The sequence below is a fragment of the Hoplias malabaricus genome, chromosome 15 (assembly GCF_029633855.1).
Source record: "Hoplias malabaricus isolate fHopMal1 chromosome 15, fHopMal1.hap1, whole genome shotgun sequence".
In the NCBI taxonomy this organism is placed as follows: Eukaryota; Metazoa; Chordata; class Actinopteri; order Characiformes; family Erythrinidae; genus Hoplias; species Hoplias malabaricus.
The window spans coordinates 38,010,770-38,154,948 of record NC_089814.1 but is presented as its reverse complement, the minus strand read 5'-3'; the positions used below and the strand labels follow the sequence as shown (position 1 = coordinate 38,154,948).

The 144,179-nt window shown below is 39.8% G+C and overlaps 2 protein-coding genes and 1 long non-coding RNA gene across 5 annotated transcripts; 2 read left to right on the top strand and 1 right to left on the bottom strand.

Annotated features, from left to right (window-relative positions):
- Positions 1–45,552: 45,552 nt before the first annotated feature.
- Positions 45,553–66,678, bottom strand: gemin5 (gem (nuclear organelle) associated protein 5). The gene is made up of 28 exons (XM_066645799.1): positions 66,361–66,678; positions 66,084–66,238; positions 65,656–65,837; positions 65,415–65,566; positions 64,185–64,286; positions 63,934–64,066; positions 63,676–63,838; positions 62,743–62,955; positions 61,978–62,063; positions 61,244–61,326; positions 59,189–59,322; positions 58,349–58,422; positions 57,308–57,489; positions 56,808–56,947; positions 56,511–56,682; positions 54,718–54,936; positions 54,469–54,585; positions 53,265–53,387; positions 52,783–52,878; positions 52,139–52,276; positions 51,877–52,024; positions 51,341–51,460; positions 50,202–50,412; positions 48,964–49,218; positions 48,655–48,817; positions 47,878–48,358; positions 45,939–46,032; positions 45,553–45,839 (listed from the first exon to the last, which is right to left on the bottom strand). The coding sequence occupies exons 1-28, from the start codon at positions 66,503–66,505 to the stop codon at positions 45,675–45,677; spliced, it is 4,446 nt and encodes a 1,481-aa protein (XP_066501896.1). The 5' UTR covers positions 66,506–66,678; the 3' UTR covers positions 45,553–45,674.
- Positions 66,679–68,029: 1,351 nt separating this feature from the next.
- On the top strand, positions 68,030–72,500 carry mrpl22 (mitochondrial ribosomal protein L22). Of its 2 annotated transcripts, XM_066645801.1 has the most exons (8): positions 68,030–68,058; positions 68,181–68,280; positions 68,375–68,417; positions 69,503–69,629; positions 69,747–69,812; positions 71,329–71,406; positions 71,487–71,556; positions 71,755–72,500. In XM_066645801.1, exons 2-8 carry the CDS (start codon positions 68,256–68,258, stop codon positions 71,961–71,963), a joined length of 618 nt encoding a protein of 205 aa, XP_066501898.1. In that variant the 5' UTR covers positions 68,030–68,058; positions 68,181–68,255; the 3' UTR covers positions 71,964–72,500. The 2 variants fall into 2 exon arrangements, with proteins under 2 accessions (XP_066501898.1, XP_066501897.1); XM_066645800.1 differs by lacking the exon at positions 68,030–68,058 and having other exon boundaries at positions 68,086–68,280.
- A 2,589-nt stretch (positions 72,501–75,089) lies between these two features.
- On the top strand, positions 75,090–121,611 carry LOC136667969 (uncharacterized). Of its 2 annotated transcripts, none has more exons than XR_010795455.1 (4): positions 75,090–75,206; positions 75,355–75,524; positions 75,603–75,781; positions 121,460–121,611. It is a non-coding gene; the product is annotated as an uncharacterized lncRNA (long non-coding RNA). The 2 variants fall into 2 exon arrangements; XR_010795456.1 differs by lacking the exon at positions 121,460–121,611 and adding an exon at positions 118,610–118,659.
- The last annotated feature ends 22,568 nt before the right edge of the window (positions 121,612–144,179 follow it).

The following is a 144,179-nucleotide window of genomic DNA, read 5'->3' as shown; positions in this document are numbered from 1 at the left end:
TTGACCGTCTCAGATTTCTTCCAAACTCACGATGTGATGTTGATTAAGCAGGTCCTGACTTACACAGAGGTGTGATTATTTTCAGCCTATCTTATCCCAAAGCTGAGATATGATGACTAACGTAACTGGGTTTTTCTCTCAGTAGGTTTATTGGAGTTGAATATATTGGAATTAAATTTATGAGCTTGTTATACGTACAATAAAGCAAAATACAGATGCAATGTAGGATATATTGGACTGACTAGGCTTTTCTGATCGCACCCTTCTACTCATGTGTTTACCTAGCTTCACTGGAAGTAGAAATCCCATCATGAAATTTACAGTTATACATTTTATGGACCAAAACATGTCCCTATATCTCAGCTTTGGGATGTGGTAGGGCAAAAATTACCACACCACTCTCTTCGTCAGGACCTCCCTGACACACGGCGTGGCTTTGAAGAAGATCTGAGGAGGTCACATTTTTCACCCAAAAAAACACTAAGGGGTACCCCTTTGTGTTTTTTTAGACTAAATTTTTGACCGTCTCAGATTTCTTCCAAACTCACGATGTTGATTAAGTGGGTCCTGACTTACACAGGGGTGTAATTATTTTCAGCCTATCTCATCCCAAAGCTGAGATATGATGACTAACGTAACTGGGATTTTCTCTCAATAGGTTTATTGGTGTTGAATATATTGGAATTAAATTTATGAACTTGTTACACGTCCAATAAAGCAAAATACAGATGCAATGTAGGATATATTGGACTGACTAGGCTTTTCTGATCGCACCCTTCTACTCATGTGTTTACCTAGCTTCACTGGAAGTAGAAATCCCATCATGAAATTTACAGTTATACATTTTATGGACCAAAACATGTCCCTATATCTCAGCTTTGGGATGTGGTAGGGCAAAAATTACCACACCACTCTCTTCGTCAGGACCTCCCTGACACACGGCGTGGCTTTGAAGAAGATCTGAGGAGGTCACATTATTCACCCAAGAAAACACTAAGGGGTACCCCTTTGTGTTTTTTAAGACTAAATTTTTGACCGTCTCAGATTACTTCCAAACTCACGATGTTGATTAAGCAGGTCCTGACTTACACAGAGGTGTGATTATTTTCAGCCTATCTTATCCCAAAGCTGAGATATGATGACTAACGTAACTGGGTTTTTCTCTCAGTAGGTTTATTGGTGTTGAATATATTGGAATTAAATTTATGAGCTTGTTATACGTACAATAAAGCAAAATACAGATGCAATGTAGGATATATTGGACTGACTAGGCTTTTCTGATCGCACCCTTCTACTCATGTGTTTACCTAGCTTCACTGGAAGTAGAAATCCCATCATGAAATTTACAGTTATACATTTTATGGACCAAAACATGTCCCTATATCTCAGCTTTGGGATGTGGTAGGGCAAAAATTACCACACCACTGTCTTCGTCAGGACCTCCCTGACACACGGCGTGGCTTTGAAGAAGATCTGAGGAGGTCACATTATTCACCCAAGAAAACACTAAGGGGTACCCCTTTGTGTTTTTTAAGACTAAATTTTTGACCGTCTCAGATTACTTCCAAACTCACGATGTTGATTAAGCAGGTCCTGACTTACACAGAGGTGTGATTATTTTCAGCCTATCTTATCCCAAAGCTGAAATATGATGACTAACGTAACTGGGATTTTCTCTCAGTAGGTTTATTGGTGTTGAATATATTGGAATTAAATTTATGAACTTGTTACACGTCCAATAAAGCAAAATACAGATGCAATGTAGGATATATTGGACTGACTAGGCTTTTCTGATCGCACCCTTCTACTCATGTGTTTACCTAGCTTCACTGGAAGTAGGAATCCCATCATGAAATATACAGTTATACATTTTATGGACCAAAACATGTCCCTATATCTCAGCTTTGGGATGTGGTAGGGCAAAAATTACCACACCACTCTCTTCGTTAGGACCTCCCTGACACACGGCGTGGCTTTGAAGAAGATCTGAGGAGGTCACATTTTTCACCCAAAAAAACACTAAGGGGTAGCCCTTTGTGTTTTTTAAGACTAAATTTTTGACCGTCTCAGATTTCTTCCAAACTCACGATGTGATGTTGATTAAGCAGGTCCTGACTTACACAGAGGTGTGATTATTTTCAGCCTATCTTATCCCAAAGCTGAGATATGATGACTAACGTAACTGGGTTTTTCTCTCAGTAGGTTTATTGGAGTTGAATATATTGGAATTAAATTTATGAGCTTGTTATACGTACAATAAAGCAAAATACAGATGCAATGTAGGATATATTGGACTGACTAGGCTTTTCTGATCGCACCCTTCTACTCATGTGTTTACCTAGCTTCACTGGAAGTAGAAATCCCATCATGAAATTTACAGTTATACATTTTATGGACCAAAACATGTCCCTATATCTCAGCTTTGGGATGTGGTAGGGCAAAAATTACCACACCACTCTCTTCGTCAGGACCTCCCTGACACACGGCGTGGCTTTGAAGAAGATCTGAGGAGGTCACATTTTTCACCCAAAAAAACACTAAGGGGTACCCCTTTGTGTTTTTTTAGACTAAATTTTTGACCGTCTCAGATTTCTTCCAAACTCACGATGTTGATTAAGTGGGTCCTGACTTACACAGGGGTGTGATTATTTTCAGCCTATCTCATCCCAAAGCTGAGATATGATGACTAACGTAACTGGGATTTTCTCTCAATAGGTTTATTGGTGTTGAATATATTGGAATTAAATTTATGAACTTGTTACACGTCCAATAAAGCAAAATACAGATGCAATGTAGGATATATTGGACTGACTAGGCTTTTCTGATCGCACCCTTCTACTCATGTGTTTACCTAGCTTCACTGGAAGTAGAAATCCCATCATGAAATTTACAGTTATACATTTTATGGACCAAAACATGTCCCTATATCTCAGCTTTGGGATGTGGTAGGGCAAAAATTACCACACCACTCTCTTCGTCAGGACCTCCCTGACACACGGCGTGGCTTTGAAGAAGATCTGAGGAGGTCACATTTTTCACCCAAAAAAACACTAAGGGGTACCCCTTTGTGTTTTTTTAGACTAAATTTTTGACCGTCTCAGATTTCTTCCAAACTCACGATGTTGATTAAGTGGGTCCTGACTTACACAGGGGTGTAATTATTTTCAGCCTATCTCATCCCAAAGCTGAGATATGATGACTAACGTAACTGGGATTTTCTCTCAATAGGTTTATTGGTGTTGAATATATTGGAATTAAATTTATGAACTTGTTACACGTCCAATAAAGCAAAATACAGATGCAATGTAGGATATATTGGACTGACTAGGCTTTTCTGATCGCACCCTTCTACTCATGTGTTTACCTAGCTTCACTGGAAGTAGAAATCCCATCATGAAATTTACAGTTATACATTTTATGGACCAAAACATGTCCCTATATCTCAGCTTTGGGATGTGGTAGGGCAAAAATTACCACACCACTCTCTTCGTCAGGACCTCCCTGACACACGGCGTGGCTTTGAAGAAGATCTGAGGAGGTCACATTATTCACCCAAGAAAACACTAAGGGGTACCCCTTTGTGTTTTTTAAGACTAAATTTTTGACCGTCTCAGATTACTTCCAAACTCACGATGTTGATTAAGCAGGTCCTGACTTACACAGAGGTGTGATTATTTTCAGCCTATCTTATCCCAAAGCTGAGATATGATGACTAACGTAACTGGGTTTTTCTCTCAGTAGGTTTATTGGTGTTGAATATATTGGAATTAAATTTATGAGCTTGTTATACGTACAATAAAGCAAAATACAGATGCAATGTAGGATATATTGGACTGACTAGGCTTTTCTGATCGCACCCTTCTACTCATGTGTTTACCTAGCTTCACTGGAAGTAGAAATCCCATCATGAAATTTACAGTTATACATTTTATGGACCAAAACATGTCCCTATATCTCAGCTTTGGGATGTGGTAGGGCAAAAATTACCACACCACTGTCTTCGTCAGGACCTCCCTGACACACGGCGTGGCTTTGAAGAAGATCTGAGGAGGTCACATTATTCACCCAAGAAAACACTAAGGGGTACCCCTTTGTGTTTTTTAAGACTAAATTTTTGACCGTCTCAGATTACTTCCAAACTCACGATGTTGATTAAGCAGGTCCTGACTTACACAGAGGTGTGATTATTTTCAGCCTATCTTATCCCAAAGCTGAAATATGATGACTAACGTAACTGGGATTTTCTCTCAGTAGGTTTATTGGTGTTGAATATATTGGAATTAAATTTATGAACTTGTTACACGTCCAATAAAGCAAAATACAGATGCAATGTAGGATATATTGGACTGACTAGGCTTTTCTGATCGCACCCTTCTACTCATGTGTTTACCTAGCTTCACTGGAAGTAGGAATCCCATCATGAAATATACAGTTATACATTTTATGGACCAAAACATGTCCCTATATCTCAGCTTTGGGATGTGGTAGGGCAAAAATTACCACACCACTCTCTTCGTTAGGACCTCCCTGACACACGGCGTGGCTTTGAAGAAGATCTGAGGAGGTCACATTTTTCACCCAAAAAAACACTAAGGGGTACCCCTTTGTGTTTTTTAAGACTAAATTTTTGACCGTCTCAGATTTCTTCCAAACTCACGATGTGATGTTGATTAAGCAGGTCCTGACTTACACAGAGGTGTGATTATTTTCAGCCTATCTTATCCCAAAGCTGAGATATGATGACTAACGTAACTGGGTTTTTCTCTCAGTAGGTTTATTGGAGTTGAATATATTGGAATTAAATTTATGAGCTTGTTATACGTACAATAAAGCAAAATACAGATGCAATGTAGGATATATTGGACTGACTAGGCTTTTCTGATCGCACCCTTCTACTCATGTGTTTACCTAGCTTCACTGGAAGTAGAAATCCCATCATGAAATTTACAGTTATACATTTTATGGACCAAAACATGTCCCTATATCTCAGGTTTGGGATGTGGTAGGGCAAAAATTACCACACCACTGTCTTCGTCAGGACCTCCCTGACACACGGCGTGGCTTTGAAGAAGATCTGAGGAGGTCACATTATTCACCCAAGAAAACACTAAGGGGTACCCCTTTGTGTTTTTTAAGACTAAATTTTTGACCGTCTCAGATTACTTCCAAACTCACGATGTTGATTAAGCAGGTCCTGACTTACACAGAGGTGTGATTATTTTCAGCCTATCTTATCCCAAAGCTGAAATATGATGACTAACGTAACTGGGATTTTCTCTCAGTAGGTTTATTGGTGTTGAATATATTGGAATTAAATTTATGAGCTTGTTATACGTACAATAAAGCAAAATACAGATGCAATGTAGGATATATTGGACTGACTAGGCTTTTCTGATCGCACCCTTCTACTCATGTGTTTACCTAGCTTCACTGGAAGTAGGAATCCCATCATGAAATTTACAGTTATACATTTTATGGACCAAAACATGTCCCTATATCTCAGCTTTGGGATGTGGTAGGGCAAAAATTACCACACCACTCTCTTCGTCAGGACCTCCCTGACACACGGTGTGGGTTTGAAGAAGATCTGAGGAGGTCACATTATTCACCCAAGAAAACACTAAGGGGTACCCCTTTGTGTTTTTTAAGACTAAGTTTTTGACCGTCTCAGATTTCTTCCAAACTCACGATGTTGATTAAGCAGGTCCTGACTTACACAGAGGTGTGATTATTTTCAGCCTATCTTATCCCAAAGCTGAGATATGATGACTAACGTAACTGGGTTTTTCTCTCAGTAGGTTTATTGGTGTTGAATATATTGGAATTAAATTTATGAGCTTGTTATACGTACAATAAAGCAAAATACAGATGCAATGTAGGATATATTGGACTGACTAGGCTTTTCTGATCGCACCCTTCTACTCATGTGTTTACCTAGCTTCACTGGAAGTAGAAATCCCATCATGAAATTTACAGTTATACATTTTATGGACCAAAACATGTCCCTATATCTCAGCTTTGGGATGTGGTAGGGCAAAAATTACCACACCACTCTCTTCGTCAGGACCTCCCTGACACACGGCGTGGCTTTGAAGAAGATCTGAGGAGGTCACATTTTTCACCCAAAAAAACACTAAGGGGTACCCCTTTGTGTTTTTTTAGACTAAATTTTTGACCGTCTCAGATTTCTTCCAAACTCACGATGTTGATTAAGTGGGTCCTGACTTACACAGGGGTGTGATTATTTTCAGCCTATCTCATCCCAAAGCTGAGATATGATGACTAACGTAACTGGGATTTTCTCTCAATAGGTTTATTGGTGTTGAATATATTGGAATTAAATTTATGAACTTGTTACACGTCCAATAAAGCAAAATACAGATGCAATGTAGGATATATTGGACTGACTAGGCTTTTCTGATCGCACCCTTCTACTCATGTGTTTACCTAGCTTCACTGGAAGTAGAAATCCCATCATGAAATTTACAGTTATACATTTTATGGACCAAAACATGTCCCTATATCTCAGCTTTGGGATGTGGTAGGGCAAAAATTACCACACCACTCTCTTCGTCAGGACCTCCCTGACACACGGCGTGGCTTTGAAGAAGATCTGAGGAGGTCACATTATTCACCCAAGAAAACACTAAGGGGTACCCCTTTGTGTTTTTTAAGACTAAATTTTTGACCGTCTCAGATTACTTCCAAACTCACGATGTTGATTAAGCAGGTCCTGACTTACACAGAGGTGTGATTATTTTCAGCCTATCTTATCCCAAAGCTGAGATATGATGACTAACGTAACTGGGTTTTTCTCTCAGTAGGTTTATTGGTGTTGAATATATTGGAATTAAATTTATGAGCTTGTTATACGTACAATAAAGCAAAATACAGATGCAATGTAGGATATATTGGACTGACTAGGCTTTTCTGATCGCACCCTTCTACTCATGTGTTTACCTAGCTTCACTGGAAGTAGAAATCCCATCATGAAATTTACAGTTATACATTTTATGGACCAAAACATGTCCCTATATCTCAGCTTTGGGATGTGGTAGGGCAAAAATTACCACACCACTGTCTTCGTCAGGACCTCCCTGACACACGGCGTGGCTTTGAAGAAGATCTGAGGAGGTCACATTATTCACCCAAGAAAACACTAAGGGGTACCCCTTTGTGTTTTTTAAGACTAAATTTTTGACCGTCTCAGATTACTTCCAAACTCACGATGTTGATTAAGCAGGTCCTGACTTACACAGAGGTGTGATTATTTTCAGCCTATCTTATCCCAAAGCTGAAATATGATGACTAACGTAACTGGGATTTTCTCTCAGTAGGTTTATTGGTGTTGAATATATTGGAATTAAATTTATGAGCTTGTTATACGTACAATAAAGCAAAATACAGATGCAATGTAGGATATATTGGACTGACTAGGCTTTTCTGATCGCACCCTTCTACTCATGTGTTTACCTAGCTTCACTGGAAGTAGGAATCCCATCATGAAATTTACAGTTATACATTTTATGGACCAAAACATGTCCCTATATCTCAGCTTTGGGATGTGGTAGGGCAAAAATTACCACACCACTCTCTTCGTCAGGACCTCCCTGACACACGGCGTGGCTTTGAAGAAGATCTGAGGAGGTCACATTATTCACCCAAGAAAACACTAAGGGGTACCCCTTTGTGTTTTTTAAGTCTAAATTTTTGACCGTCTCAGATTACTTCCAAACTCACGATGTTGATTAAGCAGGTCCTGACTTACACAGAGGTGTGATTATTTTCAGCCTATCTTATCCCAAAGCTGAAATATGATGACTAACGTAACTGGGATTTTCTCTCAGTAGGTTTATTGGTGTTGAATATATTGGAATTAAATTTATGAGCTTGTTATACGTACAATAAAGCAAAATACAGATGCAATGTAGGATATATTGGACTGACTAGGCTTTTCTGATCGCACCCTTCTACTCATGTGTTTACCTAGCTTCACTGGAAGTAGGAATCCCATCATGAAATTTACAGTTATACATTTTATGGACCAAAACATGTCCCTATATCTCAGCTTTGGGATGTGGTAGGGCAAAAATTACCACACCACTCTCTTCGTCAGGACCTCCCTGACACACGGTGTGGGTTTGAAGAAGATCTGAGGAGGTCACATTATTCACCCAAGAAAACACTAAGGGGTACCCCTTTGTGTTTTTTAAGACTAAATTTTTGACCGTCTCAGATTTCTTCCAAACTCACGATGTTGATTAAGCAGGTCCTGACTTACACAGAGGTGTGATTATTTTCAGCCTATCTTATCCCAAAGCTGAGATATGATGACTAACGTAACTGGGTTTTTCTCTCAGTAGGTTTATTGGTGTTGAATATATTGGAATTAAATTTATGAGCTTGTTATACGTACAATAAAGCAAAATACAGATGCAATGTAGGATATATTGGACTGACTAGGCTTTTCTGATCGCACCCTTCTACTCATGTGTTTACCTAGCTTCACTGGAAGTAGGAATCCCATCATGAAATATACAGTTATACATTTTATGGACCAAAACATGTCCCTATATCTCAGCTTTGGGATGTGGTAGGGCAAAAATTACCACACCACTCTCTTCGTTAGGACCTCCCTGACACACGGCGTGGCTTTGTAGAAGATCTGAGGAGGTCACATTTTTCACCCAAAAAAACACTAAGGGGTACCCCTTTGTGTTTTTTAAGACTAAATTTTTGACCGTCTCAGATTTCTTCCAAACTCACGATGTTGATTAAGCAGGTCCTGACTTACACAGAGGTGTGATTATTTTCAGCCTATCTTATCCCAAAGCTGAGATATGATGACTAACGCAACTGGGATTTTCTCTCAGTAGGTTTATTGGTGTTGAATATATTGGAATTAAATTTATGAGCTTGTTATACGTACAATAAAGCAAAATACAGATGCAATGTAGGATATATTGAACTGACTAGGCTTTTCTGATCGCACCCTTCTACTCATGTGTTTACCTAGCTTCACTGGAAGTAGGAATCCCATCATGAAATATACAGTTATACATTTTATGGACCAAAACATGTCCCTATATCTCAGCTTTGGGATGTGGTAGGGCAAAAATTACCACACCACTCTCTTCGTTAGGACCTCCCTGACACACGGCGTGGCTTTGAAGAAGATCTGAGGAGGTCACATTTTTCACCCAAAAAAACACTAAGGGGTACCCCTTTGTGTTTTTTAAGACTAAATTTTTGACCGTCTCAGATTTCTTCCAAACTCACGATGTGATGTTGATTAAGCAGGTCCTGACTTACACAGAGGTGTGATTATTTTCAGCCTATCTTATCCCAAAGCTGAGATATGATGACTAACGTAACTGGGTTTTTCTCTCAGTAGGTTTATTGGAGTTGAATATATTGGAATTAAATTTATGAGCTTGTTATACGTACAATAAAGCAAAATACAGATGCAATGTAGGATATATTGGACTGACTAGGCTTTTCTGATCGCACCCTTCTACTCATGTGTTTACCTAGCTTCACTGGAAGTAGAAATCCCATCATGAAATTTACAGTTATACATTTTATGGACCAAAACATGTCCCTATATCTCAGCTTTGGGATGTGGTAGGGCAAAAATTACCACACCACTCTCTTCGTCAGGACCTCCCTGACACACGGCGTGGCTTTGAAGAAGATCTGAGGAGGTCACATTTTTCACCCAAAAAAACACTAAGGGGTACCCCTTTGTGTTTTTTTAGACTAAATTTTTGACCGTCTCAGATTTCTTCCAAACTCACGATGTTGATTAAGTGGGTCCTGACTTACACAGGGGTGTGATTATTTTCAGCCTATCTCATCCCAAAGCTGAGATATGATGACTAACGTAACTGGGATTTTCTCTCAATAGGTTTATTGGTGTTGAATATATTGGAATTAAATTTATGAACTTGTTACACGTCCAATAAAGCAAAATACAGATGCAATGTAGGATATATTGGACTGACTAGGCTTTTCTGATCGCACCCTTCTACTCATGTGTTTACCTAGCTTCACTGGAAGTAGAAATCCCATCATGAAATTTACAGTTATACATTTTATGGACCAAAACATGTCCCTATATCTCAGCTTTGGGATGTGGTAGGGCAAAAATTACCACACCACTCTCTTCGTCAGGACCTCCCTGACACACGGCGTGGCTTTGAAGAAGATCTGAGGAGGTCACATTATTCACCCAAGAAAACACTAAGGGGTACCCCTTTGTGTTTTTTAAGACTAAATTTTTGACCGTCTCAGATTTCTTCCAAACTCACGATGTTGATTAAGCAGGTCCTGACTTACACAGAGGTGTGATTATTTTCAGCCTATCTTATCCCAAAGCTGAGATATGATGACTAACGTAACTGGGTTTTTCTCTCAGTAGGTTTATTGGTGTTGAATATATTGGAATTAAATTTATGAGCTTGTTATACGTACAATAAAGCAAAATACAGATGCAATGTAGGATATATTGGACTGACTAGGCTTTTCTGATCGCACCCTTCTACTCATGTGTTTACCTAGCTTCACTGGAAGTAGAAATCCCATCATGAAATTTACAGTTATACATTTTATGGACCAAAACATGTCCCTATATCTCAGCTTTGGGATGTGGTAGGGCAAAAATTACCACACCACTCTCTTCGTCAGGACCTCCCTGACACACGGCGTGGCTTTGAAGAAGATCTGAGGAGGTCACATTATTCACCCAAGAAAACACTAAGGGGTACCCCTTTGTGTTTTTTAAGACTAAATTTTTGACCGTCTCAGATTTCTTCCAAACTCACGATGTTGATTAAGCAGGTCCTGACTTACACAGAGGTGTGATTATTTTCAGCCTATCTTATCCCAAAGCTGAGATATGATGACTAACGTAACTGGGTTTTTCTCTCAGTAGGTTTATTGGTGTTGAATATATTGGAATTAAATTTATGAGCTTGTTATACGTACAATAAAGCAAAATACAGATGCAATGTAGGATATATTGGACTGACTAGGCTTTTCTGATCGCACCCTTCTACTCATGTGTTTACCTAGCTTCACTGGAAGTAGAAATCCCATCATGAAATTTACAGTTATACATTTTATGGACCAAAACATGTCCCTATATCTCAGCTTTGGGATGTGGTAGGGCAAAAATTACCACACCACTGTCTTCGTCAGGACCTCCCTGACACACGGCGTGGCTTTGAAGAAGATCTGAGGAGGTCACATTATTCACCCAAGAAAACACTAAGGGGTACCCCTTTGTGTTTTTTAAGACTAAATTTTTGACCGTCTCAGATTACTTCCAAACTCACGATGTTGATTAAGCAGGTCCTGACTTACACAGAGGTGTGATTATTTTCAGCCTATCTTATCCCAAAGCTGAAATATGATGACTAACGTAACTGGGATTTTCTCTCAGTAGGTTTATTGGTGTTGAATATATTGGAATTAAATTTATGAACTTGTTACACGTCCAATAAAGCAAAATACAGATGCAATGTAGGATATATTGGACTGACTAGGCTTTTCTGATCGCACCCTTCTACTCATGTGTTTACCTAGCTTCACTGGAAGTAGGAATCCCATCATGAAATATACAGTTATACATTTTATGGACCAAAACATGTCCCTATATCTCAGCTTTGGGATGTGGTAGGGCAAAAATTACCACACCACTCTCTTCGTTAGGACCTCCCTGACACACGGCGTGGCTTTGAAGAAGATCTGAGGAGGTCACATTTTTCACCCAAAAAAACACTAAGGGGTACCCCTTTGTGTTTTTTAAGACTAAATTTTTGACCGTCTCAGATTTCTTCCAAACTCACGATGTGATGTTGATTAAGCAGGTCCTGACTTACACAGAGGTGTGATTATTTTCAGCCTATCTTATCCCAAAGCTGAGATATGATGACTAACGTAACTGGGTTTTTCTCTCAGTAGGTTTATTGGAGTTGAATATATTGGAATTAAATTTATGAGCTTGTTATACGTACAATAAAGCAAAATACAGATGCAATGTAGGATATATTGGACTGACTAGGCTTTTCTGATCGCACCCTTCTACTCATGTGTTTACCTAGCTTCACTGGAAGTAGAAATCCCATCATGAAATTTACAGTTATACATTTTATGGACCAAAACATGTCCCTATATCTCAGCTTTGGGATGTGGTAGGGCAAAAATTACCACACCACTCTCTTCGTCAGGACCTCCCTGACACACGGCGTGGCTTTGAAGAAGATCTGAGGAGGTCACATTTTTCACCCAAAAAAACACTAAGGGGTACCCCTTTGTGTTTTTTTAGACTAAATTTTTGACCGTCTCAGATTTCTTCCAAACTCACGATGTTGATTAAGTGGGTCCTGACTTACACAGGGGTGTGATTATTTTCAGCCTATCTCATCCCAATGCTGAGATATGATGACTAACGTAACTGGGATTTTCTCTCAATAGGTTTATTGGTGTTGAATATATTGGAATTAAATTTATGAACTTGTTACACGTCCAATAAAGCAAAATACAGATGCAATGTAGGATATATTGGACTGACTAGGCTTTTCTGATCGCACCCTTCTACTCATGTGTTTACCTAGCTTCACTGGAAGTAGAAATCCCATCATGAAATTTACAGTTATACATTTTATGGACCAAAACATGTCCCTATATCTCAGCTTTGGGATGTGGTAGGGCAAAAATTACCACACCACTCTCTTCGTCAGGACCTCCCTGACACACGGCGTGGCTTTGAAGAAGATCTGAGGAGGTCACATTTTTCACCCAAAAAAACACTAAGGGGTACCCCTTTGTGTTTTTTTAGACTAAATTTTTGACCGTCTCAGATTTCTTCCAAACTCACGATGTTGATTAAGTGGGTCCTGACTTACACAGGGGTGTGATTATTTTCAGCCTATCTCATCCCAATGCTGAGATATGATGACTAACGTAACTGGGATTTTCTCTCAATAGGTTTATTGGTGTTGAATATATTGGAATTAAATTTATGAACTTGTTACACGTCCAATAAAGCAAAATACAGATGCAATGTAGGATATATTGGACTGACTAGGCTTTTCTGATCGCACCCTTCTACTCATGTGTTTACCTAGCTTCACTGGAAGTAGGAATCCCATCATGAAATATACAGTTATACATTTTATGGACCAAAACATGTCCCTATATCTCAGCTTTGGGATGTGGTAGGGCAAAAATTACCACACCACTCTCTTCGTTAGGACCTCCCTGACACACGGCGTGGCTTTGTAGAAGATCTGAGGAGGTCACATTTTTCACCCAAGAAAACACTAAGGGGTACCCCTTTGTGTTTTTTAAGACTAAATTTTTGACCGTCTCAGATTTCTTCCAAACTCACGATGTTGATTAAGCAGGTCCTGACTTACACAGAGGTGTGATTATTTTCAGCCTATCTTATCCCAAAGCTGAGATATGATGACTAACGTAACTGGGATTTTCTCTCAGTAGGTTTATTGGTGTTGAATATATTGGAATTAAATTTATGAGCTTGTTATACGTACAATAAAGCAAAATACAGATGCAATGTAGGATATATTGGACTGACTAGGCTTTTCTGATCGCACCCTTCTACTCATGTGTTTACCTAGCTTCACTGGAAGTAGGAATCCCATCATGAAATATACAGTTATACATTTTATGGACCAAAACATGTCCCTATATCTCAGCTTTGGGATGTGGTAGGGCAAAAATTACCACACCACTCTCTTCGTTAGGACCTCCCTGACACACGGCGTGGCTTTGAAGAAGATCTGAGAAGGTCACATTTTTCACCCAAAAAAACACTAAGGGGTACCCCTTTGTGTTTTTTAAGACTAAATTTTTGACCGTCTCAGATTTCTTCCAAACTCACGATGTGATGTTGATTAAGCAGGTCCTGACTTACACAGAGGTGTGATTATTTTCAGCCTATCTTATCCCAAAGCTGAGATATGATGACTAACGTAACTGGGTTTTTCTCTCAGTAGGTTTATTGGAGTTGAATATATTGGAATTAAATTCATGAGCTTGTTATACGTACAATAAAGCAAAATACAGATGCAATGTAGGATATATTGGACTGACTAGGCTTTTCTGATCGCACCCTTCTACTCATGTGTTTACCTAGCTTCACTGGAAGTAGAAATCCCATCATGAAATTTACAGTTATACATTTTATGGACCAAAACATGTCCCTATATCTCAGCTTTGGGATGTGGTAGGGCAAAAATTACCACACCACTGTCTTCGTCAGGACCTCCCTGACACACGGCGTGGCTTTGAAGAAGATCTGAGGAGGTCACATTATTCACCCAAGAAAACACTAAGGGGTACCCCTTTGTGTTTTTTAAGTCTAAATTTTTGACCGTCTCAGATTACTTCCAAACTCACGATGTTGATTAAGTGGGTCCTGACTTACACAGGGGTGTGATTATTTTCAGCCTATCTCATCCCAAAGCTGAGATATGATGACTAACGTAACTGGGATTTTCTCTCAGTAGGTTTATTGGTGTTGAATATATTGGAATTAAATTTATGAGCTTGTTATACGTACAATAAAGCAAAATACAGATGCAATGTAGGATATATTGGACTGACTAGGCTTTTCTGATCGCACCCTTCTACTCATGTGTTTACCTAGCTTCACTGGAAGTAGAAATCCCATCATGAAATTTACAGTTATACATTTTATGGACCAAAACATGTCCCTATATCTCAGCTTTGGGATGTGGTAGGGCAAAAATTACCACACCACTGTCTTCGTCAGGACCTCCCTGACACACGGCGTGGCTTTGAAGAAGATCTGAGGAGGTCACATTATTCACCCAAGAAAACACTAAGGGGTACCCCTTTGTGTTTTTTAAGTCTAAATTTTTGACCGTCTCAGATTACTTCCAAACTCACGATGTTGATTAAGCAGGTCCTGACTTACAAAGAGGTGTGATTATTTTCAGCCTATCTTATCCCAAAGCTGAAATATGATGACTAACGTAACTGGGATTTTCTCTCAGTAGGTTTATTGGTGTTGAATATATTGGAATTAAATTTATGAGCTTGTTATACGTACAATAAAGCAAAATACAGATGCAATGTAGGATATATTGGACTGACTAGGCTTTTCTGATCGCACCCTTCTACTCATGTGTTTACCTAGCTTCACTGGAAGTAGGAATCCCATCATGAAATATACAGTTATACATTTTATGGACCAAAACATGTCCCTATATCTCAGCTTGGGGATGTGGTAGGGCAAAAATTACCACACCACTCTCTTCGTTAGGACCTCCCTGACACACGGCGTGGCTTTGAAGAAGATCTGAGGAGGTCACATTTTTCACCCAAAAAAACACTAAGGGGTACCCCTTTGTGTTTTTTAAGACTAAATTTTTGACCGTCTCAGATTTCTTCCAAACTCACGATGTGATGTTGATTAAGCAGGTCCTGACTTACACAGAGGTGTGATTATTTTCAGCCTATCTCATCCCAAAGCTGAAATATGATGACTAACGTAACTGGGTTTTTCTCTCAGTAGGTTTATTGGAGTTGAATATATTGGAATTAAATTTATGAGCTTGTTATACGTACAATAAAGCAAAATACAGATGCAATGTAGGATATATTGGACTGACTAGGCTTTTCTGATCGCACCCTTCTACTCATGTGTTTACCTAGCTTCACTGGAAGTAGAAATCCCATCATGAAATTTACAGTTATACATTTTATGGACCAAAACATGTCCCTATATCTCAGCTTTGGGATGTGGTAGGGCAAAAATTACCACACCACTCTCTTCGTCAGGACCTCCCTGACACACGGCGTGGCTTTGAAGAAGATCTGAGGAGGTCACATTTTTCACCCAAAAAAACACTAAGGGGTACCCCTTTGTGTTTTTTTAGACTAAATTTTTGACCGTCTCAGATTTCTTCCAAACTCACGATGTTGATTAAGTGGGTCCTGACTTACACAGGGGTGTGATTATTTTCAGCCTATCTCATCCCAAAGCTGAGATATGATGACTAACGTAACTGGGATTTTCTCTCAGTAGGTTTATTGGTGTTGAATATATTGGAATTAAATTTATGAGCTTGTTATACGTACAATAAAGCAAAATACAGATGCAATGTAGGATATATTGGACTGACTAGGCTTTTCTGATCGCACCCTTCTACTCATGTGTTTACCTAGCTTCACTGGAAGTAGAAATCCCATCATGAAATTTACAGTTATACATTTTATGGACCAAAACATGTCCCTATATCTCAGCTTTGGGATGTGGTAGGGCAAAAATTACCACACCACTGTCTTCGTCAGGACCTCCCTGACACACGGCGTGGCTTTGAAGAAGATCTGAGGAGGTCACATTATTCACCCAAGAAAACACTAAGGGGTACCCCTTTGTGTTTTTTAAGTCTAAATTTTTGACCGTCTCAGATTACTTCCAAACTCACGATGTTGATTAAGCAGGTCCTGACTTACACAGAGGTGTGATTATTTTCAGCCTATCTTATCCCAAAGCTGAAATATGATGACTAACGTAACTGGGATTTTCTCTCAGTAGGTTTATTGGTGTTGAATATATTGGAATTAAATTTATGAACTTGTTACACGTCCAATAAAGCAAAATACAGATGCAATGTAGGATATATTGGACTGACTAGGCTTTTCTGATCGCACCCTTCTACTCATGTGTTTACCTAGCTTCACTGGAAGTAGGAATCCCATCATGAAATATACAGTTATACATTTTATGGACCAAAACATGTCCCTATATCTCAGCTTTGGGATGTGGTAGGGCAAAAATTACCACACCACTCTCTTCGTTAGGACCTCCCTGACACACGGCGTGGCTTTGAAGAAGATCTGAGGAGGTCACATTTTTCACCCAAAAAAACACTAAGGGGTAGCCCTTTGTGTTTTTTAAGACTAAATTTTTGACCGTCTCAGATTTCTTCCAAACTCACGATGTGATGTTGATTAAGCAGGTCCTGACTTACACAGAGGTGTGATTATTTTCAGCCTATCTTATCCCAAAGCTGAGATATGATGACTAACGTAACTGGGTTTTTCTCTCAGTAGGTTTATTGGAGTTGAATATATTGGAATTAAATTTATGAGCTTGTTATACGTACAATAAAGCAAAATACAGATGCAATGTAGGATATATTGGACTGACTAGGCTTTTCTGATCGCACCCTTCTACTCATGTGTTTACCTAGCTTCACTGGAAGTAGAAATCCCATCATGAAATTTACAGTTATACATTTTATGGACCAAAACATGTCCCTATATCTCAGCTTTGGGATGTGGTAGGGCAAAAATTACCACACCACTCTCTTCGTCAGGACCTCCCTGACACACGGCGTGGCTTTGAAGAAGATCTGAGGAGGTCACATTTTTCACCCAAAAAAACACTAAGGGGTACCCCTTTGTGTTTTTTTAGACTAAATTTTTGACCGTCTCAGATTTCTTCCAAACTCACGATGTTGATTAAGTGGGTCCTGACTTACACAGGGGTGTGATTATTTTCAGCCTATCTCATCCCAAAGCTGAGATATGATGACTAACGTAACTGGGATTTTCTCTCAATAGGTTTATTGGTGTTGAATATATTGGAATTAAATTTATGAACTTGTTACACGTCCAATAAAGCAAAATACAGATGCAATGTAGGATATATTGGACTGACTAGGCTTTTCTGATCGCACCCTTCTACTCATGTGTTTACCTAGCTTCACTGGAAGTAGAAATCCCATCATGAAATTTACAGTTATACATTTTATGGACCAAAACATGTCCCTATATCTCAGCTTTGGGATGTGGTAGGGCAAAAATTACCACACCACTCTCTTCGTCAGGACCTCCCTGACACACGGCGTGGCTTTGAAGAAGATCTGAGGAGGTCACATTTTTCACCCAAAAAAACACTAAGGGGTACCCCTTTGTGTTTTTTTAGACTAAATTTTTGACCGTCTCAGATTTCTTCCAAACTCACGATGTTGATTAAGTGGGTCCTGACTTACACAGGGGTGTAATTATTTTCAGCCTATCTCATCCCAAAGCTGAGATATGATGACTAACGTAACTGGGATTTTCTCTCAATAGGTTTATTGGTGTTGAATATATTGGAATTAAATTTATGAACTTGTTACACGTCCAATAAAGCAAAATACAGATGCAATGTAGGATATATTGGACTGACTAGGCTTTTCTGATCGCACCCTTCTACTCATGTGTTTACCTAGCTTCACTGGAAGTAGAAATCCCATCATGAAATTTACAGTTATACATTTTATGGACCAAAACATGTCCCTATATCTCAGCTTTGGGATGTGGTAGGGCAAAAATTACCACACCACTCTCTTCGTCAGGACCTCCCTGACACACGGCGTGGCTTTGAAGAAGATCTGAGGAGGTCACATTATTCACCCAAGAAAACACTAAGGGGTACCCCTTTGTGTTTTTTAAGACTAAATTTTTGACCGTCTCAGATTACTTCCAAACTCACGATGTTGATTAAGCAGGTCCTGACTTACACAGAGGTGTGATTATTTTCAGCCTATCTTATCCCAAAGCTGAGATATGATGACTAACGTAACTGGGTTTTTCTCTCAGTAGGTTTATTGGTGTTGAATATATTGGAATTAAATTTATGAGCTTGTTATACGTACAATAAAGCAAAATACAGATGCAATGTAGGATATATTGGACTGACTAGGCTTTTCTGATCGCACCCTTCTACTCATGTGTTTACCTAGCTTCACTGGAAGTAGAAATCCCATCATGAAATTTACAGTTATACATTTTATGGACCAAAACATGTCCCTATATCTCAGCTTTGGGATGTGGTAGGGCAAAAATTACCACACCACTGTCTTCGTCAGGACCTCCCTGACACACGGCGTGGCTTTGAAGAAGATCTGAGGAGGTCACATTATTCACCCAAGAAAACACTAAGGGGTACCCCTTTGTGTTTTTTAAGACTAAATTTTTGACCGTCTCAGATTACTTCCAAACTCACGATGTTGATTAAGCAGGTCCTGACTTACACAGAGGTGTGATTATTTTCAGCCTATCTTATCCCAAAGCTGAAATATGATGACTAACGTAACTGGGATTTTCTCTCAGTAGGTTTATTGGTGTTGAATATATTGGAATTAAATTTATGAACTTGTTACACGTCCAATAAAGCAAAATACAGATGCAATGTAGGATATATTGGACTGACTAGGCTTTTCTGATCGCACCCTTCTACTCATGTGTTTACCTAGCTTCACTGGAAGTAGGAATCCCATCATGAAATATACAGTTATACATTTTATGGACCAAAACATGTCCCTATATCTCAGCTTTGGGATGTGGTAGGGCAAAAATTACCACACCACTCTCTTCGTTAGGACCTCCCTGACACACGGCGTGGCTTTGAAGAAGATCTGAGGAGGTCACATTTTTCACCCAAAAAAACACTAAGGGGTACCCCTTTGTGTTTTTTAAGACTAAATTTTTGACCGTCTCAGATTTCTTCCAAACTCACGATGTGATGTTGATTAAGCAGGTCCTGACTTACACAGAGGTGTGATTATTTTCAGCCTATCTTATCCCAAAGCTGAGATATGATGACTAACGTAACTGGGTTTTTCTCTCAGTAGGTTTATTGGAGTTGAATATATTGGAATTAAATTTATGAGCTTGTTATACGTACAATAAAGCAAAATACAGATGCAATGTAGGATATATTGGACTGACTAGGCTTTTCTGATCGCACCCTTCTACTCATGTGTTTACCTAGCTTCACTGGAAGTAGAAATCCCATCATGAAATTTACAGTTATACATTTTATGGACCAAAACATGTCCCTATATCTCAGGTTTGGGATGTGGTAGGGCAAAAATTACCACACCACTGTCTTCGTCAGGACCTCCCTGACACACGGCGTGGCTTTGAAGAAGATCTGAGGAGGTCACATTATTCACCCAAGAAAACACTAAGGGGTACCCCTTTGTGTTTTTTAAGACTAAATTTTTGACCGTCTCAGATTACTTCCAAACTCACGATGTTGATTAAGCAGGTCCTGACTTACACAGAGGTGTGATTATTTTCAGCCTATCTTATCCCAAAGCTGAAATATGATGACTAACGTAACTGGGATTTTCTCTCAGTAGGTTTATTGGTGTTGAATATATTGGAATTAAATTTATGAGCTTGTTATACGTACAATAAAGCAAAATACAGATGCAATGTAGGATATATTGGACTGACTAGGCTTTTCTGATCGCACCCTTCTACTCATGTGTTTACCTAGCTTCACTGGAAGTAGGAATCCCATCATGAAATTTACAGTTATACATTTTATGGACCAAAACATGTCCCTATATCTCAGCTTTGGGATGTGGTAGGGCAAAAATTACCACACCACTCTCTTCGTCAGGACCTCCCTGACACACGGTGTGGGTTTGAAGAAGATCTGAGGAGGTCACATTATTCACCCAAGAAAACACTAAGGGGTACCCCTTTGTGTTTTTTAAGACTAAGTTTTTGACCGTCTCAGATTTCTTCCAAACTCACGATGTTGATTAAGCAGGTCCTGACTTACACAGAGGTGTGATTATTTTCAGCCTATCTTATCCCAAAGCTGAGATATGATGACTAACGTAACTGGGTTTTTCTCTCAGTAGGTTTATTGGTGTTGAATATATTGGAATTAAATTTATGAGCTTGTTATACGTACAATAAAGCAAAATACAGATGCAATGTAGGATATATTGGACTGACTAGGCTTTTCTGATCGCACCCTTCTACTCATGTGTTTACCTAGCTTCACTGGAAGTAGAAATCCCATCATGAAATTTACAGTTATACATTTTATGGACCAAAACATGTCCCTATATCTCAGCTTTGGGATGTGGTAGGGCAAAAATTACCACACCACTCTCTTCGTCAGGACCTCCCTGACACACGGCGTGGCTTTGAAGAAGATCTGAGGAGGTCACATTTTTCACCCAAAAAAACACTAAGGGGTACCCCTTTGTGTTTTTTTAGACTAAATTTTTGACCGTCTCAGATTTCTTCCAAACTCACGATGTTGATTAAGTGGGTCCTGACTTACACAGGGGTGTGATTATTTTCAGCCTATCTCATCCCAAAGCTGAGATATGATGACTAACGTAACTGGGATTTTCTCTCAATAGGTTTATTGGTGTTGAATATATTGGAATTAAATTTATGAACTTGTTACACGTCCAATAAAGCAAAATACAGATGCAATGTAGGATATATTGGACTGACTAGGCTTTTCTGATCGCACCCTTCTACTCATGTGTTTACCTAGCTTCACTGGAAGTAGAAATCCCATCATGAAATTTACAGTTATACATTTTATGGACCAAAACATGTCCCTATATCTCAGCTTTGGGATGTGGTAGGGCAAAAATTACCACACCACTCTCTTCGTCAGGACCTCCCTGACACACGGCGTGGCTTTGAAGAAGATCTGAGGAGGTCACATTATTCACCCAAGAAAACACTAAGGGGTACCCCTTTGTGTTTTTTAAGACTAAATTTTTGACCGTCTCAGATTACTTCCAAACTCACGATGTTGATTAAGCAGGTCCTGACTTACACAGAGGTGTGATTATTTTCAGCCTATCTTATCCCAAAGCTGAGATATGATGACTAACGTAACTGGGTTTTTCTCTCAGTAGGTTTATTGGTGTTGAATATATTGGAATTAAATTTATGAGCTTGTTATACGTACAATAAAGCAAAATACAGATGCAATGTAGGATATATTGGACTGACTAGGCTTTTCTGATCGCACCCTTCTACTCATGTGTTTACCTAGCTTCACTGGAAGTAGAAATCCCATCATGAAATTTACAGTTATACATTTTATGGACCAAAACATGTCCCTATATCTCAGCTTTGGGATGTGGTAGGGCAAAAATTACCACACCACTGTCTTCGTCAGGACCTCCCTGACACACGGCGTGGCTTTGAAGAAGATCTGAGGAGGTCACATTATTCACCCAAGAAAACACTAAGGGGTACCCCTTTGTGTTTTTTAAGACTAAATTTTTGACCGTCTCAGATTACTTCCAAACTCACGATGTTGATTAAGCAGGTCCTGACTTACACAGAGGTGTGATTATTTTCAGCCTATCTTATCCCAAAGCTGAAATATGATGACTAACGTAACTGGGATTTTCTCTCAGTAGGTTTATTGGTGTTGAATATATTGGAATTAAATTTATGAGCTTGTTATACGTACAATAAAGCAAAATACAGATGCAATGTAGGATATATTGGACTGACTAGGCTTTTCTGATCGCACCCTTCTACTCATGTGTTTACCTAGCTTCACTGGAAGTAGGAATCCCATCATGAAATTTACAGTTATACATTTTATGGACCAAAACATGTCCCTATATCTCAGCTTTGGGATGTGGTAGGGCAAAAATTACCACACCACTCTCTTCGTCAGGACCTCCCTGACACACGGCGTGGCTTTGAAGAAGATCTGAGGAGGTCACATTATTCACCCAAGAAAACACTAAGGGGTACCCCTTTGTGTTTTTTAAGTCTAAATTTTTGACCGTCTCAGATTACTTCCAAACTCACGATGTTGATTAAGCAGGTCCTGACTTACACAGAGGTGTGATTATTTTCAGCCTATCTTATCCCAAAGCTGAAATATGATGACTAACGTAACTGGGATTTTCTCTCAGTAGGTTTATTGGTGTTGAATATATTGGAATTAAATTTATGAGCTTGTTATACGTACAATAAAGCAAAATACAGATGCAATGTAGGATATATTGGACTGACTAGGCTTTTCTGATCGCACCCTTCTACTCATGTGTTTACCTAGCTTCACTGGAAGTAGGAATCCCATCATGAAATTTACAGTTATACATTTTATGGACCAAAACATGTCCCTATATCTCAGCTTTGGGATGTGGTAGGGCAAAAATTACCACACCACTCTCTTCGTCAGGACCTCCCTGACACACGGCGTGGCTTTGAAGAAGATCTGAGGAGGTCACATTATTCACCCAAGAAAACACTAAGGGGTACCCCTTTGTGTTTTTTAAGACTAAATTTTTGACCGTCTCAGATTTCTTCCAAACTCACGATGTTGATTAAGCAGGTCCTGACTTACACAGAGGTGTGATTATTTTCAGCCTATCTTATCCCAAAGCTGAGATATGATGACTAACGTAACTGGGTTTTTCTCTCAGTAGGTTTATTGGTGTTGAATATATTGGAATTAAATTTATGAGCTTGTTATACGTACAATAAAGCAAAATACAGATGCAATGTAGGATATATTGGACTGACTAGGCTTTTCTGATCGCACCCTTCTACTCATGTGTTTACCTAGCTTCACTGGAAGTAGAAATCCCATCATGAAATTTACAGTTATACATTTTATGGACCAAAACATGTCCCTATATCTCAGCTTTGGGATGTGGTAGGGCAAAAATTACCACACCACTGTCTTCGTCAGGACCTCCCTGACACACGGCGTGGCTTTGAAGAAGATCTGAGGAGGTCACATTATTCACCCAAAAAAACACTAAGGGGTACCCCCCCTTTGTGTTTTTTTAGACTAAATTTTTGACCGTCTCAGATTTCTTCCAAACTCACGATGTTGATTAAGTGGGTCCTGACTTACACAGGGGTGTGATTATTTTCAGCCTATCTCATCCCAAAGCTGAGATATGATGACTAACGTAACTGGGATTTTCTCTCAATAGGTTTATTGGTGTTGAATATATTGGAATTAAATTTATGAGCTTGTTATACGTACAATAAAGCAAAATACAGATGCAATGTAGGATATATTGGACTGACTAGGCTTTTCTGATCGCACCCTTCTACTCATGTGTTTACCTAGCTTCACTGGAAGTAGGAATCCCATCATGAAATTTACAGTTATACATTTTATGGACCAAAACATGTCCCTATATCTCAGCTTTGGGATGTGGTAGGGCAAAAATTACCACACCACTCTCTTCGTCAGGACCTCCCTGACACACGGTGTGGGTTTGAAGAAGATCTGAGGAGGTCACATTATTCACCCAAGAAAACACTAAGGGGAACCCCTTTGTGTTTTTTAAGACTAAATTTTTGACCGTCTCAGATTTCTTCCAAACTCACGATGTGATGTTGATTAAGCAGGTCCTGACTTACACAGAGGTGTGATTATTTTCAGCCTATCTTATCCCAAAGCTGAGATATGATGACTAACGTAACTGGGTTTTTCTCTCAGTAGGTTTATTGGAGTTGAATATATTGGAATTAAATTTATGAGCTTGTTATACGTACAATAAAGCAAAATACAGATGCAATGTAGGATATATTGGACTGACTAGGCTTTTCTGATCGCACCCTTCTACTCATGTGTTTACCTAGCTTCACTGGAAGTAGAAATCCCATCATGAAATTTACAGTTATACATTTTATGGACCAAAACATGTCCCTATATCTCAGCTTTGGGATGTGGTAGGGCAAAAATTACCACACCACTCTCTTCGTCAGGACCTCCCTGACACACGGCGTGGCTTTGAAGAAGATCTGAGGAGGTCACATTTTTCACCCAAAAAAACACTAAGGGGTACCCCTTTGTGTTTTTTTAGACTAAATTTTTGACCGTCTCAGATTTCTTCCAAACTCACGATGTTGATTAAGTGGGTCCTGACTTACACAGGGGTGTAATTATTTTCAGCCTATCTCATCCCAAAGCTGAGATATGATGACTAACGTAACTGGGATTTTCTCTCAATAGGTTTATTGGTGTTGAATATATTGGAATTAAATTTATGAACTTGTTACACGTCCAATAAAGCAAAATACAGATGCAATGTAGGATATATTGGACTGACTAGGCTTTTCTGATCGCACCCTTCTACTCATGTGTTTACCTAGCTTCACTGGAAGTAGAAATCCCATCATGAAATTTACAGTTATACATTTTATGGACCAAAACATGTCCCTATATCTCAGCTTTGGGATGTGGTAGGGCAAAAATTACCACACCACTCTCTTCGTCAGGACCTCCCTGACACACGGCGTGGCTTTGAAGAAGATCTGAGGAGGTCACATTATTCACCCAAGAAAACACTAAGGGGTACCCCTTTGTGTTTTTTAAGACTAAATTTTTGACCGTCTCAGATTACTTCCAAACTCACGATGTTGATTAAGCAGGTCCTGACTTACACAGAGGTGTGATTATTTTCAGCCTATCTTATCCCAAAGCTGAGATATGATGACTAACGTAACTGGGTTTTTCTCTCAGTAGGTTTATTGGTGTTGAATATATTGGAATTAAATTTATGAGCTTGTTATACGTACAATAAAGCAAAATACAGATGCAATGTAGGATATATTGGACTGACTAGGCTTTTCTGATCGCACCCTTCTACTCATGTGTTTACCTAGCTTCACTGGAAGTAGAAATCCCATCATGAAATTTACAGTTATACATTTTATGGACCAAAACATGTCCCTATATCTCAGCTTTGGGATGTGGTAGGGCAAAAATTACCACACCACTGTCTTCGTCAGGACCTCCCTGACACACGGCGTGGCTTTGAAGAAGATCTGAGGAGGTCACATTATTCACCCAAGAAAACACTAAGGGGTACCCCTTTGTGTTTTTTAAGACTAAATTTTTGACCGTCTCAGATTACTTCCAAACTCACGATGTTGATTAAGCAGGTCCTGACTTACACAGAGGTGTGATTATTTTCAGCCTATCTTATCCCAAAGCTGAAATATGATGACTAACGTAACTGGGATTTTCTCTCAGTAGGTTTATTGGTGTTGAATATATTGGAATTAAATTTATGAACTTGTTACACGTCCAATAAAGCAAAATACAGATGCAATGTAGGATATATTGGACTGACTAGGCTTTTCTGATCGCACCCTTCTACTCATGTGTTTACCTAGCTTCACTGGAAGTAGGAATCCCATCATGAAATATACAGTTATACATTTTATGGACCAAAACATGTCCCTATATCTCAGCTTTGGGATGTGGTAGGGCAAAAATTACCACACCACTCTCTTCGTTAGGACCTCCCTGACACACGGCGTGGCTTTGAAGAAGATCTGAGGAGGTCACATTTTTCACCCAAAAAAACACTAAGGGGTAGCCCTTTGTGTTTTTTAAGACTAAATTTTTGACCGTCTCAGATTTCTTCCAAACTCACGATGTGATGTTGATTAAGCAGGTCCTGACTTACACAGAGGTGTGATTATTTTCAGCCTATCTTATCCCAAAGCTGAGATATGATGACTAACGTAACTGGGTTTTTCTCTCAGTAGGTTTATTGGAGTTGAATATATTGGAATTAAATTTATGAGCTTGTTATACGTACAATAAAGCAAAATACAGATGCAATGTAGGATATATTGGACTGACTAGGCTTTTCTGATCGCACCCTTCTACTCATGTGTTTACCTAGCTTCACTGGAAGTAGAAATCCCATCATGAAATTTACAGTTATACATTTTATGGACCAAAACATGTCCCTATATCTCAGCTTTGGGATGTGGTAGGGCAAAAATTACCACACCACTCTCTTCGTCAGGACCTCCCTGACACACGGCGTGGCTTTGAAGAAGATCTGAGGAGGTCACATTTTTCACCCAAAAAAACACTAAGGGGTACCCCTTTGTGTTTTTTTAGACTAAATTTTTGACCGTCTCAGATTTCTTCCAAACTCACGATGTTGATTAAGTGGGTCCTGACTTACACAGGGGTGTGATTATTTTCAGCCTATCTCATCCCAAAGCTGAGATATGATGACTAACGTAACTGGGATTTTCTCTCAATAGGTTTATTGGTGTTGAATATATTGGAATTAAATTTATGAACTTGTTACACGTCCAATAAAGCAAAATACAGATGCAATGTAGGATATATTGGACTGACTAGGCTTTTCTGATCGCACCCTTCTACTCATGTGTTTACCTAGCTTCACTGGAAGTAGAAATCCCATCATGAAATTTACAGTTATACATTTTATGGACCAAAACATGTCCCTATATCTCAGCTTTGGGATGTGGTAGGGCAAAAATTACCACACCACTCTCTTCGTCAGGACCTCCCTGACACACGGCGTGGCTTTGAAGAAGATCTGAGGAGGTCACATTTTTCACCCAAAAAAACACTAAGGGGTACCCCTTTGTGTTTTTTTAGACTAAATTTTTGACCGTCTCAGATTTCTTCCAAACTCACGATGTTGATTAAGTGGGTCCTGACTTACACAGGGGTGTAATTATTTTCAGCCTATCTCATCCCAAAGCTGAGATATGATGACTAACGTAACTGGGATTTTCTCTCAATAGGTTTATTGGTGTTGAATATATTGGAATTAAATTTATGAACTTGTTACACGTCCAATAAAGCAAAATACAGATGCAATGTAGGATATATTGGACTGACTAGGCTTTTCTGATCGCACCCTTCTACTCATGTGTTTACCTAGCTTCACTGGAAGTAGAAATCCCATCATGAAATTTACAGTTATACATTTTATGGACCAAAACATGTCCCTATATCTCAGCTTTGGGATGTGGTAGGGCAAAAATTACCACACCACTCTCTTCGTCAGGACCTCCCTGACACACGGCGTGGCTTTGAAGAAGATCTGAGGAGGTCACATTATTCACCCAAGAAAACACTAAGGGGTACCCCTTTGTGTTTTTTAAGACTAAATTTTTGACCGTCTCAGATTACTTCCAAACTCACGATGTTGATTAAGCAGGTCCTGACTTACACAGAGGTGTGATTATTTTCAGCCTATCTTATCCCAAAGCTGAGATATGATGACTAACGTAACTGGGTTTTTCTCTCAGTAGGTTTATTGGTGTTGAATATATTGGAATTAAATTTATGAGCTTGTTATACGTACAATAAAGCAAAATACAGATGCAATGTAGGATATATTGGACTGACTAGGCTTTTCTGATCGCACCCTTCTACTCATGTGTTTACCTAGCTTCACTGGAAGTAGAAATCCCATCATGAAATTTACAGTTATACATTTTATGGACCAAAACATGTCCCTATATCTCAGCTTTGGGATGTGGTAGGGCAAAAATTACCACACCACTGTCTTCGTCAGGACCTCCCTGACACACGGCGTGGCTTTGAAGAAGATCTGAGGAGGTCACATTATTCACCCAAGAAAACACTAAGGGGTACCCCTTTGTGTTTTTTAAGACTAAATTTTTGACCGTCTCAGATTACTTCCAAACTCACGATGTTGATTAAGCAGGTCCTGACTTACACAGAGGTGTGATTATTTTCAGCCTATCTTATCCCAAAGCTGAAATATGATGACTAACGTAACTGGGATTTTCTCTCAGTAGGTTTATTGGTGTTGAATATATTGGAATTAAATTTATGAACTTGTTACACGTCCAATAAAGCAAAATACAGATGCAATGTAGGATATATTGGACTGACTAGGCTTTTCTGATCGCACCCTTCTACTCATGTGTTTACCTAGCTTCACTGGAAGTAGGAATCCCATCATGAAATATACAGTTATACATTTTATGGACCAAAACATGTCCCTATATCTCAGCTTTGGGATGTGGTAGGGCAAAAATTACCACACCACTCTCTTCGTTAGGACCTCCCTGACACACGGCGTGGCTTTGAAGAAGATCTGAGGAGGTCACATTTTTCACCCAAAAAAACACTAAGGGGTACCCCTTTGTGTTTTTTAAGACTAAATTTTTGACCGTCTCAGATTTCTTCCAAACTCACGATGTGATGTTGATTAAGCAGGTCCTGACTTACACAGAGGTGTGATTATTTTCAGCCTATCTTATCCCAAAGCTGAGATATGATGACTAACGTAACTGGGTTTTTCTCTCAGTAGGTTTATTGGAGTTGAATATATTGGAATTAAATTTATGAGCTTGTTATACGTACAATAAAGCAAAATACAGATGCAATGTAGGATATATTGGACTGACTAGGCTTTTCTGATCGCACCCTTCTACTCATGTGTTTACCTAGCTTCACTGGAAGTAGAAATCCCATCATGAAATTTACAGTTATACATTTTATGGACCAAAACATGTCCCTATATCTCAGGTTTGGGATGTGGTAGGGCAAAAATTACCACACCACTGTCTTCGTCAGGACCTCCCTGACACACGGCGTGGCTTTGAAGAAGATCTGAGGAGGTCACATTATTCACCCAAGAAAACACTAAGGGGTACCCCTTTGTGTTTTTTAAGACTAAATTTTTGACCGTCTCAGATTACTTCCAAACTCACGATGTTGATTAAGCAGGTCCTGACTTACACAGAGGTGTGATTATTTTCAGCCTATCTTATCCCAAAGCTGAAATATGATGACTAACGTAACTGGGATTTTCTCTCAGTAGGTTTATTGGTGTTGAATATATTGGAATTAAATTTATGAGCTTGTTATACGTACAATAAAGCAAAATACAGATGCAATGTAGGATATATTGGACTGACTAGGCTTTTCTGATCGCACCCTTCTACTCATGTGTTTACCTAGCTTCACTGGAAGTAGGAATCCCATCATGAAATTTACAGTTATACATTTTATGGACCAAAACATGTCCCTATATCTCAGCTTTGGGATGTGGTAGGGCAAAAATTACCACACCACTCTCTTCGTCAGGACCTCCCTGACACACGGTGTGGGTTTGAAGAAGATCTGAGGAGGTCACATTATTCACCCAAGAAAACACTAAGGGGTACCCCTTTGTGTTTTTTAAGACTAAGTTTTTGACCGTCTCAGATTTCTTCCAAACTCACGATGTTGATTAAGCAGGTCCTGACTTACACAGAGGTGTGATTATTTTCAGCCTATCTTATCCCAAAGCTGAGATATGATGACTAACGTAACTGGGTTTTTCTCTCAGTAGGTTTATTGGTGTTGAATATATTGGAATTAAATTTATGAGCTTGTTATACGTACAATAAAGCAAAATACAGATGCAATGTAGGATATATTGGACTGACTAGGCTTTTCTGATCGCACCCTTCTACTCATGTGTTTACCTAGCTTCACTGGAAGTAGAAATCCCATCATGAAATTTACAGTTATACATTTTATGGACCAAAACATGTCCCTATATCTCAGCTTTGGGATGTGGTAGGGCAAAAATTACCACACCACTCTCTTCGTCAGGACCTCCCTGACACACGGCGTGGCTTTGAAGAAGATCTGAGGAGGTCACATTTTTCACCCAAAAAAACACTAAGGGGTACCCCTTTGTGTTTTTTTAGACTAAATTTTTGACCGTCTCAGATTTCTTCCAAACTCACGATGTTGATTAAGTGGGTCCTGACTTACACAGGGGTGTGATTATTTTCAGCCTATCTCATCCCAAAGCTGAGATATGATGACTAACGTAACTGGGATTTTCTCTCAATAGGTTTATTGGTGTTGAATATATTGGAATTAAATTTATGAACTTGTTACACGTCCAATAAAGCAAAATACAGATGCAATGTAGGATATATTGGACTGACTAGGCTTTTCTGATCGCACCCTTCTACTCATGTGTTTACCTAGCTTCACTGGAAGTAGAAATCCCATCATGAAATTTACAGTTATACATTTTATGGACCAAAACATGTCCCTATATCTCAGCTTTGGGATGTGGTAGGGCAAAAATTACCACACCACTCTCTTCGTCAGGACCTCCCTGACACACGGCGTGGCTTTGAAGAAGATCTGAGGAGGTCACATTATTCACCCAAGAAAACACTAAGGGGTACCCCTTTGTGTTTTTTAAGACTAAATTTTTGACCGTCTCAGATTACTTCCAAACTCACGATGTTGATTAAGCAGGTCCTGACTTACACAGAGGTGTGATTATTTTCAGCCTATCTTATCCCAAAGCTGAGATATGATGACTAACGTAACTGGGTTTTTCTCTCAGTAGGTTTATTGGTGTTGAATATATTGGAATTAAATTTATGAGCTTGTTATACGTACAATAAAGCAAAATACAGATGCAATGTAGGATATATTGGACTGACTAGGCTTTTCTGATCGCACCCTTCTACTCATGTGTTTACCTAGCTTCACTGGAAGTAGAAATCCCATCATGAAATTTACAGTTATACATTTTATGGACCAAAACATGTCCCTATATCTCAGCTTTGGGATGTGGTAGGGCAAAAATTACCACACCACTGTCTTCGTCAGGACCTCCCTGACACACGGCGTGGCTTTGAAGAAGATCTGAGGAGGTCACATTATTCACCCAAGAAAACACTAAGGGGTACCCCTTTGTGTTTTTTAAGACTAAATTTTTGACCGTCTCAGATTACTTCCAAACTCACGATGTTGATTAAGCAGGTCCTGACTTACACAGAGGTGTGATTATTTTCAGCCTATCTTATCCCAAAGCTGAAATATGATGACTAACGTAACTGGGATTTTCTCTCAGTAGGTTTATTGGTGTTGAATATATTGGAATTAAATTTATGAGCTTGTTATACGTACAATAAAGCAAAATACAGATGCAATGTAGGATATATTGGACTGACTAGGCTTTTCTGATCGCACCCTTCTACTCATGTGTTTACCTAGCTTCACTGGAAGTAGGAATCCCATCATGAAATTTACAGTTATACATTTTATGGACCAAAACATGTCCCTATATCTCAGCTTTGGGATGTGGTAGGGCAAAAATTACCACACCACTCTCTTCGTCAGGACCTCCCTGACACACGGCGTGGCTTTGAAGAAGATCTGAGGAGGTCACATTATTCACCCAAGAAAACACTAAGGGGTACCCCTTTGTGTTTTTTAAGTCTAAATTTTTGACCGTCTCAGATTACTTCCAAACTCACGATGTTGATTAAGCAGGTCCTGACTTACACAGAGGTGTGATTATTTTCAGCCTATCTTATCCCAAAGCTGAAATATGATGACTAACGTAACTGGGATTTTCTCTCAGTAGGTTTATTGGTGTTGAATATATTGGAATTAAATTTATGAGCTTGTTATACGTACAATAAAGCAAAATACAGATGCAATGTAGGATATATTGGACTGACTAGGCTTTTCTGATCGCACCCTTCTACTCATGTGTTTACCTAGCTTCACTGGAAGTAGGAATCCCATCATGAAATTTACAGTTATACATTTTATGGACCAAAACATGTCCCTATATCTCAGCTTTGGGATGTGGTAGGGCAAAAATTACCACACCACTCTCTTCGTCAGGACCTCCCTGACACACGGTGTGGGTTTGAAGAAGATCTGAGGAGGTCACATTATTCACCCAAGAAAACACTAAGGGGTACCCCTTTGTGTTTTTTAAGACTAAATTTTTGACCGTCTCAGATTTCTTCCAAACTCACGATGTTGATTAAGCAGGTCCTGACTTACACAGAGGTGTGATTATTTTCAGCCTATCTTATCCCAAAGCTGAGATATGATGACTAACGTAACTGGGTTTTTCTCTCAGTAGGTTTATTGGTGTTGAATATATTGGAATTAAATTTATGAGCTTGTTATACGTACAATAAAGCAAAATACAGATGCAATGTAGGATATATTGGACTGACTAGGCTTTTCTGATCGCACCCTTCTACTCATGTGTTTACCTAGCTTCACTGGAAGTAGGAATCCCATCATGAAATATACAGTTATACATTTTATGGACCAAAACATGTCCCTATATCTCAGCTTTGGGATGTGGTAGGGCAAAAATTACCACACCACTCTCTTCGTTAGGACCTCCCTGACACACGGCGTGGCTTTGTAGAAGATCTGAGGAGGTCACATTTTTCACCCAAAAAAACACTAAGGGGTACCCCTTTGTGTTTTTTAAGACTAAATTTTTGACCGTCTCAGATTTCTTCCAAACTCACGATGTTGATTAAGCAGGTCCTGACTTACACAGAGGTGTGATTATTTTCAGCCTATCTTATCCCAAAGCTGAGATATGATGACTAACGCAACTGGGATTTTCTCTCAGTAGGTTTATTGGTGTTGAATATATTGGAATTAAATTTATGAGCTTGTTATACGTACAATAAAGCAAAATACAGATGCAATGTAGGATATATTGAACTGACTAGGCTTTTCTGATCGCACCCTTCTACTCATGTGTTTACCTAGCTTCACTGAAAGTAGGAATCCCATCATGAAATATACAGTTATACATTTTATGGACCAAAACATGTCCCTATATCTCAGCTTTGGGATGTGGTAGGGCAAAAATTACCACACCACTCTCTTCGTTAGGACCTCCCTGACACACGGCGTGGCTTTGAAGAAGATCTGAGGAGGTCACATTTTTCACCCAAAAAAACACTAAGGGGTACCCCTTTGTGTTTTTTAAGACTAAATTTTTGACCGTCTCAGATTTCTTCCAAACTCACGATGTGATGTTGATTAAGCAGGTCCTGACTTACACAGAGGTGTGATTATTTTCAGCCTATCTTATCCCAAAGCTGAGATATGATGACTAACGTAACTGGGTTTTTCTCTCAGTAGGTTTATTGGAGTTGAATATATTGGAATTAAATTTATGAGCTTGTTATACGTACAATAAAGCAAAATACAGATGCAATGTAGGATATATTGGACTGACTAGGCTTTTCTGATCGCACCCTTCTACTCATGTGTTTACCTAGCTTCACTGGAAGTAGAAATCCCATCATGAAATTTACAGTTATACATTTTATGGACCAAAACATGTCCCTATATCTCAGCTTTGGGATGTGGTAGGGCAAAAATTACCACACCACTCTCTTCGTCAGGACCTCCCTGACACACGGCGTGGCTTTGAAGAAGATCTGAGGAGGTCACATTTTTCACCCAAAAAAACACTAAGGGGTACCCCTTTGTGTTTTTTTAGACTAAATTTTTGACCGTCTCAGATTTCTTCCAAACTCACGATGTTGATTAAGTGGGTCCTGACTTACACAGGGGTGTGATTATTTTCAGCCTATCTCATCCCAAAGCTGAGATATGATGACTAACGTAACTGGGATTTTCTCTCAATAGGTTTATTGGTGTTGAATATATTGGAATTAAATTTATGAACTTGTTACACGTCCAATAAAGCAAAATACAGATGCAATGTAGGATATATTGGACTGACTAGGCTTTTCTGATCGCACCCTTCTACTCATGTGTTTACCTAGCTTCACTGGAAGTAGAAATCCCATCATGAAATTTACAGTTATACATTTTATGGACCAAAACATGTCCCTATATCTCAGCTTTGGGATGTGGTAGGGCAAAAATTACCACACCACTCTCTTCGTCAGGACCTCCCTGACACACGGCGTGGCTTTGAAGAAGATCTGAGGAGGTCACATTATTCACCCAAGAAAACACTAAGGGGTACCCCTTTGTGTTTTTTAAGACTAAATTTTTGACCGTCTCAGATTTCTTCCAAACTCACGATGTTGATTAAGCAGGTCCTGACTTACACAGAGGTGTGATTATTTTCAGCCTATCTTATCCCAAAGCTGAGATATGATGACTAACGTAACTGGGTTTTTCTCTCAGTAGGTTTATTGGTGTTGAATATATTGGAATTAAATTTATGAGCTTGTTATACGTACAATAAAGCAAAATACAGATGCAATGTAGGATATATTGGACTGACTAGGCTTTTCTGATCGCACCCTTCTACTCATGTGTTTACCTAGCTTCACTGGAAGTAGAAATCCCATCATGAAATTTACAGTTATACATTTTATGGACCAAAACATGTCCCTATATCTCAGCTTTGGGATGTGGTAGGGCAAAAATTACCACACCACTGTCTTCGTCAGGACCTCCCTGACACACGGCGTGGCTTTGAAGAAGATCTGAGGAGGTCACATTATTCACCCAAGAAAACACTAAGGGGTACCCCTTTGTGTTTTTTAAGACTAAATTTTTGACCGTCTCAGATTACTTCCAAACTCACGATGTTGATTAAGCAGGTCCTGACTTACACAGAGGTGTGATTATTTTCAGCCTATCTTATCCCAAAGCTGAAATATGATGACTAACGTAACTGGGATTTTCTCTCAGTAGGTTTATTGGTGTTGAATATATTGGAATTAAATTTATGAACTTGTTACACGTCCAATAAAGCAAAATACAGATGCAATGTAGGATATATTGGACTGACTAGGCTTTTCTGATCGCACCCTTCTACTCATGTGTTTACCTAGCTTCACTGGAAGTAGGAATCCCATCATGAAATATACAGTTATACATTTTATGGACCAAAACATGTCCCTATATCTCAGCTTTGGGATGTGGTAGGGCAAAAATTACCACACCACTCTCTTCGTTAGGACCTCCCTGACACACGGCGTGGCTTTGAAGAAGATCTGAGGAGGTCACATTTTTCACCCAAAAAAACACTAAGGGGTACCCCTTTGTGTTTTTTAAGACTAAATTTTTGACCGTCTCAGATTTCTTCCAAACTCACGATGTGATGTTGATTAAGCAGGTCCTGACTTACACAGAGGTGTGATTATTTTCAGCCTATCTTATCCCAAAGCTGAGATATGATGACTAACGTAACTGGGTTTTTCTCTCAGTAGGTTTATTGGAGTTGAATATATTGGAATTAAATTTATGAGCTTGTTATACGTACAATAAAGCAAAATACAGATGCAATGTAGGATATATTGGACTGACTAGGCTTTTCTGATCGCACCCTTCTACTCATGTGTTTACCTAGCTTCACTGGAAGTAGAAATCCCATCATGAAATTTACAGTTATACATTTTATGGACCAAAACATGTCCCTATATCTCAGCTTTGGGATGTGGTAGGGCAAAAATTACCACACCACTCTCTTCGTCAGGACCTCCCTGACACACGGCGTGGCTTTGAAGAAGATCTGAGGAGGTCACATTTTTCACCCAAAAAAACACTAAGGGGTACCCCTTTGTGTTTTTTTAGACTAAATTTTTGACCGTCTCAGATTTCTTCCAAACTCACGATGTTGATTAAGTGGGTCCTGACTTACACAGGGGTGTGATTATTTTCAGCCTATCTCATCCCAATGCTGAGATATGATGACTAACGTAACTGGGATTTTCTCTCAATAGGTTTATTGGTGTTGAATATATTGGAATTAAATTTATGAACTTGTTACACGTCCAATAAAGCAAAATACAGATGCAATGTAGGATATATTGGACTGACTAGGCTTTTCTGATCGCACCCTTCTACTCATGTGTTTACCTAGCTTCACTGGAAGTAGAAATCCCATCATGAAATTTACAGTTATACATTTTATGGACCAAAACATGTCCCTATATCTCAGCTTTGGGATGTGGTAGGGCAAAAATTACCACACCACTCTCTTCGTCAGGACCTCCCTGACACACGGCGTGGCTTTGAAGAAGATCTGAGGAGGTCACATTTTTCACCCAAAAAAACACTAAGGGGTACCCCTTTGTGTTTTTTTAGACTAAATTTTTGACCGTCTCAGATTTCTTCCAAACTCACGATGTTGATTAAGTGGGTCCTGACTTACACAGGGGTGTGATTATTTTCAGCCTATCTCATCCCAATGCTGAGATATGATGACTAACGTAACTGGGATTTTCTCTCAATAGGTTTATTGGTGTTGAATATATTGGAATTAAATTTATGAACTTGTTACACGTCCAATAAAGCAAAATACAGATGCAATGTAGGATATATTGGACTGACTAGGCTTTTCTGATCGCACCCTTCTACTCATGTGTTTACCTAGCTTCACTGGAAGTAGGAATCCCATCATGAAATATACAGTTATACATTTTATGGACCAAAACATGTCCCTATATCTCAGCTTTGGGATGTGGTAGGGCAAAAATTACCACACCACTCTCTTCGTCAGGACCTCCCTGACACACGGCGTGGCTTTGAAGAAGATCTGAGGAGGTCACATTTTTCACCCAAGAAAACACTAAGGGGTACCCCTTTGTGTTTTTTTAGACTAAATTTTTGACCATCTCAGATTTCTTCCAAACTCACGATGTTGATTAAGTGGGTCCTGACTTACACAGGGGTGTGATTATTTTCAGCCTATCTCATCCCAAAGCTGAGATATGATGACTAACGTAACTGGGATTTTCTCTCAATAGGTTTATTGGTGTTGAATATATTGGAATTAAATTTATGAACTTGTTACACGTCCAATAAAGCAAAATACAGATGCAATGTAGGATATATTGGACTGACTAGGCTTTTCTGATCGCACCCTTCTACTCATGTGTTTACCTAGCTTCACTGGAAGTAGAAATCCCATCATGAAATTTACAGTTATACATTTTATGGACCAAAACATGTCCCTATATCTCAGCTTTGGGATGTGGTAGAGCAAAAATTACCACACCACTCTCTTCGTCAGGACCTCCCTGACACACGGCGTGGCTTTGAAGAAGATCTGAGGAGGTCACATTATTCACCCAAGAAAACACTAAGGGGTACCCCTTTGTGTTTTTTTAGACTAAATTTTTGACCGTCTCAGATTTCTTCCAAACTCACGATGTTGATTAAGCAGGTCCTGACTTACACAGAGGTGTGATTATTTTCAGCCTATCTAATCCCAAAGCTGAAATATGATGACTAACGTAACTGGGATTTTCTCTCAGTAGGTTTATTGGTGTTGAATATATTGGAATTAAATTTATGAGCTTGTTATACGTACAATAAAGCAAAATACAGATGCAATGTAGGATATATTGGACTGACTAGGCTTTTCTGATCGCACCCTTCTACTCATGTGTTTACCTAGCTTCACTGGAAGTAGAAATCCCATCATGAAATTTACAGTTATACATTTTATGGACCAAAACATGTCCCTATATCTCAGCTTTGGGATGTGGTAGGGCAAAAATTACCACACCACTCTCTTCGTCAGGACCTCCCTGACACACGGCGTGGCTTTGAAGAAGATCTGAGGAGGTCACATTTTTCACCCAAAAAAACACTAAGGGGTACCCCTTTGTGTTTTTTTAGACTAAATTTTTGACCGTCTCAGATTTCTTCCAAACTCACGATGTTGATTAAGTGGGTCCTGACTTACACAGGGGTGTGATTATTTTCAGCCTATCTCATCCCAATGCTGAGATATGATGACTAACGTAACTGGGATTTTCTCTCAATAGGTTTATTGGTGTTGAATATATTGGAATTAAATTTATGAACTTGTTACACGTCCAATAAAGCAAAATACAGATGCAATGTAGGATATATTGGACTGACTAGGCTTTTCTGATCGCACCCTTCTACTCATGTGTTTACCTAGCTTCACTGGAAGTAGAAATCCCATCATGAAATTTACAGTTATACATTTTATGGACCAAAACATGTCCCTATATCTCAGCTTTGGGATGTGGTAGGGCAAAAATTACCACACCACTCTCTTCATCAGGACCTCCCTGACACACGGCGTGGCTTTGAAGAAGATCTGAGGAGGTCACATTATTCACCCAAGAAAACACTAAGAGGTACCCCTTTGTGTTTTTTAAGACTAAATTTTTGACCGTCTCAGATTACTTCCAAACTCACGATGTTGATTAAGCAGGTCCTGACTTACACAGAGGTGTGATTATTTTCAGCCTATCTTATCCCAAAGCTGAAATATGATGACTAACGTAACTGGGTTTTTCTCTCAGTAGGTTTATTGGTGTTGAATATATTGGAATTAAAATTATGAGCTTGTTATACGTACAATAAAGCAAAATACAGATGCAATGTAGGATATATTGGACTGACTAGGCTTTTCTGATCGCACCCTTCTACTCATGTGTTTACCTAGCTTCACTGGAAGTAGGAATCCCATCATGAAATATACAGTTATACATTTTATGGACCAAAACATGTCCCTATATCTCAGCTTTGGGATGTGGTAGGGCAAAAATTACCACACCACTCTCTTCGTCAGGACCTCCCTGACACACGGCGTGGCTTTGAAGAAGATCTGAGGAGGTCACATTTTTCACCCAAGAAAACACTAAGGGGTACCCCTTTGTGTTTTTTTAGACTAAATTTTTGACCATCTCAGATTTCTTCCAAACTCACGATGTTGATTAAGTGGGTCCTGACTTACACAGGGGTGTGATTATTTTCAGCCTATCTCATCCCAAAGCTGAGATATGATGACTAACGTAACTGGGATTTTCTCTCAATAGGTTTATTGGTGTTGAATATATTGGAATTAAATTTATGAACTTGTTACACGTCCAATAAAGCAAAATACAGATGCAATGTAGGATATATTGGACTGACTAGGCTTTTCTGATCGCACCCTTCTACTCATGTGTTTACCTAGCTTCACTGGAAGTAGAAATCCCATCATGAAATTTACAGTTATACATTTTATGGACCAAAACATGTCCCTATATCTCAGCTTTGGGATGTGGTAGAGCAAAAATTACCACACCACTCTCTTCGTCAGGACCTCCCTGACACACGGCGTGGCTTTGAAGAAGATCTGAGGAGGTCACATTATTCACCCAAGAAAACACTAAGGGGTACCCCTTTGTGTTTTTTTAGACTAAATTTTTGACCGTCTCAGATTTCTTCCAAACTCACGATGTTGATTAAGCAGGTCCTGACTTACACAGAGGTGTGATTATTTTCAGCCTATCTAATCCCAAAGCTGAAATATGATGACTAACGTAACTGGGATTTTCTCTCAGTAGGTTTATTGGTGTTGAATATATTGGAATTAAATTTATGAGCTTGTTATACGTACAATAAAGCAAAATACAGATGCAATGTAGGATATATTGGACTGACTAGGCTTTTCTGATCGCACCCTTCTACTCATGTGTTTACCTAGCTTCACTGGAAGTAGGAATCCCATCATGAAATTTACAGTTATACATTTTATGGACCAAAACATGTCCCTATATCTCAGCTTTGGGATGTGGTAGGGCAAAAATTACCACACCACTGTCTTCGTCAGGACCTCCCTGACACACGGCGTGGCTTTGAAGAAGATCTGAGGAGGTCACATTTTTCACCCAAAAAAACACCCCTTTGTGTTTTTTTTAGACTAAATTTTTGACCGTCTCAGATTTCTTCCAAACTCACGATGTTAATTAAGCAGGTCCTGACTTACACAGGGATGTGATTATTTTCAGCCTATCTCATCCCAAAGCTGAGATATGAGGACTAACATTATATGTCCAATAAAGCAAAATACAGATGCAAAATAGGATATAATGTACTGACTTCCATTGGATTTCTTCCAAACTCACGATGTTGAATAAGGTCCTGACAAAGACAGTGGTGTGGTAATTTTTGCCTTACCACATCCCAAAGCTGAGATATGGGAACATGTTGTGGTCCATAAAATGTGCAGCGTTTTGACAGTAGCTGACAGGCTGAGACTGTAAGAACATATTAATGATGTAGTATTGTTTATTAACTTCCTCACCGTGGATTATTCTTTAAACAGCATGTAGGCATCTTAAAGCAATAAAGGAAATGGAAGACCTTGGCTTGAAATGGAGTGCAGTATGAATGATTGTAGCAACACCCCTAATATGTCCCACAATCTGTACATTTTGTGCTTTATTGGACGTATAACAAGCCAATTGGTTTAATTCCAAAATATTTAATGTTGGGAGGCACGATGGCGCAGCGAGTAGTGCAACAGTCACACAGCTCTGAGGACCTGGAGATTGTCAGTTCAAGTCCTGGTCTGTGAGGAGTTTGGTGTGTTCTCCCAGTATGCGCATAGGTCTCCTCTGTGTGCTCTAATGATCCAATAAGTACTGCAAAACCTCCGTTGTGTCCCAAAACCTGTACATTTTGTGCTTTATTGGACGTATAACAAGCTCATAAATTTAATTCCAATATATTCAACACCTATTGAGCGAAAATCCCAGTTACGTTAGTCATCATATCTCAGTTTTGGGATGAGATAGGCCGAAAATAATCATACCCCTGTTTAAGTCAGGACCTGCTTAATCAACATCGTGGGTTTGGAAGAAATCTGAATTGGTTTAATTCCAAAATATTTAACATTGGGCGGCACGATGGTGCAGCGAGTAGTGCAACAGTCACAGCTCGAGGGACCTGGAGATTGTCGGTTAAGTCCTGGTCTGTGAGGATTTTGTTGTGTTCTCCCAGTATCCGCATAGGTCTCCTCTGTGTGCTCCAATGGTCCAAGAACATATTAATGATGTAGTATTGCTTATTAACATCCTGACTATGGATTATTCTTTAAACAGCTTGTAGAGTCCTTAAAGCAATATAGGAAATGGAAGACCTTGGATCCAAATGGGCTAAAAATGCAGTAGCTCAATTATGCGCTCTATTGGACGTATCATCCATCCATCCATCCATTATCCACCGCTTATCCGGGTCCGGGTCGCGGGGGAAGCAGTCGGAGCAAAGAAACCCAGACCTCCCTCTCCCCAGCCACCGACTCTAGCTCCTCCGGGGATATACCGAAGCGTTCCCAGGCCAGTCGAGACATATAGTCTCTCCAGCGTGTTCTTGGTCTGCCCCGGGGCCTCCTCCCCGTTGGACATGCCCGGAACACCTCTCCAGGGAGGCGTCCAGGAGGCATCCGAACCAGATGCCCGAACCACCTCAACTGGCTCCTATCGACGTGGAGGAGCAGCGGCTCCACTCCGAGTCTCTCCCGGATGTCCGAGCTCCTAACCCTGTCTCTAAGGGTGAGTCCAGACATCCTGCGGATAAAAAACTAATTTCAGCCGCTTGTACCCGCGATGTCGTTCTTTCGGTCACTACCCAAAGCTCGTGAGGGTTGGGACGTAGATTGAACGGTAAATCGAGGGCTTTGCTTTTCTGCTCAGCTCTCTCTTCACTACAACGGACCGGTACAGAGCCCGCATTACTGCTGACGCTGCACCGATCCGCCTGTCAATCTCACGCTCCATCTTTCCCTCGCGAACAAGACCCCGAGGTATTTAAACTCCTCCACTTGAGGCAGGATCTCACTTCCAACCTGGAGAGAGCACTCCACCCTTTTCCGGCTGAGTACCATGGACTCAGACGTGGAGGTGCTGATCCTCATCCCTACCGCTTCACACTCGGCTGCAAACTGGTCCAGCAAGAGCTGGAGGTCCCGGCTCGATGAAGCCAACAAGACCACATCATCTGCAAAAAGCAGACATGGAATCCTGAGACCACCAAACCGGACACCCTCCGCCACTTGGCTACGCCGAGAAATTCTGTCCATAAAAATTGTGAACAGAACCGGTGACAACGGGCAGCCCTGACGGAGTCCAACTTACTGCCAGCCATACGAACCAGACATGCCCGTCTGCTCAGATCAGCAGCTCAGCTCAGCTCTTCCTGCTCTGTTTGTACAGGGACTGGATAGCTCGTAACAAAGAGCCCAGTACCCCATACTCCCTGAGCACCCCCCACAGAATACCCCGAGGGACACGGTCGAATGCCTTCTCCAGATCCACAAAACACATGTAGACTGGTTGAGCAAACTCCCATGCACCCTCCAGGATCCTAGTGAGGGTAAAGAGCTGGTCCTGTGTTCCACGACCGGGGCGGAATCCGCATTGTTCCTCCTGGATCCGAGGTTCAACTATCGGTCGGACTCTCTTCTCCAGTACCCCCGCATAGACCTTACCGGGGAGGCTGAGGAGTGTGATACCCCTATAGTTGGAACACACCCTCCGATCCCCCTTTTTGAAAAGGGGAACCACCACCCCAGTCTGCCAGTCCAGAGGCACTGCCCCCGATGTCCACACGATGTTGCAAAGACGTATCAACCAGGACAGCCCCACAACCTCCAGAGCCTTGAGGAACCCGGGGTGAACCTCATCCACCCCCGGGGGCCCTACCACCTTGGCCACTTCAGCCCCAGTGATAGACGAGCCCCCCCCCCCCCCCGTGGTCCCCAAGCTCTGCTTCCTCTGCGGAAGGCGTGCTGGTGGGATTGAGAAGATCCTCGAGGTATTCCTTCCACCGTCTGGTGACGTCCCCAGTCAAGGTCAACAGTTCCCCACCCCCACCATATACAGTGTTGGTGGAAAACTGCTTTCCCCTCCTGAGTCGCCTGACGGTTTGCCAGAAACTTCTCGGAGCCGACCGAAAGTCGTTTTCCATGTTCTCACTGAGCTCCTCCCACACCCAAGTTTTTGCCTCAGCGACTGCCGAGGCCGCAAGCCGCTTGGCTCCTTGGTACCTGTCGGCTGCCTCCGGAGTCCCCTGAGCCAACCAGGCTTGATAGGACTCTTTCTTCAGCTTGACAGCCCCCCTTACCCGTGGTGTCCACCACCGAGTGCGGGGTTTGCCACCCCGACAGGCACCGACAACCTTGCAGCCACAGCTCCGTTCAGCCGCCTCAACAATGGAGGTCCGGAACATGGCCCACTCGGACTCAATGTCACCAGCCTCCCCCGGGATGCAGTCGAAGCTCTGCCGGATGTGGGAGTTGAAGATCTTTCTGACAGGTTCCTCTGCCAAACGTTCCCAGCAAACCCTCAGCACACGTTTGGGCCTGCAAGGTCTGTCCGGCATCCTCCCCGCCATCTGATCCAACTCACCACAAGGTGGTGATCAGTTGACAGCTCAGCGCCTCCCTTCACCCGAGTGTCCAGAACATATGGCCGCAGGTCAGATGATACGACTATAAAGTCGATCATCGAAATGCGGCCTAGGGTGTCCTGATGCCAGGTGTACTTGTGGACACCCTTATGTTCGAACATGGTGTTCGTAATGGACAAACTGTGACGAGCACAGAAATCCAATAACTGAACACCACTCGGGTTCAGATTAACGGGGCCGTTCCTCCCAAACACGCCCCTCCAGGTCTCACTGTCATTACCCACGTGAGCGTTGAAGTCCCCCAGCAGAACAACGGAGTCCCCAGAATGAGTGTTCTCCAGCACTCCCTCTAGGGTCCCCAAGAAGGCATGGTACTCTGAACTGCTGTTCGGTGCATAAGCACAAACAACAGTCAGAGCCCTTTCCCCAACCCGAAGGCGCAGGGAAATTACCCTCTCATCCACTCGGGTAAACCCCAACGTACAGGCGCCAAGGCGGGGGGCTATGAGTAAGCCCACATCTGCCTTACGCCTCTCACCCTGGGCAACTCCAGAGTGAAAGAGCATCCAGCCCCTCTCAAGGAGATTGGTTCCAGAGCCCATACTGTGTGTCGAGGTGAGCTCAACTATATCTAGCCAGTACCTCTCAACCTCGCGCACCAGCTCAGGCTCTTTTCCCACCAGAGAGGTTACGTTCCATGTTCCAAAAGTCAGTTTCAGTAACCGAGGATCAGAACACCAGGGCCTCCGACCCCGACCGCCACCCGATCCACAATGCACCAGACCCGGATTACTACCTCTCCCACAGGTGGTGGGCCCATGGGAGAGTGGACCCATGTATCTCCTTCGGGCTAAGCCCGGCCGGACCCCATAGGTGAAAGTCCGGCCACCAGGCGCTCGCCAAGGAGCCCCTCCCCCAGGCCTGGCTCCAGGGTGAGGCCCCGGTAACCCTGCTCCGGGCAAGGGAGGCTGTGTCCACGTTTTGCTCTTTTTCATCCGTGTCTTTATGGATCACTCTTTGTCTGGCCCATCACCTAGGACCAATTTGCCTTGGGAGACCCTACCAGGGGCTATTGCCCCCGACAACATAGCTCCTAGGCTCACGCAGGCACGCAAACCCCTCCACCACGTTAAGGTGGTGATCCAACTATCTTCTATCAGTTAAACACAACTATACATGCATCTGCTTTTGCCTCAAACATATATGCTGATACATATTTGCCATCAAGGGGAAGGGAATACTGGAAATAGTAATGGACATCTATTTGGGGGCACACAATGCGAGACCCTAAGTGTAAGTGTGAGTAATATGAAAAAAGAGCGAAAGAGGCTAAAGAGCAAATAATGTGTGTTTAAGTGTAACTGCTGTCCCCTGGTGTAGCAGTGTGAGCTATCTCTGGTAGTTGAGCTATGCCTCAACTGTTCCAAAATGAGTTCGCTCTCAGAAAGCAACCAGCTTTAACTTCCGTGTGCACTGGGGCTGATATAAAGGATGTTGGTTCATTTTAAAGATTTTGTCAGAGATTTCTTCTGAAATCTGTCACACACTATTTAAAGAGATTTCAAAACTTGCTTAGAGTCCCGACAGGCATTTTTAAAGCGAATCTCCAACAATCTTTTGGTGCTTATTCGGCTGCTACAATTTCTAATCGGTTCAGAGGATGAGGAATCTAATTATTAATCTAAATACTAATTTAGTTTTCACCCCAGGAAATTGCATTTCTCATCTGTGCGCTCACAGTAATTTATTGATAGCGCTGAAATGAGGCTGAGATATCGTATGAGCAAATATGACAAAAAGACAAGCAGCCAAACTTAATTTCTCTGCAATTAAGGGCAGATCTAGATTTGACAGTGTAGTAAAGACATTGTCAGTAAGATGGTGCTATAAAGCCATGACATAGCAGCAGTGTGATTAGAGTATTTAACCAATGACATGATATTCTGCATGGCACATGTCCAGTTCATCATCAGTCAGACAGTTGTGGAAAAAAAAAAGTTTATTCATGTACAGACGTTACAGCTGACCATGGGTCAGGTTCAGTTTAAATATTTAACAAAGTACAAATATATATTATCCATCCAAAAAAGTGCTATCAGGACGGGAAAAGACACCTTTATAAAGTGAACCTTTGCCAGGCTTTGTGGAGTGAGCCTGTGGTTCCATACTTGAGCAACAATCCCATAGCTGTCTCGCAGAGGTGGCGAGGAATCATTCCTGAGTACTTCTCCAAATACAAGAGGATGATACAACACTCCACGACATCAGGGAATGAGTATTTCTGAATAGGGATATATAGAGATAGGCTTCATTAAGTGATGGACCTGCAATCTTCTCCTGCAACAGTTTTAGGAATTCATAGGATCAACCCACTACTTACTTTCAGAGAGTCTGGGAGAGCAGCAAGCTTTTTCTGAAGCTCTGTGGTCTGTGCAGCCAGCGCAGTAAGAGACATTGTATCTGCAACAGAAGGTCTGAGAGAAACAGAGAGTGTCTTAAATTTGTCATCTAGCCTCACAGCTCCAGTGCAAAGCTAAATAAGTCAATGATGCACCGAGACATTTTCTAGACTATATTTGCAATAAGGTAATGTAAGGTAATTGCTGTACCACAAAAGTGGCACTGGAGTCAAAATTTAAAAATGTACATTAACGTGCAAAAGTCTATGGCACTTATTATTATTATTATTATTATTGTTTAAAATAGTTCATGTTCTTACCAAAATGTGTTTAAGAACCACACTTATTAACACTTATGATAAGGGTATATTAATTCATGATGCTTAAAACAGTAATAAACCTTATTAAATGGTTAAGTAATGTCACAATTAATGATAATAATAAAGGACTAACATTAAATAATATTGTAAAAAACCCTAAAATAAATCTAATTCTTGTTACTATCATTGATTAATGATTAATTGTGATTGCACTTTATCCTTTAATAAGATCTGTTACCTAATACTGCCTTAAGTATCATTAATTAAAGTACCCTTATTGTAAAGTGTTAAAAGTTTTATATTTTTACAATACAATACCGTAAGAAAAACAAAAAAAACAACAACAAACACAATATATATATTTATATATATATATATATATATATATATATATATATATATACACATATATACACACACACACACACACACACAGACACACAGTACTGTGCAAAAGTGTTAGGCCCCAGAGATTGAGATTTAAAAAGCTATTTATATGAGCAGCTAGTGTTAATTTACTAAAAAACAAACAAACAACAAATAACGGCCAACATTAGAATAAACCCAATCACATTCCTCCAGTGTGATCCTCTGTGTGTGAACGTGTTTAACTCTGTCCTCGTGGAGTGTGTATTATTTGAGGTGATGATCCAGTGCCTAGTTTTAGTGGTGAATCAATAATGATTGTAAATAATGTGTGCTGTGGATTTAACAAATTCATGTAAATCAAGGAGAATCTGAACAAAACACTGTTCTTCAAACTCACTCTCACCCACTGCTTCATAGAAAAATAATGATCTTATATTTCTTATTTGTTTGTGTTTACATATAACTTTATACAAGCCCCACACTCACTGAGAAGGGATTAGTTTAAATATATATCACTATCTTAGGGGCCTAAGGCTTTGGAACAGTACTGTAACTGTTTAAAGTGATTTGTTAAATTCTGGTTGAATCTTGAAGGTCTGTGAGATGATTACATTGAGCAGACTATTTCTTATTATTCCTTATATATATATATATATATAAAACCCAAAGGTTGATGATTGATGTCAGTGATATATCACTAAGGGTAGCTAGTGCCAATCATGGACACCATTCATTGACATCACAAGGATGCCCCTGATCATATAATACATGTGAGTTAATGCCTATTGGGCGGTTTGAGAGAGATGATGCCGAAAAACCTAATACCTGACACAGAATTCAGGGTTGCAGTCTTGTGCTGTACTACCATTAACATAATGTACTTTAATGCTTGTTTTAGGCTGAATTTTAAATCTGAATTTTAAAACATTTATAAATACAGAAGCTGGAGGGGCTACATGTTGAGCAGGTGCTTGGTACCGGACATGGCTAATGTGCAGTTGACTCAGAGTGTCCCATTAGCTATTGTTAATGCTCTTCTGTGAGATGTGTGCATGTTAACCTAATTGGAACAGGTATGAAGACGCTTTTATATAAAATATATACTATTATCGTCAACTAGATTAGTTTGCAGGTGATTAAAGAGTTAAATTAGGATCTTGGTTTTGGCATCACTTTTTTAAAAGCAGAATAAACAGAGATAACTAATCAAACACTCTCGAGTCATCAGAACCTTTGCTTGTTGTCCAGGTCCGCAGGTACGTCAGAGCTGTCTGGCTCAGTGGAGGGTGTCTGTGGCTGCGTGCCCAGGCTTGGTGGAGGCACTTGTTGGCGGCTATGTTGTTCAACTAAGTTGGCCACTCTGCCCTGGACGTCTCTGATGGCTCTCTGGGTGGCCTGAAGGTTGGCATGGGGCTCGGAGAGGAGAACTTTCCAGAAGCCGTCAAATCTTAGCATGGCTTGGACACCATGAGCCTCGGAAAGGGACCCATTTTCTCTCTCATGGCTGGTGTCACCACCGTTTTCCACCGATGTTTGGAGGCCATTCGTTTGTTGGATGCTGCTGGCTGCTGTGGTGCTGCTGCAGCTGAGCCTCCACCACTCTGAGTACAGGTGTCGGTAACAGACAAATGCCTCCAGGCTTTGGGAAGCAAACAAGCTCCTTTCATCATCTTCCACAAGTCTTTGTTTACAGAGCGCAATAGAATCCAATCCTGCAGGAAAAGTGAAATTGGCAAATGCTTTAATTGTGGAGGATATGAGAGCAATATAAAAAGAAAATCACAGCTTGATTTTCTTTGTGCATTTAGAGAAGCTTATGAATTTGAGAGGTGGTAGCTTTTGGGAAAATGTCTGAGGGAACGAAGCGAGAGAAGCTCTGAGGGAACGTGTTGAGAGGAGGTTTGAACCTAAAACCCATTCATAATAGTTTTTTTTTAATACAAAAAAAGAGAAATGGATGCAGGTAACCTTTCCTTTAATGGTGTTGAAATGATTGAGCGTATCTCACCTTGGGGTAGAAGAAGCTGGCACATCTCAGCCATTAGAGAGAAATGGCCCACCTCAAATCCTCTAGCCACAGCTCGTAGGAGCCCTTCTACTGCAGAGCCCCAATCACCCAGCAGCTGACTGACCACAGACACAGCTACGTCCAGAGCCACTTGGGACAACAGCTGAAGAATGGAAGCACAATACTGTATCTCATCAAAATGCGATTTAATATGTATGTTTTTAAATTGGAAGAGAAGACTATTTTTCAGATGTTTATATTAATAATTACAGAACACAACTAAATAAATCTAACAGACTTGGGGCACACCTGCTTAATGGGCATGCTCGCAGTAGCAGGAGGGCTCTCTATGGCTCTCAGCTGCTGATGGAGTGTTGTTATCTGGGACAGGTCAGCTGTGGCCAGGCCAAACTCACTCTGCCACACTCTCTGGACAGCGGGCAGGAAGTCCTCCTCAGTGGGTTTAGACCAGGCATGAGACGATGCTGAACTCCAGCTCACTGAAGCAGTGAGCGACAGCCTCTGAGCAAGCAGCTCATTGACACACAACACAAGCTGATGACCCTAGAGAGTGACAAAACAGTTTCTAACAGTGCATGTCTAAGGAAGTGCAAGATGCTGAGCTCATAACATTTTGACTGAAAATGCTTCTAAATGAAAGTTGGAAAATGTTATTTCTGATCCCAGAACTGTGATTGTTATTTTCTATGTACACATTCACACAATTCTGTATATAATAATATATTGTTTAGCAAATTATAGCAATTTTATATATTAAAATTTGTATTAAATATTCAATTAACATTTAGCGTGCTTAGTGTGAAATATAATCTGTTTCATGGACAGAAATGTTTATTTTTTTTACAAATATCGTATTGATAAATGGCTAATCTTATTTTTTTCTGACAGAAAGGTTTAAAAAGAGCTAGATGAGGCACTTATCAGCTTAATAATAAAGAACACACCACAACTTTGTCACTGTCTGATGGGGGAAGTGTTTCAAATCACTACGGTTTCGACTAGAGGTCACTAGACTGATTTTTTCTAGGAATCATTTGGTGTATACAGTTCAATCTCTTCAATCTACACAATAAATATATTAACTTTCATTTCACTGTTGACAGTGTCTGTTCTGCCTTGTGACAAACTTCTCTATTTTGAGCAAAAAGAAAAGGACAGATAAATGCAAATGCTGGACGTAGTAAAACGTTCTACTGCAGATTTCTTGAGCTGTTACTTTTATTTTTCCACTTGGGTATTATAGAAAGAACACAGATTCCACTTGAGTCATTATTACTGTTATTATTTTTTAAAAATTATATTTTTATTTAAGCATGGGTTTACACTACTCCGCCCAACTCCCATACTTGTTTTTTAATGATTCTAACGCTCCAGAACTAAAGAACTTGTGTCTCCAACCACACTCTGCCAAGGTCCTTGAGAAAAACATATTTCATTTTGAGTGCTCCCCTTTACATTCGCTGTGGACCTGGCCAACTCCAGCTCATAAGATCTACAAAGCACAAAACTTAATTCGGGCAACTCACCAATAACGTGTCTTGTGTCCTCAGGATGTCTTGTGCTGCTAGCCAATCCTGGGACAGCATCAGCTCCTTGGCACATCTCAAGGACAGAGAGTGAGACAGGTCACACTCTCCTGCGAGCCTCGCCAAGTTAGCAGCTGTCTTCAGTGACATCACATCCCCCTTTTTGGCAATGACCTTCGCCGCATCAAAACTGGAGCCTGCTGCAAGATAGCTGTGGAAAACCAAATGGTTATCACTAGTTCTGACTTGACCACAAGTAAAAAAGAGCATTAAAAAAGACACAGACATATCTACTTTTCTGTGATCTCTACAGAGTGTTCTTGCATTTAGTTTGGTGTGTAAAAACATGATCTAAAAAAGCTGAAAATTAGAGTTGTAAACTACCCAGACGAGGCAATTCAAGAAACTTTCAATTTATGTTTGATGTATTCCAAGGACTGATGCTTTTTTTTTTTAGAATGCAAGAACTTACACGTTTCTCTCTGTTAAAGCAAGCGGCCAAGACTGGTTCTAATTAAATCAGAGGCTCATCAGGTACATTTCATTAAGCCCATTTCTTACAGCGCAGTTACAAACACTGACTCCCGTTTTCACTTATTTGTCTTTCATTTGTTGTGCTGCACATATCATTTTTCCAGTTTCCTACTGTATAAGGACTCTGTGATATCTCCCATTGTTTCCCATTGCTTTTATACAAAAATACCTTATTTTAGACACAGCTGACTAGCATCATCCAGCATCTTTTACCGCACTCCATTTTGGATTTTCTTCTCGAAGCAGTTTGATAATCCATTCCACTGTTTTAACTGCCATTTGTCTCGGTGGAGTCATGTTTTATTTAAATTAGCCAGATTCAACAGCTCCTCAAGGTCTGTAAGCACCCTCTCGACTGCGGCTTACCTAGTATTTGTTTCAGAAATGAAAAAACTAATAAACCTATTCCATGTTTTCCTCCTCAGAATTGAGTGATTACCATATTTACCCCTTAAATGTTCTGGAAAAACATACGCCACTAATTCAAATAAACTGATTTTAATCTGAGTTATGCTTCACAAAGTCCGACTGCTCAGCTTTTAAACAAAAATCATTGTGTGTCATATCTGTGATTGATTCTGCCAGAGGTCTCTTCTTTAACGTACCATTTAGCCGCAGTAGTGTAATGGCCGTCTTTTTCCAGCACAGCAGCCCAGCTCATGTAGAGGTCCTTCAGCACGGGGTCGTCAGGCTGCAGCCGTGCTTTAGCCAGAGCAATGGCTTCCCTGTGGATCAACAATTAACAAGAGAGTTAGCTTCCACATCCTTTCACACAGTCATACCATCATCTCGCACCAGGGGAATAAAGCTGTGTCCAGTGACACGATGAGGCTTCATTAGGAAACGATCTCAGATTTCTTTCATGACGTATTACATTGGAATAGCCAGATCTCCATCCTGTTTTTAAATTAAATTCGAGTGAATAACCGAGTTAGGCTGCGTTTCCATCAGCTCTGGTTGTGTTTAATACAACACTGAAAAGAGACATTAGAGCAGAGACATTTCAGCAGTATGTGCCTTATTTCTGTTTTATCGTCTTAGATAAAAAAATATTCATAATTATATTCAATCCTAATATTAACAGACATGATCCGGCTGAGAGAACAATGCACAGCAAATCATTTTTACAGTCGTTACTCGCCTGTACAACTGGTGGCCTTTGAGGAGGCTGATGGCTTCGTAGATCTTGTGGATGGAAACAAGGTGAGAGGCAGCTTTGAGGAACTGTTCCTGCAAGCACAGCTGCTTCACATATGCCTCTACAGCCTTAGACCACACCTGAAAACCAGCTAACACACACACACACACACACACACACACACACAGAGGCGCTGATCAGAGTGAATTTACCTACACTGCCTGTCAATCGTTTAGAGACGACTTTTTTTTCAAAATAAACTTACCCATGGGGGCTAAGCTCAGCAAGTGGTCTGTCAGCTCTCCTTTCTCTGTGGCCACGTGCAGAGCCCCGGTCAGGTCTCCCTTCCACAGCCGCAGATAGACCACAGAGTCGTAGTGACCTGCTTCCACATGACTCTCCTCTACAAAGAACACCCCAGTGGGAAGTACACCCTGATTAAAAATGGGCATTTACTGCAGTTGCTTTGTTAACACTGACATTTACTACACGTTTAAAAATGTGGCGCCACCACATAATACACAGCTAATTTAATGTAACACATGGTATAATATGGGCTTTTTGCTTCTGGGGCTAATGTAATTTATATTAGAGGATATATAGTGCACCTTCTGCAGTGCTGAGCCCAGATTAATAATGATACATGTTCTATTTTCCCTATAACATGATTTTTAAGCTGTAATTTTAAGATAAAAATATCACACATTGTTCCTTTATGGAGCACACATTGTGGCCTCAGATGTCCACTCAGCGCCACAGAACAGTATAAAATTCAACAAGACCGTTTATAATAGTTGCACATGAGCCTAAGGTCACAAGCCAGAAAGTGTCCTTAAACACTGTATTGTCTATATTCTGCAGAAATAAATTAAAGATGCAAGCACCATCGTCTGTGGATATTTATTTTACCTTCTTCTTGAAACATCCTGCAGAGGGCCTCCCTGTCTGTGAAAAGGCCAAGATGAAGGTGCTCTCCAGAGCCTGGCACACAGTTCACAGACTCATCTAAGAAAAGAGGCAGCGTGAAAACAAAGACATGGACAGTCACAGAACTGGAGGTACAGTCTCTGCAGTTTTATTTATATAATGTGGGAAAATACCATCAAAAACCTCCCTATTTAATGTGTTAACATACAAAAAAATATATATGGAAATAGACTTTGGCTAAACAGGTTTATATTATTGTTAAATATCAGAGCAGGCCATTGTTTTGTCAAAAATAAGCTTCTGTATTTATGAATGATAATGCAATTTAATTTAAATCCTAAAGGATCATGAGTTAATCATATAGTTACTACTTTGAAAGAATACAAAGCCTGTCTGCCCGGCCAAGCCAAACACAGCAAAGCTGGTACTATTATATGGTTTAAAATCCGCAATGTATGGCTGACCGTGCGAGTGTTTGACCGCTGCCAGCGTCAGACAGTCCTGCTGCAGCTCTTCCTTGGGCCGGTGATCCATGGAGGTGCTGAGAGGCAGCATGGAGCGTGGCTTCCTCTTCTTCAGAGATAACTCTAAGAAAAGAAGACCAAACCAATTCCAATTATCGCTTTCCCCCACAGAACTTCAGAAAATGACCACTCTGTTGGAAAAGGTCAAGAGCACTCAAATATGATGTATGTAAATCTATGTATTTAAGTCTAGAGCAAGGGCAGAGAGCTGGCTGACATTTCAGCAACAGTGCATTCTGCAGAGTCTACAGAGTAATAGGCTTTCCTTCTACTGCAAAATTAGCCTTTCCCTATCAGGCATTAAAAGGAATAACCCAGCCACGGCTTATTACAATAGGAGCTTAGCAGGACATCATTCTCGTGAAGTTAATTGGTGGCTGGTTGCAGTTGTTATTAGTTATATTAGCCATTTTTGACAGGACTGTGCCTTTAAAAGGTGACATATTCTCCACCCTTTTAACAAATGAACACAGTTCTGGGCCCTTAATGAAATATCTGTGACCTGCTTTGGTCAAAATACCACACGGATCAAACACCACAGCAGCACTCTCCCTATTTAAACAGCTCTGTTCAAAGTGACTGGTTTCAGTGCCTGTTCTTTTAAAGAATAATGAGCCACTGCAGCAGAGATAAGCATTTTAGCTCTGTTCTCTTTGCCCTTTGCTCTAGTTTGCACTGTTTTTGCATTCTTGTATTTCTTCATTATCATTTTCACTTGATTTTCTTACTTCTCTACTTTATAATTGTATTGCCCTCCACCCCCTGACCCCATAAAATGTTAGTGGGTCCTCTCAATACATTAGGAGTCATGTCTGAATGTTGTTGTTTTTTTAAGCAGCATACACAAAATGTCCACTTGGATGCTCATTCATGCCACTGTACGTTTCGTGTTGTTAGGACCCAGAAAAACAAATGAATGCTCACAAGCAAGATTACAGAGGTTAATTTATTGAAATAAATCTGCAACGATGGAGAGACATTTATTTCTAAAGTCTTCAACTTCCTTGAGCTGTGCGAGTTAAAAATGTTGACCCCCACCTCGTAACTGTAAAAAGTGAACGCCAGTTTTATGCGGCATAATTTATGTAGGTTTTTATGGTTCTGTTACTTTGGCATTAAAACAAACAAACAGACAAATACTGACCTGGTTTGTCTTTTTTCTTTTCTTCCTTTACTTCTTTCTTCACTGTCAGGAAGGATCTCCCACCATTTTGTACTTTCTCTGCTGTACACCTGTCAGCGCTGGCTTCTTTAGATGAACCTGAATTCAACCAGAAAAATTAAAGGTCAAATGACAGACACAAAAATAGAGATAGAATGTTTTAATCCAGCAGTCACTGTTTTATGGCCCAGGATAAAGAACAGTAAGATCATAAGATGAGATGAGTATTACCTGTGGAGTGTGTAACAGCAGAGACGGTGCTCTCGCGATCTTCATCCTCTTCCTCTTCTTCTGACTGTGCTTCATCCGCTCCACTGCCCCCTCTCTCCTCCTCGCCCATGGGGGATTCATTCCCCTCTGTTTTCACTCCGCCCTTTCCAGCTGCCTTTTTCTTCTTCTTGGTTTTCTTCTGTGGCACCTTCTTTTTCTCCAGCTCCACACGTCTCTTACCTGTTGGAAAAAGAACACTTTACAACTTCACCATAAGGCCCCGCTCTGGGTGACAGTCTGTGAGGAGTGCGGCGAGTTCTTCCTGTGTCTGCATGGGTTTCCTCCAGGTGACTGTCTGTGAGGAGTGTGGTGTGTTCTTCCTGTGTCCGTGTGGGTTTCCTCCGAGTGACTGTCTGTGAGGAGTGTGGTGTGTTCTCCCTGTGTCTGCGTGGGTTTCCTCCAGGTGACTGTCTGTGGGGAGTGTGGTGTGTTCTCCCTGTGTCTGCGTGGGTTTCCTCCAGGTGACTGTCTGTGGGGAGTGTGGTGCGTTCTTCCTGTGTCTGTGTGGGTTTCCTCCGGGTGACTGTCTGTGAGAAGTGTGGTGTGTTTTCCCTGTGTCTGCATGGGTTTCCTCCGGGTGACTGTCTGTGAGGAGTGTGGTGTGTTCTCCCTGTGTCTGCATGGGTTTCCTCCGGGTGACTGTCTGTGAGGAGTGTGGTGTGTTCTCCCTGTGTCTGCGTGGGTTTCCTCCGGGTGACTGTCTGTGAGGAGTGTGGTGTGTTCTCCCTGTGTCTGCGTGGGTGTGTGAGTGAATGTGTGTGTGTGTGTGTCGCCCTGTGAAGGACTGGCGCCCCCTCCAGGGTGTGTTCCTGCCTTGTGCCCAGTGATTCCGGGTAGGCTCCGGACTCACCGTGACCCTGAACTGGATAAGGGTTACAGACAATGAATGAATTTCACTTCACACATGAGTCATTGGTTTGGTGGCTAGTACATATTTTTATATCACTCTATGTCTCATTTCAAGAGCTTATTCCCTCAATTCCCTTAAAAGGTTGCCCAGTATAGTCAAGTTCAGGAAAATGTTTACATTTCTGTCCTGTTTCATTTACAGTTATAGTAAACTATTATAGTGTCACCGGAATGGCAGCTTTCATATACCCTACACACATCTCATTCATATTAATAAGCACTTCTTTAAAATACTGTGCAGTAAAAGTGAAATTAAAGAGATGGAGAGGCTTGTTTGAAAAGGCTTTATGACTTAACCCCACAGTAAGGCTTACAATAATATGGCTTAAGCCTAACAGTGAAATCCTGCTTTGTGAAATAACACCAGGACCTGCATGAGCCATTCATGCAGAAATCCTGACAACTTTACAGGGCTCACTAATGTTTTGTCATAGCTACTGATATACAGATTTGAAGGTCATATAATTGAAAGAGGCATTCACCCCTTAAATAAAAGAAATATTTTATTTGTCTTGTTTTGTAATATTCATAATGCAGTATAGAGAATTAATTCTCAGTCCAGCGGTGACACTGAAGGCTTTAAAAACCATAGCAGCACTTGCTGTGGCTGATCCACTCACACCAGCACAACACACACTAACACATCACTGTAACTGGGGCCTGTGGGGGTCCTGACCTTTGAAGAGTAGGGTGGAATATGGATAAGGATGTATACAGACTACAGTCTGTAATTGTAAAAGGACAAAGTGCCCCTGTGTGCTCAGTGGAGCTGATAAAATGTACAAGGAGTGTAGAAACAATGTAGGTGTTGCTAATCCAGTGGCCGTTCAGTGTATAACACTCACTCTTGGGAGGCCTGACGTGCTCCTGCTTGGACACTGCCCATTCATGAATGGTAAAATCATCACCGCCCGTCCAGACCAGGTCGGGGTCAACAGGAGACCACTGGACACACAGCAGTCGCCCGCCGTGACCTCTGTAGTTACACAGCGGCTCCTCCTTCAGCACGTCCCAGACCTGCGTCAAAACACAATCACACAACATGAATGAACTCATGCAGACAAGACTTTGGAAACAGAGATTCATGCAAACGTTTCACCACATTGGACATGTGTACGCAGTTCTGCTTTAAGATGACTTACCTGGGCTGTACCATCGTAACTGACCGTCACCAGGCGAGCGTCATGGTGAGGGCTCCAGGACAGGCTAGTGATTTTGTTGGTGTGGCCAGACAGAGTGCGGAAAGCCTCAGTCAACAGGACTGGACTCTCTGAAGGGTTATCTATATAAAATATAACAGAAAAATCTGAAGTAGTTCCTAACTGCTAAATAAATTACTGAACTGTTCAATTCCGCTATATGTAAACCAGCTAATGCATACAGATAAGAGTTTGTAATAAAACGGGACGCTCTGGACACAGCTAAATGTGTAGGTTATAAAGTCTGCAGCATTGTGCTGTGGAGCAGTGGAACTACATTCTCCAGAGTGATGAAACATCTAACAACTCTTGGACGAGTTGGACTTTTGTTATTGAACTTAAGAACATTCTTGTGGTTGAATAATGCCAAATCCTTACAGAACATTTTCCAAACAAGTTCTATAAAGCCTTCTCAGACAAGTAGATTGTGAGAGGCTGCTTACCAATGGCACTGCGCAGGTCGTGGACGTATATGATGGCATTGCTGGAGCCGGACGCCAGCAGACAGTGCAGCTCAGTCTGGTCAGAGTGCTGGTGGTGCCAGCGAAGTGCGTTGATGATCTTGTGGTGCTGTTGCACACTGCACAGCAGTTTCAGACTGGGAGCACCATACACCTCTATAGAGCTGCAACCCACAGACAGCACACTTAGCTGCAAAAAAACTATACTTTATGTTATTTTCTGCTAAGCCTCAGGCAATGGTTCTGATCCTAGGGGCACTGACATGGTCCCAGGTGGGTTGCGAGAGTGATTCGGCAAAAACACACTGATGCAAACAGATGCAGAGCCCTCTCAGAGTGGTTGATGGATGAATTACTTGATGCCTTAACACATACGATTATTTTCCTGTTCTGACACACCAACCAATCATCATTCCTTTCTAAACTCACTATTTGCACACATTTCTACAGCAGGAAATTAAAAGGACACTGAATTATTATGAGCAGCACTGCTGATATCATCTGCCAAACAGAAAGGTGAGTGTGTGTATCACTTTCTGTCAGCTGCATTTAAAAAACTACAGAAGAATTAAAAGAACACTCTGTAAGATTCTATATTTTTGCTTTTGGGCGCACTGTCCTGAAATCAAGCGGGAGAGGTGGTTTAATACCCACCTCCAAAAGTTACATAGTGCAGTTTTTATTTTGTGAATAATGGCATATGTCCTGGTCTTCCACATATATTTGTAATGTAAATTTATAATTGCGAATTTCAACAGCTCCTCCTTGCAGTCACCTTAATAAGCGACTAGGGAGGTTGCAACATTTTGTCGGCCCACAAAGTGGTCACATCGTCAAAAAGGTGAAGAGCCACTGGCCTGAGAGGAGGTCAGAACATGAATTACATATTAGCTGGGTTATTAAAGTTAAGTGAGTGTGCTCTAACAGCAATGCCTTTAGAGCAATATACCCTATTACTAATCCAAGTCTAAGAGTAAAAAAAAAAAAAACAATTCCACACAGCATCATAAGTGGAAACCTCACCCATCTTCGTTTCCAACAGCTAACACTTTCCCATCCGGCTTCCAGCTGAGGTCCGTGTGAGGGGAGAGCTTGTGCTGCGGAAAACAAAAGCACTTTTTCTTTTAAAAAATATTAAGATGATTTAGAGAACCTGTCAACAATACTTATATTTTCTCCATAATTTCATAAGCATACAAAATTTCTACCCTTCCTCATTATACTACCAATCTGGGAAGGTGGAGACTCGTGACCTGCCATAAACACTAACACTGGGCTGTTCAACACGCTTGGAGGAGAACACCAAGGCCCGGTCCACACTGATTTGAGTTTTTGTCTGCATTTTGGCCTCCCATCCACAAGAAAAACAGCATTATTATTTGAAGTTTTTTCGGAAACGCTGACATCACACAGCGTGTCTCTGGCTGAAATGCACTCACTCACTCCTTAACTACAATGTACAAGTAGCTAGCTCTAGATTTGTTTCACACATACGAATAAATATTAAATGATGCTGTATTAGAAATATTTTCATGACTTGTTCAGTGCAGTACAGTGGGAGCTTGGAGTGATTTTGGATTAACACCTCTGTGTTTCTCTCGTGTGTCGTGGTGTTTAAGAGGTACTGTGGCCCCCTACTGGACTGGCGTGATAATGCAGCCGCTTGTATTCGACTGGGGGGACAGACAGGAAAATCTCTGTTTTTGTTTTTAAATAAACAGATCCATGTGGATGAGGCTTAATTGTCAATTTTGCTTCCTCAGCGAACAGACAGCTAACAACACACTGTGATGGAAATTGTCCAATAATAGCTGCTGTTGGACAGACAGCAGAGTTCAGTGGTGTGTATCTGAAGTGTCTTACTTTGATGTTGTTGGTGTCCCGGATGAGTTTGTCGACGTTGTTGGCCTCTCCAGACAGTTTCCAGGGGTCATGTTGATAGATGATTCCCTCTCCACCACAACTGTACAAACTGTATGAGGGCTTGTTTCCAGAACCTCCACAATACACAAATGCAAACATCAGCACTACACACTGGCCTTTTGACTATTAATACTTAACAAATTATTAGTAACTCTCATTGCTTTTCTTTAGTTTGTGCCTTCAAACCACCATCTTAGACACTGTACATTGCTACAATTTCTAACTCCAGAAATGTAACTTTTTCATTAATATATGTATTTTCTTAATAGCAACTAAATCTGACGGCTCCGTAAGTTAAACGTCAAAGTTATTTCCAGTTTCAGCAATGCCATGAATTATTTTACCTGGAAAAAACAGTGATAACTTGAAGTGTATGTATCTGTTTATTTCCAGACATAGCTATTTGCTATAACATAAACATGAATAAATACAAACCTGTTGTGTCCTGACATTTTCGGCAGCTGTAATTTTACCTGATTCATTTCATTCTTTCATTCATTTATTATCTGTAACCCTTATCCAGTTCAGGGTCACGGTGGGTCCAGAGCCTACCTGGAATCATTGGGCGCAAGGCAGGAATACACCCTGGAGGGGGCGCCAGTCCTTCACATGGCAACACAGACACACACACACATTCACTCACACCTACGGACACTTTTGAGTCGCCAATCAACATACCAACGTGTGTTTTTGGACTGTGGGAGGAAACCGGAGCGCCCGGAGGAAACCCACGCAGACACAGAGAGAACACACCAAACTCCTCACAGACAGTCACCCGAAGGAAACCCACGCAGACACAGGGAGAACACACCAAACTCCTCACAGACAGTCACCCGAAGGAAACCCACGCAGACACAGGGAGAACACACCAAACTCCTCACAGACAGTCACCCGAAGGAAACCCACGCAGACACAGGGAGAACACACCAAACTCCTCACAGACAGTCACCCGAAGGAAACCCACGCAGACACAGAGAGAACACACCACACTCCTCACAGATAGTCACCCGGAGGAAACCCACGCCGACACAGGGAGAACACACCACACTCCTCACAGACAGTCACCCGGAGCGGGAATCGAACCCACAACCTCCAGGTCCCTAGAGCTGTGTGACTGCGACACCTACCTGCTGCACCACCGTGCCGCCCCCCTGATTTATTTATTTAACTCAAATACTTTTTAGTAACAGTTTTTTTGCTCCTGGGACTCTTCTTAGTGTAATTCATTTTTACAGCACTATACTGAGATCAATGTTACAAGTTACATAGTGCAGTTTCTGCAGTACTGATGCCAGAGCAGCAATGACAGGTGCTCTATTCTCCTTAATACAGGTCAGTGGAGCATAGCAATGATACTGAAGCTGTAATTTTAAGGTAAACATAATAGAGTGTTCCTTAAACTAATAATGAGATATTCAATAGCCTCACTGAAATACAAAATACAATAACAGAAATTGAATATGCACACATCTCTAAAGAGCACCACACACTGAAATCTGCAAACTCCTTTCTTTACAGCTTCAATAACCCTTAGGTCCTGAGGTGAGAATCTAAATGCAGAATAATCCGCTACGTCGTCCTGCCACCACCGGCATCCTGGAGGACGGGCATGGGAGAAGCGCCCAGCCAGCAGAAAGGGTGTAAACAAATTACCCCCCACCACCACTTCCCTGTCAGCAGCTCTCTCAAAACAAAAGCAATTATCTCCGCGGTCTCCCAGCCTGATGACAGATAAGGCGATAAAAGTGTCATGCGGCGGCAGCCGGCCTGCAAATGAAGTTCCTGCGTCTCCATTTCCCTCAGAAAGCACCTGAGAGGAAAGGCAACTGACTTCTAACGCCAGCAGCTCACTCAATTACCAGTGCACATTAAGCAAGTGCTGGGCCACGCTTGCTGCTGATGGATGGCTCTTGGCGTCACTCCTAGTTCAATGTTTGCTGGGCCTCAGAGGGTGTCATGAATTAACTTGTTGAAACGTGAAAAAAAGAGACTTACCGAATGATAGTGGTGGGATGGGGGGTCCCCAATCCAGAGAGTAGACTGTCCTGCGGTGATACGTGCTGGAGATCTGAGGAGGCCTGTATGTCAGCGCGCACACACAATTTTGTTTTTGTTTAGCATGGAGCTAAAAATAGTTCAAAGTTAGCAAGATGTTGATAGTGGTGTAATGTTGCATATATCTCAGAAATGGATATGTTACACTCCAAGATGTTTGGCTATTTTCTAAGTGCAAATATTGACTAATCTACAGAGAACACAATGCTATTCACCATGCAGTTTTCTGCATAAAATTAAATTACAATATGTGCAAAAATATGGCTCGTTTTTTATATTTTATTTTTGTCCAATTTGATTAACTAAGCAAATAAATAGAAATCCAACACTGACTTTGGTAGAAAATAGCATTTTTATATGTCTAATATGTTGTGGACCTTGGGACTAGCCTGTTTTTTCATATGACTGTACACCGTTGTCTCAGTTCCATTTCCTTGATACAGTGGTTAATGCTTCCATTTTCAGTCCGATCATTCAATAATATAGAAGAACTTCATTTGAAACAAAAATGTGCTTTATATCAACACTATCCTCAAGCTGACACTAACCAGATGCAAATGCAGTAGACAGAGTGAACAGAACAAGCTGCTGTGATACAGCTCAACACTGTATTGCGTTATATCCTAGAAACTAAGTAGGATAAAGACAGTAATAATTGCTGCAGGTGCTCTTACTTGTTTGAATAAACTTCATAGACTCCCACTTTACCATCGTCTGTGCCAAAAGCTAAGCAGCCTTCCTTCACTGGATGCCAGGCCAACTGTCAAAACAAGGAAAAAATACTAAGCCAATTATACAGAGATCTACGACCCAATGGTGGCATCTGTAATGCCGGCTGACATGAGGCTCCACTATGTTTCCTCCCAGTGTAATACTGAGCCCACAGCCAGGTAAACGTTTCACAACCATGATGCGTTCGTGGTTATGTAGAGAGTGTAATTAGCCCTGATTAACTGGACTTGCAGTATGTGAAAGGAGAAGGAGGAGAGAGGCATATAGTTGGTTTAGATTCTGCTTGGTTAAGACTTGCATGTGATAAAAGCAAAAATTAGAAGCTGTTTATGAGACAGAGAAGTGTTTACTTTCTGACAAAAAGGTAATAAGAAAAATACAGTCTTTTAAAATGAACATTAGATAAGATTTGGCATCTTTGCTCCTTGGCTCCCCCTACACTTGCGGTTACAGAACTGCCCTGAAATCAAGAGGGCCGTTTCCTACCCTCATCTAAAAGTTTCATAGGGCGGTTTCTACAGTGCTGAGCCCAGAGTAGCATCGACAGAGGCTCTATTCTCCCTACTATAGGTCAGGGGAGCATCAGAATAATTTAAAAGGTACAAATACTACAGTGTTCCTTTAAAATGAACCATGTTTAACTTGATCAGCAGCATAAATTAACCAAACACCTGATTTGTTGTTTGTTTACGAAACCTGTGGCTTACCGCTGTTACTTTAGATTTGATATTCTGCCAGTAGGTCTTCATGTCGAATGGGTTGTGTACAGACAGTGTGTTCCACACTCGAATCATATTGTCCCCGACGCCCAACGCCAAACACCCAGTGCCCACAGGAGAAAAGCTCATGGAATACACAAATCCTCCCAGAGTCGGCAGAGTCCAGCAGCACTCCAGAGATTCCAGATCCCAGCACTTAATCTGGACACAGTCACAGTTACAAAAATCACATCCATATTGTTAAACAAACACAACATTAAAAATGAGAGAAATTCTCCAGTGATGTCTGGACTAATCTATATATTTGGATATAGACTTGAGCAAGGCACCTAACCCCCAACTGCCCCCCGAGCACCATGGCAAGGGCTGGCCACCGCTCCGAGCACTGCTCACTGCCCCCTAGTGTTCACTAGTGTGTGTAAATGTGTGTTTCACTGCAAAGATTGGGTTAAATGCAGAGAAAAATTACCTCTGTGTGTGCGAGCTTAGTGGCCAATAAATTGATTCACTAATCACACTGTGTTTAGAAACATTTACAAATTTACAAAATCTATTTTGACAACTAATTTTTCAATTTAAAGCAGGTAAGTTTGCTTGCACTAGGGTTATGCAGCATGACAGTAATGAGGTAAAACTCAAAACGGTTTTCTCATTAAGATTCAGTCTGTGGAATAATCCTGGCATATTGCACAGCACAGCACACTGAATGTAAACCTATATTCCCCACCCCCCCACCCACAGCTACAACCCAAGCCTAAATTGAGCACTATTTAAACGGCATTACATTAATTCAAAGAACAGTTATTGTTTCCTGACCTCTGGGACCTGTCTGTGCGTGAGCCTGAATATGATTATACGCATGGAATAACAGTGGACCTAATGGGAGTCACAATTCGTGATATGTTTAACAGTAGAGTCTACCTCTCTGTCCATGGACGTGCTGATCAGTAGCTCTCTGTCCCCCACATGCACCGAGCTGAGGTTGAAAACTATACGGCTGTGGTTCTGACCGTCAGTTGAGCTGCCCAACAATGTCCACTTCTGCTTGCCAGATTTTGTGAGGTCCCATGCCACTAGCTCTCCGCTGTGTGTGCACAAAACAAAGAGAGTCATTGATAAAAGGCCACAGAAAGGACACAGAGAACTTCGCAACTAACACAACACTTAAAATGCCTGTACCCGAAGCAGCTGGACACCACTTGAGAAGGTCTTCTTTTAGGCCAGTGAACAGTGAGCCACAGCCTCTCCTTCACCCCTGGGTCCACTCCTGCCCCTCTTTTCTTCAAAAAAGGCAGTTTGAGGGTCATCACCCCTGCGAGAAGAACCACACATCCTTTTGAATGCCAACAGTGGAAGCTAATGCTATGCTCTTTTTTTGTGAACATAATTCAGTATAAAGGATATAATTAAAACTAATCAGGTATTCTCACCTTTGCCTCTGGCTGTGCTCCAGATCCTAACGGTCTGATCTCGGCTCCCAGAAGCGAGGTAGCCGCCTCCCTCCATCTCCGTCAGTCCATTGGATGTATTGGCTGTCAGATAGCACAGTGAGCAAGAAGAACTTAAGGTTCCAGATGTGAACAGATATTTAACTTAATTATGAAGGGGCCTCAGAGCCACTTTTCACCGTACTTCACTGAGCCTAAAGGACTCAAGTACAGAACGTATGCCATATTATGGGAAACTGGATGACGTCATTACGTAAACAAGTTAGAATACCACTATAATCACAATATAGATTTTTTGTATTGTTTAAAAATGATGCCAATATCACTGCGAACGATACGACATGGCACAGCCCTAGCGAACAGCCTCTTCTAGAGAAATTTACCAAGTCACATTTGACTAAAGATGTGATGAGTGAAGATCTGAACCTCGGGCCGAGGGCTATACACGGCCCAATGCTCAACTGTACATGGCCCAACAGATCCTACATTACTGGCTATGTTCCTGCTTTCTGCAATAGCCATTGGATCTTATGAAAATAAAATAGGCACTGTTTAAATGTCCACAAGCACCGTGATCACAGCTTCACCCTACATTTCTGGCGTCAATAAGGTGTAGTTTTCAAAAATGTCTAAGCAAAGGAAAGTCAATGATGAGCGCCCTGTATTTCAAGACAAACGGACAGTTAATTACATTTTGGCTGGAGTGAAGGGAAAGCAAGTGGGCTTCAAGTGTGTAGAAGCCCTCATCGGCCTCAAGAAAAGAAACACGGATCCCTGGAATAATATGACCACACTGCCAGTGCCTGTCCAGTGAGCAAAACAGGAGCTGGACTGTGTGACAGATGCAAGTATCTAGTGAGTGAACAGAGCGTTAAATCAAAGGCATGTCTGTGAAGGAGAACTATGCCCAGATTTGCTGGATCTGGATATATTCGTTGCAGCCTGCGGCTCTCGACCAGATCTGTAAATATTAATGTGGCCCCACCCTTGGTTTGTAATCTCTATAAACTCCATTAGAAATAGTTACATGAAATGATGTATGTCTGTATGCTGTCAATCATTTAATGCATGGTCCTCATCACTATAAAGAAACTGGAGTAAGAAAAGCTTCTCTACTGGATGATTTCACCTTTGTTTACATCATAACAATAAAAAAAATCTATTTTCCCCCATCTATAATTCCATAAAACGCCTAAGAACTCGATCACTTACCACTGGTTTCCTCAGTCCGCGTGTACAGATGCTCCTCTCCAGGCTCAGGACACCAGGCCAGGCCATGAATCTCCTCGTCGTGACCTCGCAGACGGTGGATCACCTCTCCTTTCTTGCTGATGTCTATCAGTACAATCATTCCATCCTTGTACCTTAGACACACAGATAATCGATTAAACCTCTGGCTGTTAACACAGAGGAATCATCAGCGAGGTTAATATGGATTAACACCACTGCTTACCCAACCGCGACGTGGTTTTCCCTGTGCGGGGAGCAGGCCAAGCAGAAGATGGTTCTGGGTTCAGGAAAGAAGCTGTGGGTGTCGTTTCTGCCGTACCAAAAACACACCACGATGCCCTTCTCATCACCTGACACCACCAGACCCTTGTCCACCGGAGACCAATGGACGGAGGTGATAGTGCTCTGAGCAAACACAAACGAACGTGTCACTTGTTGTTAATGTAATATCAGTGCTCCCTGACTCCAGTTGTGTTGCCTCACACCCCACCAATGATCCACCACCCAAACCCTACCTTGCTCTGGGCATTTAAGAACAGGGCGAGGGGCTAACAAACGTAGGCAGTGTGAGAGATGGACTACAGTGTACTGTAGAACTACACAGTGCTCCTGTAGGGTCAGTGGAGCTGATACAGTGGACAATAAGCGTACCTGATGAGCAGTGTGTTCTGTCAGCACAGTCTTCAGCCCAGTGTCCCAGATCTTCACAGTTTTATCATCTGAACTGCTGACACCCAGGTGCTCAAGTCCCTCGTGTGGACAGAAGGCAAAGCCTGAGACCCTCTCTGTGTGACCACTCAGCTCACCTGCGGAGGAGAGAAGAAATCAGGGTCAACAAAGGGGCTACTCCACCTGCTCTCCCTCCAGATCTGAGTGAGGCTCCCAGCAGTGGTTTCCTGACACCGAGGCAGTGGTGTTATTCTCTGACCTGTGAGAGAGACTGAGTGTGGGGTGACTCTCAGTAAGTACACGGTGTTTTTAGCTCCGAAGCCCATCACCCCGCTTCGGTTCACATCACTGCAGCGGGAGCTGTACCAGTTCGGAGAGGCGCAGAGCACCCGCTCGCTCATCATGACTCAGATAAACCCAGGGAGCTTCGGGACACGGAAAACACATCCAGAACAACCCAGTGCTGCTCGGCTCTCAGCTAAATGCTAACAGCTCCATTCACCCACGCTGCTTCGCCAGAAGCCGGGGTTGCCAGCTCCCACAAAATCATCCCAGACCATGCTTACAGGCCTTGTCAGAACAGCCATTTTCGTGGTCGATGTATTGTCACAGAAATAATTGCGATAAACTATATTATTTTCATTGTAAGTAATTTTATATCACCGATACAATGGTAATAGCATGTTAATGAAATTACACCCCTTTACAAAAACAAACAAATAAAAGTGTTCAAATATTGGAATTGTAAAATAAAAATGTTTAATTATCCTATGAAAATAAAACATAAATTAAATAGAGCCATGTTTCAAACAAATCCATGTAGACCTCAGAATAGAGAGATCCACAGAAGAAAGAGGATAGAACTGAGCAATGGTGTAAAATATTGGTCACATTAATTTTTATGTAAAACACATGCGTAAACACAATGGGCAATATTGAGGTCAGCAAAAATGTTTGGAGAAATATATATCGTCCATATATCGTCCATGAAGTCGACTAGCTCGGGGTAGCAGTGACTGCCATCAGTGTTGAAATGTTTAAGTGTCAAATGAAGCTCTTTTACGCTGTTTAATTCATTGATTTATCTCAGCGTTCTCCCCGTGTCTGCGTGGGTTTCCTCCGGGTGCTCCGGTTTCCTCCCACAGTCCAAAAGCACATGTTGGTAGCTTGACTGGCGACTCAAAAGTGACAGTAGGTGTGAGTGAATGTGTGAGTGTGTGTGTCAGTGTGTGTGTTGCCCTGTGAAGGACTGGCGCCCAATGATTCCAGGTAGGCTCTGGACCCACCGCGACCCTGAATTGGATAAGGGTTACAGATAATGAATGAATGGATGGATTTATCTCAGGTGCTGCTTATGGGACTTAACAAATCAATAATAATGACGAAGCACAGACTGTACTGTAATAAGCAAATGCTTATGATTTAATTTGATGTCCTCCCCCCAAACAACACCTGCTCACAGAACCACAGGCATCTAAAATTCTTAAGAAAGTGATGTTTTCTTTGGGCTGTTATTTGTCAAAATTATAATATCTAAAACTCATATAATTTATAAACTACTCAAGATTGGTAACTTTTGTTTTTCCAGCATGTTTTATGTCCTCATGCACTACTAATACATGTGGAAGCGTAGCATATTTATAAAGTATCATAGGCTGGGAGCAGTGTGTCACCCTAAAGTTGAAATCAAATCCATACTCTATTATTCTTTCTGTCTGTTTTCAGCTATTCAAACCAGATTAAACAGCCCATAATGTAAAAATGGACGAACTGGAAGAACTATGTTTGTTTTATAATGTCTGGAAAATCTTTCTAAATCTTTCTGGAGGTCCAAACTTCACTTGGACTCTCACCTTTTTGGCTGTAATATACATGCTAACTCCGTTTGTAGGTATAATCGTCAATCTGGCAACCCTGTCCTCTAAACAGCAAGAGCCGTCCGTCGATGCGAAGTGTGGTAAAGCATCCACTGCTCGTTTATACAGCGTAGAGTTGGACAGAGAGTAATAACGCGCTCTTGTATTTTTGTTTTAATGGCTTTATATCATTTATATTGATTTGTGTTTATTTTCGTTGTAGTTCTCTTTAAGTGAGGGAACTCGTGCGCGTTTGCGACAGTTCTGGCCGGGCTCCGGCAGTGGGGGGGGAGAGTGAATGATGGCGGCGGTGTCAGTGAGTGGTGAGGATCTCGGTCTTTAACTCTGAAAATTAACCATTATTTAACATATTTACTGCAGACTGTTAAATGTTCTGGGTGTAAACTGTGTCCGCAGGTGGTCCACTCCTCGGCCGGTTGTTTGGGAACATCAGCTGGAGGTGCGTAAATGTTCTAGCGCTGTAAACTGTGTTAGTGCGGACTTTTCACTGAATACTCAAGGACAGAGGTGTTATTAGACACACAGGAGAGACCAGTTTTAACATGTTGTCTTATAAAGCCTTGATGTTAATTCTCTTAACAGCCCCCTCCAGTGAATATGAAATCTGAAGTGTGTTAAGGTGTCTCTACAAGACGTATCACGAGTGAATAGGCAGTCAGCCCATAGCTAAACCATTCCAGTGTCCTGCACACAGCCAGGGCTTCATGTCATAAACCTAAGGTATTAATCCTGCAGCGTACAGGCTGGGGGTTCGATCTACTGACCCGTGATGGAGGAGTTTTTGAGCCAGGCCTTTAGCATATAATAAAAACACCACACGGACAATATGACAAGGGTAATACCTTGATTTTCACCAGAGATGGTCTTTAAATGTTCACAAAGTGCCCAAACATGTTTATAACAAAAGGTAATATATTAGACTTGTAATATTGTAATAATGTGATAATATCACTTTCTTCACAAGTTGGCCATTTTTTTTTTTTGCGCATTTCTACTGTTTTCATGACTTGAGCTGCTTCATACATTTTTTTTTATAGGTGAAAGGTCTGACAGATCACTCAAGTCAGCACACACTGTGTTTATGAAGCCACGCTGTAGTAACTTGTGCAGCTTGTATTACTCTGCTCAATTAGATACAAAGATCTTGGGAAAAGACCTCATCCTGAAGGCAGCCTATGTCTCTCCAAAATACAGATATAAACCTCCACATCAATGAAACCTATATGATTTATGTCAATAGTTTATTTACAATATTGTACAATTGGTGTGTACTTTGTAAAAAGTTGTCTGTTTCAATAGGTTTCTCTAGGATGGTGCATTTACACAATAGCACAATGACTTTCTACATCTTAACGATATGATCAGAGTAGACCTGAAAATTTGTCTAAACTGTGTCTAAGACTATGATAATGTTTTTCACATATTGAAATGTAACTCTAAGGTCTTAATACATTTTAATAAACAGAGTTTAAATGTAATTACAATGAAAAACAAAGTCTATTTTTCATTTTAATTCTGCTCCAGGTTTCTCACGCCCTGCTCGCAGGTGTCTTGTCTCCACACCAACACGGTATTAAACAACAAGAACTGGGAGAGGAAAAATCGCATTGTATATTCACCTCAGCAGCAGGATGAGGCCCCCAGACCAGCCGTTAGTGGCAATTCATTTCTCCTCCTTGATATACGCTACTATAACAGATTAGTTTTTTTTAATTATGAAAAAGTTTTATGATATTTTATTACATTATGTGCTTGTTGTTTTTTTCAGGAGATATTTCACAGCAGACGTCAAATTAAGTACAGCAAAGACAAGATGTGGTACCTAGCTAAACTGGTAAGGGACACTGCTGCATATACATTTAACACAATTTAATATCTGTTTGGGCCCTGTTTCACAACTCAGGATTCTTTGCTTAACCAGCTCTGACCGGGCCATACTTCCATTGCTATACATTTTATGGGTCTAAAAAGTGCAGATATTAATAAAATAATTCAGTTATTACCACAGGGCTCAGTAATGGGATGGCAGTGATTATGCCATTGCTTTTCATATTTATCAATTTATAAAAACATAAGAAAAAATTAGTCATAAGTAGTGTCTCTAAACATCAGTTAATTGTCAAAGGTTTTAGCCAGCACTGTAAAATAAAAGTAACCATTCTTATATATGTAAGGCTTTATGAAGCTGAAATTCAGCCAGGAGCTCTAAGGGTTAAATATGTTTCCTGAAACAGGGCCTGGAGAACCTGGAGAGTCTACCATTTTATTACTAAATCACTAAGTCTGCTTTTGCGGAGTCAGACAATAGTAAAAGATTTCAGATATTTCAGAGTGTCAGAGGACCAACATTCAATACAGTTCAGACCTTATGTTTATGAATGAGTTGATGTGGCTCTCTAAAATGATAGCGTCTGCTATAAAATAGGGTAGAAGGGTAGCTAGGTATTGGCAACAATATCACAGAGCATCATTACAGGTTTATGAAGTTTAAAAGCCAAAATAGTTTCTAAAATAGTGTTAGTTTTACATTCTGGGTCCTTTCTTTGAAAAAAATTCCGGTCACACATCCAACTGCTGCAGGAGCTGGTCATGTTCCTGACATAACAAATGTGTGGAAAGGCAGTAACAAAACTATAAAAGCTGTGTTCTGGTATTAGCTCGATTTTCATAGTAACTGCCTTCTATAAACATTAAGTAGGTACTCAGTCATCACCAACACCACGACCTGTCACTGTGAGAAAAACCTAGTTCGGAGAGACGCTCCTCGTTACAGGTAATTGTGTAAATCAGTGATGAATCGTAATATCAGCGCAGGTCTAATTAATTGTATTTTTCAGATAGCAGCAATCAATCTCGCACACCAAAGCAGTTTGTTTTTCCAGTATTTAAAAGTGGCTTACGCTCTCTTTTGGGAAAATGAATTGCAGCTTGGAACTGTGAAATGTTATTTATTTCCAGACGGAGGAAGAATATGAGGCTTAAGATTAATGTTTGATGTCCATCAACTAATAAGATGACTAAGCACTCAGGCAAAAGAAAATTCGAAACTTTTGTCTGACTCAGCAGCACTGCTCAGTGGAATCTGTTGCGTTTTGAGCTGTACCTTGCTGTTTCTTGTGGAGATCCATAAGTAATCATACTGTCTAAAAAGAGGGAAAGCACAGCACTTACCATGAAAGTTTTGGTATTAATTCATATAGTCCCCACAAATAGGAAGAGTCGTTTCACTATTATCTACATGACTTTATCTTGCCGTAACTGCGATGAGAGAGTGTTTGATTTTAACTCTCATAATTTTTACATGAATTTTAATTTGAAAACCATTAACTGATGAGATTTTCCTACGACAGATCAGAGGAATGACCGTCGACCAAGCACTTGCTCAGCTTGAGTTCAACGACAAGAAAGGAGCCAAAGTAATAAAAGAGGTAATTTTGCAGGCTTTAACGAGATCACGCAATACCTGATACCAACGGAGTAGAGCTAAAGCAAATTCTGTGTTTGACAGGTTCTTCTAGAAGCCCAAGAAATGGCGGTGCGAAATCACAATGTTGAATACAAATCAAACTTGTATGTTGGTAAGTTCATTACATCAGGTCAATGGAGTATCCTGGTTTCACTGGTTCATGTTCACTCATCCCGAATTGGAGAGAAAGAGCTGATCATGGACCAGTTGTTCTGTGCTATTATGAGCATAACATTCATGTGCTTATCTATCAGCTTCTGAAGTTTGATGTGTCATTCATCGAGTCTTCTTTTTCTCTTTGTCTCAACAGCCGAATCCTTTTCAAGCAAAGGCAAATATCTCAAACGCATTCGCTACCATGGCAGAGGCATGTTTGGCATCATGGACAAAGTATATTGCCATTACTTTGTGAAGCTTGTGGAGGGATCTCCTCCCACAGTGGAGCAGAAGACTGCATTTGACCAGGCCAAGGAGTATGTGGAACAGCTGAGGAATCGGACGATCATTCACTCCCTCTAACTTAAACCTCTACTCTCCAAACTGCTGTGCCCATGTAAATAGTAATGAAATAAACAAAATGTTTCACCTTTTCTGTCTCAGTTGGGCATTAATTTGGCCATTTCCAGGCTCCTGCTCCCTGACCGCCCGCCGGGTTCTTGGAAGCACCTCGTTCGTTTTTGGAGACACTGAAAGAAACAAGCAGAGTTTGCAATGACCTCCCAAGCATGGCCTTCCCGGCCTGAGCAGTGCCGCTACATGACATTTCCATTCATGACATTTCCGTCCACAACGTTCTTCATTAGTTGGCTGATGAGTGTGGCCTCGGCCTTTTCCTGTAACCTTTGATGGCACTTCCCAGTTTTATAGTGTCATGTGCCCTTTTAGCGCGAACATGACTAGACTTGTTCCACTCTCAAACAAGGACGGCAGAGCAGTTGATCTCTAATGATAGCTTCCATTTTCTATCCATTATAGCCGGAGTAATGGATAGCACACCTGGGCACCGTGGATTTTTACGCGTCTGAATAAATTACGCTGAGCTAATTACTGTTGTACTTACTTTATTTGTCATGATTGATGTTTGCTTCACCATCCATGCTCTGGCAGGTTTGACAGTCAAATTTAAACAGGCAGTAAGAATGTGAATTTGAATTACACAGCCTAGAGTTGTTTTGAATGTTATGACATCTGCAGTCATGATTACAGATACAGTGAGACAGGAGCAAGGCAGACTGGGAGTCATCTGTGCATTGTATGTCACATTTGTGTTTTTATCTTTTTGAGGGCTTTCTTCCTTGACTACACCCACACTCTAAAATGTTAAAGACCCGCTGCACTCAAAATGTTTTATTCATAAAATAAAACTGAATTTCACTCAGCTTAAGTTTTGGGAAACAAAATCACCTTGAAGTGTCCCAACTCCCCTCCCTCGCATGCTGTAGAAACAGGCAAGAGTCCTCAGTCCTGTTTTTCAGAGTTTCATTATTCCCCTCATTAATTTAGAATGGGTCTGGTGGTGACACTTGGGCTGCTTCCTCTAATGGAGCGTTATGAGATGGACCCTCATAACTTTTTAAATTTTACTTTCAACCCAGGGAACTGTTGCTTAGGGGAGACTTCCCACGATCGTTTAATTAAGGTGTAAACAAGGTCATCCTATTTTGCTCTAAAGCGTCTCACAGAGAACTGTTCACAGTGTTGGTGATATAGGAAGTTGAAGAATGAATAAAACAAACATATAGGGAACGGTAGGGCATATGTTAGTAATCTCGGAAGATTTTACCACTATGTTTTTTTTTAAAAACCATTATCATAAAAAGAGCTACTTTTACCTTTGTAAAGAAATCTGAATCATTTCACTGCAATGAATATTTTCACATCAAAACTCTGAAATACCTTTTACATCTTATCGACTGAATTATGCAAAAACCCTGTTGGAGTTCCTCTTTAAAAGCAAGCATCACACTATTTAAGCAGATAATGACCTCTTTTCAACATTGAGTGTTTTATGTAATCTCATGCTAATTTTATCCCCTTACATCAAATGAGACGAGAGCATTTGTTAAGTAAATAACAAAATAATTAGCGTTATGGCCTCAGAACTGGTCTGGGTGCGAGACACTTGAGAAGGAAACACATCCATGGCTTGTCATCCTGCGGGGGTGGAAGGTTGTTTTCAATTTACAGGGCTTTGAATTGACACAGCACTACACAGAGAATTATTCATCAGATTCCCTGCACACAATCTCCAGCGATCCTTCACCTGCTTTACCATAAAGGTAAAAACATATCCCACAATATCTGCAAAGCTCGATGTTTATTTGACAAGTTGTTCTATTCGATGCTGATCTAAAAGCAGTGTCCCACGCCCGAATCCCTGGCTTGACCATCATATGAGAAGCTGAAACTGATCCTGGATCAGCAGGGAAAGGGAGCGAGCCTCCATCCGATGCACAGCTTTCGTGGGCATTTTCTAATTTCCCCACAGTTCCATGTTCTTAGTGTAACATGGGCTGACTCCTGAGGCAAGGGGCTCTTCATCTCCTCGCCTACAGTGGGCTCTCAAATAAAATGCCATCTCCTGGCCCCAATTTAAGCAGACAAGTGCCCTCAATTTCAGGTTAGAGCCCTGGTCTATCCCCTCGTTGCTGGAGCTCAGAGCACAGAGCTACAATAAGAGCAACTGTTCTCTCTACTCCTGGTTTCTACTGCTTGAGTTGCTGATTCAAAGTAAAAAAAAAACACACACACACACACATATATATATATAATTTATTTATTTTTTACATCAGAAAAAGTTGAAACAGCCTCAGTGTGGCACAGTGCACGTGTCCAATTCTCGTTTCATATTTGAAATGTCATAAACATTAATGTTAGAGTTAATAAAAACACTTGAGTTGCATGTTTTCACATAATTAATATATATCACATATAAAAAGTTGAACTAACCTCAGCCAGTTAGAAGCACTTCCTGTGTCAAGCAAAGTAAAAACTTTGACAACCTGCAGTGAAAACAACAGTGGCAGTTAATTAGTCAGAATAATTAGTCTAAGAATTGTAAGGTTACTACAGAATATCTGAACCAGATCTGACAAGTTTGGGCTATTCTTTTTATGCGGTAAATAACTGGCTTGTAACGTTCTCACTCACACACTCACTCATGTTTAAGAACTGCTCTACAAAGGAGTGCTATTCAGTGCTTCGCATCAGACACTTTTGCTGCTTTTAGGTCATAGTTATTGTTATTATGAGACAAGTGCAAGAACGCCACCATAATTAGGTCTAATGAGAAGCTGTAATTAGAAGAATTGTGGTCTTTTTTTAGATATAATTGTAATAAAGAAAATATATTTTTATGGACAATTTAAAAACTGTGCACAGGCATTTTTGATCAAATATGACCACTGTTTCTTAATTAATTCTTATGCTTTATAAATGTTGAGTTTTCTTGAATGTTGGGAACTGAAAAACAAGGTAAAATGGGGCAAAAGTTTGTAGAAAATCAAAGGGAATGTAGTCTTTAAAAATAGAACTACAAAGTGCTCCTGTATACTCAGTGAAACTGACAGAATTTACAGTGAAATAGAAACAATGAGGTGGTCATCATGTTATGGCTGATCAGCGTGACGCAACCGGATGTTAATTGGCGGGAGCGTGTGCGCGCGAGGTTTCAGTTGGACGGTTTCGCGGTTCTCCTGAAGAGAGTGAGAGCACAAAACACACAGAAAACAGCAAATTGAGTCCACGTTAACGACGTTTAAAGTGTGTTCTTTATCGTGGCAAGCTGTTAAACCATTAGAGACTGTCTGAAGCTTTAAAAATTAAGATTTTTCAAAATATGCTGCACATTTTAGCGGTGTTTAACAACCAGATGCTAATGTGGCTAACGCGACTATCTCCTTTCCCTCAGCTTCAGGGCAGTGAACGGTCACAGGATGAGCCCGGGAGCAGAAAATGTTGTTTTAATCCCCCAGCCATGAACTGTACAGTCACCTTGGGGTTTGTTTCCGAAGTAGAATACACCCACGGAGCAGAACACTAAACATAAGACATGTTTGCTTATATCATTGGACGACATATGTATGTAGGCTTATGTATCAACCTCAACATTAAAACCACTGCCATGTGACGTGAATAACATAGTTTATCTCATTACAGTGGCACCTGTTAGGGGGTGGGATACATTAAGAAGCAAGTGAACAGTCATCTTGAAGCAGGGAAAATGAGCAAACTTCAGGACGAGTGACTTTAATAAGGGCCACATTGAAACGGCTAGACGACTGGGTCAGAGCATCTCCGGAACGGCAGGTCTGGTGGGAAGCTCCTGGTATGCAGTGGTAAGTGATCCCAGGAAACTAAAATGATCAAGTGTTGAGGTTATAGGTTTATTTTAGAATTATTCTACATTTTGGGATCACAGTGAGGTTTTTGAACGCGAGAGTTCTCCATAAACCTGTAGACTATGCTTATAAGACAAGTTTTAACACACAGTAGCAATTCAAAGTGCTTTACAGAAATAAAAGGTAAACTACACATTAAATATTTTATTTTTTATATTTTTTACCATAATGGCATTGGCTCAGTGATGACTTTGGTACAGCATATTAAGTACAACATAACTTATTTAGCTTTATTAAACATACACATAATAATAATTAGGATTATTTACTAATCTAAATGAATAAGATATAATTTAACTGATTTGTGCTTTGACAAATATGCAAATCCTGTAGTCTAAATTAGTCTACATGCTGCTGTTTCTTCTTACAGATGAAAGAAAATGCTAGTAGTATCCAAGAATATATATATATATATATCTTCAACAAATCCACATTTATACCAGTATATAAAAAAATAATCCCAATAGATCCTTACATATCCTCTTAAACTGCAGTTACATATAAATCCAGTACAGTATATCCCTAGACAACCTTACATTCAACTGTTAGTCCACTATATCCCCAAAGACCCAATGTTATCCTTTTTATCCTTTTACCCCTGTCTGTTTATGTTCTGATACTTGTCAACTCAGGGACCACTGGCCTGCAAAGTTTGTCATGCACCTTTTAGCCAGTCATGAGTTAAATCTGACGTGGTAACCAGGAAAACATTGTTTTACAAGAACATGGGTTTCCAAAATTGGAGATACTAGTATCTTTGGAGGGAGTGGTATGTGATATTTCATTACAGTAATTGTGTGGAGTTTTATGGAGTATTCATATTGTTTTTTAGTAGGATGTTTATTGTTACTCTAGTGTTCTCAAGCCTTATTCGTGTGGCAGTTACACAAATCACTGCCTCATGTGCCTCCATACATAATGTGCACATGATGCTTTGCTTTGGATGAGAATAAATATGCTTCAGACCTTGTAGTTTTGTGTACAGACGGCTTTGACAGTCTATACAAATCTGTAGCGTGCACAGAAGCTCCTGCTTTGAAATATATATATATAAAAAAAAAGACTGAACAGAGAATTGATTGTTCATCTTTTATTCAACTGCAGCAAAACGTGTTCTTCTCCAGCTATCCCTCCAGTGAATCTTCTCAGTGCCCGTAAAACCATGCAGCGGTCATAATCTACCACGAACCATGAAATGTTTCCATGTCTTGCTGGCTGGGCACTTGTTCTTCTGATTTTTATGAGGTGAGAGGATGTATAATATATGGAAAAGTTCAATCAAGACAAGGGGAAACTGGAACGCAGACTAAAGCTTTGTGTGCTGTGCCGCGGCTGCGTTGGCTCGGGGTTTCTACTGCTATACTGTTGTGGCTTCTGGATAAAAGATTCAAGTCAGTGAATAATACATTCCTTCAGTCATAGGCTAAATATCCAGAGAGTAAATTATATGTGTGATTTCCACAAGGAGCCTGGTGCTAACATAAAAAAAGCTGTGAGTGATTGGTGTATTATTTACGGTGGTAATTCAAGCATTGAGTTGTCATGTTCAGTGACTTAACTTCTGGACTTTTTCAGAGTATAACTTTTCTCCTAGGTTATTGGCATTATTCAGATCTAGCATGAGTCAATGTTTACTGAAGTATACATTGAAGTAAACACATTTGTTTCTTCCTGTCCATGGACTAGTCCTTTTTCAAGAGAAACTGACGCTTATTCTGAGGCCAGCGTGGTTCTCGGGAGTGCCTGAAGGTGTTCATTTTTTCAGTTGGTCTGGGATGGAACGAATTATGTTTGCTTGCTAATAAAATCCATCATCGACACCCTTCGGCCCAAACCGCAAGCCAGCACTATATGCTTTGCCCTTGAGAGAGAGAAGAAAAGAGCCCAAACAAACACTTTCATTGTGTTTTTTTTTCTGCTTGAGCTCCCGCTCAGTCTTGCCTCAGAGTAATATTTATCTTGGTGTGAACGAAAAAGAAAGGAAAGAAAAAAATTGCAGCGTGAGAGCTTTGTTTTTGGAGGCTTATTGGCCGGCGTCATGTCAGCCTAAATCTTAACTTAAGCCAAAATGGGCTCCCACTTTGATTTATTTATTTCCTTTCATCCTCGTCCACATTGCCCACAGATATGACTGGTGCTGGAAGAAGTGCATTTCTTCTGATCAAATGTGACAGGCAAAGAAACACTAGAGAGCATGTATATTGAATGCATTTGTAATCCAATTACTGCATTTTCACTTTCTCTTTATTTGAAAAATTGAAGAAAAAAAAAGATGAGGAATGGGTGGTATCTGCTGCCATAAACTGCATGGAGAAAGTAGAGGCAATCGTGGATTAATACGAATGATCATGTTTAAACTTCTAAATCACTCAGTATAATTAAATTAACTGACAAGATGTAAATTTTAATTTAGGTGCTCAATCATGTGATGTAATTTAATGATAATTGTTGCAGTACTCATCAGTTCATGATTTAAAAATCACAGTAGTGAACCTAGCAGATAACAGTATGTTCATCTTTTATCTGTAGGTGTCACTGTTGGTATTTGCCAAACAATTGCCTCAAAAATATATACACCAGTTTGCTGTGGTGTATGAGGCAGCACTCTTCCAGTCTGAAGCAGTGTTGTGCAGTTTGTGAGTTTGGGCTTAGCACACGTCTTTAATATCCGCTTAAAAGCATTGAACGATTTGGACTCCTCAACGAAAAGCTTGTCTGCTATGGTGAATAAGCCTTATATTTTTCACTGTATTCCATCTCGTCTTTCCCCTTGCTCATAGCTTGGGCAGTAGGTCAAACCTACAAGCCTCCTGTTGAAGGATCGACTTATAGTTCCAATCATTTGGTGGACCCTTTTATAAGTTGCTTTCATATGTAGTTATTTATTAATAAACAATCTCATTTCTATTAAAGCCAGAAAAATATGGAACCAGCTGCAAAGGAATGCAGTGCTTTTAGTTGTGTTTAATGTCACTAAATGTTTAATGGTCCTCTTGTCAGTCCTCATTCTTAAGAACTGAGAATACTTGCTATTCACAACCCAGAACCCACATGGGTAACACTGAATTATGGGTTAGGCAAGATCATGGCCCAGTTACAAAGTAGTATTCAAATGACCTAAACGGTTCTAACAAGTAATGGTGGATGGAATAGCTGAATTTATTATTAACATTTCCTATATAGTAACCATACCGTATAAACTACATAAAGGCATTTACTGATGACATGTATTTAGGCTGTAATAGCTGTGGCTCACAAAATGCTAAAAATTGGAATAGTAAATACAGCAAACCAGTGGAACCATGGAAAAATTGCACTTGCAGCTTAATGATGCTGTCTCAGTCCCTCAAGCAGCTATTAGGCTTGCCCTACATGCACTGAAAATCTGTGGCTGTGGAAACCTCAGGTTTTTAACCATGAACAAAATGCAAGGCAGGCTGGGACCATTTTGTTTTTCTACCATAGCCACAAGAACAGGAGGGGAAAAAAACTGCACTGAGACCAATGAATGTTGTTGAATGTGGGTCTGTATTAAGGGGCTAGTTTTGCTCTCAGACCACCTAAAATGATAAACTTTCCAAGTGTCAGCATATCTTGAGAATGAAGTGCCTGCACATCCACACACAAGAAGGAGAGGAGGGGGTTTGTCTGAATACAGCTGTAGAAAATAATGCAGTTTCATTTGAATTGGTGGTAACACCAGTGTCATTCATATTTCTAGCAGCATGAAAGAAACCCCAGGTCATGGCACCAATCTTTAACTTATTCAGCCCTTCAAAAAGTCACACTGAGGACTCATTTACTCATGCTTTTCAGTGGAACACATCGGCCCTGTCCTGCGAACTGCAAAATGTGTTGGCATACTTTTATAATTTAGAGCAGTCGTAAAATATACCCAAGCCCAAACTCTATGCTTTTCCTCCCAAGTGCTGCAAATGCTATTTTTACATTAACAAAGAATATTATGCCTCTATCCAGTTAATGAAATATAGATTTGGAAGAGTATTGTAAGTCACGCAAGCTTTTAAAGTTCTTAGTGCTTTAGCTCCGAGCCAAATCACCCTTTATTTTTTCAGTAGAGCCCAAACTAGATATTGATAATGTCCCCCAAACAAGTACTCTAGGTTCTTTCCTGCACTGCAATTAGCAGCACTTCCGGCCAACATCAGAACATTGAAACACCATTTTAGCTATGTTTTATTGAACAGGTAGATGTTATGTACGCTTTTACCTATGACACTAAAATATAAGTTTTGGGGAGGATTCATGCATCATTTGTAATCTCAGTCATATTTAGTTCTCTACATCTCCACATGTTATTTAAAAGTATCAAAAGTGGGTAGAGTAGCCTAAAGCCCATGCTCAAATATGTGTTGTTATTTTAATGAAAGAATGATTGAAGCAAAAGTAAATGCAGGGTAACTAGAAGCTCGAATGACTGTAATTTTGTGTTGTGTTTTATCTGTTACAAATAATTCTTCTTAATGGTGTAACAACTTTTGACTAATAAAAACATCATCTAATTTTTAATTACATCACTGTCTACAAGAGGCCAGGGAAAATAATTTTAACAAATAATTTGTTTTAGAACCATTCTACCATTCACTTATCATTTAAGGGAAACACTTGACTTATTCTGAAACCCTCCCTGATATTGATTCACCTGGAAATGTGACAGAGAAATAACCTGCAAAAACTTAGGATACACACTGACTAAGTACTGAGTAACTATGGAGTAGATCCCTATTGGAGCTTCTTGGCAGATCAGTCAGTAAAGGGACTTATCTTTCTTTCTAGTGTCCTATTGGTCTACAATTCTTAAACGGCACAGTTACAGCAATACAATACAGCAAAGCAATACAGACTTGGTCTCCAATTAAATAAATAGATTTTTATCACAGGAATACTCTTGTAGAAATAAAACGGTTGCCATATGGAAACACTCAATGAAATAAAACCAGCAAGAAATTGTTTGAGTAAATAGATCAGTGCTACTACACATACCTCTAACAAGATAATAAATAATGTACTGTATGGTCAATCTAATTCATAATGCTTGGAGTCATGACCAAGGCCTGAGGCCTCGTACAAAATATTCTACCTTTTTAAATGTGCTCCACTGAATTTTCTCACCTGTGATTTTTTTTTTAGGCAGTGACTGCCGAGAGCCATAAAAGCTGCTTTTGTTTTAATTAGCCAAGTGCCTCCTCAGAGCTCAGCTCTAAATAAAACACACCGCACCATATGGGCTATACACACGTTCTAATATACCCAATCTAAAGCTCATGAATCTCCAATGCCATCCTCTTCAAAAGATACTTATACACTTTTGTTCACTAGCCATTAACACTTCCGCTAAGCAAACGATATGCCTCAGATTGTTTGTGAAGAATTGGTGTGAACCCCTTTACTTAATTAATTTTGCAGCTGACATTTTTCCACTGTCCCCTGGTGATTGCCCGTCGCCATAGGTGCTGCCTTTCATTAATTAAAATCCTAATTGATTTAGAAATGTTACACAACTTTGGACGGAGGCGGGATGATCTTCAGATGAGCAGACGCTGCAGGTCGTGCTCAGGCTCAGGAAGATAAATGGGCATCATTTTCCTGAAGACTGGCTGGGAGATTCACTTGTGTTAGCTGCTGTTCCACTTATTCTACTTATTTTTCAAACTTTCTGCACAGTTCAGACTTGTTATTTAGCATGGTTTGACGTGAAATGGTGCATTGTAGAGACAAAGATTTTCCTCTTCAAAATTTAAGAAGGACTTTTGAATTTGGCTTCAGAACCCTACTGTGACAATAAAAAAGTGCTTTAATGCTACACGCTTGGGGTCCAAGAACCTCAACTCTGAGGGGACATATTCTTGGATTTTATTGTGAATGTTCTGATTAAGATAGGGATGTAAATGTTTTAGTATGAGAATTTATTACCTTTCAAATCTTTGATGCAGAATTCAGAAGCTTCTAAACTCCTATCTTAGCACCCATGTTCTCTTCATTGTTTGGCGATCATTATTAAAACATATGCAGTCTCACTGTCTAAGTGCACTAATGCAAGACCTATTTTTTTCAGAAACGTCCTCCACAAAATGATACTGTAAAATAATCTCACATTTCAGTTGAACCCTGCATTCCTGCTTTGAAAACACATGCTGTGTGCTAAGATAATTTCTTCTGTAGACTGTGTCCTGGACCTTCATTAATACATGACTGCTGCCAAGCCTCTTCTGGGGCATTCTAAGACGTATGAAGTAGAGATTTTATGGCCGTGGTTGGTTATAGAATGCAAGGAAATGTCGGAATGGAAGCACAGAGCATTAGGGAAGATGTAGAGACACAAAGTGGTGACTCCAGAGGATTATTAAGACAAGTGATTACTGAGCTCAAGGCAAGAGAAAGCCCAAAGTGAAATGATGGCAATTGATTTTTTTTACTCTGTGTGATAAACGTGAGCTGTGGAACCAGATGTGAAACTGCTTGGTAAATATCAAGCTTTGGTTCTGTATAACAAGGTGTGTGTTTATTTATTTTTTACCAATGAAGGGTTGAAGTGAAAGGGGGCTAATGTAGAACAGCTCCAAAGTCCACCTGTACATTACGGGGAGATAGTCTTACATCCATTATGCTTTATTTTTACTGGTTGGCAATGTTTTAACAATAAGAATATCTTGGTTATTTAAATCATGCTAGTTACCCCATGCTAGACATGCTAGAAAACTAGTCACACTGTAATTAGTTCACAGTCAACCATATATGTATTATTTTTGCAGACACCTTTTATATATACATTTTTGTACTTATATGATGCATTGAATTAAAAGGGCACTAGGAAAAATTCAAGATATGCGACCTCTAGTGGCTATGTACCCAAACTGCAATAACACAAGCATGACTTTGGAGATGCCTCTCAGCCCTGTCCATGAACAAAATTCACTGCTCTAGAATCGGTGTAGCAATTGTGAGCACCATGACAATTTCGAGTGAACAATTACCTTTCATTTACCTTTGGAATCAGAATACTCTCTGTTTCATAACAAACATTAGTATGATGCACAAGCTAATAGTCAGCAAAATATACCCTTGCTAAAAATCAAGCTTTTAAAAAAAGCTGTTTAACATAAACTACAAACTTAAGATACTTAATTGAACTGAACAAATTAGTAAAAAATAAGAACCTTTGTTACCTTTTACTAGTATAATGACATACATAAATGTAAATTTATAATTATTTGTCATTGTACTACGTACAATGAAATGTGTCTTCCGCATTCAACTCATCTGTGGCAGTGAACACACACACACTAGTGCACTGGGGCAGTGAACACACACCCAGAGCAGGGGGCAGTCATCCTTGGCGCCCGTGGTGGCTTGCTTATAGGAGGGAGGGAGGAGGACAGTGCAGTAGCTATATAGCCCCCTGCTCAGGGTGTGTGCTCACTGCCTCTGGTGCAGTAGTGTGTGTTTGTTCACTGCCACAGATGGGTTGAATTCGGAAAACGAATTTCATTTTATGTTGTACAATGACAAATAATCACAAATATACATTTACATAACTATATTTTTCATTAGACATTACAATCAAACTGCTTATATTGTCAGCTCCCAAACACTCTGGTAACAATTTCTTATGGGATCAATACAGCAAGCTTTTTGAGAGTCTGTACACGTAAAAATGTAAATAAACATGCAGCACTGAATGTTTGATTTATACAATGACAAAAATGTATTCTGGTACGCCATTAAGACCTTTAGCCCAACTTCAAATTCCACCTTGGGTAAATGAAGCAAACCCTTGAAATCTTCTGTACTGTGACCTATAATGAGTATTTGATAAAAGTTAACATATCTTAGCTATTAAAAATTGGCATAAAAGTCATAGTGAATAGTTATACCAAAAACATGGTGCAGCGTGTTTACCTGCTTTAGCGTCCCTGTTTTTCCTGCCCTCTAATTCAATTCCACCAAATGTAATATCCCTGATGTGGTGAGGCTGCGGTCCTTGCATTCATTTTCAAAATCAAAGCTGGGGGCAAAAGCAGAGGGCAAGTTGATGCACGCCTGCTGAATGGAACTGAAACGCCTTCAGAGTGGTCATGCATTGATCAGGCAGGCATTGTATCAGTGAGGTATAGAAACCTTGATAGCTAACCTAATCCCCCGTAATGATCTCTATGAGCCTTTGTCTAGACATCTGTATCCCCTTTTAGCCTGTCTATGGTAATTAATCAGTGACCCCGACATTTGACCCGTGTGTATGTGTTAACGGTCATTTGTCATGTCCAGCCTGGACTGTCAGCCAGCGCCCTGGGTACGCTCTCCCACATATGCTACGGGCTCTTGGCTCCGAAAAAAGAACCGTTTGCCCAGTGTCTTTGTCCTTCGTTGTCATCATCCATCGCAGGGTATTAGCCAATATTAATTGCTTTGTGTAAGGTTGAGTGTATGAGTCAAAGGCAGACTATACAGATGTAGTCGTAAAGGTTCCTAAATGGTTCCTGGCTCAGAGGTAGATGCAGAAAACTGTGATTAATATAGTACCTTTAAAATAGGTTGAAGTTTCTCCACATTTTGCATAATACTAATAATGCTCAGGTTATACACAGCATAAGCAAAGCTTAACATGCATTACCACAATAGGCAATGGGTGATGTGATGGGTTAGTTAATGCACAATTTGGTTCTGTAGCCTTTAGGAGTCTTGGCTTTTGGAATACTTTTTAATTTGTCAATGTGTGTTACATTAAACAGTGTTTACCATGACAGGGTTTCATATCGTGTTTTTTTTTTTCGATGAATCGCTCTCTCTCTCTCTTCCAGCAAGTTCACTCCTCCTATGTATACGTCCCCTTTTTAATCACATATAAATTATGATAGTCTTGTGTCTATTGTGTGTACCCTCATAAAACTAATATGAATATAAAGCACAAAGCCTGTACTTTTGACTGAAATTAGCGACAATACTCAGCGTGTCTTTGGTTTTTGACCCATCTCTTCTTGCCCCAGTCACAAGATTTGATCATGCTCCCGTGATCAGCAACTCCTAAGGGTTAATTACATTCTACCCTCTGCACAGTTTTATTTAACAAAGATATCTGCAGCAACCCTTTTTTAACTAATGCTACACTTGTCCTTCAAATCTGTTCAGCAAGGCAGAACCATATACAAACCAAGAACCATATGCAGAACTAAGGCATACAAAAACCACTGGGCTTTAAAAAGTATGGCCCTAAATACAGACAGCTTTTGTTTGCTTACTCAAGCTGTGGGGGCGATATCAGTTCTTGACAAGGACGAAGAAATGCTTGCATGGACATATCTGACTTTTTCTCAGAGCAGATGTTTTCATTATTTGACATGGGTGCAAATGGCCTGTGTGCATCCGTTCATGATTTTAGTGAACTGTTCCCTGAAGTGTATAATGCAGCATGTCTACTGCACCATACACGGCATGTGTAGTATGTGGGGACACAGTGCTTGAAAACAAATCTGTTTGTATCAGTTTGTCTTTTCTAGGTCTAATGCATATTGGCTAGAATTCTTTTTTTTTTTTTTTTTATGTCGTCAGGTCAATTTCACTCTCATTTGCCACACCCGGTGCTTATAGCGCCTATTGCTAGTTTGGAGCAGACGTGTATAGCCACTCAAAGAGGGATCTTATTACCAGCGCGACTGGTTAATAGGTACAAAAAAAAATCCAAGAGTGGATGAGTCATTTTCTTTAAGGAGGTGAAAGCAGAGTGCTTTGCCACTTTACAGAGGCAAGTCATTAATATTCCACTGGTGTATGTATGTGTGCATATCCTGATGAGTCCTTGCAGCTCCTCTTCCACTCTGTCTCTCTGCCTTTCTCTCTCTCTCTCTCTCTCCCTGAAAAACAGCACAGTAGCTCCTCAACAACTCAACAGCTGCAGAAGATGAGCAGCAAGCAGCAGCCGTTGTCAGCTTGCTGTGAAGCGTCCCACAGTGCAGCACGTCTTGCTCAGGGGAATTAGGACTCTCACCTCAATCCTCTCCTCGTTACCTTTTGTAATGGAAATGCTGCCGTGACCTGGAATTCGTCGGCCTGTTGCCACAAAATGCATGTGAAATGGGCTAAAGATAACATTCAGGCCTGTCTGTCAGAACTCTGAAACTTTGAAAAGTGATGCAAGGCCATGAGGCCCAGTCATCTAGTAACATCTTGTGTAGTTCGGCATCAGGGGCCGAAATCTAAGGGCACCTGTGTAGTAGTTATCAGAAGTAGCTGAAAGATGTAGTCAGTGGTTTTGGATAAGAAGAGCACAGAGTAGTTGGGGAAACATACTGTAAATGTGTCATAAGTACGAGGAGTACAAGACAGTTGAGTCGGGTGCTGTGTTGCGTTATTGCAGCTGCCGGTGATGTATTACATAAAATTCATATTGAACAGGTGACACTGAGCATGCATTACCGGTGCCACTGGGGCTAGGTACAGCCTTAGTGTGGATTGATGATTGTTGAAGGAAGGTAGAACTGTAAAGCTGAGACACTGTTGAGCATTCCAGTTCCAAGTGTCGTGGGCTTAGTTCAGTGAAACACTGACGAGAGGAGGTGCCTACCTGATGATCCCTGTGAAGAGCTAGTGATGCAGTGGCTGAGTTGGGTACACGAGGGCTGGGCCCAGTGAATAAGCTTCGGTGTTAATAGAAGCTGGTTGTTGATTGGATTATAAAGGGCCATAGCTACATTCGTGGTTAGGATTAGGATTTAAAGCCAAAGATTACAGGAATGCTGTGGCTGCAGGTAGGAAGAGAATGGGGTGGGCCCTATGTGAAACTCTTATGGACTGGCATAGGATATTTTACATCTTATCCTATATATGATAGCTATTATATGAATGTTGAACTTGTCTTTTGACTGGACACAAGATGCGGCTAAGATACAGCTAAGCAGCTAACCCAAACAGTGTGTGATGCTCCAGGCAGTGCAGCGTTAGATTGGAGCGGCAGTGCTCTCTCCATAGGCAAAAAAATGGCATCACCAGTGCAAGTAGTTTTGCTGCTTGTCTTTTGAAAATACCCTAAGGAGATTATATATAACAGCATTTACATTTGTCTTAAGATCTTGTTTTGTATCTCTGTTTCACCAGAAATATGCTGATGTTTTGGAAAGTATAGTGCCATACAATAACACAAACAAAACAAGAACATACACGGTATTTTACCAAAATTGTGAAAGCAATGAGTGCGTTTGTAATTAATTTACTGTAATATTTTATTTCATAAACATCTTTGGATCTCAGCAGCAAAATACAGTTGAAAGAAAAACAACATGCAACAACATTATTATTTTTTTTTTTTACATTGCCGAAAACTAGGCCTGTGACAACCTATTGCATTCTAGCTGCCCATGTAGTCAGTCCTCCTCATTACCAGTTGTATTACAAACATGACTGCTGCCATGATTTCATCTGCATATTACTACAAAATGCATATGAACTTGAATAAACATTCCATTCTTACTGTAGCCTCACTGACAATAGCCTTTTAAAAACGACGCAAGGCCATAAGGCTCAGTCGCCTAGTAACTGTGGCGTCAGGGATGCTCTCGTGTGACTGCACAACCCTCTGTAGACTGTGCCGCCAGACAGGAAGCTGTCACAAGCTGTTTAAGCTGCAAGGAATAAAAAAAACTAAAAAAGAACCCAGGCCTAGCTTTAATCTGCTTTGGGGTCTCACTAGCTCATGGTGACTTCCAACTACAGAGAAGCCAATCATCCAAAATGTCTGTCAAAAGCATTTGTTGTTCTTCCTTCGCGCGTCCCCTGAGCAATAAGGGCAGCCGGCTGATCACGGCGAGTCACAGTCGATTAAATATTGACTACGCAAGTGGCTTCACAGCCCTATCAAGGGATTTTTGTTCAAGGGATGAAAGATCAAATAAATATAGACAGGGTAATAAGAATGGACTGGACTTAAGGAGCACAAGGCGCTATTAATGCAGCAGGACAATGGCCATTTACTTCCAAGCAACTTAATAAGGCCTGTTTCTATGAGGGACAAAAATGTAGCTGAAAGGATATGCAGTGAATTGTGGGACTGTATTGATTGATTGTCAAAGAATTGGTAAAGAAATTTTCTGTCCTGTAGACATACATTATCTGAATTCTGGGGCATGTACAACCTTCTTGAACAAGGGGAGCCAACTCCTTTTACAAGACAGGAAGTAAATTGGACTGGATATTTTGTTATCATTTCAAAATATTTGCAATCTCTTCAGAGAGGATTCAGGAAACAAGCGGTGAATTGTCTTCAAAGTTATATCTCAAGTCCACTCAGCTTGACTCAGTACTTTTCGAATTCATTGACCCGAATGACTTAACCTTCATGTCTTTGTTTTGCCTGGTGAAATTGGAAATTGCACTTGTGTACACCTTTTTTTCTCTCTTTCCTTGTCTTTCTTCTGTCCTTGTTGCAGTGGTGACCCATAAATACTAAAAGATAGTTTCTTCAGGGGCCAAGAACGATGTTTTTTCTCAATTTGGCTCACCCACTGTAAATATAAGTATGATTCTCTTGTTACCACATATCTATCACGGTCTTGGTTACATGTTACAAGGCCTTCTGTTCAGCTAGCTGCAAGATAAATAACAGGATATATTTCTGTTACTTTGAATTCTTCTGTTTCTAGCTTAAACTTAACAATGAAATAACAGCACTATTACTGCCATACTCGGTTTTACAACAAACATGTTGATATATCAGAGAAATCTTTAGGGTTCCTTTCTATTTCACTATACAGTAATATAGAGTAGCGGTAAGGGAAGGGAATCCAACCCTAATACACACACTGTAACCCAACTTTATATTTCACCAAACCACCTAAATTTGCTTAATCACGGCAAGACTATGGAGGTCAGTTTGACTTATTCCTTGACACATTTTAGTCAGACAAGGTTTGAGGACAATTGCTGTTGGTTTGTTTTTTAACGCATTCAGAGAAATGTGAATGGTGAGTCCATATGCATTATGATATTAGTAACGTTGAACAATTCATTCTGATGAAGCTCATTTTGTTACAGAATGCGCTGATTAAAAAAAAACTATGACAATAGGTTCCTTTTTAAATGGGTATATTTTCAACCAACTACATAAATTGTGATAAATTATTATAATTGTTTGATGGAAATTAAAAAAAAAATCTATTTCTATTTATAATTTATTTAATTTTTTAAAACCTCCTCCATTATATTCCCACTTAATGGCCAATTCTCACATAGCTATTATATATTATATTTTTATCCCTGCCAGAATTAAACAATTAAAAAAAAAAAAAAGTAAATGTTTTTCCAAATGTTTGCCTCAGACGTCCTTCCTGTCTGCCAGTTGAAATGCACAAAAAACGTATTTTACTTTGCATTTGAAAGACTCAAGGTTACTGTGCCATTTGCGGCTGTTGTTTCATAAATCAGTGGATAATGTAATTGCCTGAGATCAAGCCACGGAGACTACGGAGACTATTAATTCACTGCACTTCTCTAGAGGCACTTAAGGTGGCATTACTAACACTCGAAATGTATTATCTCAATCAGCTGACTTGCTGCAGCTCCCATTCCAGCAGCAAGGGGGAATAAATAACGAACAGTTCTCTTCACAAAACTACTTACTTTGGCATTGTCTTAAACATTTTGACTAATGGAGTTTCTTTCTCTGAAAAATACCTTACACAATCCCTCTCTTAACACCCATTGAAATCTAAAAATGCAGGTTCATATCTGCAACTCAAATCTTGTTCCTAGTAAAGCCATTTCTCATTTGCTATTGCAAGCGTGACTTTGTTTTCACAAAGACTATTTTTCAGGTGTAGTGTAATGCTGAAATATAAATGGAGTGAGGGCATGTGTCGATTTCATAGTGCGCCTTACTCCTTGGCAATGATGCATTTCAGAGAGGTTGGTTGGAATGTGTTGCAGGGCTAAGAGTCTCATAATATCTGACTTTTGGATTGTCTTACAATCTATGACCTCCAGTCAAATCGACACCAGGTCATTTAAAAGACCGTAAATGAAGGTGAATGCAGGCTTATAGCATGAATAATAATACAGCACAGAACAGCATACTGCACAAACAGACTGTTTTTTATTTGAGAGATAGTGATTTTGGCTAGTGTGAAAGTTTCAGTCATCGGGGTAAAGTGAGGTGACTGTGTGACATAGATAACAAATAGAAAGGGCAATGTGTAAAATGTCTGAAAGCTCTAAAAGAAAATAAGATAAAAAAATAAATAAATGAAGCCCAAACACTATATTATTATGATTCAATATATAGCAACTAAAGTACTACAAGGCATATTACAGAAGTTAGATTTACCTGATGCTAATTCATAATTACCAAACAAGCTAGCTGCTGTTTATAGCTGTGCACTCTTGAAAGGTGCTAGAAAGGATCCTTTGAGCGATCCCATAGAAGAACCACTTTTGGTTCCATAAAAAATGTTTGTTAAAGAGATGTGTGAGTGTGAAGTACTTTTTAAAGGTGTAAAAAACTTATCCTGATGTAAAGGTTCTTTACCAATGTAAATAATATCAACAAAAATGATTTTTTTATGGAACCAAAAGTGGTTCTTCTATGGCATTGCTCAAAGAACCCTTTGCAGCATCTTTATTTTTAAGAGTGTATTCTGCATAGATGATGTGTAACACAGTTAATATCCAGTAGTTCCAACAAAAATAGTGTGCATATTCACCTTTACTTTGTATTATAACCCACTATAAATGCAGATGTGTGTAATGTTTTTTTTATTTGAGCTCAAGCTGCAATCTTCTAAATAGCAAGCAGCTAAGAAGTAAGATATTATATAATTATTAGTTAAAATTTCATGATTTTGCAAGGGCAGTCACTGAGGGTCTTTTGTTTAATTTTCATGTTCCCCAACATTTTTGCCAGATGAAAAATGTTTCAATATGGCATTCAAAACACATAAATGTAATTAATTAGTTTTATATCTAATTGTACAGACAAAGGAATTGTTAAATTATCACAAGGAAAAGATCGAGAAGATAATTTTCATCACACCAAGAGTCTTATGACATGCTTGGTTACTCTCCAGACTAGTCAGGTACCCTCGGTTGGCACTTTGTCTACAAATTTGTTCCATACTTTGTCCTCCATTTTTTAATCCTTGCTTCTTCGTGTCACTGCATGCTTAGTCATTTACTTTCCTGGACTTTCTCATCAGTCTCCTTCAAAATTCCCTCGTGATTCAGCAAAGTGACAGCTTTCTATGCACAGATGGAGAGAAAGAGGATCAGCTGGCTCTGGGCGTACGTTATCACTTTTCTCACTGTCTCCCTTTTCCTCTTTCTCGTTGGCGAGGGAACATTAAAAGCTACAGTCCTCTCATTTCCCTGATGGAATTGTGATTATGGCTCTAGGCGGTAGGAGACCAAGGATGATACGGTGGCGGTTTCAAGGTGTAGGACCTTTTTCATTGACATATGATGTCTGTATGTAGCATGTGAGAGCTGAGATGACAGTGTGCTCAGGCTCAGATACATTGTTGGTGAAGGCACAAAAAGATGTCAAAGCACTATTGAAGGATGGCTGCCACCGTGTTCACACTGTGTGGTGAAATGGAGGGGTGCAGTTTTGTCCAGATGAAAAAGAAATTGTACTTTTCTCTTTATAAAAAAAAAAAAAAAAAGAAGTATTATTCCACTTGTGTTGCATTCTTGCCACTAGACCACTAGACTTAGGGGTCTTTAAGCTTCTTTTGTTAATCTTATTTGCTTTAACTAAATGACACTTTGTGAATGTAGCACTGAATGCCAAATAGATGTTTTTTTACACGTGTTTCCCCTGTTGGATTACAGTTTTTTCTTTTAGAATGGTATGGGAATGCAGTGACATCACATGATGCTTCAAACCTCTGAATCTTTGTCATTTGCCTGCTATCGTGGGGTTGATTACATTGCTGTGTTTATAGCACTGGAACTGAAACACCAACACAGTCCTGATTTTTAGACTCTGTTTTTATGATTAGTTCTTCAGATCTGACATTGTTTAATAATCTAGTCACAAATCTTTGTTATTGTCATTATTCTCTCATTTACACTCATGATTCCAGCCCCTTTAAAAGTTTAAAGTTTGAATATGTATATGTTTCATACCCTTTCTTTTAAATCTGACAGGGTGACAGGTTCTCAAAAACCTATTAAATTGGTGATCTGCCTTCACAGAGCATTGTAGTTGGGACCTACGGTTCACATTCATTTCAAATGCATTTCATCCAGCGTGCATTATCAAACATTCCAGAATGTCCTTTTTGAACACTGACAGCTACATTTCCATGGTTTCATTTCACATATATCAAGAACAATGGATTTGTGCATTTAAATACCTTCATAAGCCATAAGCAGCGGCATGGATCACCAGTAACAGCCCTTTCACCTTAGGCTGCTTTAATCCAGAAACCCTGCTGGCTCTAATGGTTTCTGGAACCACATGGTCAGTCTTAATCGTAGTGGTGTCCACTGAGAAACCGAGAGTTCTGCTGCCAGTTGTGAGTGGAGCAGGGTGGGAATTTGTCATTCCAAGAAGAGATCATCAAAAAATCAATGATTCGGAGCTGCAGGCAGTCGATGAGACTGCATAATTATACTTTTTCATGGGACATTCAGTCATGATATGTGGTGATTTAAAAAAAAAAATGTGTATCCAGATCTCTTATTTAAGTGTTTAAGGACAGCCCCCACATTGCATTGCCTGTGGCAAAGACTTTCCAACGATGGGAGATGCCACAGTTGCCTCGGGCAACGATGGACATGAACTCTGAGTGTAAAACAGTACCTTGGAAACAAAGGCGCATTTGCATAAATACCGAGTATTAATATAATTAACACTGCTCATTCTCTGCACTGCAGTTACTGGACATTCTGTATACTAAGCTGTAATTTTTTTCCATGGCCATAATCACCTGCAGCCCCAGTAGGCCTGTAGCAGAACTGAAAATAACTGTGTAGAGGTGCTTCACCAAGGACACTGATGTCTTGCTTGCTGGATGTCGTGCTCTCTCTACTGAATAATGAACTGGTCGAGGAGCAAACGATTATGCTGTTCCTTCTTCTGCGGAGGTGGGCCCCTCTTATCTCTCCTCTGTGGTTACTGGTGACAAGATAAAGGCCATAGGGCCCATTGGCATGGTCAAAAAAGCCCCATGGCTCCACTCAGATATTCATCAAAGGCCACAGACACATGGAAGATGAAATGCACTAATTTGAGCTGCTCATCTGTTGGAAAAAGAAACAAAGAGTCTGTCAGAGCCAGCTGACACAAGATGGCTTCTCTTGTCATAACTCTGGAGACACTGCTCCAACTGGGGGATGGCTTTGCAGGCGAATGAATGATGCTATTTTAGAGAAGCTTTCAGAGTGAAAAATACAAAATAATATTATTTAAATGAATGGTTGAATGGTTGCTAATGGATTGGTGGACGGTTGTGAAGCAGATGCTAGTTTGGTAGTACTGTAATTATGAAATATTTATGCAAATAACATTCACAGTTACATAAATATACTTTTAAAAATTAGCGTTTTAGGTATTCATGGTCAATACACCAGATTTACCACATTAATAGCCTGGTTCATATTCCATTTATATCTTGATGATCCAAGGTAAATTCTGTCACTAATGAAATAATTTCAGATGGTGGGCATAAATCTCCTTCAAGAACAGCAACTCTGAGTTATTTCGATGTATAAATGTTCATAATTTATAGCAATTAGAATGTCTCCAGCTTTCATCTCTGTGGCAGTTAAAATAATGACTGGGGGCAATTAGCTTCCTCACCAGAATGTATTCAGCTGCCAGATAAATATGTATTTGTGTAATTTGTAAATTGTTTGCAGTATTTTCACTAAAGACAGTGGTACATTGTGAATATGTAGTTGGAACAGTTATATATTTTTGATCTTTTCTAATATTACCTTAGTATAACATCTATTCATCTTAATATCTCATATGTCATTAAGTATTTCATGTTTTCCATTACTTTTATTAAAAGTAAACACTAAAATAACAAGCAAATGCTTGAGTAATAGTATTACCTGAGCCAGCCTTGCTAGTGTTTATTGGACTGATTTACTGTTGTGGAGCAGATGCTAGGTTGATATTGCCAAAAGTACAGGTACTAAATTGTGTTACAAGAAAACAATCAAAAGCTTCCCCCAAAAGACCCTTGATTGCTGTAGTTCTTGTTTTCTGTATTGTGTCCTGGTCATGGCCATGCAGGTCACGGTCACACAGCGGCACTTTAACAGTGCCTGCTCAGAGGCACATAAATGTGTCCCAATATGGCAGGCTCACTTAAAGCTGTAATGACAGCCCCAGCGTGGAAGAGGCCGTAAAGTTGATTTCTCGCTGGGCCAGTGACCTCTGCTCACCTCTGCATGAATACGCAGAGTTTTTGGGGGCGGAAGAGCGAGAGGAACACTTAATCACACGCTAAGAGCAGCTTTGCAGCCATCACTGGTGAAAATAAACAGAGAAACAGCCGATGACAACCTTGGGTTTCAGAGTGCTGGGGCATAAATCCTGAAGAATGCTCATGGAGTCACTCGCAGTGACTGGACTGCTCAGTTATCACACCTGAAAATGGGGGCCACAGGAACAGAGCAACTCGGTTTGTCCTGAGTTTGAACCTGGTTGAGGTGTTGGCACTAAATGCTAATTGAGTGATTGAGGGAAAACGCAGCACATCAGCATTGAAGATTGATTTTGTGCTGAATGAGCGCTTGATCGTGTGTCGGCTTTATGTTGCCTGACGGCGCCTAGTAAGAAAAGGCAATAGATCTAACAGACATGAGACTGAGAATGAGGGCTTTTACTTTGAAGACATCTTCTGAAATACTTAAAATGTTATCAAAAGTCAGATATTTCTTTTAATGATTTCTTTTAATGATCTTTACGTATTTTATGCCTTTATCTCTGTTCTTATGTTATTCAAATTACTTCATCTACTCCTTTCAGCTTAGACTGCAACAAGCCCTTAATCTGTAACTGATATCTACAAAACACTCTATCTGAAACATTTGGAAATACACAGGAGGAGGGGGGGAAACTGTAATTGTGGAATTGGCAAAAGTTTCCTAATGAGTCAGTTAGGTCATGCATTCTTAAAAATAAATGTGCACAAAACGTTGTTTGAGCAATGCCATAGAAGAACCACTTTTGGTTCCATAAAGAACCAATTTTACTTATAATTTATAAATTAGAAAAACTTTTATATCAAGTGAATGTTTTTAATTCTTCAGGTTCTTCACACTCATACATCTCTTGGTATAAATAACATGGTGTTTATGGAACCAAAGGTCTGTCTTGTATGGCGTCACTTAAAAAACCTTTTGTAGCACCTTTATTTTTAATATTGTTTGCTAAATTTGTTTGTGAAACGGAAACGTGTGTAAGTCCTTTCAAAATACATGCTTTTTGAGATTCAGGATGGTTAAAGATTCTTTTCAGAATACATGATATTCAGAAATTGATTACATTTCTTATACTACAGTAATCTCTCTATTTCACTCTCTCTCTCTCTCTCTCTCTCTCTCTCTCTCTCTCTCTCTCTCTAATGATATAAAGAGGTAAACAGGGCCTACAGGTTGGAAGTGTCTAGTGCATAATAGTACACTAGACAAAAAGTACAATTATACAAAAAAAATTAAGACAAAAGCACCAAATAATAAACATGTAACAGTGTGGACTGACATACTTTTATAATGGTAAAATAACATTTTGCAAAGTCCTAGGGCCATAGATGTGAGAATGCATATGCTTACATTTATTCACTTTTAAAATGAACAAAATGTATAATCTGGGAAATTTTTTATGTAGATTCCAAGTTTCTGAACAGTGATTCCAGACTTTTGAATGGTAGTATCATGACAGAGCACTTTTAAAAAAGATTGGGTTTACATTTTTTTCAGTATTGATGGCATCAACTTTACCAACTAATCGTTGCACATCCCGCGCTCCACTGTTCCTCGTCATCGACCCATACCCCACACTTTGACAGCCAGCATCAACAGTGGCAGGTTGTTTGAAGCAGCACCTTGCCCAGTCAGCGAGATGTCCTTGTTCCCTGCTCTCTGAGTTAGCAGGTGAGAGAAGTGAATGGCAGCACAGTGGCACCGACGTTTGGACAGGTGCTTCTAATTGGCAGTGGGCACTCTCGGCCACAGCTGGGGCTGCTGGGAGTAATGATGAGGCTGGAGCGGCTCCGATGACTCGCTCCTCTTGCTGACAGACTTGCCGGGGATGACGGTGTTTCAGGCTGATTAATTTGAGTGGCGGCTCTGGCCGCGAGAAAGAGGCAAAGGGGAGGGGGGCAGTATGGGCCCTTGACATCGTCCTTTTATTATCAGAGAGCCTCGCTGGCAGCAGTCTCAAGCAAATGAGACAAGGCACCCTGGGAGGGATGCCACTGGAGAACATTTCAGCCGTTCGCCATCTAACAGCCAGGAAGAAAATCTGCTCTTAAGGCTGGATTTTTTTTAGCACGGTCAAGAGGCATATTGCACTAGTGGGTGTACCACCTGTCATAGCAGAACATGCGTATTAAAGGTAAAAGTAAGAAGTATTTTAAGGTTTTGTTCATAAGTAGCACATTTCGGTATTCACATGGCTGGCTAGACTCAATTTCTGTCCGAAGTTACAGCTTTTGAAGATAGAAAAAATATATAATAACAGCGATAACTGGAGATAAGTCAGTTTTACAGCTTGCAGACTGCTAAGATGTATCTATTCCATGAAACATAATAAAATATTACTTTCTGTACTAGTACATAACTATATTTTAAACAGAGTTGTGCCTTAAATGGAGTGTTGAGGTGTATTTTCAAAAATAATCCAGTCAATCAATCAATTTAGATGTCACTATTCAAATTAATACTACAAATTACTTGGTGTAGCATGGGTATAAAGTAATAATATAAAATAATTTGAGATTTTCATTGAAATATAGAAAATACAGAGAAATAGCTGAAATGACACGATTTAAGATATTAGTGGTTTCACTTTTGTTAACTTTCCTGTTAACATCTAAAACCATATCTCACTTATGTGAGATGTGTTTTAGGGCGTCTTCAATTTCTTAAGGCTATAATGAACAAATCTTATTATTATATCATTATGTCTTATATAATTATTTATATCACTACTTGTGATATAGGTGATATTTATATATGTTATATATGATGTTTATATAGTGTTTTTATCTGTGGATGCTGAGGCAAAATTCATTTTTAAGTACATTTTGAATCATTTTTTTAACGCTAAATTGTTTCAGATTTAATTATTAATTAATTCCAAACATTCAGTTAGACTACAGGCCTATTTAAAATGGCTCTCCATGGTGTTGTACAACCTCCTGGAAAGCACAACAGACAGCATATCCCTCATTTCCCAGCATGCTCCTCTTTTGCGGCCCTGTGCTGTTTTAAGTGCTGAGGCACTTTGCAAAGCAGAGATTTGGCTTTGAGTGCCGCTGCAGTGTTCGTCTGCGAGCTGTTTGTACCGACTGATGTCAGGAGCTAGAGCCACAGGTTTCATTAATGCTGGAGTTTCAAGAGATGCGGAGATCGGTGCCAGATTATTCATGATGACAATGGCAGGCAACATTTACACTAAAGCAGTAAACAACTCTGGTCTGAGGCTTTACACTGGTGTTGTGTGCTGCCTTTCGTTCTGGCTTCCCCCACGCATGCTCTTTGAAAGATGGTGGTTAACAAAAGTGACATTTAAGTGTTTTGTCTTCTTTTTTTTCAATCCTGGCACATTGTAAATAGTTTGTGAAGTGGGAACGTGACTTAGAAACAGGCTTAGAATGTTAATGCCCCAGTCCAGTTTTGGTGGAAAATAGTAGGGGGATTCACTTTTGGTTAAGCCTTTGAACACAGTCTCAGAGATGAATTCTCCCCTACGGGCTGAAAGAGAAGACCCACCCCCCACCTCTCTCTCTCTCGCTCTCTTTCCCTTTCCCTCTGTCTGACTGTATATCTGACTGCAACCTCCACAGCCTGTAAATTGAGTAAGCGCTGCTTTTAACTGAACTGTACTGTCGCTTTTCTCAGTGTTTGGGCACTGGAAGAGTAGCTAAGGAAATCTATGATTTATATTCTAATTACTCAAAAGGGATTCTTCCTCTAAGCGCAAGAAAGTAAAGCATACAATAATTATTCATTAACCTCATGATAAGTGTTCCTGAAAGAGTATCATTACCATTTCATAAGATATTTTCTGGCCTGACTCTGGTAATTATATAGGACATCACTCTCAAACTTGTTTCTCCAGAGAAAACAAGACAATTAAAGAATAGTATTCCTCTCTCAGTGAAGTCACGGGTAATTGCATAAGACAATTAAAGGGAAATGTTCTTGGGGAGAATCTAAAATGGAATGTGGCTTTAATTAGTTGCAAATTTTAAAGCTGAATGAGCCCAGTTGTGGGGAATAAAGGGAAGTTTCGTTCCATATCTGGAGTTTGTTCGCAGCTGCCACTTAGCATTAATACAGGGTTTGATCATTGTGCACATAAAGCAGATTTGTTCGGCTGTTCTGTCAGGTAAAAGCTTGGTTCTAGGGTGAGAGTGTCAAAAATATTCACACAGATGAAGATACTGGCTTAACACGTTCGGATAATCATCAACTTCTGACACAGGATAATTTTCTATTCTGTTTTGTATTCTGAATCCATGCAAGATTTTCCCATGAATTTTCCATTAGATACTAAAAAAAAAAAATCCTCATCCACTAGTAGCAGCCAGCGAGAATTGGCATACATTTAGACATTCAGCAAAGTGTCCCAAATACACTTTAAGTCTCCTGTTAAATCCATGTGAGTTTCTCATCTTCTTTGTTGTCGCAGTTCGTGCCTTCGGGCACATCCTCCTTCGGTCTTCTGCGTTTATTTATATCTGCATTATGAGGTGAAAAACGGAGTGCCATCAAAACCTTGCCTGATTATGTTGGGCCCAATTTAGAGATTATCTACAGAAATTACTCAGGGCAAATGCCTGTCATTTTAATTTGCTCTCTAACAAAGCATTTTATAGTGTTGCCCTGATAAAAAAAGAAGTTAATCATGCGTGTGCTGCAGTAATTCTTGATTAATTTTTACTACATTGTAAACTCGAATACACGGGAGGTTTAATTAGCATCCCTTGAAGTTTGTGTGCCACTCAAAACCATATTGTAGCATTGCCAACAGCAAGCTTTGATGCTGATAAAAAGAACTTGATTTCACAGCACCCTTGCAGATATTGAGATGAAGCTGTTTGCACGACAGCAGTGTTATTGTCTTCACTTTCAGTGCCAAAAGACAGGTCTGTGCTGATGCCAGGCCGCAATTTCCTTGGATTTGCAGGTGATTTATGAAGTGGTGACGGATATGGATTGGCCATATACGTTTGTTTCCTATTCATATATCCAGTGCCATTGTCAAAAGGTGCCTCAATTGGTATTAATCATTGGCTTGGGTGTCCTTCATTCACGGTTTATAGGTTTGGGTGCATGGTCAATTTACAGTCTATAGGCAGACTGATGTATTGGTCATTTCAGATAAAGAGGGCATGCTAATTGGTTTGGGCTCACAGGAGTCTCGCAGGCGCCTGAGATAGCAGTTCCCCTGAGTTTAATGATAATATTCAGGCTAGCTGAAGGGGAGATATGGGCTGGCTTGCATCCGCGATTGATTTGCTTTGTGTTGTGCCACATGGGAGATTGAGAAAGCAGGTTGCTCTCATTTTGGATCATGTATGAGTGTTGACATGCATAGGTGCACATGCAAACATTGTGTGTGATGTCGTTTGCTTTTTCTATACCACACACACAGTCACACACATCATACACACACACAAAAACAAAAAAACCAAAAAAGAGAATAATTAGCGTTGATTGAGAATCCTTGTCCACTTTCCTCTTTTGACTCCTAGGGTGTGTTAAGATGGTAAAGTGGATTCTGCTTAGAACACCAGTGCACCTTGCAGGATGTTTCTGCTGGGATTGAGTACTTTCAACACCAGCCCTTGTGAGTCAAATTGAATATAACATTATAAGCCCTGATTTCACCTGTCACTTTTCAGCAGAAATGTGGGTGGATATAACTGAACAAGGATGCATGAAAGGCTGTACAGTTTTACTAGCATTTTATAAATTAAATAATATTCAGCCCAAGGACAAATATTTTTACTGGCACATTACTGGCATATCCCATTCTCTACTTCAGATTTTCCCAACCTCTATGCTGCAGACTGGTACTGGGCTGAGTGTTTTTGGTAGTGGACTCTGCCCCAATCCTTATGACCTGAGGCTGTTGAATCTGGCTGGAGGTGTGCGTGTGTTCACTGCACTCTTATCAAGCAATGAAAATGAGGAGAAGTGTAACATTAACATTTTTACGGGTCAAAATTCATAAGTTTTTATGAATGACTGAGGACTTATGGCAGTGATATCACACATTTTGCAATAAAAAAGAAATAGATGATGAGCAACTTGATGTCAACTCATCTGAAGTGTCAGACACTCTTAAATTTTGTCCTCCAGACAGAAGTGCAATAACATTGTAATTTTGCTGAATTGTCACAAGGACATTTCTTGCGGTTCAGACATTCTGAGGAATAAGCTTCAATATCTAAACCTTTTTGTAGTCTGCTTCACAGCTATTTAAATAAGAATAAACCCTGAATAAATGTTTTTTCTTGATATTGAAAAGGTTTTCACACAAGAGTATTTAAGTAAGTTTATTAATTTTCAGTCAAGGTTTAATCTAAAACATTTTTAAAGTACATGCTTGGAGAGGTCCATGCAGAACATTGCAAAATAGAGATCCAATGTTCAATAAGACCATATATTTAAGTGATGTGACTCATTAGCTAAGGTTATGTTAGGTCTGTGCATATGTGGCATAAGGTAACACTTAAAGGGAACATATTATCAAATAAATATAATTTTCACTACATTAGCAAATTAATTTGGGGATCTGGAGCTTTTTATGTGGTTTGCCTAAGTCCATAAAATACAGGATAAAACAGGTCTTTCTGACTTTGTGCTCCTTGTTACATTGCGTGTAGAGATTTTAGAGTTGTCTCACCCCTTGTTTGGGTCTCTTAAATTATAGTGCTGGACCTGTTTTAATGTGATACATAAAGACTAGAGCAACAAACAGACAACAAAATGACAGAGTAAAACAAACGCAACGAGCACTGAGAAACAAAAGTACGGAAAAAAAGGAGAACAGATCGAAAATGGTTTAAAGCCAGAGTTTAGTGAACTGCAAGTAAGAAATAATAACATTACAGCAGGACTTTATCATCAGTGATAGCTGCTGACTTCTAAGAGTTAGAATTAGCTCAGACAGTGAATATTGTCTGAGGAATATGTATCAGTGTCTACAGGACAATCACACAAATCTAAGTGTTCATTATAGTCTTACAGCTTGGCTAAAGCGCTTGTATTGAGTGCCCTTGTGTTCCCCACAGCACAGCCCCAGTTCACAGTGTCTCCTGCTGTCCTGCCTTCATGTCTTACTGAGGGTGCGGTGACAGTGTAATGATGCTGTGGGGGAAGCGTACTGGCGCTGATTTGCGTCCTTTCCGACAGTAGAGCCCCTCATTATCACCTCTTCCCGAAGCCACAGGTTCATCACCCAACACTCCCACCAGTGTCTGCACTTTGTTCTGCCTTGCAGCCACCCTTCTGTGTGTTCACTTCCCATTGGAGGGAACAGTGTCAGTATCTACTTGTCTTGTGTACACATGCAATTTAGGAGGAATGATTAATAACACTCTGTTTTTTGTTTTGTTTTTGTTTTATTTTTTGCAGTGGGTGTGTCTTGGGCTGTGGAACTGCTGAAAAGGCAGACTAATTGCCCTCTAAGCATGTAAATACTCTGCATTATTTATCAACGGAAAACAGGGAGACATAACCCGGCTCAAATATTTACTGAATCATTATTTAGGCTCATCCACAGATGCTCTAAGACACTACAAAATGGTGAAAATAAGCCCACTTAGAAGGCTAGCTGACGCTCCTCTAATGCCTTGGTGTATTTTTGGAGAAAGTGAGTGTTGTCTCTAAACTGCACTGTTATTTAGCTCTGCTGCTGAAGATAATCTCAGGCTGATATTTATCATCTAATGTGGCCATGATTTTAGAAAGATATGAGCAGATATACACTTCAATAGGCACAAAAACATGGCAATATTTCAGATTTACAGTGAGAAGATGTACTCTGGGGGGGAAAAGTAGGAGAAAACCCTTAATATGTTTTAATACCCATTCATTTCCATTAAATACAAAAGACACATTTATCAGGATATATTTTAGAGGTTATTTCATTTGTCCGTTCATTCATTCATTCATTCATTCATTCATTCATTGTCCAGTTCAGGGTCGCCATAGACCCAGAGCCTACACAAAATTTCTGGGGCGTGAGGCAGGAACACACCCGCGGTGGGATGCCAGTCCATTAAAGGGATTTACGTTTTTAAGTAAAGTAAAATTTAACAAATAAGTTTCCAAAACTGCAGTAAAGGATATATTTACAGCTCTAGAGGAAAAAGAGCACCATTTGTATATAAAATATCTGATGTTCTGACGAGTATCTGACGAGTAGGAGGGCCGCCGCGGTGGCGCAGAAGCCTCTGGCGCTAGCCTGGGTCGAGCCGTCGCGGGTGCAGATCTTGGTGGTAGTAGCAAATATTCAGATGAGAACTTTGAAGGCCAAAGTGGAGAAGGGTTTCACGCCAACATAGACTGTCTGTCCCAGAGTCGGGGCATTGGCAATGTAACCAACTTCTAAGACTTTGGAGATATGGACAAAACTGGAAGCAAGTTTACCAAATAGCATGAAAATCATAATAAAGGCAAAAGGTTGGATAAAGTCAGCACTGAATTTGAACCCAGATTTAGCTGGCTGTAATATAACCTGTTAAATCTAAGTTTAGATTTTGAATCAGTATAGAATCAGTGTGTATGCAGAGAATATTTTATCCTTCATATGTGGTAATGGCACACCTAGAAGGCTAAATTGCACCACACAAACACACACACACACACTTTTAGATCAAGAGCAGATCAAGGTGGAACAGAAGTCTAGGTTTGACAAGGCCCCATTTCTCTTTGTGAGCTTGGCAGGCCATGCTGACCAGCCAGCTGAGAGAGAAATGGACAGACTGTTTATAAAGCCATGAGCTTTAATATATGAGCTGACATGTTTTCCTGGCACAGGAGCCAAAATCTACCGAGATGGAATGGTCATGTGAGACCACGTGAATGACCATTTGAAGGGGGACCAGATGACCTTTATATGAAGAATTTTAGAACGATTCTGACAGCTGTACAGGCAGATTACATGTAGCTTAGCAAAGAAAGAAAGGAGACTGGATGGAACAGAAACAGTCTGTAAAGGCTAATTCATGTATCAGATTCTAATATATTTGTCAGATAAATTTTCATAATTTTCCCACTGCCGAAAATGACCTTTGAAGCAGTGAGTTTAACAGCTCATTGTTTATTCTCACGTATATGCATTGTCTCATTTAGGTCACGTGGTGACTAGCAGCTTAGCAACAACATGAGCTCACGCACGATCAGTACAAGCGTGAATGCCCTGTGCTCACAAAGCATCTGTTAATTTCTCTTCAGATTCTACTGAGGATTACATGAAGTGACTTAGCTACGTGTACAAACAGCCCCAGAGAGAGAGTGAGCGAGAGTGAGAGAGACATGAACCAAGAGGAGCATAAGGTCAGGCTTAGCTGTGTGTTCCTCTATAAGATGATCTCTACATTGACACGAGTCTTTAAGATTCCCCTCACAGGCTCGGCCAATTCCTTTACACATTGTAACAGTTTTGCATTATCTAGATCTCATCGCCAAGGAAAGAGCTGATTTTGCTCTGTTCTCCTGGGCTTGAAGAAATAGCTGAGAAATCTCCAAATCAATAGTAATAAAGTTACTCTCTTCAGGCAATTTGATAAACAAAAAAAAACTTTCTGTTAAACTTCCCCAGAGCCCCGGGGCTGCTAATTACTCTAAAACTTCTATATTAAGATGACGCTGGCCTTCATACACACGCACACACACATTCACAGGGTCCCCTAGATGATCCATTGCCTTTGCATATGTCTTCCTGTATGGTCACACAATGAAAGTGCCAGCCTGATGGATTTGCCACTGAACTTTCAGCTCCTGGACAGTGTAACTCACACTTTTTTCTCCGACTTCCCCCAGTGCCTGCCTCGTCAAACCCAAATACTATTATACTTGTTGTAATTCATTATTACTCTGCTGACAAAGGTCCTGCTCTGAAGGTGACTTCATTACATTATAGGTTATTGCCTCATATATCATACCTATGGGACCACAATTTTTAGGCGCTGCTTAATGCTCGACTGTGAAATTGACTGCTTTCTATCAAAAAAAAGTAATTAAATTAGGCCACTGCTTAGGGGTAAAACAAACAAAGAACTGGTGAGCCTCAAGGGGGAATAGCAGAGAGTTGGTTGCCCACTTGCTAATGAGTTAAGGGTTGAATGGAATGCAGTTCTGTTTATTGACATTGTACAACTACAGCATAATCTGGAGTGTGATGATAAATGAAATACAAATCATAAAATTAATCATATAACACCAGCTAAGCTTAAAAAGACATCCCGTGTTCCAGTAAGCCTGGAAGGGCTATTTTTAAAAGTCATTTAAATTAATGATTAATACCACAGTCACTGCAGACTGCGCAGTACTTGGAGACCATCTCCCATTTATTTAATTTCCAGTCGTAATGGATAATAAATCTCATTTATTCATTTTTTTTATCAAGAGATATTTTTGAGCTTAAATGTTATTATATGTACGTGTTACATTGAGTTTTAATAGAAGCAATAGTTTAAAACTTGAGAAAAAGATTTTCTCTGTGAATTATGGGTGTAAATGTAGACCAAGTCACTAACCAAGTCCATCCTCCAGTGGAAGTAGGAAATTCTCTGTGGGAAGTAGGTTAAGGGGTAATCAAGAAATCAGAGACTCTTGCTTTGTCTATGCAAACCAAGAAATGTGTGTCGCATTGCTGAACATAAATAGCAAAACACAGAGTCCTTTTTTAAAGTAGGTTTTACTGATACATAATTTATGCTGTTGTTTAAAAAGCAAAGTGAAAATGATGTCTTTTCTTAGACGTTATCCCCTCACAGTGGATTGTTAAGCTAGACTAACTGCTGCTGACAGCATCCAAATTGTGCCCTTTTTATGTTCATTTAATTTATTTTCCATCTACACAGAGGCAGTGTCTCAGAGTATCTCTAAATGCAAAGTAATTTGAAGTATAACTGTATGAAGGAGTAAACAGCTGTAGTTTATTTGCTCTAAAGAACTGTTCTATAGACTGCTGAAGTTAATCAGGCTCACGGCTGCACTCTCAAAGGAATAAATACATTATGAGGAAGCTAAGTTTGTCAGTAGTCTATGACTAGGGGATTACTAGGGTGAAATATAAACTGTGAATATTTGCAGTTATTGTTTTTATTAGTTTGACAGTCCCAAAATACACTGATATAGGTATAAGACAATTCCTACATTTTCAGGATGTTTTAAATTACTTCTAAGCACTTCTTTCTTTTTGATGTTGAACCTTTTACAAAAGTAACCTGTCAAATCACTGTTTATTATTTCTCCTTATAATGACTTAAAGTTTTATCACATGGGCAATTTCTGTGTGCCAGTCAAGTCTACCTCACTCCACGATGTTACAGAACTGGGAGGATGTAGTATAGCACACGCTTTCTCCAAGACAAAAGAAGCACCAATACATCTTTTCAGACTGCTGCCAACACAAAGTAGTGGACAGCGTAGCATTCTTGGAGCAAATACTGTTTGCCAGTTCTGTTACATCTGCTAAAACATGATTATGTTTAATTATGTCTAGCATTGCACTTAGAAATGAGGGAAGAGACAGGGTGTTCCTGTCCACCCACTGACGTCCAACCAGTTATGCTTTCTTTCCACTGATGGCTCTGGACGCATGATCTCCTGACAATAAAGGCCAATTTATGCTTCTGTATAAAATTACGTTGTATGCAACACTTAGGTACAGTGCATACCATAGCCTGACGCACACCTCCTGTTGTGATGATGAAGACTGCAACAACTGTGATCCACAGTTAGACAGACTTGGATCAAGTTGTGGAGATGTAACTGAGGACGTACAGAAAAATGAACTCCTCTTGGCCACACTACAAAGACTGCCAGACGGAAGCAAATTTGTGGCAAAAGATTTCCTCAAACATCGGTTTGGACAACACAGAACAAAGAAATTGAAAGAGCTTGAGGGAAAGATACAGATGTCTCCAGGAGAAAAAAACAAAAACTGTTACAACGAGCGGAGACCAGACAGGAAACAGTTGTTGTGTTTGTGTCTTTCTTGGCACCGTTTGTAAACTATGCTCTGTCCCAAATAGTGCTTTACTCCCTACATAGTGCACTTCACATATTATAAAACTAATGCTACTGCACAAAATGTTAGGGAGAGCTAACAAGTGTACTATACATGTTGTTATATTCGGACAGAAACTGATTTTTTTATACAGAAACTATTTTGAAACTGTTTTGACCATGTGACTGCAGAGTGATACAGACACAACAGTTCACAAGTATAAATGCTCACAATTGTGTAGTGTCTGCGTTTGATTTAATGCAGAAGCATAAATAAGCTGTAAAGCCAATGCCTTTGGTTGCAGTAATATATTTCTAACATAATTGAAGTATTGTTTGTTTGTTTGTCCCCAAACTGTAGCCTGTCTGTGTGTCTTTCCTGGAGCAGAGCTGTGAATAAACAGACAGACGATAAAAGGTCAGGGAGAAGAACAGGTCTGGCCCAGAGCAGACAAAGCCCTGCCTCTCCTGAGCTCTCATTATCCCAGCTCCATTGCTGCAGCCTCACCTGCTCCCCACCTCTCTCGCCTTCTGCTGCCTCACAGGAACAAGCTTGGTGAGGAATGGCAAGAGAGAGAGGGAACAGCTGGCTAGCATCAAAATCACATCGCCCCAGTGAAGAATGACTCCCGATTCTGTAGAGGCAGCACTTTCTCTGCTCACAAAGCGATGGACTGTAAAAAAGAAAAAAAAAAAGAAAAGAAAAAAGAGCACTCAGTAAGTCGAACAAAGATGTTGAGTCATAACTCACTGGTATTATATAGGGAGGTCACCAGTGTAAGTGGTTTTGTCGACTCTGTTTGGGCAGTTATTGAGTTCTCTTTATTGGGTAAGAAATGTTAAAAGCTTATCTCACCTGGAACGGACAGTGCTTGCTCACAACTGCACAACTAGATTTTTTGCGCAATGCCAAGTTCTCCCTTATAAGTATTTATGGTACATGTCAGTGGCAATGCATGATGAATATGGAGAAGGAAAAAGAACAAATTCACTGTATCACAGCCAAAATATGTTGAGGCACCTTCTAGCGAGGAGCATGAAATATAACCCAGTCAATAAAGTGAAGAAGAAATTCCATGAGAGTGTCTGGAGTGAAAAAGGGCCAGGTCTGTGCTGTAGAATGATGGTGGCTATGGTTGGTTCTTATCGCCCTGTTTCCCTTTTGAACAAAGACACAAAAAGTCTTTTTTTTAAACCTCCTAATCCTCTTTTTTGTTGCGTGGCATTATCGGGATGTAACTGATTTAAGCTAATGAAGTGAAAATGCAATTAATTCCTTGAACTGTTGTGTCTGTGAAGCAGGAATTTACACTCGACTTCCTGGAGACATTATTTTTTGCAGGGCTGGGTGGTCGGCCCTTCTCCGGCAGTGGCCTTTTAATGTAGCTTGCCATCAATTATGATGAATCACAGTAATTAAGCGTTTCCAAAGAAAGTCTGCTGTAATTGATGGGGCTGCTTATGAAAGTGAAAAGCAGGTACGGAGAGCACTGTTCTATTTGTGCAGGCAGACATGCTCTGTTGTCTATTAGCTGTGGTCAGAGCAGTCATGTGAAAGAAAACAAGGCACGTCTTATGTTTCTCAGACATTTTAACTTGATAACCTGAAGGGAAACAAGGAACATCTTCCACTTCCCACCATTTAAGTGTCATAACCTCAATGAATACGAGGAATAACCTCCACATTGGCGCTATTGTAACTCAATACGCTCAAATAACCCAAGTAATTTTATCTGCTTCATAGCCATTTCAACATGAAAACATCCAAGTAAACACATTATTTGTTGTGGCCTTTTTAATGTCATGATGTGAATTTTTTTCTTTTTAAAGATAAACACCTTCTATTTTGCAAATATTACATAATGAATAAAACCGAATAAAAATATACTGTTTATCAAGGACACAAAATATCACTGATACGAAGCCCTACAGGACCCCTTATGAAGCAGATCGTATGTGAGGTAATTGTGAGCGCAGAGGGATTTTCTATGCAACAATTATTTAAACATGAGAATATTGAAGAAAACAAGGGATGTGTTTAATGTGATGACCTGAAATCATTTGGTAGCTTCCCAGGAAAATAAGTAACATCTGCTTTCACTTTTTTTTTTCACTTGAACAGGAGAATGTTAAAGAAATGAAGGGGAACCTTCTGCATTTGTAGCCTTTTTAATATAAATAACATATTAATAATTAAGTAACATCTGCTTTAGAAAGAGTTAATGTAATATGAGTGAAAACCCAAAGATAAAAGAAAACTGAAGACGTCTTTTGCTTTGCAGCCTTTTTGAAGTGGTAAAGTGGAATATATTCAGCATTTATTTTGAGAATGTTGAAGAGAACAGCTATGACATTATGGTTTGCCGCCATGTGTGCTGAGTGTGAAAGAAAAACATCTTCAACTTTGCAAAAAATTGGACATCAGAATGCTAAAGAATTGTGAATCCTCTTCGAATATTCATGCCATGTTAATGTGAAAGTGGAAAGAAAGCTTTTCTGCTGTGCAATCATTTTAAGTATCGTAAAAGGAGACGAGGGACCTGTTGTGCTTTAGAAGACATTTTAATAGGAGAATGCAAAAGAATGCATGGAACATCTTATGCTTCCCAGCCATTTTAAGGCAGGAGTGCAATAAAAAACACGGAGTATCTTTCTTTTGGTGGTAGAATGTGGTTTTGAAAAAGTGGCGCATTAGAATGTCAAAACTGGATGAACGTTTGGCCAGGAGATGGCAGAGGCAATTCCGTCAGCATCTTTTTATTGCTCCTGGAGGACGCTGCTAATCCTCTCCGACATTACAGCTCCTCGCAAGCCTCCCCGTGGGTAGAGCCCCTTCGATCAGGCTTCCATTTGGGTAAATGCTGCAATGGCAAGATATTATACCCCTTTATTACTTTTCACAGAGGGGACGCAGATGCTACCCGTCAGCCCTTCCCCTGTACAGTTGAGCCAACATTAGTCTGCATATAAGCAGAAAGGGGGTGAAGGGTGGGTGCGAGGTGTCTTTGAGAGTGGGGGTTTAGAAAGAAGGGATGAAGATGGTTTCAGAGCAGGAGTGCTGAATGTGTTCGGGCCGGGGGAGAAGGGCTGACAATTTTCTGCATGAGTTGGCAAGGCTCGTTTCCGGCGTCCCTACAGACGTGTATGTTGCATCATAGCAGAAGCAAAACAGTAGTGAACAGCAACCCACTCTTCCAGCTGTCCCCTCCAGGTCCTGGGACATTGGCCTGGCATGCATAAAAAATTTTGCGCATAAATGAAGGCCTCCATCGGGCTTATATTTTCTGCAGCTCTGCCGTGGAAGTGATATGAATCGGGAGCCGCGCTGTGGAAAGTGGTCCTGTTGTTTGTGCCAGCTGACCCCATGACTTTGGAGTGAAGGGTGTGGATTGCTGCTGCTGAAAGTACACAACACTACCTGCTTTCCTTCATTTAAGTGCTTCCAATAATGTTTGATTTGACTAATTTTCTGTTTAAAAAAAATCGTATAAATGCATTTTTAAGATAAAATGGCTTCTACTAGGTCTGATTCGAACACAATTTAACAAGCTTTGAATATTTCTTGATGTTTCGAAATAGTACGAGAGTCTTCATTTTCAACACTACCCTTAAAATTGTTCATATTTTTCAAGATACTTTATGGCTCTTCATCAAAACAATTTCACTGCTCTACAGCCCAGAGCTAGAAATCTTTTTACTTATACATTATACTTCACATTTAGTTTTGAGAATTGTGACCTTGGAGGCAACTGCTTCAAAGTGTCCCACTCATTTCATAACTTTTCTGCACAAATTATTCGAAGGGCATTCAGTAAGTTCTCAGTATTGATATATTCTACAAATCCTGCAGATAATTTTGTAATGATTTGGCGAAGTGACACCTCATGAGGGGATTTAAAGGAAACATCATATTACTTTGATAATTTCTTTTGTTGCAGTCAACTATGAAAACTAATTCTGAGTAACACAAGTATGTTGAGAAAACATGAGCATCACACCTCCAGCCTGGACTCAGCCCTGAAGGATTTTTACCTGTTTCCATATCTTAAGAAACATCTCAGTGGAAAGCAATTTTCTGATCATAGAAATAAATGTTTATTTTTGAAGTAAGGCATTTTTTCACGGAAGTAAAAGAAAAAAAACATAATTGCTAGTTTTAACAAATTTAGGGTAATTACCCTAATAAAATTAAGGGTGATTGCCTACAAAATACAGGTCATTAGATTATTTCATTTGTAATAAATGGTTCAACATGCCCCTGATCATAATGTACATGGTGAGTCAAAAGTCACTGAATACCCTTTTCTTTGAATAACCCAGCAAGCATCTTATAGGCTGTGTCCGGAACATGGCTGCCATCTTGAAAGCTGCCATATTGGATCAAGGGCAAGTTTTTCCAATGGGAAGGTGGTCATGTAGCATATCAAATAAATTAAAGGGTGTTCTGTGGCTCACCCTTTATATTGTAAATGTATGACTCATAAAGGACAAGAGTTTGACTGGATTTCTACTCACCTGTAGAGTAGAAGAGGTGATTCAGTTTAAGATTGAACTCTCTTCCCACTTTGTTTAGTGTTAACAGGTTTACTGAGTGAATTAAAAAGTCGTTTATGCAATTGCACTCATGATGGTCCAAGTTTGCTTCACGAGTGAAATAACTTGGTGAACGTAAATCGCATTTGAGATGGATGGCTCAGCAAGTTATTTAAAAGTTTATGCAAATTTGTATAGATTTATTTCCAGGCATATCTTATAGGAATCAACTAAGCCATTTAGCCTACTGTGTTTATCTCTGCTTCTCAGTTTCAGAGAGGATAAACAAATGACTGAGAACGTGCTCAGCTTGTTCACCTTAATGTAAATCAACAGTCAGTAGTATAGTCAAATGAATCAGTATCTGGGTATTATTTGAAAGTCATGCTTTAGACTTACAAGAAAATAAATAAAATGGAATGATTGTTCAGTCTTGATCTAACTTAATTCTATCTGTGTATGAGGCATCATTTTACATGTTATTTTAATTCTTTTAATTGAGGCCGGTCCTATGTACTGATGCTTTAGATGTACCCTGCACTCGGCTTCTTATGTTCATGGTTCTTGGTATGCAGAGTAAGTTTTACCTAAATAATGATTTGACTGCTTTATTTTTCCAAGCACATACTGAATATCTTTTGCCCCCACAGGGAATATGTGGAAACACTGTAGAAAGTTTTAGCACTTTCTGCCACAAAACTCCTGGGTCTTGGGGATGCTGGGTTCAACAGTACCTCAGGTCGACAGACGGACAGGACCTCGGGTCACAGTCTGTGAGGTGTCAGCTGTTCTCCCCGTATGTGTGAGTTTCTCCAGGTTGCTCAGGTTTCCTCCAACAATCCAAAAACACATGCTGGTAAGAGGATTGGCTGTGTGAAATTGTCCGAGGAGGATTTGACAGCTTTATTGATTTGACAGCTTGTGTGAGTGACTGAGCAAGTTTTTGAACGTGCGGTGCTGTTGCCCTGTCCAGGGTATGTCCCTGCCTTGCCCCCAGTGATCTCAGATAGGCTCTGGGCTCACTGACAATGATTGTGGAAAAGGATCAGGGCTCAGTATGGACAATGAACATCACATTAAAAGGATGATAAAATAAATAGGATAAAGCAAAGTAGCGGTTCTCTTTGTAGCCGTGAATACATCATAGTACTAGGTTGCACAGACTTAAAAATGTTTAGGCTATAAAGGAATGCAGTACTTAAATAATAAGCATACATATGTGTAGATTACAAATATAGCTACACAAAACTAAGCTATAAAAAGCTAAAATATAAGGGGGCTGTGGAAGAGAGGACATAAATATGCAATGATAAATGTGCAAGTAGGTGCAGATTACAGAAGATAATGAATAAAATGTGTAGGTGTGCAACGCAAACCTGGCTAATATAGCCTTTAGACTGTGTGTTTATTAACATACACACACGACAAACTGCAGTTAGATACTATTCAATTAGGTATAGCCAAAACAAATTCTTCAGAGCCAACACAAATCACTCAAATTCATTTATCCTGCATCCAACACATCAACTTCAAGAACTTACTTTTCACTTGCTGCCTTCTAAATCCCACCCTGGTGCCATTGTAAGAAGATCGTGAGAATTATTCATCTCACCTGTCAGTGATTGGTATATGTGTTATATTTAAGCAAGTGTTAATATGTATGTAATTATTATTCAGGTCTTTTTATTTGCCAGTTGATTCACAACAAATCAGGAGTTCTAATACTAATGAAGCAAACTGCTCCACTGTTGTGCATGTAGTTGTTCCAAACCATCAGCTGTTCAGACCTTGAGGAGCTCCTGCATGACTCTGTCCCATGTTGCTAAGCAATGAGGGGAGCAGAAACCCCAGCATTTTTTCCTCCACATGACAAAGCAGCTAATTGCTTTCTTGAGGACCTCCAACAACATGAAGGCGCATGGCACAGCTGGGATTTGAACTTGACATTTTTCCAGATGAATCACTCAGAGACTCATGAGCTCATTAGCTATCCAGATGTTAGGTGGAATTTGTACGATAAATATGAAGTTCTTATGAACCTCCACAAGCCTTTAAAAGATGCAGATCATTTGGGGAATCGAAGCATGTTTCCCTGCGGCATATCCATCATGTGCAATGGAAGCCGTGCCTCTAACATTATGAAACTCTAGGGAATCATGTGCTCACTGACTCATCAAGCTGTTAGTTCGATCTAATTTTTCCATTGAACTTTCGATTGTACCTGACTCAGAAACATCACAATGAATAAAAATAACTCGTCTGAGTGGTTTGGCGCTGTAAAACATTGGTCTTCACCCTTTACTCTCAGAGAAAATGGTACTAAACTGTTGCTGGGTTGGTATGCCTCTGGTGCATTTCCAGTACCTTTAGTTATAGAATGTAATTGAGCCATGTGGCACTGCAGTTATATTTAATACGTTGGATTGATTCATACATCTTTGGTGTGGTCCATTTGGGAGGTAGCTGCCGAAGTAGGTAGCAGTAGGTGCGTACATCAGAAATAAAGACTACCCCATTTGGAAGGTCCTCTAAAGTTATTATTTATTAAGTTATTTGGACCAAAACTAAACTCTGCATATTTTTTCCATGGCAATTCTCAGAAAAGCATGGGCTGTCAGATTTGAAAAGGAATGTTGGAAGAAAAGGTGTCCAACAACGTTTGGTCATATGTATATCAGGCTCAGTCCAACACTCATTTTTTTTACCCAGCATTTTCATCTCTTTTTGCTTATCTACTTTATTCTTCCACTCTTTATCCACTACTTTAAAACAGTATTTTATCTGGCATACTGGTAGCGCTCTGTTGTTGTTGACAAATTAGCATAGGGCTTGTGTTTGTGAGAAAATGGAGATGCAGGAAATTAGGGAGAAAATTGATTCAGGAAAGAATGATTTAGTGCAGCTTAAAGGATGATTACGTTGTTCAGCCAAAATATTGTTTTTGATGTAGTATGTCCCCTTTTGTGTATAAAGTTTGTGCCAACAATCTAAACCAGCCTTACACAGTATCCAGTAAAGTTAATTGTTATTTTTACATTGTTGTGTGTTTATATATCAGTATTACCCATTGGTTTTTGGGCTTTTTTGCATTTCATTGGACTGGTTCAATTTCTATGGACTCTGATTGTGTACATGGAGCTGTGTTTTGTAAGCACAGTGGAAGAGGCATCGCGGGATAACTATAATTACCAGTCTGCCAGAAATTTCTCTCAAGCCTCGTCCACATGTATATGGATAGTTTGGAAAACAGTTTGTTTTCTCTGTTTAAACAACCACATCAACAGTATTTTCAGAAATCTCTTCATCCACTCGACAAATAGCTCAAATATGCGTCCGATATTGTTTGTTTTATTCAGCATTGTTTGTCACAGACATTTTTGGACGGAATTTTCTTTTGGCTAAATTTTGGACTCAAAACAATGCGCTGTGTACTGGGCAGAAGGGACAGAAGGGACAGAAGGATTCAGAATGTCTGGCCTGATTAAAGATCTAGTCCACCACAAACCAGTCAGTCCATAGGGGAAAAAAAGACCATTTCCATTTAGTGTGACATCCAGCTGAACAGCCCGCTCTCTTCAGGTTGTCCGGACCCCACCAGTCCCTGCAAGGTTGTCCAGAGGGCAAGGAGCTGTGGCTCTTGACTGCAGGCCTTCCCTGGGAGGGGAGCTTTGAGCAATAGCACAGGCTTGATGGAGCCAGCGTGGAGGCAGACACGAAGGCTGTGACCTCCAGGCGCCTCCCCTGCTGTTTGCTGCAGACAGTGATCAATAATCGAAGGCTGTGATGGATCTCATAGACAGAACCTTGAGTGGAAGGGGCGGAATGGGGGTCTTCCTGTCCAGCGCTTAGTTCAAGTGGAGATAAAGGGATCCTGCTCCTCCTCCAGCTTAACCTCGACATTCATCACCGGCTTTGGTGGCCTCATTTACATCCTGGGGATTTACAGATGAGGCTGTCGCAAAGAGGGCCACACCCCTCTCCTTCTCTCTCAGGCAGAGAGAGACATAACTCTTCTCCTGTTTTGCCTTTCCATAGCAGGACACTCGTTTTCCTGACTAACAACTGATGGATACAGAGAGAACAGTGGGAAGCGCTAGAGGGGCAGCATGTCATGATTAAGACAATGACCTCTAGATCAGCGGTCCACAGGATATTTTTACAGCATTGCATCTTTTTTACTGTGCTCTTTATTATGTCTAGATACTTTTCTTTAATGGCCTATAATCTATTAGTTTTATCTAACATCGTATTTTGAATGTTTGTAGTGGTCTGGCCCAAGTATTTGCCAGGCCTTTTCAGATATAATTGTTGATCATTTTTATGAGCTTTTACTGCTTATGTTTATAGGCCTACATCATTAATGGTTTTTATGTATCTATGAAAAGATGTTACAGTATAAAATACAACATATACATTGAGATTAGTCATTCATAAACATTGTGAAATGCACTTTCCTACTCTGACCCTCCATTTTTCATAATTTACCTTCTTTACAAGGATCAAAGTAGGAAAGACTTGGCTCTTGAGACACTTACAGTAGTCCAGGCTTGAGCCCCCGTTGCTAATAGAGAATCCATGATTGTAGCGCCCTCATTCAAATACAGTTTTAAAATGTTAATTATAACAATACGTTCAGCACACTCTGATAAAAGCAATAAGAAAGTGGGAAGCCATAGTTAGGCTTGAGATTAACTGTAAAACAGGAATTAAAAAAGCTATATGAATGAGCATCACAGGAATACAGTTGTGAGAGGATTTGCAGCCACTGATTTACAGTATTTATACTGCTTGCTGTATAACAATATATGATGGAACATGCAGTCACTCTGGACATTGCTGATGAAAATGAGAAACTCCATTGCCACTATAGAAATCATATGATTTTCATGATCAGGTTCATGTAGCCTAGTTTGCTTTGTCCTGATGAATATAGTGTTACTAAGAGGCTTGTTTTATTCTCTGACGATGAAGTGCACTGCTTTTTTTATATTTTATAATAATACATTTTGGCACATATTACAAATACAATTAATTAAACAAAACCTTATAAAAAGGGAAGACACGCTTGTGCGTTCATACTTGTGGATCACTGTGAGAGATGGAATCACGGCTGAACAGTTTCAGCCAGAAGGAAGCTGTTACAGTATATTATGACATTTGACAACTTGTATGTATGTAAATATGTGAAATGAAGAAAAAAGGCAGCATGGTGCTGCCCACTCTTACATACTGAGCCCTGAATTTAGTTGTGTTTTGCACCCATTGGTAGCTTGTGTATTAACACACCATGTTTGCTGAAAGGTCAGTGAGGCACTGAATGTTATTGCTCATTTTTATGGGGGTTATGGTTATTGATTTCTGTGTTCCTGTGGAACAGCTCTAGTTTCATTTATTTTTTTTACTCCATTTACTGCTGCTGATCTTCTCTGTTTTTCTTGAACAATGTTTAGAACATAAGCACAAAGATAAAGTTGTTTATGTGAGAGAGGCTGAAGTAGAAGAAAAAATACAACTTACAATTCGATGGCATTCATGGCAATTTTTGACAAAGGTGTTTCATTTATGCTTTGCAACACTGATTTTTGGATTGTGTGCCACTTATTTTACCTCTTGTCTCTTGATCTAACGTTTCAGTACTCTGTATAAATTTATTCTAGTGGAAAACACACTAAAGCATTTTGAAGTTTGCCAACCTAGAGGTCCTGTCCTCAAGATAAGGAACCAGAGCACAACTCAACTCTTGTTGATCACTATTCAAACAACAAGAGCATCTGCAACTTCTGCATGCAGTAAATACACTGCGCTGACGACAATGGCTCTGGATGACAGCTCTATTGTCTTTAAATCAAATAAACTTTCCTCAACATCTGGACAGACATGCAAATCCTGGTATCAATATTCCCACAGTGCGCCACAAGTGCAGCGTATACTCCCAACGTAATCAATATTTTATACAGGAAAAAAACAGAGCTTGTTTATGTTGTCTTACCCAGGCTGCTGAAAGCTGAATCAAAGTTGGGGAATGGTTTGATTTATTTCGAGTCATGATCAACAATACTGAGATATGTTTTCCAACTGGGTGCTTAGAGCTAGTGAGAAAATGCTATCATGGAATCACTTTCCTTTCCTGGGTAGATTTCCTGCTAAATGGGGAGTTGCAGTCTGTCGAAGAAACACATTGCCTTGTTATACACAAATACAATGCAGTCTGGAAGTATTTAGATAGTGAGTTAATGTCCCTTTCTGCACTCCAGTACATTGCATTCAAAATGAAGTTAAAATATAGGCTATCGTCTGTGAATTTGAATGTATGCACGTTCATATCAGTTGAATTGTTCAAGAATTAGAGACCTTCCATTGGCGAGCCTTAACAACAGAATACGCAGATTGGAGTTTTACACTTTGTGAAACACAGAAAGCCTCTTTTGAGTCCTTTGGACAGATCAAATAAAGGTTCAAGTTTGTAACATGGCAACAGAAATAGGAAAGTGTGGAGACAAAGCGATCATCATGATGAATTCACCAAGCTGTGTGAAATATGGAGGGATTCATCTCTATTGAAAATGTAATTGGTGTAAACATTAGCAGGATGAATTCTGCATTACACTGAACAGTCTTTGATCAAATCCAAATAGCTCAAAAGGCTTCAGATTGCTATTTACTTAAAAACCAGCAACAACTGAAACTACAATACAGGCCTGATCTACAGAATACAGGCTTCAAGTATTGGCAGACTGTGAAGGATTTTTCACCATGTACTAAACTAGAGAACTTTGTTATTTTGTCCAATTACATGTGGTCCTGCAAAATGGTAGGATGTTAAAGCCTAATATAGCTCCAGTCACAGTTAAATTAAAACTGACATTCTGTTACATAGCCTCAAGAGTCACTGATTCATTTAGGATCTAATGGAAAAGACCTAATTTAACCAAACATGTGACTCTGTTAAAATACTAAAAAACTGTATAATGTATTACATATGGCATGCATTAATAGATTATGTTCTACATATAAATGGGTTGACTACTATCTTGTTTCAAAAGTTTCAGTTCTGAAAATGGATTTTGAAAAAGAAAAAATGGTTAAAATCATGGTTCATCTCATTGTTTTGAACCATTAGTTGTAACTCAAATTGCTTTCCATTTAAAAACTAAGATTATAACAATATGTACAAAAAGTACAAAAATTGATCTGATTAATTAATCAGAAATATTACCTGCTACCCATAATTCCATAACATGGTTTTCTTTCTGTCTGTCTATCTATCTATCTATCTTTGTTTAATAGCAGCACTGTACAACCATCGGGATTCAGATTTAAACTACTGATTGATTTAAAGGATAAAAATATTAAAATTGTTAACAGGTCAAACAATGTGACATTAATAATTTATTGCATTCATGTTTTATGTTTGACACCACTCATCTAATAGGTACTGAGCTTTTTACTAATGAATAACATTAGGCACCAACATGAGCTGCTATACCTTTCCAATTTTACCATTTTTTGCTCAAAACCATCACTGCAAGGCTTCAAAATAGTATAGTGATTTCTTAGAATTGTTTTTTCTGCTCTTTACTTCCATAAGTTTAAGCCACCTGCCCTTTTCTGTTTTCTCTAATGTGTTCTTTTCTCCATCTTTCACCGGGTTTCTCCTCCACACATTTAGTCAGATCTTGAAGGAAGAGGAATGTTTTATGGCTGAACTTTGGAGAGGCGACTGGGAAAGCAGTGTGTCATGCTATGTCTGTCTATCTCACTCTCTCTTTCCCTCTCTCTCTCCCTGCATACCAGCAGCACTGAACACAGTTCAAAAGTCTGGTCTGTCCAGGACTAAAGGTCTAATGAACTAGGGGTGAGTGACAGAGGAAAATACACCACAATATATGACATGGGTCACAATATTCTAATGCACAGACAGAGTGTAACAGTAGTGACACCTTTAAAAACATTTCACATACTGTACTTCAGGACCTCCGGTTAAACAGCACTAATTATGCTAATTTATGAAGGATGTTTTAGAAAAATAGTAGCTTTCACTTGTAGATGGTCTGTGGTTCAGAAAACATTTTTCAATATGAAAAAAAAGAATTTAATCTTTTTCTGGATACAAAAAAAATTGGCTTGCGGGAAATTCTAAGCATACAGTCATGTCCTTGAGCAAGGTACGTAAGCTTAAAATGTTATGTGGAGGAAGATAAAAACCCTGAGTAATTCTTGCGTGGACTACCATTTCTTTGAATGATGCTTTACAGAACATTTATAGTAATTCATATAGTTCTGCGTTAAAGTATGTTCAGTGACATAACAGCATTTCCTTCTCTGCCCTACTGCCAGTAGTCATTTACTTACACAGAAACCCGTAACCCACGTCCTCACACTGTGATCATTTATTAGTCACAAAGAATAAATATTTAACAAATCTAAGTGCATGTAAAATTATATGCTTTTTGCAAATAAGTTCCATTTAGTCATTATTGAGATGCGCCAGTGCACAGCGAGGAGCTAATGCATTAAACATAAGGCCGGAGACGTGTGCGGAAGGGCGGTTCAGAGGACTTGACCTTATAATGACTTTGATGTTCATGTGCTCTGATAGTGGAACATCTGACTCTTTAATCTTCAGCTCCACCTGTACCATGGTTCAGTGCCAACACTGTGTAGAACGCAACTGCGAAAGCAAATCAAGCCAGAGGCTGAAAGTCGGGACCAGGCTGCCACCTTCAAACAGGAGGCAAAGACATTTGTTCAACACAATTCATTAGAGTTGTGTTTGTGATAAACAAGATGAGAACAAATGAGTGCTATGAGAACAAACAGTGCTATGACGGTGAGAGTTCAGTTTGAAATCTGTAAAAATTTTACTGTAAAATCTACCAGTTTTCAGATTTATTATGACACATCCGTTACATATTAAATAAATGCAAAAACAACATTGAGCTTTGAGGGTAGTCTGAATGCATTCTCTGATACAAATATCCCTGATATCACTGCCATTGCTGGCATCAGTGGTTGGTGACAAACTAAAACATGAAGAATCCATAGAAATTGCTATGTAAAAACTGTACGTATATGAAAGAGAGGACTACAGTTGCAGAGTCAGTCATAATAACATTCAACATGGGTTTCAGGATGGAAATATTAATGGTTTGAAGGTACAAACTAGGAAAATATATATATTAATTAGGAAAATTATACCTAAACTGTCACCCTGAACAAAGTGATTCAGTATGTCTCGGTTATAAGCTGAATAATTAAAGTAGGTATTTATGAAGAATGAAGAAGACACAAGCAAAGATTAAACAACTGAGATCATGCTAACTGCTCCCTAGAAATGTTTATTAGTTGTTGACTGTTTTTTTGGGGGGAAGGACCAAAAAATGGTTGTAGATTTTGTGGATTATGTTTGGTTATCTTCATAACACATAGGATCTTTAAGAAGTTCAGAAACGTATCCAAGTGCGAAAGTAAAACAAAGACAATTAGCTTCAAATTAGCAGAAAAGAACAAACACCCATTTTGTTTGATGTTGTTACATCTGCGTTCCCATTTAACTTTTGATGGTTGCTTCAGTGTTTATGCCATTTTTAATTTCCATTAGTATGTTTAAGGGGGCTGGGTGTGGGGGAGTGCTGTTATAATTGCTGTGAATCAACTTTAGCGTGAGGTGGTGGGGAACATTAAATATTCAGGAGTAATTGACTTGTATAGAAATCTTTGGGAACAAGCCATAAACATGTCACAAAAATGCTCTTATTTTAGATTGCCTTAAAGCTCTAAATATAGACCGTAATGTAAACTGACAGAATGCTCATAAAGACTAAGCTTACAATGTAAAATGCTTTAATTGATTCAAAAACACTAGCAGAGCTCAGGAAAATTATGGGTCCATTTACTCTGACATGTAATTACAGAGAGCGAATCTGTCTACCACGCTGAACCTGTCTCTGTTTGATGTGTTCATTTGCTGTGTTATATATAGCTGGATGTTAAGATGAATGATGTAGCCTTTTGCTTAAGCTTTGATCGCTCTACAGGCTGGACATGAAGTGACAAGACATTCTCTTTATCTTCACTGGGTTGGAGTCGGTGGCTTTTCAACACAATGAATAGGCCATTTTCTACATCACTAGTCTTCACCAAGCCTGCCTTTTAACAATACATTTTTCTCTCTTTCATGCCATATATTTTGATGTATAAACACAGTGTTTACAGATGGTCTTGAAATGAATGGATATCAGCGTTTGTAGTGTCCTGAAGCCTTAGGACCATAAAAACATTCCTTTGTTGACTGCAGATTTATTGTATTTATGTATGTTGTTGTATAATTGAATGCATTTTAATATGCTAATGATTAGGAATTTTAATCTGCCGATTTATGCTCTTTTTACTGTCCACTCGATTAGACACACCTACCTTGTAAAGCTCTAATTAAAGTCAGAGAGAACAGTCTACCTGTCGCTGCCCACTTTTAATATTAGGTCTTCCACAATTCTCTATAAAACTGTTACATTTCTTCGGTTACCAAAAGGTTTCCTTTTGTTTTTGAAACCTTGCTAATCGGTGATGTGTGTAACATTCTCTTTGACTCATACTTCTGAGTATGAAACAGAATTTTTCCAAGCCTTGTCTTTTTTTCCACTTCAGTGCTGACCATGAGTGGAGGGCTGCTGAGATTCGTCATTGGAAGCTGCTTCAATGTTCCGGATAAACTCCTATGAAATAGATGTTGACATAAAAGTGGCAGGTTGTGAGAGGCGAGGCGGCGGCACGGATGCAGTGGAACAACCCACAAGAAAATCTCTGTAAGTAAATGTGACATGAGGCCGTGCATCAGAACCCCACGCAGACAATAGGAAAATTTGTCAGAGGGAATATAGGGAGAGCAGCAGGAGAGTGATGACTATGAGCCAGTCCCCTGCCTACAGCATCACGAGAAGGGTCTGTGTCTGTAGAGATACAGAGTGAAAAGGTTTTAGAGACAGAATATTCAGAGGACGCGTGTGATCTTTTGAGTTTAGCTATGAAAGCTTTCGTCATGAATGCTCAGCTTAGTATTTTAAAATACAGCTTTAAACTTGTTTGAGGGACAACAAGAACAACAACAAAAAAAGTAGAATTTATGAATGAAAACAATAGGAAAGCATTATCAGCCCTAAATCTACTGGAACAGAAATGGAATCTCTGATAATGGGTAAAAAGGTTATTAATCTAAATATAATAAATTAATGGAATATAAAATATGAAATTATGGGTCTAATTTGCAAGCAGATGTTTCTTAGAGTGCACAAAAGAATAACAGCTACTACTACAAATCTAGGACACAGTGCGTCTTTGATGTAAAGAACGATAGCGCAATAGCAAAACAGCAGCCATAATAGTCCCATCCTGGTGGGGCAGTCCCTAAATGCGAGTGATATATGTGACTGAATATGTGTGAGAGTAACAAGTTACAAGCTTGAATAACTAAAATAGCTTACATTGGTTGTGGAAATGCCAAAACTAATGTCTACGTTCATGTATTTAGTGATCAGAGGTAATATCACTGGTCTAACGGTCCAGAAACCTTGTTATTGTCCACTGGAACTGTGTAATTTAACTACACAGAGGTATTTGATGGCTAAGGCTTTGAGTTTTGCAGGTACTCAGCTGATTGATTTTAACTCGATTAAATGTTGTCACCTACATTGTGGCTTTCATTATGATACAGTTGTATCTGTCATACATTTGTGTTAGGCCTGCCTTTTCATTTATGTGTATTTACACATAATTGCTGCGATATTTATTTTTCTCCAGCTAGCCCAAAAATGTCTTTCTGCCTCTACCAGCTGTTCTTTGTAACCCACAACTCAGAGAGTATGTGTCTTTACAGACTCTCAACAGCACCCCCTGTATGCTCTTGTACACTCCATCATTTTGTCTGTGCTGTACAGCATCAGGAGAACTCTAACTAGCGACATTAGCATCTTCAGACTTTTTAACTGCCATCAGACAGATAACCATACTTGGATGCTGTTATAACCTCTAGTAAATTATCCCCAGCTCTCTGCTACAGAGCAGCTTGATAATTTACAATTCAATTTTATGCCTGAGCCTGACTTGCCCTAACTGTGACTAAGAATATGTGAGTGAATGGATTACAAACCAGTTCTGTGAGGTGCTCTGCATCTAAAACATCAATATCTTTTCTGGAACTATGGCTTCTCTATGGTTCTGGTCACTCCTGTCGGGGAAGGTGAATTAACAGTGAGTTGCTTGTTTAGATTGTGTAAAAATAGCAATATATTTTTTTTATTCTACTAAAGTTTTACTGGCCTACTGTCTTTCTTGTTAGAAGAGGTGTTGTAGGAGATAGTTACTGGTATCAGGTAACTGTTAGGATCAGCACTGAGTATGTTGTTTGAGGTATATCCAGGCCTTGTGGGAATAGCGCTGAACGATGTGCGTTCTGAATCCATGGAGTTAAAACTTTAAAGCCTGCTCTTGTTGTTTTTGACCCCCACAGCAAAGCCAGTAAAGAGGTTCTTGGGATCAAACGACAAAGCAAAGCTTGTTTCTCCATCCTAAGGGCTAACACAGATGCTCTCTCATCTCCAGGCACAAATCGGATGCTTTTCTGAGGCGCTATCATGAGGAAGTAATTGGGGTTGAGCTTAGCGGAGTCTCATAAAAGAGTCGCAGGCACGGATGCCCCTCCCCAATCCCCCTCCCGCTCATTAATTTATTTAATCTCCAACCTTGCCAGGTCCTTCTTCAAGGCTTCTCCACCCCTCCTCTGTTGTTTACACAACATATTCCCAGGCATTCTCCATCCAATTACTTTTTGGTGACATGGCACCTCCTCCCTCCGTCTCTTTGCATCCTGAGCTGTCCTTGAGTAGTTAGCTAATTAGTTTCTCAGCAATTACCTGCCTGACTGCTCTGCCACACTGCTTTCTTTGCATATTGTCATACAGAAACCAATAACGGGGGAAAAAAGCATGACACCTTTGATATGCATTCCTTCCTTATTTGGCTTCTCTTCTTCAAAGCAGTTTGGCTGGCCAAAACAAAATGGCCGCCATACATGAGAGCGAGACAAACAACTGAGGGGAGGCTGTCAGTTTTGTGTCTTTGAAGATTCTTATTAATGGATGATGTGCTTAGCCAATAGTCTTTGCTATTCTGGCTTCAGAAGGAGGTCACCATCTGTGGCTATGAAGAGGCCAACTCAGCCACCTAACTTATTCATTACTTTAGCCTGATTAGCCAGCGTTCTGCTACTGCCACAGCACATTTAACTGTCTGCGCACAACAGACCCTTTGCCATTTTTCTGCCAACATGCAATAGACACTAGAAAGTCTTTATGAGAACAACCAAAAGATTTCAGATGTATGTCTTCATAATGTAAAGTACACAACTGGTCTGCACAATGTAGCATTATGTCACTGTCCAACAACAGACAGAAAAGAACTCAAACGTTATACATGCGGGTGATATTTTAACTAATTCTTTAGTTGATTTGAGAACTGGGACTGACCCAATGTGTTTATTCCAATATAATCCATTTATATCAAACGAGTAAAATTAAAATCAGCTGTCAAACGTTGTGTACATTCTCCCATAGTGCCAACCAAATAGCACTGAACCAAGCTCTGAAGGTGTCATGTAATATGTTAGCAAAGGTCCTTTAAGTAGCAAGGTGAGTCATCTATGGATCATCTGTGGTTATTTTTCCATCACATTCTGCAAATGCTGTGTTCATTTGAGATCGGAGGAATTTGGCGGCCATGTCTGCACATTGGTTATGCTGCTCCTGCTTCATTCCTGAAATGCATTGTCCTGCTGAAAGACACCACTGCCATTAGGGAATACCAAACCCATGAAGGGCTGTACTTGGTCTGGAACAATATTTAGAGGGGCGGTACACCTTATTCATCAGATCAGGCTTCCATTGCCCTGTGGTCCTGTTCTGATGCTCACACGCACATTATAATCATTTTTGCTGATGACCCATGACCCTGTCACACGTTCACCGGTTGTCTTCCTGGGCCACATTTTGTATGCCACTACTGCATACTTGGAATACACCACAAGACCTGCTGTTTTCAAGAGCTCTGTCCCATTCCTCTAACCATCACGATTTGACCCTTGTCAAAGTCACTCAGATCCTTACGCTTCCTTGATTTTTCCTGCTTTCAACACAACAACTTTAATGTTATTTACCTGTCAGTGTGTTTCGATGTTAGGTCTGTGGTGTATCAGTCTCTAACACTACGTACATATTTATGAGTATGGTCTGATTTTATAATTTAAAATGCTGCCTTCCTGATGCTCTGAAATGTATCCAACTACAAGTTTCTTTAGGTTAAAGTGTGTTTATTTGTACTTTTCCTCTTCTTCAAAGTAAATACCTAATGTTGTCTGTTTATGCCAAAAGTGTTCTCTTCCTCTCTGCTAAAGTGCAGCCATTTTTGTGAAAAATCCACAGAATATCACAAGTGGAGAGGAGTGGTGTTACTCTGATGTTCCGGTCAGAATATCAGCCAGCATGTTTGTCTAGGTTGACTTAGATCTTAGTTGGGCCAATTGAATGGTGTTGTATTCATATCTTAAACAAGCAGTGTGTGTCTGCCCATAAACAAACTTAGTGTTTTTATATTTTGTTGTGAGCACACTGTGTGTGTTTCCTGACCAAGAATCTTTTTGATCAAGATCAAGTTTCTCACTCTGGAAACCCAAGTTTGCATTACCCAGCTGTGTCTCTGCAAACTTTTGGAGGAAAGTTGTTGTTAGTAGAAAGGAAGCAGACTTTCTTTTTTCTATTTTGATATTTTTCTAGTTTGATTCAAAAAAGGAAAAAAAAGTAGTTTCTGGTGATATGGGACACCGAGTGTGTGTGAAGCTAGGCCCTCATTAAAGTCTATGAAAATACAGTAGATTTGAATTCACACATCTGTCTGGATAACATTTCTCATGAAATTCAAACATTTTTATGATTACAATTTAAAAGGAGACATATTATTCTGTTGATGCAGTTTATACTTAAATTGAAAAAAGTTGATATTTCTGTCTTTATTGTCTTGCTTTAATATGATGCATGCTTTATTACAGTCATAATGTGTAGCACTATAATCACTGTAATAGCATTGTGTCCAGTCCATGCAGCTGTAGAAGCAAAGTTGTTTACTTTGGCACTGAAACTAGAGAGCATTATATTACACCACATACAGTAAGTACACTGACAGTAGTTTGCCAACACCCTGCAGTTCCACTCTCCTTCACTTTATAGAAAATAAAGCAAAACACAACATAGTAATGTGCCTTAGGCATCGGGCACAGAGGAAACAATCATTTAGAATGACATTCACACTTGCAGCTGGGCATTTATTCTCGAGTGCAAACATATATTTTTCCTTTCTTACAAAGTTTTCATTTGTCAGATAAAAGCAGTATGTGGAATTATATTTTAAATTATTTTAAACTGTTGATTGCGTATGGGAAATTGATTTTCGATAGAGTAGTGAGCTGAGGCTCGGCAGTATATCTAGCATGATAATGAGTAATACAGGCTGGTGCATATGTATGACTTCCACTGAATATTAATAAGAGATGAAAGAAGGATTACGCTGTGTGAAAATCTTGTGGTGAATTTGTAGTAAAGAAAGATAACTGACTAGTAGCCTGTAGATAAGAGAAATGCATTTTCAAAGCGTATTTCTGAGAAAGTATTTCAGGAAATGTTTGTTTCACAGAAGTGCTAGCAGAAGTGGGGAGGGTACCCTAAACACCAGATATAGATTTAATTTGATTGCATTCACCATGAGAGAATGGGTTACTGAAATGAGAGAAATAACAGCCTCATGAGTTAAATTCTTTTGTTCTGAAAAGGTAAAACATCTCGTCTCTGGCGTCCATTTTGTACTAGCTAGTAATGAATGATGGATATTGTAGTGAGAGAGCACTGATGAAAATAATGAATTTTGTGAAGCTACACCACAAACTTGTTTTAGTCCTAAACTGAGTACTTTAACATAACTACGGCAGAAGGTAATATTATTTCCACTGTTTCCACTGATTTCCTAGGAACTGGAGTTTTTAGGCTCTGTTCTTATTTATTTGATACTGTCTCTAGACTAAAATTCATGATCTACTGTAACTGTGGAATCACTGCGAACAAAGCTGGGACACACCAATACACCCTTTCACTCACACACTTTACACCAGCAGACAAATTTGCATATCCAATCCACGTACATACATGGGGTGAAGGTAAAGGTGTGTTTCTGTAAACGTAAGTTTCGTGGGGTAAGACAGACCCATTCAAAAAGTTCTTCTGAACCTAGGTTTTGCTAGTATTATGCACCCTGTTTGAATATGCCATGTTAATAAAAGAGGAAACATTCAAGAAAATGTGTAATTAACTTCTACATCTGTTGTATGCTATTTGTCATTTAAATTAATCTTCATGAGCTTCACACTTCAAAAGCCCTCCAAATCACTGCAAAGCAAGTCAATGATCTGGCAGATAGCGCTTCACACGGCTGCTACAGAGTTTAATTATGACTTCCAGTTCATTTTCAATACTCGAGTAGCTTCCTTTCTTTCGACAAAGACATTGTGAATTCCAATTAATTAGAGAGTGATACATGATCCTTATGATCATCTCAAGAAGACACACAATTTGGAGATATGGCTGCATTTTAATCTCATCTTCAGTGAAACACATTAGATGCCTAACTCATCTTTTTAAGAGGATGAAATGATCTTCTTATAGTATCCAACATGCTGATTTATTGTCTACGCTTCAAATAGCCAACTACAATTTAAATTTTAAATTTACATTCAAATGAAGTGTCATAATCGCTGCGGTAGAATGTATTAGCTCTGGCGGAAGTGCTGTATGTATCATTTCTATTACTTGCTAAATCAAGACACTTCTCAAAAGAGCTTAGATGAAGTCACTAATAAGTCCATTAACCCAATGATCCTCTTGAACCTGGCACGTCTCACATGGATCATTATCACATACTGCTGGTTTGGACAATTGCGCACATTTCAGTCCAGTTCTAATCCGTTCGGGTCAGCCAAGCCATTGTTTTCCTCCCCTCCATCCAATTAATTTAAGCTGAGGAAGTATGAACATAATATGCTTTGAGCAGAAAACTATAGCACAATGCGTCTGTGCTAGGAATGTCTCATTTATTGGAGCAGCACCGTTAGCCGAACAGAAGCTGATCCCAGAGACCCATGGCACTCCGGACCTGTCTCTGACTTTAATGAATGCGATCACTGGAAATGAGTTTCAAAGAATAGCAAGAAGTACAAGTTTGGAGGCTAAGTGCACTGACTCATATCCTTACTTTCTATAGTCGAGAATCAAATTGATGACTTAGAACTCATATATTAGTTTGTATAGTTGTTAAACCATACAAACTAATATGTGTATATATATATATATATACATAGTTTATATAGACCAGCTTTTAATTAAATGAATTACATTTTTTATATCTGGGCAGAAAAAAGCAGAAATAATACATGTATAAGGAAATAAACAGAAGCTTTAGCAACTAAATATAAGCCTGTTCAGTGTGTAGTTTCTCCACCATTTGCCTTTCTTGCACCCTTTTTTTTTCTTCAAAAATGTTGCTTTCATTTTGTCTCATGGAGGCTTTAGGGATGTTATTCAGTGCCATTAAAGTTCAATCTTAGACCCTGGTTGTAATTTCCTGCTTCTCAATATACAAGTAATTACAAAGACGTTCAGTGATGTTGAGGTCTGGGCTGTGGGGTCAGTGAGTTCATTGTATTGAGAACACCGGCAGCTTCTTTGTTTGTTGCCTATTTCTTTTTCTCAGTAACAGCTTCTTGTCAGATACACATTGGTCCAGACCCGTAACACTAAGATCTTCTGGCATTGGAAGAAGGGATAGAAATATGTGTGAATTTTTTTCTGTTCTGAATTATGAATGGAGCCTGAGTCAAATATGAATTGTGAGGTTTAAAATAAATATTATAGTAGTAATTCCTATCTTACTAATTATAATATAATAAATATGATTATATTGTAGTTTTTAAATGGCATATTTTTGTCAAAATTGATATATGAATATGTCTCAAATTTTAGATTTTGATTTGATGTTGAAAAGAAAAAATCAGGCCTATATTTCCTTAGCAAATCCAAAACAACTGATTTATGTTTTATAAACAATGTGTAGTTAATTTCAAGCAGTTAACCTTGTACATATTTGTGGTGCGGACATTGTAATTAACACCTGGACTGATAGCTGTGTGCACCTTGTGCTGTATGTGTATGGCTTTTGTGTGGGGTCATTTCGAGGGGCTTTATCCCATTGGTGAGGAAATGCCACTGTAATCTCTTTGACATGTTAAACATTCCATAAAACATTGACCTTTGAAGCAGTGATTGCTTGATATTTGCAGTGACAAGTAAACTGCTGCTACAGCACTGTGGACTATGAAGCAAAATCAATGTAGCATAGCATGGAAATGTTTAGCACTCTCAACCCCAAGGCAAAGGGGGCAAGAGACCTGCTCCCCTTTTTAGCACTCAGCTGTAATTGGAAATGTGATTGACTAATGCAAAAACTAACAGCCCCTGTCCAGATATTCAGAGTATGTCACGCAAGGTTGACAAATGACTTTTGAGCCAAAATTGCTGCTCAGACCCAAGTTACGGCTTATATTGATCCCTTTGGGGTGCACGAGTTGATCCCAGATCTGTGTTTGCTTTTTGTATTTAGACATTTAGACTTATGCACAGACAAACGGGAGGTGAGATCGGCATCACTAACTCACTGCTTTTTTATGAGCTGTGCAGTTATCAAATCAATCATTACAATATTGCCTATTAATAAAAATTAAAATCAGTGTGTACAGTCATGTTTAGTATTTGTATTGTTGTTGTTTGTAGGTATTGCAGCTAATCCGGACAAAGCCAGGGGGGTTTTTCAAGCCATCCTAATATTTCACAACTCTATTTCTGTTTTGAATTTCATGTCAAAATACGTTTGTGTGTAAGTTATATTACGGTATTGACATTATTTCCACTATAAGTCATTTCAAAATAATAGTTATGAGATTAATTTATTTCATGATTTATTTACTATATCAGACTTTAGAATTGACAGAGACTATGTTAGTATTTGTACTATTACTCACTATTATATAGTGACTTGGCATTTTAGCTGTTTAACCTGAAATAATACGTATGCTAGCTTTTAGTAGCAGCTGATGGAACTAGTGAAATTCATTCACGTTTCCTTTTTTTTTCTTGCCTTTCGTTATCAGTTTAGCCCACACATTTTCTCTGGGATTCAGGTCAGAATTCTGCAATGGCCACTCCATTCCATTCACCTTGCTGTCCTCAAGCAATTTTTGTCTTTAGAGGAAGTTTCAGTTTTCTATCTGATGCCTCGGGGTGGTGCTTCAGTACTTCTAAATAATTTGCCTTCTTCACGATTCCATCTACTTTTGTGAGTCGCTGTGGATAAGAGCGTCTCTTAAATGCTGTAAATGTACTTTCTGAACCGCGACAGTCCCATTCCCAGCAAAACAGCCGCATGATTGACTGACTGAAATGAGCATTGTGAAATAATACAAAAGATCCATTTACTAGAAACAATCCCCTAAAAAGGGGAACATATTAGTGCCTTTCACTGTGAGTTTTGGGTAAGTCCAAGTTTGCTGTCTGCAAAAAATGGAAGTTGCAGTTAATCTGAAGTTAGTATTTCCCCCCTAACGTCTCCATTTGTTGCTAATACATAGATTAATGTTGCTTATCTTCAAGCCTCGAGGAGACCAGACTTCGACTGAGAAATGGACACTAATACAGAGATATAAATAGTCCGAGAATAGATATGAAACAACTGAGAAAACAACTGACCGCAGGGAACAAAGGTGCCACAAACTACAGGGACCTCAGAGACGGATGACAGGGAAGTAGGCCAAGGGAGGAGAGCAAACCAAAACAACAACAAGAGCACATGCCAGATACAGTAAAAAAATGAGAAGTTGACAGAGACAAGGGCAAGGCAGGGGAGGACGTTACAAAGATAAGGTATGGCACATCCAGTGTGTGGTGGCCCTTAATTGCCATGCTCGTGGAGAGACGATTATGATCCACAGTTGAATATGTAGGAATGTGCGACAGTAGATTAACATTCTCTGTGGTGTCCAACGTGTGCCTTAACCTCCTGTGGTGTAAAAAGGAAGATATCTTTAACATTTTAAATCACAAAAACCAAAGCTAACGCAGTTGGACACTGCATAGGACCCCGCTCGCCTGCTCTAGTCCAGATTTCCTGGGGCGATGGAATTGTTTTTTTTAGTCTACCCCAATTGCGCTTTAAACAGGTTGACCTTCCTGCTCAGATCAAAGAGCATCTTCTTTGTCCTATATTAATATGAAAGGACTAACGTTACGGCTTTTCCCTTCACTCTTCATCGTCGGGGATCCAGGCTGCTCTCCACTTTGTACTTCAAGGTCCCTGGATCAAGCGCTGCCGAATGAATTTCAGGGAGAGCGAGGGACAGAGGAAGTGGAGGTGAAACGAGCCCTGGATCTCTTTGAGGATGCTGAGCTGTTAAACGATGCTCCCTTGCGGACAGCTCTCTTTGACAGTGGCTCCATGAATTAATGATGTTTTTCAAATGAAAGGAGGAAAAATAAATAAATTCCTGGTTCATGCACACAGTTAATTTCCAAACCTGTCATTTAAAAGGAATGGTAGGGGATTTGGCCTCCTGTGTGGTTCAGCTGTAGACCAGTGACAAAGCCCTTGTCTGTGCAGATTTTGAAAGGGTATAGTCATACTGTGGATTTTCTAAATGAAATGCGGGACATGCCCAAATAGTTGAAAATCCAGCTTTTCAGAAGGACTAAGGGAACTAGATGAGACATAAGATATGGTTCAGCCCTTCGCTTCATTTGTTGCTGACCTTGTTTGTCACTGGCTCTGTAAATTAATAGCTTACTTTTTGTACATAATACAATTTAATAATATTTTGATTGACATTAAGATATTAGGAATATGTCAGTAATAAATTCCTTATCTTTGCAGATTTCGGGAGTGAAATAAGTCAGAAGTCATACTTGGAACTTTACAAAAATTTTTAGCATTTCAGTGTAATTCAGCCTTTCGAAATGAATTCCCAAATGAGAGTCGTTAGGTGGAAATGTCTTTAAAAAATCTTCTATGGTATTAAGATTGCATTCCCAAAAAGAGAGAGTTCTATTTCAAATTTGCTCCATGAGCTTTTTTTCCAAATTAGAGAATTTTTCTAATGCTCGAAATTCAAACTCTTTTGCTGTGGTGTGGTGGTTGTAATCTTAGCACAGTGACACATTTCTTGTCAAATAATTTACTTTCCCACGTTTTATGACTGACCCAAAGAACCAGGCTTGGCTACAAAACCAACAAAGGCTATGAGAGCAGAAATGGAAGTGGTTAAGTGATAAAACCTTCAAACCATCTCTGGTGGAGGGCTCTGGACTCTCTGGGGTTTGAGTGTGAGTGAAGTCTAGGGAGATGTCTCAAGTCTCTGTGGTTTGAGTCTGATTTAGGTCTCATGATTTTTTTTTACAAGTCTGTGTAGAGTCTTAAAGGGACACTAGGAAATATTTTCATTGAACTGTAATAGGGAGAACAGTGCCTCTTCCGTTGCTACTCTGGGCTCAGCACTGAAGAAACTGCACTGTGTAACATTTTAGTGCTGTAAAAGATAATAACACTCTTCGACTATAGAAGGAACCCAAGAGCAAAATCCCAGATCTTACAGAGTGTTTGTTTTAATTGTCTGCAATGCAAACCTGAATCAAATGGGATATGAGTCAAATCTCTAATCTCTAACGTGCAAGTCTGTGTCACATCTTAAGACTCAAGTGAGAGTCTGGGTTGTGTCTTTCTCCTCTGTGTCTTAAGCCCGAGGCTTGCCTTTGTGAGTCTTTGTGGTTCCAGTCTAAAAACGTTTAGATTCTGAGTCTTTGTGGTTTGAGTCAAGTCTTGAGAGTCTGAGTCATATCTAGAGCCTCTGTGTTTTGAGTATGAGTCAGATCTCAAGTCTCTGGGGTTTGAGTCTTTAGTAAAGTGTAATGTTGAAAGTAGAAATGTTTTAAATTATTAGTTATAGCCATTGCATTGTATAAAATATAGCCTTTAACTTCACTTTAAAGAGCAGAAATTTGGTGCTCCACACTGTAAATGCAGGGTTTATAGGAACTAGGCACAACAAAGTGAACTGGTTGATTAGTCTCTAGTTTGCAATAGCACTTGGCATAACTACTCGGGCATAATAGCTATCCTTATCCAGATAGATAGCTTGCAAAGTAAACTAAAATTATTTTTTAGTGGAAGCTCTCGGTTTTTAATGTGTCTATGAGTTGATCAAAATAAGTGTGACTTAAATCTGAATGTTTCAAACCCTCATCTCTAACTTAAATACTCTGTACATTTACAGACTAGTAATTTTAAAATAGTACAACGTGATCTTCAGCAGTAAATAAATTAGTGTTGTAATAGATCACTTGAATGGAATGAAAGCAGGTCAGTAACGCTATCATTTCTTTTTGTTTTAATTTTTCAGAATTTTCACACGGAGGCAGATCATGTCTAAAACGAAAACTAACCAGAACAAACAAACCAAAAGGCCTGGCAGGTTGAAGTTTTTGAAATGCAATTTTGAAATGAAACGAAGGCCACATAAGTGAAAACCTTGCTTTTCAGATGAGCCCAGGGCTAGAGACAAAGCTAAATGAAAAAGGCAGAATTTCACACCTGTGTTTAATATGAGAGTGGAGGTCATTTGGTGATAATGCCTTCAGTTAGTTCTGTGTGAGTAATACAGTGCTTGTGTGTATTGTGCCGCATTCTTAGGGACTTATGTTTGCTGAACACTGGTGTTATCGCAAGTTGTCGAGTGCAATGACTTATTACACATGGACTCTTGCCATCAGCATATTACATCCTCTTACATTTATTACAGATGCTTTTATCTGATTTTTTTTTTAATTTCCAACACCAAAAGTACAGGAGAGAGGGAGAACTTCTGATGGTGTTAAATAGGTGCAGACACTGGTACAACCTTGAATGTGTATCTCCCTTTAAAATTATTTTTTTTTTTTTTTTTTTTTTTTTACTACCACACCTGATAATACTTTTATCTTTGCCAGCGCTCTGAATTGTATTAACCTCATTTGTATGGCGGTCCTGTGGAGCCAACTGCAGAATGTCATTAAGAGGTATGGAATGTAATCTCACTGGTTTTAAATGTAAAGAACAGCTTTAAGTCTTATGGGGGTTTAGTCAGATTAAAAGTGAATGAAAAAAGCAACGACTGTGAGGGACGAGCCTTTCATAACATTCACAAAGACTGAACGGTGTCTGTCTGTGGAGAGCACATCAGGTACTAGTGCAGGTACAGTCCAGAAAATCCAGCCACACAGAGATTCTTATTCAAATGTCCTGGGTCCCTCATGACACATCTGCCTTAATAACCTTCTTCACACATCTGTTTATATATTTATTTGAAGATAGTAACCCGACTACCTTAATGGATTTATCACTCACAAAGATCTGCTCATTTATAAAATCTTAAAACTATTGCCCTAAAAGGCAGTCAATACAAAGACATGCATGCAACCTTTCATCACTCTAGTCTTTTACACGGATGGGCAGATGTGTCCCTTTCTTACCACTTGCTGTCTCTGTGGTGGTCCCCTCAAGGGTACATATTGTACCTTTAATTAGGGAACATAATTGTACCTTATTCTTTTATAATTGTGGATATTAAAATTGTGTTAATTTCATATTGCTCTTACACTTCATTTAATATCCATGACTTATATTACATCCTTTTATTTCAAATATCAATCTCTCCTTCTGGAGAAGATAATGTAATGTACATTTAGGGAACACAACTGGACTTTTAGACGCTGTTGTACCCTTAAAAGAACATTTGCATTGTTTATACCTTTAGTGACCAATAATGTACCTCTACCATTACTTTTATTTCCTAAGAGAGTAGAAGTGTGTAAAAGATTACTGGGATTTGCAGTAGATAATGATTGGTTGGTGAGGAATCACCCCATCCCCATTTATACGACACTCTGATATCAGGCTTGAAATAATATACCGTGCAACAATGCATTTTCAAGGAGAGGTAGCTGAAGAGGCAAAATAATGCAGGCAGAGTAGCAAAGAGTGCAACAGACTCAATCCAGACGCACCATCGTTCACATCCTCGAGACAAGCACATGCACATACCGTTAGTGATTCTGTGTAAGCTAGCTGTGCTAATGTTTCAGTTACCAAAAGAGATGCAGTTTTTCACCTGCCATAAAATCATCACCGCTGCATAGTGCAGTTTTAAAGTTTCACATGAAAAGTGAAGAGGGACATGCAGAGTTTTACTGATTTTACTGTTTTGCTGTGTGACAAAGTGTTTGGCATCTGTATTAAAAACGTTAGTAGTGGAAAAAAAGTGCTTGTCAGAGAGCAAAATTATTCTGGCCTAGGTCTGGTCCAAATCTCAGATTTTTATTGGCTCCACTTTGGGTGACTGCTCCTGCTTACAACATGAGGGCCATGTAAACACAATTAGGGCCACATGCCACCAGAAGTCAGTTTTGGTCCATTTTGCTTACATCCTGCATAGCCATGTCTTTGCCAGAGGTGGGCCATATGTGTTTTATCACATGAGGGCCAGTTGAGCATTTTTAATATGTGGATTTACATGTCGTTCACTAAATTGACAGTGGGCCAGCAGTGCGACATCTTTTCCAGAAGTGGCCCTTATCGTCTTGTTATTGCTAATACAAATGATTCAAGGGCAAAATCTGAATGATTTAAACTGCAAAGTGATGTAAAACCTATTGGTATTATGGAGAAGAACTTTTCACTTATATTTGTTGGGTATCGATAGTTCAGAAAAACATACTTTGTAGCAGATGTCCAGAAGATATATTATATGATATTATATGATTATAGCTTGTAACCCAGCTGAGCATTGTTCTAGAAGTTCCAAATAAGACTTTCCTTGCAAGTCATAGCTCCAGGCTTATACACACACATTTTTTCAACCCCATTGACCCTGCAGGAACAAATAGGATCATTCTCAGCCCTGCAGTGACACTGATGTTGTGGTGGTGTGTAAATGTGTGTTATGCCGGTACAAGTGGATCAGACACAGCAGTGTTGCTAGAGTTTTAAACCCTGTGTCAACTGTTAGTCCATACCTACCTTGTTGGTCCACGTTGCAGTTATATAGTCAGAGACAGTAGCTCGTTTATTGATGCAGTCGGGCTCAGAGAATGAACAGTGAATGTAGAAACAAGGATGAGGTTACAATTATTTATGGCTGATTGGTGAATATCACCGCTGCATGGCACTTAAATGAAAACATTGACTTTGGAAGGAAAGGTGCTTGAAAAAAACAAAATCTATCCTCTTGATTTGATAAACAGCCAAAAGGGAATCCACAGGTTTATTGTGGACAGTACTTCACCCAAACCTCTCCCATCTCCTGCCTTTCTACTGCGAGCCATTCATTTCTGTGTGGCTTGTTTTGTGACAGATCCAGTTTGACAAAGCGATGTGTCAAGCCCAGTAACAACAGTGCAATGTGAATCAGAACGTGAACTGAGTTTACAGGAGAAGATGAAGTGCACCTCAGAGCAATACCTTTTATATTGCTTCATATGAAACAAACAGGGCCGGGAAGGGTCACACTACCTGAAAAACTGAGAATGAAAATCTTCAAGTGTAACTATAGATGGATGCCTCAGTTAGTCGATGCACTTTTCTGTACACAGTAGTCTACGACACAGATAGATAGGGATTAAGCCTAGTCCCAGACCATGTCCTCCTGTCAATGGAAAATCCCAAAATGTTGGACAAAATTTGACATATTTGGCAGGAATAACTGAAAACCAATACCAACTGAAACCCCTTTGCTTTACTCTTCTGGGACAGCTTCGCACTTGATTTTCAGAAATTCTTGTGAGTGTTTAATTGCATTCATCCACAAATCAGGTACTGACATAGTTGATGAGTCCCAGATCACAAATATCACTTCAACGCATCCAGAAACTATTGAATGGTTCTCTATTACTCAAGAGAACACAGAGTTAAACCACTTGAACTGATGCTTGGCACTGAGAAGGGTGACATTACCCTCATTTACGGCTGCACCCATTCTCTTGGCAGTGCTTTTCTATGGAGATTACCCAAGTTGTGTGTGCACAGTAAATCTGTGTCCACAATTTGTGTACTTTACATCAGTTCCGTTTATTTATTATGAATGCTGTCTACAAAGCTCTAGAAATATATAAGTGAATAATAAAACAGTGTAGCATGAGGGCAGCTATAATCCTTGGCTTCTACTTCTACTTCTAAAGAGTTAGGGTTAGAGATGAAAATATGGCACGTTACTTAACTTTGACTAGATGAGTTTCAATCTTACTCGTGTAGTTGTCAATTACTTTAGGCCATGCACTCATCCAGGAGCTCACTAGGGTCTCCTTAGCATATCCTAGTTGAATTTCAGTGTGAACGACAGAGCCAGGATCTGTGGGATGTACCCCAGAAGCTTCCGAATGAGCATACTGGTCCCAGCAGTGAAGCGTATGGTGCACAGAATGAGGTGAGGTGTTGAAGCATATGAGAGCTCTGCCTGTGCGTGGCTCTGACTGATTAATGAATTTTGCTGGTGCAGAAGACAAGCAGCCAGGAACATGAATATATTTGCTGCCAAAAAAAAAAGCCAGACCTGAGAGAATATGCTCACGCAAGAAACCTCCTCTTCCCAAACTGGCACAGCAACACTGCAACATGAAATGCCACATTAGACGTGTACGCAGAATATTTACTCAAAGCTTAAAATGGTGTCTGTGGCTGTTTACGACTGGCAGCAGCATTGAGCTCATCTTAAACTTCATTAATCATCAGTTTTACAAGTCAAGGTTTATTATTATAACTTTGCTAGTGTTGAACATTAACTGCGTAAATACATATACATGCAAATATTTATTTTGATGTAGGGTTATTTTATTAAAATATAATACACAGATTCAACATCAAGGAAGGGTGAAAACTTGGAAAAACTGGGCTTTCATATCATCACTGTCCAAAAAAACAAGTATCTCCAAAATAGTAATTTTATAGAAGGATAAAAACCTTCTTTACTTTCAGTGGAAGTCACTCTAAAAACATTTAATTCCAAGTAATTTTGGAGCATTTCTTTTTGTTAATACTTTATGAACATTTTACAATTGTGTTTGCTGTGTTCAAATGATGCAGTAAACTAAAAATCAACAAAACTGGAGAGAGAGGTTTTTCACTGGACAGCGACAATATGTTAATGTTTTGTGATGATGAACTCTAAAGGAACTGTTGAAGCTTTGTTTCCATATAAAGAGTGAATGGTAGGATTTGAAAATATCATGGTTTTATTTCAAATAATTAGTTTTCCATGATGCAGACACTTCTTAGAACTAAGTTCTTGTTTTGCAAAGCACTCTATTCATAGACATATCAACTTAGCATTTTTTACTTCCCTGGGATCCATCTTCTTTTCTTTGTGTGTAGCTCAAATTTGTTTTTCACTTTGCTCACTGTGCACTACTACATCATGTTATAGCTTACATGTCTTTTAGAAAACACATCATATCCTGTGTCTACTCAAACCAGCAGAAAATTCTCCATAACATGGAAAATTCTGTAGCCTGTGGTTTGCGCATGTTGCTTTGAAATCCATAAACATGGTTAGGTGTTCTTTTCGAGATTACAGAATGGTATTAGCTGTGCACCGGTGAGCTGAAAGCACTTTCCTCCGTCCACAGCGTGGCCGCCTTTGTATTTATGCTGATATCATTCAGCCTGGCGCTTATCTCGTCCGCAACTGTGGCTCATCTAAATTATCGTCAGCTCTGGCGTCTTGGATGGCCTCAATAAAACAGGAGCTCCTCCATTGTGTCTGGGTTTGTAATGTCAATTCACTGTGTAGAAAGTGAAACATGGTTGCAAGCTCACTGTTTGTGCTTCTTAATAATTCATGCGGCACCATTGTGTGCTGCATGGCTCCCTTCTATGTAAAATAGAATAAAAAGCAAATAAAAGCCCCAATTGGGATAGTTTTTTTGGCCTATTCTGTTGAATATCTGTTTGCTACTAGAATAATTACACATTTGCACCCTGCAGAAACTTCTGTGCGCCAGAAAAAAGCCTTAGTATCATGTCACTCTTAAACAGTTTTACATATCGTCGCTGTCCAGCAACTGCAACAATTAGTTTACTGCATCATTTAAACACAGCAGCTGTCCTTAACACTGTGTTTAAATTTTCTGAACCAATAGAAGATTACTCTGAATAAAATAGTTTTATATTTACTTCAACTGAAAGGTAAGAAGGTTTTTCCCATCTCCTGTAAAGTTACTTGTTTGGTAGATACATGTTTTTAATTGGACAGCGATGATATGTTTTGACAGCTGTGTGCAGAATGTTACACCATTCCATTTTTAAGGGGTTTTCAGTCAATGCACTAAATCCATGAATGCTCAAAATGGTCCTTTGTCTGGGCAAATGGTTTTTCAGCACAATGGAAAGCAAAGTGTTTATTTATTATTATTAATTTTTTTCTTTTAGAATTACCTACAAAAATGGATCTACTGTTGTTATGATACAATCACAACACCCACCATACTCATACCACACTAAAACACTGGATACATCATAGAAATAATGATTACATTAGACGAAAAGCTTGAGTAGAACGGACCTTGGTTTAAATCTTAAGCACCATATGATGAAGCTTTGTCGCTTTAAATTTTTGTTATAGCAATGTCCTACTTGTGGTGATGTAACATGCATTGTATATCCATTAGGACTCATCTAACTCTTTAGAAACTTTAGATGTAGGAACATTGTTGTGAAGATAAACCACTGTTATTTACCACTGTTATTATATTAACTAGCACACTGTTGGCTCTCTGTTTGTGGTATATACTGATTGGTGTGTATGTGTAATGAAGATCTATGTTTGTATTTATTTTGTGTGTGCACAATCATGGTTGTATTTTGTAAGCTTGTGTGTGTGTGTGTGTGTAAGAATGTGTCAGTGGCTCAGCAGTGGAATAAACAGATGCATGTGCAAACAGGCTGGCTTTAAGGTTGAGTACATCGGGTGCTGAATGAGTACACACTGGGGGTCACCATGCGTAAAATGATCTGGATCGCTCCTCTGCTCAGAGGTGCTCACTTTGGCTACCGGAACGGTCCATGCCACTCCAGTTGATCTAGGACATTATCTGCAAAATACAGTCTTCTTATCATCAAAGACAGCCATGTATTATGCAAATAAAAGATCCTTCTTACGGGTTACGCAGGGATGCCCAAAACTCCCAACCTCTCGCAATGCTTCGACGTGGCCTTGTGAATAAACAGGTTGGACATAAACACGTTTGAACCCTCAGCCAATCAGAGTGCGCTGACCGGCGATGAAGAACGTTGTCCTCTTGCCTAATGAACCTGAAATACACTGTAGAAGCTCAGAGATTATATTTGGCCCTGAGTGCTTCAGCCATCCAAATAAATAATTCTGGCACCAAGCAGAGACTCAGTAACACGGATTTATGGGTTCAGGTAGGCTTTAGTGTGGGTACGCTGATATTGTTTAAGCTGTTTTATATTTATATAGGATTCACATTTATATCAGTTATATCACAACTTCTATTCAAATCAAATCAAATTTATTTGTATAGCGCCTTTTACAACTGACGTTGTCACAAAGCAGCTTCACAGTTTCAAAACGGAACATTTAAATCAAAGCCCAATGCAAGCAAGCCGAAGGCGATACATATACATATACATATACATATTTCTCTGGAATGTTATTGTACTAAAAATATTTAAATATTACAAGCTATACACCAAATTGGATCTGTAAATGTTTTAAGTATTTTAAGAACTCAACATCAACACAACTTGAAAAAATATTTAAAAAATGTAAAAATATATTTGGCTACATCGTCTTGAAGTTCTGCTGTGTCGTTCTATTCTATTATTTATTTTCTGATTCCAACCAAGACTGCAAGGTGGCGCTGCAGGTAGTGTCACTGTCACACAGCTCTAGGGTCCTGGGGTTGTGGGTTTGAGCCCCGCTGCGGGTGACTTGGTGTGTGAGGTGTTGGTTGGTGAGAGCGCGTGTCACCCTGCGGAGAACTGGCGCCCCCTTCAGTATGTGTTCCTGCCTTGCAGCCAGGGATTCTGGGTAGGCTCCAGAAATGGATAAGCCTTTACAAACAATGAATGAAAATGATTATGACCATGTGAATACTGTATATGTTGCAGGAGAAAAATGGATGGTTAATGTTCAATGGAACAGTCCATTTTTGAACATCCTATCCCTAAATTATCATCATCTTGCTAAACATGGTATGAGATGGACATGTTTTAAAGGATGGAGTGTTTAAGATCAGCCCCCATTCTCTAATTGCTGCTCTGAAAGCACAGTGTATAGCTACAGAATGCTTACTGACTTGGTCAGAAGATTGTAAGGTAATGATAGGGAAGCAGAAATATGGAAACAGCTGGACATTTTCACATTGTAATTATCACATAGTAGATGTGGTCATTTTCTGCCTAAGTGACCACCCTATAGAGCAATGCTCTCACTCGTGCTGCATAGAGCCATTACTGGCTGTCACAAACATGAATATTCATTAAGATCCATATGGCAAATGCACATTTGCTGCACATTACATGTTCAGAATTAAGACACATTTGATTGCACGGGAAGGGGTTTGCAAATCCTGTAACACATTTAGGCTTGAGTTGTTATGCAAGGAACAAGGGAGTAATTGCTATTTCCATTAGGCCTCGGATTTCTCAATCCCTATTCCTGTTTAGCATGTTCACCACATTACTGTTTTCATTCGGGGAATTTGAAAACTGCAGGAAAAGGAGAGTGAAACACAAATGGAGAATCCCTGCTGAGTTCTGTCCATCAGCTTCTGAAAGTAAACAACTTCAACATATGTCATATGATTGAAAATGGCCTATATACTGGAACACTGGATCCTCAGAGACATTTTACAGAGGCTTCTGGGTTTAATTTGGATTAGTGTTTCGTTGGTTTATTTTGTGCAGTCTCATGAGAGTAGCATATGATTATTATTATTATTATTATCATTATTATTATATAAAAATAACCCAGGGGCTTATTCATTCATTCATTCATTCATTGTCTGTAAGCACTTATCATTACCTACCCAGAATCACTGGGCGCAAGGCGAAAACACACCCTGCAGGGGGCGCCAGTCCTTCACAGGGCGAACAGTTTTGAGTTGCCAATCCACCTAACAACGTGTGTTTTTGGACTTTGAGAGAAAACTGGAGCACCCAGAGGAAACCCACAAAGATACGGGGAGAACACACCTCCTTATAGACAGTCACCCGGAGCCACACGGAATCACACAGATCCCACAACCCCAGGAACCAGGAGCCATTGGTACCATTGCTCACTGAAGTTCTCACTACTGGACAAAGGCATATACTATAAAATAGTAAAAGGGCAAATTCACCTGAATTGGTTGTTATTCTGTAGCTTGTATGGCACGTATAGTTGGTTAGTTTCTACATATAAAAAATGCAGTCTGTTCCACACTAAAACAATGCCCCATTTCATCTCCAGGACTTCTGATATTTTGTTGTTATATTTTACACATTTCTGTAATGAAAGCTTACAAATATGCAGCTCTCCTGGAGAAGAGAATGTAATGTACCTTCAGCAAACACAACAGCACTTTAAAATCACTGTTGTACACTTAGGTACATTTAGACCGTTTCTGCCTTTAGGGAACAATAATGCTTCTGTACAGTACCTTTGTTTTTAACAGTGTACAGCTAGAATGTCTAATATTTACAGATGTGAGATACATGCTATAACCAAACCAACTGGATTGCTTTTTTCCTTTAGTCAAGTCCTGGTGTGTGTGTGTGTGTGTGTGTGTCTCAAGGCCCATCTCTGCTCTGTGAAACACTCTTGTTGATGATCTGATTAATAACCCTATTTACATTCCCAGGCCACTTTACTAGAAACTTCACCTTGCTCGTGTAATGTTAAATAATATGTAAAGAATGTCTAGGGTGGTAGTTTTCAGACACAGGCCAAAGGTAATTGGAATAAATAACAGCTGACACATGGTACTGCAATAGTTTATTGCCTGTAATATAACCTGATATACCTACAGTTTATAAACATATATTTATGTGACATTTGCCATAACTTGAAAATACCATACAGAACATGTCTTTTGTTTATTGATAGTGCTTAGATGAAGAGGGATGATCGGAACTCAGAGATTTGTGAGCCTTTATACTGATTATAAAAATATCTGAAATGGGAGGTTTGGATTATTGAAGGATATAATGGTCACAAAACAAATATTTTAGTTATTAATTATTTAATAACTTATAAAAATTATACCAATCAAAACAAAAAAGCAAGTAAGCATGCGAATAAATACAAATGAATAAAACTATACAATCAAGCTACATTAGAAAAGGCAATGTCAGGCAAATACACAGACAGGGGCATGGGGTAAATATATACAAGGACAGAAAAATTAGGACTTTCTTCGGATGCTCTGAAGCCGTGGTAAATGTCCATGCTCAGGCACAGGGAGTGACAAGGGCAGAAAAAATGTGGAGCAAGGGAAGAACATAGAATGGAAAGCAAAATCTATGTATGTGGTTATAGACCAGAGGGAGAATAAGAAACAAGGACCTAAACAGACAATGACAAGAGCAGTGCCGGCCAGGACAGATCAAGACACTTAATTACTATTTAAAAAAAAAGGCATTTTAGCACCTGTGTCACATAATAAACCACCTGCAAACAGCTGATCCGCAAATAGTTTGGATTTAAGGAGCCGTTAACCAGGCACATGATGAGAAACAGAACCTTCCTCAGATGAAGTATGGAGGTGCACTGCTGCTCTTTTGGGTTTGGATGAGGTGCAGTAGCTGTGCAACAATTTGGTCAAAATCTTTGTGGAAAATATGAATAATTCAGCCTGGACACTGCACATTGCGCACACATGGACATTCCACTCATGGATGAGTTGACCCTTCAGTCACGCAGGGGAATAAATTTAAGGGTTTGGTCCTTTTAGTCCCCGCACCTCAGAATCATGGAGCTACTTTGGAGACAGCTCATAAGTGCTGTACATGCCTTGGGGCTTGATTTCCTAGAAAAGGGGGCAGGTTTACCAATTGAGAAAAACATACTGCTGAAGTCTAAGCTTTCAGTGATGCTTAAAGAGGGGCCATGCATGATATTCAGATCCAAGGGTATGCAAATATTTGG

What these genes read in the sequence shown, in the direction of transcription:
- gemin5 (XM_066645799.1), bottom strand. Translation starts at nt 66,505, where the DNA reads ATGATGAGCGAGCGGGTGCTCTGCGCCTCTCCGAACTGGTACAGCTCC. An exon ending in TCAAATCTAAAGTAACAGCG is followed by an intron (nt 62,064 to 62,742) that starts GTAAGCCACAGG and finishes TTGTTTTGACAG; the next exon opens with TTGGCCTGGCATCCAGTGAA. An exon ending in CTCTCCCAGACTCTCTGAAA is followed by an intron (nt 45,840 to 45,938) that starts GTAAGTAGTGGG and finishes ATCCCTATTCAG; the next exon opens with AAATACTCATTCCCTGATGT.
- mrpl22 (XM_066645801.1), top strand. Translation starts at nt 68,256, where the DNA reads ATGATGGCGGCGGTGTCAGTGAGTG. An exon ending in GGCGGCGGTGTCAGTGAGTG is followed by an intron (nt 68,281 to 68,374) that starts GTGAGGATCTCG and finishes CTGTGTCCGCAG; the next exon opens with GTGGTCCACTCCTCGGCCGG. An exon ending in CAAATCAAACTTGTATGTTG is followed by an intron (nt 71,557 to 71,754) that starts GTAAGTTCATTA and finishes TTGTCTCAACAG; the next exon opens with CCGAATCCTTTTCAAGCAAA.